General features: G+C 39.5%; 3 protein-coding genes across 6 annotated transcripts; 2 read left to right on the forward strand and 1 right to left on the reverse strand.

The window, feature by feature from the left end:
- Positions 1-48982: 48982 nt before the first annotated feature.
- LOC105032834 (protein SOSEKI 5) lies at positions 48983-53377 on the forward strand. Of its 2 annotated transcripts, none has more exons than XR_002163410.3 (5): positions 48983-49408; positions 49500-49569; positions 49813-50652; positions 52887-53080; positions 53169-53377. XR_002163410.3 is itself a non-coding variant. In XM_010907410.4 (5 exons), the coding sequence occupies exons 1-4, from the start codon at positions 49189-49191 to the stop codon at positions 53048-53050; spliced, it is 1269 nt and encodes a 422-aa protein (XP_010905712.1). In that variant the 5' UTR covers positions 48998-49188; the 3' UTR covers positions 53051-53080; positions 53169-53377. The 2 variants fall into 2 exon arrangements, 1 of the variants encoding a protein (XP_010905712.1); XM_010907410.4 differs by having other exon boundaries at positions 48998-49408; positions 52912-53080.
- A 9763-nt stretch (positions 53378-63140) lies between these two features.
- LOC140852147 (uncharacterized) lies at positions 63141-63890 on the reverse strand. The gene has a single exon (XM_073245108.1). It carries the CDS (start codon positions 63805-63807, stop codon positions 63340-63342), a length of 468 nt encoding a protein of 155 aa, XP_073101209.1. The 5' UTR covers positions 63808-63890; the 3' UTR covers positions 63141-63339.
- A 4359-nt stretch (positions 63891-68249) lies between these two features.
- On the forward strand, positions 68250-95034 carry LOC105032836 (protein ALP1-like). Of its 3 annotated transcripts, none has more exons than XM_010907413.4 (2): positions 68250-69000; positions 93615-95034. In XM_010907413.4, the coding sequence occupies exons 1-2, from the start codon at positions 68868-68870 to the stop codon at positions 94655-94657; spliced, it is 1176 nt and encodes a 391-aa protein (XP_010905715.1). In that variant the 5' UTR covers positions 68250-68867; the 3' UTR covers positions 94658-95034. The 3 variants fall into 3 exon arrangements, with proteins under 3 accessions (XP_010905715.1, XP_073100938.1, XP_073100939.1); XM_073244837.1 differs by having other exon boundaries at positions 68860-69000; positions 93466-95034; XM_073244838.1 differs by having other exon boundaries at positions 68862-69000; positions 93542-95034.
- Positions 95035-144179: the final 49145 nt, after the last annotated feature.

The following is a 144179-nucleotide window of genomic DNA, read 5'->3' on the forward strand; positions in this document are numbered from 1 at the left end:
ATACAACCCTCTTTATCAAAAGAAATCAAAATGATATGTTAGTTATACAAATTTATGTTGATGACATAATTTTTGGGTCTACTAATGAATCCCTTTGTCAAGACTTTGCTAAGCTTATGCAGGGGGAGTTCGAGATGAGCATGATGGGAGAACTCACCTTCTTCCTCGGACTCCAGATCAAACAATCAAAAGAGGGAATCTCCATCACCCAAAGCAAGTACACCAAGGAACTACTCAAAAGATTTGGAATGGAGAACTCCAAACCCATTGGCACACCAATGAGTCCCTCATGTAAGCTTGACAAGGATGATGAAGGTAAATGTGTAGACTTAAAATACTATAGAGGTATGATTGGATCATTATTATATTTAACTGCAAGTAGGCCTGATATCATGTTTAGTGCTTGTTTATGTGCTAGATATCAATCTAATCCTAAAGAATCTCATTTGAATGCTGTTAAAAAAATCCTTAGATACTTAAATGGTACTCAAACTTTAGGGTTATGGTACTCTAAGGACTCACAAATAGATTTATTAGGATATTCTGATGCTGACTTTGCTGGATGTAAACTAGATAGAAAAAGCACAAGTGGAACTTGTCAATTTCTTGGAGTTAACCTAATCTCATGGTTTAGCAAGAAACAAAATTCGGTAGCACTGTCTACGGCTGAGGCCGAATACATTGCAGCCGGAAGTTGTTGTGCTCAAATCTTGTGGATTAAGCAACAACTCGAAGACTTTGGAATTAAACTTAATGAAACACCAATAAGATGTGACAACACAAGTGCCATAAATCTATCTAAAAATCCTATTCAACACTCAAGATCCAAACATATTGAAATAAGACATCACTTCATAAGAGAACATGTTCAAAACAAAAATATAATTCTTGAATATGTTTGCACCGAAAATCAATTAGCTGATATCTTTACAAAGGCCCTTAGTGAGGATAGATTCTGTGAAATTAGGAGAAATCTAGGAATTCTTGATCCATTTGCCTGAATTAATTTTCAAATTCCAATGATTTATGGTCAAAATTTCCTAAGAGCTCAATTTCCAACACCTTTCTTGGTCCCAAAAGCTCAAGTTTTTTATTCTAAAAACTCATCTTAGAGCTAAACTCCTTCTCCCCAAAATTCAAATTTTTCTGGAATTTATTCACATTTTTCCTGATTTTCTGAACTTCATGAGTCGACCCCCATGAGTCGACTCAATGGCAAACTTGTAATTCCCAGCAACTTCCAACGGGCTGAAGGGTTTATATGTTGAATTACTGTTCGTGAGCCGACCCTCACGCTCGTCTTCCTCCTTCCGAAATCCATTCTCCCTTCTCCCATTTGCTCCATTTTCAAGGCTTGAGCTAGTGGAACTCCTCCCGCCTCCTCTCCACCGCAAATAGCCACTCCGGGAAAGGTTCTTTTGTGACCTCTTCCCCTGTTCTTCACGGTTGGAGCGTGCCCTAGCACTCCACCGTCCCTCTCAAATCCACTCATTCTCTCCTCCAAAACCTCAAATCACTCTCTTGTGATCCTTCCTCCACTCTCTCACTTGCTCCTCAAGTCTCCTCGCCTGGTATTGAAGAGGTTATGGCACCAAAAATGAAGCTTCCCCAAAGGAGAAAGTCTGTCCGGGAACTTGAAGAAAGTGTCAGAAGAAAAAGGCAAGCGGCACAGTCCTCCTCTGCTCCCGTTCCAGCTTCAGTTCAAGGTCCTTCACTGTCTTCTCAAACTCCCAGTAAGAACCCTCTCTCAGATAGAAAAGTAGAAACCGGGAAAAACATTGACTTCCAGTTCTTTGAAAGTGAGGGATTTTCTTTAGCAAGTAAGATCAAAAATCAGGGATGGAGCTTTTACTGTTCACTAAAAGAAGTCACCTTTGTTGACCTTGTTAGGGAGTTTTATCAGAATCTTATTTATGGAAATGGGTCAGTAACTTCAACTGTGAAAGGGATTGATATCTGTCTGGATCCTGTCATTTTAGGGGAGATTTTACACTTACCTAGTGAAGGTTATGCATACATGGAACTCCCCGTGAAAGAAGAAGGTATAAGTGTTATACTTGGAGGAACCTACCAAGGGAATTTGAATAAACTAGAGGCCAAGATTTTACCTATAGAAATGAGAATCTTACATCAAATGGTCACAAAACTTTTCTTCCCTAGGAGTGGTAGGCACGATCTTCTGTCAGGCAGGGACATATGCATTATGTTTCACATTATCACAGAAACCCCCCTAAACCTCCCAGCACTTATGATAGAGGCCATGAGAGAAACTCTGAACAGATCTAAGGCACATTTGCCTTATGGTATGGCCCTGACTAGAATTTTTAGGAGGTTTGGAGTTAGTTGTGAGGGGGAGGCTCCCACCAAACTGTCTCATGTTGATACCTTCAACCTACACACCTTGCATCGAATGGGGTTCACAAAAAGTGGTGGTGGTTGGATCAGGGGAGCTGAGGAAAGAACAGAAGAAAGAGCAGAAGAGAGAGCAGAAGAAAGAGCTGAGGATACAGCAGAAGTCAGAGCTGAAGAAGAAGAAGGTCCATCATCTCCTGTTCATGACATCAGGGCAGCTTCACCAGATATACAGTTCTTTCCGGATCCTGAGGCTGGCCCTTCTAAGTTTACCAGGATACCCACACCTGTGCATCAGCCAGAGAGCAGAGCACCTCCGCCAGAGTTCACACTATCCGATTATCAGATTGAGCGGATTGCACAGCGTATGGTCTCTTTGATGTCGAGTCAGATGAGCAGTACTTCATTTGTACCAGGGGCTACTTCTACTGATCAGACTTTGACTCCCCACATCTCCACAGTATATCAGATGATGGCAGATCAGTCCATGAGGATTCAGCAGCTTGAGGACACTGTACTGAGACTGACTGGCAGAGTTCTCGAGTTACAGGGGCAGGTCTTCGATTTGGCACATCCTCAGCCTCAGGAGTCTTCGATTGAGGTCACTGATCTCACTGCAGAGGCTGGCAGACTTAGAGGAGCTCTTGAGGGCGGTTATGAGTTACTGAGGAAGGAGATCAGAGGATCAAGTGAGCAAGCTACTACTCAGTTCACTGCACTTCTCCAGGCTGTCTCCAGGGCACTGACTGTACTTGACTCCATCAGACTTACCCTTTCAGTTCAGTCCCTAGCTTCTCAGCATTCTCAGCCACCCAGTTTCTCCCGTTCGCCTGCTCGTGCCAGTTCTTCCTCTCGTGCCAGAGGCAGACGGGGTCGAGGACGCATCTCAGATCCAGATTCATCTGCTCCTTATCACATTTCTGATGATTCTGATCATTGATCATTTCTAGATCCTAGGTCTTAGTGTTTAGTCCTCTCTAGGATCTGTATTTTTTTTGGGGCCATGTATTGACATGAGCTAGTTGACTTTGTATGTTATTTTTTATGTTACAATCTATGTACTGCAACAATTATGGCTTTACCTTTGGAATGATGATTATCTTACTTTGGTTATATATTCTCTTTTGTGAAATATTGTCTTCTCTTTATGGTATTATCATTTTATGATTGCTGTTAATAGTTGCTTCATTAAGGGGGAGCAAACCCTACAAGAAGAGAAATTAAAGAATGCTTCAGAAAAAGGACTTAACCTTGGTTGATGATGTCAAAAAGGGGGAGAAATTAAACACAAAGAAATCCATCAAAAGCAAACACTACAAATTATGAGAAATTAATACATTGACAATTTTAAGTACAAATGCTAAATATACTGCAAATAAGTACCTTTTAAAATTACTCACACTCTGATTTGCTGTAAACCATTGAATATGCTTTGATAGGCTTTCAAATTCCAAACCCACTCTGATATATTGAATACATTGCTCTAATACTTTGACAATTTTTTTTACTACTCCGATACATTACTCAATTTTACTCTGATACATTGAAAAACTATTTTTATTACTCTGATACTTTGCAAAATTTTTCTCTGATACTTTGTAAAATTATTTTCCCTACACTGATACATTGCAAAATTTTCATTTCTCTTGCTCTGATACATCTTAAACTTAAATGCTCTAATACTCTTTCCAAATCAACTATTCAATATGCTTTGGCACAAATGACTAGTTTTGAGAATTGAGAAAATTTTTCAAAATACAGTTTGCTCTGATAATAAAATCAAATTTTCTGCTCTAACACCAAAACAATTATCCAATGAGCATATCTTCCAATCTTTAAGCAAATGGACAAACTATTTATGCATATAACCATTTGTATCACATGCCAAAAGAATCATATTCTTTTCAAGCATATGCACCTAAAATACAATCTGTTGAAATTTCTGATTCAGAAAAATGCTTTTGTTCAAATGTTTTATCATCATCAAAAAGGAGGAGATTGTTGCTCCTAGATTGATTTTGATGACTACAAAACAGTTTGAAGGGATACAAATAATTTTTATGTGAAAAAGACCTTATGCTCTACAGGGGCAAAATCGTAATTTCATCAAAACTCTGATTTGATAGCATCATCGTGTAGAACAAATGATATGTAATCTATTGGTGAAAGTTTCATAGTTTTTGGACTTATATTTTTGGAGTTATGAAGGTTTGAAGTTCATGAGTCGACTCATGAGTCAACTCATGAAACTATGAGCTGATTGGCACGCAAAGATTAGCCATGGCACGCTGGTTTTCTGGCTTGGTACGACCTGTGAGTCGACTCATGAGTCGACCCACAAGGCATGAGTCGACTCATGAGTCGACCTCTGCTGTTTTGGGCCAAGAAAATCCAGAAACCCAATCTCTGGACTTTGCAACAGAGGTCGACTCATGAGTCGACCCCTGAGGCATGAGTCGACTCATGAGTCGACTCATATGTCGGGATTTGCCTGTAACGGCTAGTTTTTGGCCAGATTTGGTTGCTTTTTAATGCTGCTTTTTGTGCTCTAACGGCTCTTTTTCTGCCTAGTTTGTTTTCCCTTGTCTCTTAAGGCTATAAAGGTTTCAAAAGGTGGAAAACAAAAAGAAGAGAGATCCAAATATCCAAGAGGCATTCAAGTGATTTGAAAAGAGAAAATCAAGAGCATTCAAGAGGGCATTCAAGTACATTCAAGAGAAGGTTTCTCAAGCCAACTACTCAACATCATTCAAGAGCTCATTTAAAAGCCTTCAAGAAGCCATCAATCAAGCTCACCAACTCCTCAAGCATTTACTTCATCTCTCATCCACTTTGAGGAAATCCAAGAGGGGCTTTTTCATTTGAGTAAAGCGTATTTATTGTTATATTCGCTCACTTAAGGAGCTATTCTTGTACTTATTTGTGCTCTAAACTGATTTTATCTTGTGAGTAATTGTTTTTGTTTTGGAGGGTTTCCAAAACAAGGAAAGGTTGATCCGAACCTGAAATCGGAGTGTATTGGGTCGGCTTGTACCCGGGAAACAAGTGGACTAGCTTGGGATAGCTAGTGTCGGAGTTTCCGACGGTTGTATTCGGGTTGAATACAAAGTATAGTGGATTGGAATTCCCAAGTAGGAGCTTGGGGAGTGGATGTAGGTACAAGGTTGGCACCGAACCACTATAAATCATTGTGTTTGTGGCATGCTTTATTGTTTCTCTTTAATTCCCCATTATATCCTTGCATTCTTGTTTTAAGTAATTAATCTCAAATTAAAGTCTCTCTCCTCATTCATCAAGCTTTTGATATATAATTTTTACAAGTAATTAGTTAAGCCTAAAATTTTTAAAACCCAATTCACCCCCCCCTCTTGGGTTGCATAGCTGGGCAACAATATATGAGCACTCGAACCAGAATCTAATATCTAACTAGAAGTAGAAGAAATCGTAAGGTTAGATTCAATTATGAGCATATCTCTTGGAGGTTTATCATCCTTTTTAATCTTTAGGCTCTCCAGATAAAGTGGATAGTTTCTCCTCCGGTGGCTGTCTGCATCACAGTGAAAATACTTTCCCTTTGCTTCAACATTCTTTGGAATATCCTTCTTTGGCTTGCTTTCTTTCTTCTACTTCTTAGCAGATTTGTTCTTCTTTTTCCAACCAGACTTTTTCTAGATCGAAGAAGTCTGCTCTACAGTGAGAATATTGCCCCTTGAACTCTTTAAGGTTCCATTCATAGTGAATAACATGTTGACCAGTTCGGGTATAGTGCAATCAAGTTTGTTCATATAAAAATTTATAGTAAATTGACTATATAAACTAGTAAGGGATTGAAGGATCAAATTCATCAGTAGTTTCTTTTGCACATCTAGCCCGAGCTTCCCAAACTCTACAATATCCTTGATCACTGTCATACAATATTCATGGAGTGATTGTCCTTCACACATCTTCAGATTGAAGAGCCTTTTGGACATTTCGAAGTGTGCTGTATGGCTCTGCTCACCATACAACTCTTGTAGGTAAGCCCTGGAAGTAAGCATATGCTCATGCTAGCTGTGCAACTCATTTGTCATGGATGCCAGCACATAGCACTTGATCCGACTGTCTTTATCCGTTTACTTTTCATAAGCAGTTCTTTGCTTTGCAGTAAGACGGTTTGGTAACACTAGGGGTTCCTAATCGAGTACGTGACCTAATTTTTCAGAAGTTGGGACAATTTTAAGATTTCTTAGCTAGTCTTTATAGTTCATTTCAATCAAACAATTGGATTCAAAGATGCGGGCTAGAGAGTTTGAGGTTGACATTGTTTAACTGTGAGAGTAGAGATTCAAGTTAGATTTTTGTACTTTAAATTTATATTTGCTCTAGGGACTTTAAGATGCAAACAATGATTCTCACTAATTTTTTAGATCCCTCCACTCCCTGGATAGAAAATAAAAATTCTGACGTGATAACTGAATTACTAGTGGGTGCTGCAGTCCCACCGATGCCATGTACCTCACCTAACAGTTATTGATAACACGCACAGCGATGCGTAGATAACTCTTTATCTAGATGCTTCTCTAAGTATGTTGCAGCGACTTGGTCTCTAAGTCATGTGGGCTCACCTAACAGTTATTGACCGAATTTCTTAGTTAAGCCCAATCCACCATTTACAAGTAGGTACAAAACTATCATTCGGTCCCTCACCTAATAGTTATTGGATCCAACCCTATCCTTACCCTAGAGCAACTCTTCACTAATAGAGTGATTGCGTGTTTTCGATGCAACTGAACCACTGTGACCAGCTGAGAACAATCGACACCAGTAGTACACCCGCACATCTACAACGATGGAAGACCTATAGACTTAATATTTATGAGAAGATTTAAGTTTAGATCTCATCTAATTAATCATCATATGACTAATCTAATTGGCATGGGCTAAACCAAACCGCCAAACAATCTTATTCAAGACTCAATCTTTCAAATTGACCAGATAAGTGAAGATTGGTGAGGGTCCCTCCGTTACTTTTTTTAGACACCAATAAATTGATCAGGTCAGCGAATGGAGCCAATTAAATAACCACCTCTTAATTACTTACTTTAGACACCAATAGGTCAATTGATCCAAATAAATTAGCTTAGACGAACCAAGCTTAAGCCATTGAGCCGAATTAGATTATTAAGTTAATCGATTCTACACATGGGGTCTAATTGATTTGATCAACAATAATTGTATGATCTTATAACTTAATTGACCTAATTGTAATCAATACTTGATTCAGTTTGATCAATTACTTAATCGAATTAGATCCATTGTGTTCAAATCAAAAATCTTAGATGTAATCTAATTACATGATCTAATTTTTGATTATTTCATGATCAAAATTTTTATGCACAAATACAAATTTTAAATTTTAAAACTAAATTTTAAATCTAAATTTTTTGCATGAAAGATAAATTTTAAATCATGAAACTAATTTTTAGATTTAATATATAAGCATATATCTTATATATGTATGTAAAATTTAGATCTAAACAAAAATTTAGATCATAACATGATGGCATATACAAATTATGAATTATATTGATAATAATTTTTAGACCTAAATATGCAATCACATATCTCATATATAAATCATAAATGAGATCAAATTAATTTTCAAATTTATACATGCATCTACATATCACATAAACATAAACTAGAAATCGTTCTAGAATAAAATTCAGATCTATGCATGCTTTCATATATCAACTATATGATCTAAAAATTAAATCTAAAATAAATTTTAGATTTAAAGCAATCACCTATATATCTCATGTATTAAGAAAAATTAGATTTTGAAACTCTTTTCAAAATATATATGTCAATTTCATGCATATGAAATCTGTGGCTCTGATACCACTATTGAAATTTATTGTCGGGGTATGCATGTATATTTTAAAAAAAAATTTCTAAATAATATAGTAAAATAAAAGATTAAAATATCTTTTTAATCTACATCATGTATACATAAAATATAGAATACTAGGATCTACTTCATATGCTGAAATTGAACACGTGCTGAATTTTATGCTGAAATTAAATATGTCATCTGATCACATACCTGTTTCGTAAATTTTTTCTTTAAATCTGGATTTAGAAGAGAGTAGATTCTCTCTTAACTATGTAAGTGCCTGATCTCTATGGGTATCTACTCAGGATCAGCTTGAAACAATACTCTTTGATATTGATTTTCTTCTCTAAAAAAAATCAGTCTGCGAATCTGAACGAAGCCTGGATCACAATCAACTCTTTGATTCTTTCTTTGATCTTCTTTTTTTCTTCTTCTCTTGCTTTTCTTTCTTTGATTATGAGGCAATCAAGGTCTGAAAATCAACAAGCAAAGGGGTGCCCAAACACCTTTTGGGCATGGAGAAGTGGGACGCCCAAACTCCTTGGGCATTAGATCTTCAAGGGAGAAGAGAGGGAGAAGAGAGAGGGGGCATGGGGACCTTCTAAGGAAGGTTGGGGTACTAAAATTTAGTGCTTAAGAGTCTTAGGGAAGGCTCCTTTAAATAGGCATAAAGTTTGAATCCTATTCAAAATCAAATAGTCACATAATATAAGTCCTACTTGCATTAAGAATTCTTATTCCTTTAGTTATTTGACCCCTTTTAGTAGATCCTTTTGACGCCAACTATTGGAGCCCTTGTTGCCCAGCTATGCAACCCAAGAGGGGGGGTGAATTGGGTTTTAAAAAATTTAAGCTTAACTAATTACTTATGAAAAGTATTTGTTAAAAGCTTGATGAATGAAGAGAAAGACTTTAGTTCAAGATTAATTATCTAAAGCAAGAATGCAAGGATATAATAAAGAAATAAAGAGAAACAATAAAGCACACCACAAACACAAGGATTTATAGTGGTTCGGTGCCAACCTTGCACCTACATCCACTCCCCAAGCTCCTACTTGGGAATTCCAATCCACTATACTTGTATTCAACCCGAATACAAACGTCGGAAACTCCGACACTAGCTATCCCAAGCTAGTCCACTTATTTTCCAGATACAAGCCAACCCAAAACACTCCGATTTCAGGTTCGGATCAACCTTCTCTTGTTTTGAAAACCCTCCAAAAATAAGAACAATTACTCACAAAGAGTAAGACAGTTTAGAGCACAAATAAGTACAAGAATAGCTCCTTAAATGAGCGAATATAATATTAAATACACTTTACTCAAATGAAGAAGCCTCTTTTGGATTTCCTCAAGGTGGATGAAGAGTTGAATGAATGCTTGAGGAATAGGTGAGCTTTGATTGAAGGCTTTGAAAGAGCTCTTGATCAAGGTTGAAAAGTTGGCTTGAAAAACCCTCTCTTTGAATGCTCTTGAATACCCTTTTGAACGCTCTTGCTTTTCTCTTTCAAAATCTCTCGTATGTCTCTTGTGTATATTGTAGATCTCTTGTATCTCTCGTGTATATTGTAGATCCCCTTTTTTGTTTTTCACCTTTTGAAACCTTTTATAGCTTTAAGAAACAAGGAAAAATATTTTAGGCAGAAAAAGAGCCGTTAGAGCATTTAACGTGAGCATTAAAGGCAACTAAAACGGGCAAAAAACTAGCCGTTGCGGATAATTCCCGTCGCAGGGGTCGACTCATGAGTCGACTCATGCTTCAGGGGTCGACTCATGAGTCGACCTCTGTTGCAAAAACCAGAGATTTGGGTTTCTGGATATTTTGGCCCAAAACAGCAGAAGTCGACTCATGAGTCGACTCATGCCTTGTGGGTCGACTCATGAGTCGACTCACAGGTCGTGCCAAGCCAAAAAACCAGCGTGCCAGGGGAAATTTTAGCATGCCAAGCAGCTCATTTTGCCATGAGTTGACTCATGAGTCGACTCATGCACTTCAAACATTCATAACTTCAAAAATATAAATCCAAAAATAATAAAATTTTTACCAATAGATTACAAATCATTTGTTCTACCAAATGATACTATAAAATCAGGATTTTAGTAAAATTATGATTTTGCCCCTGAAGAGCATAAAGATTTTTTCAAATAAAAATATTTGTATCCCTTCAATCTGCTTTGTAATCATCAAAATCAATCTAGGAGCAATAATCTCTCCCTTTTTGATGATGACAAAACACTTGAACAAAAGCATTTATGTGAATGCATTATAGATTTATATGCTTGAAAAGAGTATGATTCTTTTGGCATGTGATATAAATGGTCATATGCAAGAATAGTTTGCCCATTTGCTTAAAGATTTGAAGATATGCTCATTGGATTATGTGATTTTGGTGATAGAGCAGAAAACTTGTTTTTATTATCAGATCAAGCTGTATTTTAAAAATTTGCTCATTCTCATTTGATTTTAGTTTTAGCATCAGAGCAAAAATAATTATGTGCTTTAATTGCTTTTGATACAAAAAATAATTATGTGTGCCAAAGCATGTTTAAGAGTTGATTTGGAAAGTGTATTAGATCATTTTGAGTTTAAGATGTTTCAGAGCAAGAGAAAAATAAATTTTGTAATATATCAGAGCAAGAAAAATAATTTTACAATGTTATCAGAAAAAAATTTTATAATGTATCAGAGCAAGTTAAAAATTTTAAGATGTATCAGAGTAAGTTAAATTTCTTAAGATGTATCAAGGCAAGTTGAATTTCTTAAGATGTATCAAGGTAAATAAAATTTCAAAAGATGTATCAGAGCAAGTTAAAATTTTGAAGTATATCAGAGCATATTTAAATTTTTAAAGCAAATCAGAGCATATGTAAAGAAGTAATTTAAAAGTTACTTATTTGCATTGTACTAAGCATTGTACTTTTGATATTGTTCTTTAAATTCTCTAATTCATTCATTAATTTCTCATAATTTATAGTTTTGCTTTTGATGGGTTGCTTTTTCTTTAATTGCTCATAATTTATGGTTTTGCTTTTGATGGATTGCTTTTTCTTTAATTGCTCATAATTTATGGTTTTGCTTTTGATGGATTTTTTTTTTGTTTAATTTCTCCCCCTTTTTGACATCATCAAACATGGTTAACTCCTCTTTTTTCTGAAACATTCTTTAATTTCTCCCCCTTTAGAGTTTATCACGGATGTTTGCTCCCCCTTAATACAGCAATTATTAACAGCAAACAACAATAAAGAGAAGACAATATTTCAACAAGGAGAATATATATAACCAAAATATGATCGACATCATTACAAAAGGTAGAAATATAAGTAAAAGATGATACCATAAAACCATAATTGTTTCAATACATAGTTCATAATATAAAAGTCAACCAGCTAATTGTCAATACATGGCCCCAAAATACAGATCCTAGAACAAGACACTAACACCTAGGATCTAGTAATGATCAAGACAAGTCATGGATCGGAGTCATCAGATATGGGATGAGAAGCTGATGGATCTCGATCAGAAGTGCGTCCTCTACCCCGTCTACCTCTGGCATGAGCAGGAGAGCGAGATGAACTAGGTGGCTGAGAACGCTGAGAGGCTAAGGACTGAACAGAAAGGGTGAGTCTGATGAAATCAAGTATGTTTAGTGCTTTGAAAACAGACTGAAGTAGAGCAGTGAACTGAGTGGATGCATGCTCACTCGATCCTCGGATCTCTCTCCTTAGTAACTCATATCCATCCTCCAGTGCTCCTCTGAGCCTGCCAGCCTCTGTAGTGAGGTCTGTGACCTCAATAGTGGACTCCTGTGGCTGAGGATGGGCCAAAGCAAGGACTTGCCCCTGCAAGTCAAGAACTCTGCCAGTCAGTCTCCAGACAGTGTCCTCAAGCTGCTGAATCTGGATGGACTGATCTGATATCATCTGAAACACAGTGGATATGTGGGGAGTCATGGTTTGATCAGAAGAAGTGGCTCCTGGTGCAAAAGTAGTACTGCTCCACTGACTAGATAGCAAAGAGGCCACACGCTGTGATATCTGCTCGATCTGATCGTCAGCCAGTCTGAACTCTGATTAAGGTGCTCTGCTCTCTGGCTGATACACTGGTGTGGGCATCCTGGTGAACTCTGAAGGGCCAGCCTCTGTATCAGGAATGAACTGGATATTTGGTGATGCTGCCCTGAAGTCATGAATAGGAGATGATGGACCTTCTTCTTCAGCTCTGTCTTCAACTCTGTCTTCAGCTCTATCTTCAGTTCTCTCCCCAGCTCTCTCCTCAGCTCTCTCCTCAGATCCCTTGATCCAACCACCATCAGTCTTTGTAAATCCCATTCGGTGCAGGGTGTGTTGGTTGAAGGTGTCCACATGAGAGAGCTTAGTAGATGCCTCCCCCTCACAGCTAACTCCAAACCTCCTAAATACTCGAGTAAGGGCCATACCAAAAGGTAAGTGTGCCTTGGATCTGTTCAAAGTCTCTCTGATGGCCTCTATCATAAGTGCAGGGAGGTTCAGGGGGGTCTGAGTGATGACATGAAACATGATACAAACATCTCTGCTGGAAAATAAATCATGCCTACCACTCCTAGGAAAGAAGAGCTTCGTTACCATCTGATGTAGGATCCTCATCTCAATAGACAAAATCTTTGCTTCCAATTTATTTAAACTCCCTGAGTAAGTTCCCCCTAGTATAACACTGATCCCCTCTTCTTTTACTGGGAGTTCCATATAAGAGTAACTCTCACTAGGCAAATGAAGTATTTCTCCCAATATACTAGAATCCAAGCAAATATCAATACCCTTGACTGTTGAAGTTACTGACCCATTTTCATAATGTAGATTCTGGTAGAATTCTCTAACTAGGTCAACATAGGTGACTTCCTTAAGGGAGCAGTAGAAACCCCATCCTTGGTTTTTAATCTTGGTTGCAAATGTAAAACCTTCTTTTTCAAAGAACCGAAAATCTATATTCTTCCCGGTTTCAACTTTTCTATCAGATAGAGGATTCTTACTGGGGCTTAGGGAGGATTGAGGGGGACCTTGAGCAGATACTGAAGCTGGAGTGGGAGCAGTGGAAGACTGAGCAGCTTGCCTTTTCTTTCGGATATTTTCTTCAAGCTCACGGACTGACTTTCTTCTTTGGGGAAGCTTCATCTTCGGAGCCATATTCACTACAGTAGCAGGCAAGGAGACTTGGAGGAACAAGTGAATGAGTGGAGGAGGGATCACAAGAGAGTGAAGAGGAATTTTGGTGGAGAAAAGAGGTGGATTTGGGAAGAATGGTGGAGTGCTAGGGCACGCTCCAACCGTGCCAAACAATGGGAGAAAGCATAAAAATCCCTTTCCAAGGTGGCGATTTTTGGTGGAGAGGAGGAGGGAGAAGTGCCTCGAGCTAGATCCTTGGATTTGAAGCAAAAGGAAATGGAGAAGTCGGCTTTTGGAAGGAGGAAGATGAAAGGATGAGTCGGCTCACGAACAGGATCCCGTATAAAAACAATGAGCCCGTGGGAAGTTTGAGGAAATAACAAGTTTGCCATTGAGTCGACTCATGGGGGTCGACTCATGAAGTTCAAAAATTCAGAAAAAATGTGAATAAATTCCAAAAAAATTTGAAATTTTGGGAGAAGGAGTTTTGCTCAAAGATAAGTTTTTAGAATGATAAACTTGAGCTTTTGGGACCAGGATAGATGTTGGAAATTGAGCTCTAAGAATTTTTGACATCAATTCTTGGAAATTGAGAAAAATTTAGGCATATGGATCTAGAATTCCTAGATTTCTCCTAATTTCACAGAATCTATCCTCACTAAGGGCCTTTGTAAAGATATCAGCTAATTGATTTTCAGTGCAAACATATTCAAGAATTATATTTTTGTTTTGAATATGTTCTCTTATAAAATGATGTCTTATTTCAATATATTTGGATCTTGAGTGTTGAATTGAATTTTTAGATAGATTTATGGTACTTGTGTTATCACATCTTATTGGTGTTTCATTAAGTTTGATTCCAAAGTCTTCGAGTTGTTGCTTAATCCACAAGATTTGAGCACAACAACTTTCGGCTGCAATGTATTCAGCCTCAGCCGTAGACAGTGCCACCGAATTTTGTTTCTTGCTAAACCATGAGATTAGGTTAACTCCAAGAAATTGGCAAGTTCCACTTGTGCTTTTTCTATCTAATTTACATCCAGCAAAATTAGCATCTGAATATCCTAATAAATCAATTTGTGAGTCCTTAGAGTACCATAACCCTAAAGTTTGAGTACCATTTAAGTATCTAAGGATTCTTTTAACAGTATTCAAATGAGATTCTTTAGGATTAGATTGATGTCTAGCACATAAACAAACACTAAACATGATATCAGGCCTACTTGCAGTTAAATATAATAATGAGCCAATCATACCTCTATAGTATTTTAAGTCTACACATTTACCTTCATCATCCTTGTCAAGCTTACATGAGGGACTCATTGGTGTGCCAATTGGTTTGCAGTTCTCCATTCCAAATCTTTTGAGTAGTTCCTTGGTGTACTTGCTTTGGGTGATGGAGATTCCCTCTTTTGATTGTTTGATTTGGAGTCCGAGGAAGAAGGTGAGTTCTCCCATCATGCTCATCTCGAACTCCCCCTGCATAAGCTTAGCAAAGTCTTGACAAAGGGATTCATTAGTAGACCCAAAAATTATGTCATCAACATAAATTTGTATAACTAGCATATCATTTTGATTTCTTTTAATAAAGAGGGTTGTATCTACATTACCTCTTGAAAAATTATTATTTAGTAGAAATTTGCTTAGCCTATCATACCATGCTCTAGGTGCTTGTTTTAATCCATATAAAGCTTTATTTAATCTAAAGACATGATTAGGAAAAGCATGATTTTTAAATCCAGGGGGTTGTTCTACATATACTTCTTCAGCAATATATCCATTTAAAAATGCACTTTTAACATCCATTTGAAATAATTTGAATTTTATAAAGCAAGCATATACAAGTAGAAGTCTAATAGCTTCTAATCTAGCAACAGGTGCAAAGGTTTCATCAAAATCAATTCCTTCTTCTTGATTATATCCCTTAGCAACCAGTCTTGCTTTATTTCTAATTACATTTCCATGCTCATCTAATTTGTTTCTAAAGACCCATTTTGTGACAATTATTGAATAATTTTTAGGTCTTGATACTAAGGTCCAAACATTATTTCTTTCAAATTGATTAAGTTCCTCTTGCATTGCATTAATCCAATTATGATCATTTTCAGCTTCTTCAAAAGTTTTAGGTTCAAGATGAGATACAAAAGCACAATGATTAACTACATCTCTAAGTGAAGAACGGGTTTTTACCCCATGCATAGGATCACCAATAATTAACTCCTTAGGGTGGTTGTGAATATACCTCCATTCCTTGGGTAGGTCATTTGTACCTTGAGGTTGTTCTTGAATTTCTTCACCTCTCTCATCTTGTTTGTCTTCTTGATCCTTGTCTTCTGGAGTTGCTGAATCTTTCAGAGTGATCTCCTTCATACCTTCTATTAGTGGATCTGCATCATCAACACCCTCATTCTTCCTTGAAGGAAGATCGTTAGATTCATCAAAAACAACATGTATGGACTCCTCAACTACTAAAGTTCTTTTGTTGAAAACTCTAAATGCTTTACTAATGGAGGAGAAACCTAGAAAGATTGCTTCATCTGATTTTGCATCAAATTTACCAAGTCTTTCTTTGCCATTATTTAATACAAAACATCGGCAACCAAAAATATGAAAATATGCAATATTTTATTTTCTTTCTTTCCAAAGTTCATAGGAGGTTTTCTTTAAAAATTGTCTAATCAAAGCATGATTTAAAATGTAACATGCTGTGTTAATTGCTTCCGCCCAAAAATATCTTGGAAGGTTGCTTTCACAAAGCATGGTACGGGCCATTTCTTCTAAGGTTCTATTTTTTCTTTCAACTACCCCATTTTGTTGGGGTGTCCTAGGAGCAGAGAAGTTATGGCCAATTCTATTTTCATCACAAAAATTTTCAAAGTCTTGATTTTCAAATTCAGTTCCATGATCACTTCTAATATTTTGAATTGAAAACCCTTTTTCATTAGTGACTTTTCGGTGAAATTTAGTGAAAATATGAAAAGTTTCATCTTTGTGTGCCAAAAAGAAAACCCAAGTAAAACGAGAGTAATCATCTATAATTACAAAACCATATCGTTTTCCTCCTAGACTAGTGGTTCTAGTTGGTCCAAATAAGTCCATGTGCAAAAGCTCTAAAGGTCTAGAAGTTGAAACAATGTTTTTGGATTTAAATGAAACTCTAGTTTGTTTACCTAATTGACATGCATCACAAATTCTATCCTTTTCAAAATTTAATTTTGGTAAACCAAGAACTAATTCTTTCTTAATTAATTTTGAAAGAGAATGCATGCTAATATGTGCAAGTCTACGATGCCACAGCCAACTAGTCTCATTAACTTTAGCATTCAAGGATACTAGGCATTGCATGTCTAATTTGGCTAAATCATTCAAATCTACCATATAAACATTGCCATGCCTATGTCCTATAAATTTAATGCCATCGTTAATAGGACTAGTCACAATGCAAACAGATGATTCAAAAATAACTTTATACCCTTTATCACAAAATTGACTAATGCTAAGTAAGTTATGCTTTAAACCTTTAACTAACAAAATATTTTCAATGTATTTGGAGGGAGTGATACCAATGTTACCTATCTCGATGATCTTTCCTTTGCCATTATCTCCAAAGGTGACCATCCCTCCATCCTTAGCATCAAGCGTGATGAATTGTAATTCATCACCAGTCATGTGTCTCGAGCATCCACTGTCAAGATACCATTTCCTGTTTCCTCCTTGGGATGCTAGACACATCTGCAAGCAAAAGTCAAGTTTCTGTCTTAGGTACCCAAGCTTTCTTGGGTCCTTTTAGGTTAGTCAAAATGGTTTCTTTTGGAACCCATATTTTCTTTATAGTTGTGTTTGCAGATTTGTTAATAAGGCATGTGTATGATTTATGTCCTATTCTACCACATTTGAAATAAGTAATATTTGTAGACTTGTTACTTGAATAATTTACATAAATATTCTTCAAAAATTTTTGTTTCTTCAAGGGGTTATAGCCAAGTCCAGCCTTATCATATATAGCTTTTTGATTATCAAGAATCATATTTAGTTTGTTTGAACTTAAGGTGAACTTATCTACTATAGGTTTCAGCTTGTTAATTTCATTCTTTAAGCTTTGATTTTCTTGAATCAAGATGGATTTTTTAATTGAAAGGTTTTCAGCTTGTTTCACTAAGGATTGATTTTTCAATTTCAGTTCTTTGTTTTTCATCCCTAATTTCTTTAATTCATCAATTAAATCATAGAATACTTCATGCAATTCTTCAAAAGTAAATTCACTAGGAGATTCAGAAGTTACCTCATTTTCGTGTGCCATAAGGCACAGGTTGGCTTGTTCTGTTGAGGTTTTCTCATCGGAGCTTGAGTCATCACTCGCACTCTAAGTCGCCATCATTGCTTTCTTTTTGAACTTTTTGAGACTTTTCTTCAGTTGTGGACATTCGAATTTGAAATGTCCAGGCTTCTTGCACTCGTAGCATATAAGGGGTTGATCTTTCTCTTTCTCTTTGCTTTGTTCCCCTTTTGTGAATGACTTCTTTCTCATCCCCTGTTTCTTTTTTCTTAGAAACTTCTTAATTCTCTGGGTGATGAGTGCCATCTCTTCATCCTGTTCTTCATCTTCAGTGTCATCCGTTTCATCATCAGGTGAAGCTGTGGATTTGAGGGCAATGGTTCTTTTCTTTTTGACTTCATCCTCTTGATGTTGCTTCATGCTAAGTTCATGAGTCATCAAGGATCCAAGAAGCTCTTCTAGAGGTAGAGTGTTCAAGTCCTTTGCTTCTTGGATGGCAGTCACCTTGGCTTCCCAAGTTCTTGGCAATGACCTAAGAATCTTCCTTACAAGCTCACTGTTAGTATAAGATTTGCCAAGACTCTTCAAACCATTAATTATATCAGTAAAACGAGTAAACATAGCAGTTATGGACTCATCATGCTCCATTTTAAACAATTCATATTTATGCACAAGCATGTTTATTTTAGACTCTTTTACTTGTTTTGTTCCCTCATTGGTTACTTCTAACCTATCCCATATTTCTTTAGCAGATGCACAAGTAGAAATACGATTAAATTCATTTGCATCAAGTGCACAATAAAGAACATTCATAGCTTTAGCATTTAATTGTGCCAATTTCTTATCAACCTCATCCCATTCTTTCTTGGGTTTGGTTGACTCCTCACCATCTATAATCTTGGTGGGTGTGTGAGGACCGTTCACTATGATGCTCCACATATCATAGTCGAGTGCTTGTATGAATATCTTCATCCGAGCTTTCCAATAGGTGTAATTAGACCCATTGAAAAGTGGAGGTCGGTTGGTAGATTGCCCCTCGGCTAGAGAAGTACCGACATGGATTGCCATAGATCTTTGGCTCTTTGATTGTTAGATCAAAGAAGGGCTAGAGCACCGGGCTCTGATACCACTTGTTGCCCAGCTATGCAACCCAAGAGGGGCGGGTGAATTGGGTTTTAAAGAATTTAAGCTTAACTAATTACTTATGAAAAGTATTTGTTAAAAGCTTGATGAATGAGGAGAAAGACTTTAGTTCAAGATTAATTACCTAAAGCAAGAATGCAAGGATATAATAAAGAAATAAAGAGAAACAATAAAGCACACCACAAACACAAAGATTTATAGTGGTTCGGTGCCAACTTTGCACCTACATCCACTCTCCAAGCTCCTACTTGGGAATTCCAATCCACTATACTTGTATTCAACCCGAATACAAACGTCGAAAACTCCGACACTAGCTATCCCAAGCTAGTCCACTTGTTTCTCGGGTACAAGCCAACCCAAAACACTCCAATTTCAGGTTCGGATCAATCTTCCCTTGTTTTGGAAACCCTCCAAAAACAAGAACAATTACTCACAAAGAGTAAGACAGTTTAGAGCACAAATAAGTACAAGAATAGCTCCTTAAATGAGCGAATATAATATTAAATATACTTTACTCAAATGAAGAAGCCCCTTTTGGATTTCCTCAAGGTGGATGAAGAGTTGAATGAACGCTTGAGAAATAGGTGAGCTTTGATTGAAGGCTTCTTGAAGGCTTTGAAAGAGCTCTTGATCAAGGTTGAAAAGTTGGCTTGAAAAACCCTCTCTTTGAATACTCTTGAACACCCTTTTGAACGCTCTTGCTTTTCTCTTTCAAAATCTCTCGTATGTCTCTTGTGTATATTGTAGATCTCTTGTATCTCTCGTGTATATTGTAGATCTCCTTTTTTGTTTTTCACCTTTTGAAACCTTTTATAGCTTTAAGAAACAAGGGAAAACATTTTAGGCAGAAAAAGAGCCGTTAGAGCATTTAACGTGAGCATTAAAGGCAACTAAAACGGGCAAAAAACTAGCCGTTGCGGACAATTTCCGTCGCAGGGGTCGACTCATGAGTCGACTCATGCTTCAGGGGTCGACTCATGAGTCGACCTCTGTTGCAAAAACCAGAGATTTGGGTTTCTGGATATTTTGGCCCAAAACAGCAGAAGTCGACTCATGAGTCGACTCATGCCTTGTGGGTCGACTCATGAGTCGACTCACAGGTCATGCCAAGCAAAAAAACCAGCGTGCCAGGGGAAATTTTAGCGTGCCAAGCAGCTCATTTTGCCATGAGTTGACTCATGAGTCGACTCATGCACTTCAAACATTCATAACTTCAAAAATATAAGTCCAAAAATAATAAAATTTTCACCAATAGATTACAAATCATTTGTTCTACCAAATGATACTATCAAATCAGAATTTTAGTAAAATTATGATTTTGCCCCTGAAGAGCATAAAGACTTTTTCAAATAAAAATATTTGTATCCCTTCAATCTGCTTTGTAATCATCAAAATCAATCTAGGAGCAATAGCCCTTACACCCACAAATACACACGCCATATGAGGTCTAGAGGATGCCCCATGCTGGTCCAACACACTCTCTGATGGGTGGGCACGTCTAACTTGATCAAATCAAGTGGCGTCCAATCAAAATTATCAAGAAAATTGATTAAGGGTTTGAACCCTTAAATCATTTGATCCAAAACTCTAGGCTCCCAATAATTAGACGCAATGAATCTAATTTATTTAGGTTATTAGCAAGTAATTAAATTTGAATTAATCTTATCAAATAAAAAATTTAAATACAAAGAGAAAATTAGGTTCAACCATGTGTTAGCAAAGTTATCCTAAACCAAATAGGATTTCTCTAAACCCAATTGAGACTTCATAAGCTCAATTGCTTATTTTAGATCTAATCTCTTTGTTATGTGACATACAGATTCAATTTTATCTGATAGTATGATATACAATGATCTTTATCATAGTATCATTTAAACTCCTTTCAATAGGTCGGAACAGTTTTACTCTAACACATCAAGGATTGTCGATCTTCAACAATTCTAATGAGCTCTCACCATCCACTAGTGACACCTAACAGTATGTAGTGGCAACTCAGTAGAACCAAAAAAGAACCTTAAGGTGTAGTTTACATGTGATTCAGTTTCTCTATCGTGAGTCCCGACTAGATGGCAGGTCATAGAAAAATCATCAAATCTCACCATCAGTCATATGATAGATTTGATCAGCTCAAATCCAATTGCGATCATCATGAAAATTTTTTTCCATCAATCACATTGCTGTGGCCATAAACTCTCAGACTTAGCCTCTCAAAACTCAAAAGACTACTCCTCTCTATCAAGATCGATAGATTCCATCTAAATATGTACCTAACTCCTATAGTAGATCAACTATTGCCAACATCCACTACAAAGATTCATCGAAATCATGTTTATGTGTTAGTCAAACTTTAGTAGTCTCACTGTGAGCAGTCGTACCATCATAAATCAAAAGACCATCCATACAACTACAGCATTAAGACAATCACTGACGATCGATTAGAAATCCAAGTGATCTCTCATATGGTCATGCTCAGTACTAGTTGTTCTCTAACAACTATCTATATTCATCACTCAGTGTCTCTATACTATACACCAGAGACACATCCACTCTGAAGGAAGCAATCTATGCGTCAGTCTATCCGAATCGATCATCGTTCTCATGATGATACTACGATCGAAAGTATTTAAAAATTATATACATGTTTCTAATTTTCAACACCTTGAGAGTATGTATCAAAATATTAATTTCATAGATGATTCAAGGATACATCACACTTGAATAAAAACAAACTTGTCCTTTTATTGATCAAGTCAATGAATTAAGTATAAAATTATATCTTAAATTTATTACAATGTGTCAACCATATTGACTTCTAGGACATACATGTAACACTATGTGCCCATTCTAGACGAAGTCAAAGTGGCCAACGTGTGGCCAAACTTCCCACACAGAGATTCCAGAGCACCAAGGTAGAATTCAAAAGGCTTCAAAATCTCCATGTATGTCGAGTTTTTGATGACGTCAAGTTCGTCGAATCTGGATCCTCCCTTACCAGCACTACTCTCCTGCCGTGTATCTGTTGGAAATAGTGTCTCAAAGCCAATCATCAGCCTGTTGACGGTTGTACTCATTTTTGTATATGTACATAAATTATGAATTAATAAAAATTATTTTGATATTTTTCATCACAAAATATTTCATCTTGTAATGAACTCCTACGTTGTGGTGAAGTCCTTAGGACTATTTAGACTCGACAAAGGAGGATTTATCGTTTAGTCCTTAAATCTGTTCGTGACCAAATGATATGTTGTTACCAAGGACGACAACGTTTATCAAGCATAGGTCATTGTGTGCCATATAGGTTTGTTGTCCTCTTAACCAATGAGTGTGGAGACACTGGTATGGCATACAGGTGAGATGTAAGGGTACATCTGTACTGAACGTGACCGACTCTGAAGCTTTTTCGGCTATCAAGATTTGCTCCAATGAAATATGGGTATAAATATCCCTCCGATCTGAGACCGCCATGGTGACTTGCAAGCAACTCACTGCACTTAGGCACTGGACTACCTGAATTTCTAATTTAGTGACGGAAGGTTGCTGGGTGTAGTCAAGTACTTGACTTGTCGGTGCGTGTGTCAAGATGGGATTGACCACTCCAGTTTAGGAGCTGTGTACAGTTGTGTTTCAATTTAGCAAAATCTTAGCCAGGGTAGTCTTTGTGAGGAGTCACAGGACTGTTTGAGTTGAGCATGATTCGGATGATCTAATCAGGGTTGACAGTTTAACCCTGAGTCATCCTAAACACAGAGGTCAAAAGGATGAATTATACAGTAACCATATTCACGTAGATTCTGAGTGTTGTGATTGCGACTATTTGACCTATCCGATTGTCGGGTACCATTGCTAGATGGTCATTTTGATTAGTACAGGAATTGATTCCTGTGCTACCGGCTTAGGTTCGAACCTGCGGGGTCACACACATTAGAGGTTCCTATCTGATCTAATGGCTGATGAAGAGTCCTAATGCTCGTGGACTATGAGTCCTATGTGTCTGAGACTCTGTGATCGAGAATCAGGATTCTCTGATCATGAGTCCCACATATTTTGGGTACCGAGGTCAAGAGTCCCACTGGTTTGGGACTCTTCGATCAGGATTACATATCGATGAATTCTGATGCCCGATTACCCATCGGATTTGGACTCAATATTTATGAGAGATTTAATTAGTAATTTGATCATTAATTAACTCAATTTGATTGAGTAATTATTTTTGGATCAAGTCTAATTGAATTGGGTTGGTTGCCATGGCCGTCCAGTCATAGGAGAAAAGTAGGGTTTAAAGGTCCTCTCTTTCCATTCGATGGGGTCTCCTATGGTGGTAGGGGTGCCGATGCGATTATATCCCATGCAGATGAAGCAGCGAAAGAAATATTCATGATTTATTTTGATTGAGTTATTTTCTGTTATGTAATTAGCAATAAGATTGCTATTTATGAAATGTGCTGATATATTTGGGTAATAAGTCAACATATTTGGTGAACAAAAAATAAAACCTTTCAAATTTGAAAATTATTTTCGAAATGCCAAACCCTGACCCATCAGCCTAAATACTTAATTAAAAGAATTAAGTATTGTCTAATAGGTCTAGAATTATGAATTAAGATCTAAGACAATTGCATAAACTTGTGGGTCAATGGGTTAGATGGATTAGGTCCATAATTGGGTTAGATCTAAGGTTAGCTTAAAGAAATGGACTAAATTAGAGTAATTGATCAAATCTAATCAAAAGTTGAATTAGATTAGGTCAAGGATACTCTAGACTCAACTCTAATAGTTGTAGTTGAATGGGTCCATATCTTTAACTAGACCAAGATGGACTTAATTCATGGCTACGCGGTGGAACTCTATTTACTAAGTTGATCAAATTAAAACTATTGAACCGGTTGGTGTCTAAGGTAAGTTTGATAGTTTGACCAGTGATTTTTAAGCGGGAGCTACTCGCAGTGATTCGATCTCTAACGAGTTAATGGCTTATCCCCACCACTGATCTCACTTACCTGGCCAACCTGGTGAATTAGGTTTTGATTAGATCACTTGGTGATTAGGGCTCACCCATGTCATTAGGTAAGTCAGTTTGACTGATTTAGGTGCTCCTAATGCCAGCTTTAAGTAAATCCTTTTTAATCTGACTTGGTGAAGTCAGTGGGAGGATTGAAATTGACTGGATATTTTTTTCTCTTCGATTCTTTAAAAAAATTCTCAAAAATTATTAGGTCCTAAAAATGATTAAGTTATATTGATAACTAAATCATAGCCTCCCATTAAGTGAGTGATAATGAGTCCATTAGTTTAATAATCATTGGAGGCCCAAAGGCCTGGTGCTTATTGACTAATGGAATTACATTCATAATATGATAATTTGGTTTGAGTCTTTCTGATGGTAGTCAGGTTGGCCGACCAAAGTCGGACCTGATCATTTATTGGTCCAATTCACCAAATCAAGTCATGTTAATGGTTGGACCTAACCAGATTTTTTCAGTGGAGGCCAAAGCCTACTGATTAGGTTCTGGGGCAAAATTAATTACTAGAAGTTGTTTAGAGAAACAACTGGTTATGAACCTACCCATAAATGCACATGGGTTGACCAACCAAAGTTGGGCTCGTGTGTAGTCTGTGTGGATTCTAGTACCCACTAAGAAATTAAAGTAATTTCTCGAATTGGAGGTTGAGGCTACCAATTCATAAAAATACTAAGAGAAACTTTAGACTAAAGTCCAAGTCTTTAGTATTAATAATTTATGTACTAATATAGGTCTGATTTTTCTTTATGCAGCTATGGCCACTACCCTGTCGCTTCAATCATTATTAGATAATGACAAGCTCATGGGACCTAATTTTGATAGCTGGTATCGAAAATTAAAAATCATCCTTGAGCATGAGCGGATCCTTTATATAGTAACAGATCCGGCACCTGAGAAGCCAGCCCTGAACGCTAGAGGGACGGTCCGAGACACTTGCCAGAAGTGGCTCAACGACCGCACCAACATCCGGTGCATAATGCTGGTGGCAATGAATGATGAGTTCAGTCGTAGGTTCGAGAACGCCCAGCCACAAGAGATGCTTCAAATGTTGAACGACTCTTTTGGCATGCCTGACGATGTTGAAAGGCACAAAACTAGTTGTGCCATTTTCAATGCTCGGATGAGGGATGGAGCCTCAGTTACTGATCATGTACTGTACATGATCGAAATGATTGAGCGCCTAAGTAAACTGAATTTTCCCCTGCACGAGCAGCTCGGTAAGGATGCGATCCTTAATTCTCTGCCCAAGTCCTTCCTTCCCTTTCTTATTTATTTTCAAATGACAAAGCCTGCAGTGAACTACCATGGCTTGTTGGGGTTGCTGCAGAACTTTGAGAAGGATCACCAGCTCCATAAGGAGTCGGTGAATATTGTGGGAGGGTCTTCTTCTGGTCGTCGATCCTTTAAGAAAGAGAAGAAGAATAAGAAGGTGCAGCTGCATGCTGGAACGTCTGCACAGGGTCAGACCAAGAAGCGCAAGCCCGACCAGAGTCAGGCGGAGTACTTCTTTTGCAAGAAGCAGGGGCATTGGAAGAGGAACTATCCTCTATACATTGCCTCACTGGACCCGAACAGGCCAAAGAAGAAGCAAGGTACTTATATGATAACACCTTGCAATTTTTTTATTTGTGATACTACTACTTGGGTATTGGATACCGAAAGTCTTTATCATATTTGCAATTCGATGCAGGGTCTACAGGTCAGTAGGAGATTTGATGAAGGCGAGAGGTTCCTGAACGTTGGAGATGGAAGCAAAGTTCTAGTTCTAGCATTAAGAATCATGAACCTTGTAATCAATTCTTGAAATATAATTCTGAGTGAATGTCACTATTGTCTAAGCTTTTTATTAAATATTATTTCTGTAGGCCTTTTGACCATGAACGGTTATCAATTTTTAATAAAAAAAATGTTTGTAATATCATTTTGAATGATGTTACAATGTTTATTGGGCAACTTTATAATGGAATTTACTTTCTATCACAACCTGTTAATGTGGTTCAAACCTTCGGTAAATGCCCTAGAATAGATAATGTGTCAGAAGTCTACCTTTGGCACTGTAAGATAGGTCATATCAATAAGAACAGGATAAACAGGTTGGCTCAAGAAGGAATTCTTGAAGTAAGTGATTGTGAATCACTTTCAACCTGTGAGTCCTGTCTTCTTGGTAAAATGACCAAATCACCTTTTACTGAAAAAAGTGAGCGAGCCAGTGAACTCTTGGGTCTGGTACATTCTGATGTATGTGGACCCATGAGCACAAGTGCAAGAGGTGGATATTTCTACTTCATAACCTTCACAGATGACCTATCGAGGTATGGGTATGTCTTTTTAATGAAGCATAAGTCGGAGTCGTTTGAAATGTTCAAATTATTTCGAAATGAGGTAGAAAAACAAACTGAAAAGTGTATTAAAACTCTTCGATCTGATCGAGGAGGTGAATACCTTTCCAATGAGTTTCTGACATATCTTGGGGAGAATGGAATTCTCTCTCAATGGACTCTTCCTGGAACACCACAGCATAATGGTGTATCTGAAAGGAGAAATCAGACCTTATTGGACATGGTTCGATCCATGATGGGATTTGCTGGTCTGCCGATCTTCCTCTGGGGATATACACTCGAATCGGCTTGTTACCTTTTAAATAGAGTTTCGAGTAAGTCTGTAACCAAAATGTCATATGAGATATGGATAGGACGTAAGCCAGTACTCTCGCACCTTAGGGTTTGGGGGTGTCCGACTTATGTTAAACGTTTAATTACGGACAAGCTAGGATCTAGGTCTGACAAGTATAATTTTATAGGATACCCAAAAGAGACCAAAGAGTATTATTTCTACCTGGCTGATGAGCAAAAGGTGTTTGTCAGCCTTAAGGCAATCTTTTTGGAAAAGGAGTTCCTTAGTGAAGGGACTGTTGCCTCTAAGGTCGAACTTGATGAAGTTCGACAGGTGAAAAAATCGACACAAGTTGTTGAACCTGAATCGAATTTGATTAGATCAGATCCGGAGCCCATTGTTCAAGCACCCTTAAGACGATCTGGTAGAGTACCACATCAACCGGACAGATACTATGGTTTCTTGATCTGGGATGACGATCCTATCAAACTTGATGAAAATGATGAGGATCCGATCACCTATATGGATGCAATGCAGAGACCCGACTCTGAAAAATGGCTAGAGACCATGAAATCTGAAATGGAGTCCATGAAGGTCAACGATGTGTGGACATTGGTTGACCCACCCGAAGGAGTAAAATTCATAGGGTGTAAGTGGGTCTTCAAGAGGAAGAGGGGCGCAGACGGAAAGGTGGAAACCTTTAAAGCCCATCTGGTTGCCAAAGAATATCGTCAACATTATGGTATAGACTATGACGAGACATTTTCTCCTATGGCAATGCTCAAATCCATTCGGATTATGCTTGCGATAGCTGCCCATCTGGACTATGAAATCTGGCAGATGGATGTGAAGATAACTTTCCTAAACGGAGAGCTGGATGAAGAGGTGTATATGATACAACCTGAAGGATTCACATCCACTGATGAGTCTAAGGTGTGCAGACTACAGAGGTCTATTTATGGACTTAAGCAGGCATCCCGGAGTTGGAACATACAAGACGTATGGCTTCGTTAAGAACGGAGAAGAGCCCTGCATTTATAAGTGGGCTAATGGTCCAGTAGTGGTATTTCTTGTATTGTATGTAGATGATATTCTCTTAATCGAGAATGATATCCCTGTATTACAGAGAATAAAGATTTGGCTGTCGTCACAATTCTCTATGAAGGATTTGGGAGAAGCTTCCTACATCCTAGGGATGAGGATCTATAGGGATAGATCTAAAAAGTTGCTTGGTTTATCCCAGTCTACGTACATAGATACTATGCTGAAGAGGTTCAGCATGGAGAATTTTAAGAAAGACTATCTACCAATAGGCCATGAAATTTCTCTCTCGAAGAGGGATTGTCCGACAATATCTCAAGAGAGAGAGCGTATGGGTAGGATTTCATATGCTTCAACAGTGGGATCTATCATGTACGTCATGACATGTACACAATCAGATGTGGCATACTCACTAGGGGTAGTGAGTAGATACCAATCTGATCCAGGGGAGAATCACTGGAAGGTTGTTAAAACCATCCTGAAGTATTTAAGAAATACTAAGGACTAGTGGCTTGTTTATGGTAAATCAGACTTGAGATTTATAGGGTTTACAGACTCTACTTTCCAGTCTGATCACGATGACAGCAAAAGTGTATCGAAATTTATTTTTACCCTTAATGGTGGGGCTATCTGCAGGAAGAGTTTCAAGTAACACACAGTGGCTGATTCAGTTTGCGAGATGGAGTATGTCGCTGCATCAGATGCTGCCAAAGAAGCAGTGTGGCTGAGAAAATTCATCACCAAGCTCGGAGTAGCACCCTCCCTTGTTGGTCCAGTTCTGCTCTACTGTGACAGCTCTGGAGCCATTGCTCAAGCGAAGGAACCCAAGGCACACCAGCGGATGAAGCATATTCTGTGCCGCTACCATCTCATCTGAAAAATTATGGATCGAGGTGACGTCGACCTTCTGAAGATCGATGGAAAGGAGAACCTGGCCGACCCATTCACTAAAGCCATTGTGGTGAAGGAGTTCGACGATTACAAGTCGAAGATGGGTATTAGATACTGCACCGATTGGCTTTAGGCCAAGTGGGAGATTGTTGGGAATAGTGTCCCAAAGTCAATCATCAGTCTATTGACGGTTGTGCTCATTTTTGTATATGTATATGAATTATGAATTAATAAAAATTATTTTGATATTTTTTATCATAAAATATTTCATCTTCTAATGAACTCCTATGTTGTGGTGAAGTCCTTAGGACTATTTAGACTCGACAAAGGAGAATTTGTCGTTTAGTCCTTAAATATGTTCGCGATCAAATGATACGTTGTTACCAAGGACGACAACGTTTATCAAGCATAGGTCGTTGTGTGCCATATAGGTTGGTTGTCCTCTTAACCAATGAGTGTGGAGACACTGGTATGGCATACAAGTGAGATATAAGGGTACATCTGCACTGAACGTGACCGACTCCAGAGCTATTTCTGCTGTCAAGATTTACTCCGATGAAATATGGGTATAAATATTCCTCTGATCTGAGACCGCCACGGTGACTTGCAACCAACTCACTGCACTTAGGCACTGGACTACCTGAATTTCTAATTCAGTGACAGAAGGCTGCTGGGTGTAGTCAAGTACTTGACTTGTCGGTGCATGTGTTAAGATGGGATTGATCACTCCAGTTTAGGAGCTGTGTACAGTCATGTTTCAATTTAGCAAAACTTTGGTCAGGGTAGTCTTTGTGAGGAGTCACAGGACTGTTTGAGTTGAGCACGATTCGGATGATCTAATCGGGATTGACAGTTTAACCCTGAGTCGTCCTAAACACAGAGGTCAAAAGGATGAATTATACAGTAACCATATTCACGTAGGTTCTGAGTATTACAATTGTGACTATTCGACCTATCCGGTCATCGGGTACCATTGCTAGATGGTCACTTCGATTAGTACAGGAATTGGTTCTTGTGCTACCGGCTTAGGTTCGAACCTGCGGGATCACACACATTAGAGGTTCCTATCTGATCTGATGGCTGATGAAGAGTCCTAATGCTCGTGAACTATGAATCCTATGTGTCTGAGATTCTATGATCAAGAATCAGGATTCTCTGATCATGAGTCCCACACATTTTGGGTACCGGGATCAAGAGTCCCACTGGTTTGGGACACTTCGATCAGGGTTATATATCGATGAATTCTGATGCCCGATTACCCATCAGATTTGAACTCAATATTTATGAGAGGTTTAATTAGTGATTTGATCACTAATTAACTCAATTTGATTGAGTAATTATTTTTGGATCAAGTCCAATTGAATTGAATTCAGTTAGGTTTGACCCGATTAGGTTAAGAGTTGACCTAATCGTCGAGATGGTTTGATCCCTGATTTGATCAGGGGTTGGGCTTAATCAATTCTTGATTTGATTAGGATTTTATTGATCCTAATTAAGCCTAATTAAGTTGGGTTTAAATTAGTCTAATTGGGCCTAACTTATTTGGTTCAATTAGGTTGGTTAAAATAATAAAACCACCTTGACCCATTCTCCCTGCGCCACCTCACTTCCACTGCGCCCATTTTAATTCACGAGAAGGAAGTTCTCATAAATTTTTTCTCATGCAAAGCCCTCCTCACACCCTACATTAATGTGCCAAATGAGTGGATAAGGATGATTGGTTGGCCATTCAAATTCAAAACAAAGTTTGAATTTGAATGAGCAACCAATCTTAGCGCCTTGACCTTATCCTCTTTTAGCGCCCCATTTATTACACGAGAAAATGTTTCTCATGAAATCACTCACGCACAAATTAAGCCACGCCCTCCTCTTCTCACGTCCTTAGTGGATAGGGATAAATTGGTTTCCATTTGAATTCAAAATTTGATTTGAATTCAAATATGCAATTACTCATCTTTATCCTCTCACGTGGATAAGACGTTTGACATTGTTTTAAAAGGAGGAAAAGAGTGGGGCGTATGCAAGAAATATTTTTTTGAAGAGAAAATCTGGGCATGAGGAATCCTTGTGTGCAAGGTGAAGGTCTATATCCTTCTGAGAGAAAAAGAAAGAAAAGAAAGAAAAAGTGTGCGCAGGGTTTCAGTGAGTTCTTCAGGGTTTTAGCCTGGAGTTCGGGAAGTGAGAAGATGAGCTACGAGTGTCGTGAGCTCACCAAATTTTAGTTAGATCTTCAACATCCTCTCAAGCAAATCTGCTGATGATCCAGAGTATCTAAAAAATCGACAGACATTGATTGAAGGAGTTCGATCAGCATCGGCCATCAAAAGGGCTCTACAACGAGCTAGCACTCGTGAGGAGTCGATCAGACTGAGAGTTTCGTGTGGATAATCCACAGAGGTCAGACATGCTATGTGGCTGCATTGCAATGATCAGACTCTTCCGACGGTGATCAGATTGTGGCGATCTACTACCCGCACAAAGGTATTGTATTCTGAACACATTACAGTAAAGTATTTACTGTTCAAATTTGAATTTCAAATTTAAATGCATGCATGCTATATATCATATTTAGATCCTAGTGTAGGGTAAATTTTTATTAATTAATTAGATTAATTAATAATTTTTACTATAAAATAGTAATTTTGAAAAAGTTTTAAAATTATCATTTTACCCCTGCACTGAATTTTTCCCACAGTATCGCTTGGGCTCTCCTCTATGGGCATCGTCGGATCTGAAGCACCTCGCACGATGTCCCAACATCGATGAGTGTCGAGCTCCCCATGGATAGTGCTGTGCCTCTCGCACATCTCCATTGGCACGAGGTTGTCTCCAATCTAGCTGATCTCCTCCTTCAGTGTGGTCGAAGTTCCCCATTGCTGATCTGATCTCGAATGTGCCGAACCACCCACCATCATAAACCTAGGACCCTGCTTCTATCGGAGACAGGATCGGAGGCTCTAAAGCCTCCTCTATGCTTATACTTTCAAAGGTGCTGAAGCACTTAGAGGGCTGCTAAGTTTCTTGACACATCCTTGCATCGCACTAGACTCACTAGCCTGGCACTCCCATATGCCATGCCTTCGGAATGCCTGAAACCGCCCGTAGTGACCCCAAGGCTTCCTCGAGCATTTGTGCGCATCCATCTTCCACACCGAGTTTCCTCCGTGCACCCTCGACAGTGCTGAGGCCAACTTCGACGGTTGTGAGACCTCAGCACACTACAATAAAAGAGAGTTTTTGCGACAAAATTATTTATGACGTAAATTTTTTCATCGGTAATAAGGTATTTACGATAAAAAAATAAATTTATAATCAATAATAAATTATTTATAATAAATTTTTTTTCATTGTAAATAGGATCATATTAGCGATGAAAAAAAATAATTCATAAATACTAATTATTTATGGTGATTATTTTTATCATAAAAAATAAAATATTTATTTTAATTTTAAATTTTTAAATATTAATGATCAAAATATTTTTTTCATAAATAGTAGAGTATTTACGATAGAAAGTAGATTTTTATCGCATCACTAATATATAAAAAAATTTAAAAACTTAAAAATTATAGATTATTAGTGATAAAAAAATTTTATCATAAATAATAGAATATTTACGATGAAAAATTACTTTTCATCGTAAATACTTCACTATTTATGATGAAAAATTTTTAGCATTAATATTAAAAAATTAAAAAATTTAAAAAATTTAAAAATTATAGATTATTAGCGATAAAAAAATTTTATCATAAATATGAGAGTATTTACGATAAAAATTATCTTTTCATTGCTAATATATGAAAAAAATAAAAAAAAATTATAAATTCAAAAATTATAAATTTATTTATGATAAAAATATTATATCATTAATAATTGAGTATTTATGATGATAAATTAATTTTTATCATAAATACCAATTAGTTATGATAAAAAATTTTCATCGTTAATATTTAAAAAAAATAAAAAACTTTAAAAATTTTAGATTATTAGTAACAAAAATATTATATCATAAATAATTAAGTATTTATGATAGAAATCAGATTTTTATCACAAATACTCTACTATTTACGACAAAAAATTTTCATCACTAATACATGAAAAAAAATAAAAACTTTTAAGAATTCAAAAATTACATATTATTAGCGATAAAAATTTTTTATCATAAATAGAGAAGTATTTATGATGAAAAATAGATTTTCATCATAAATACTCCTCTATTTATGATGAAAAATTTTCATCATTAATATTTTAAAAAAATAAAAAATTTAAAAATTTTATATTATTAGTGATGAAAATATTACGTCATCAATAATTAAGTATTTATGATAAAAATTGATATTTCTTTGTAAATACTCTACTATTTACGATAAAAAATTTTCTTCACTAATACATAAAAAAAAATAAAAAATTTTAAAAATTTAAAATTTATATATTATTAGCGATAAAAATTTTTCATCATAAATAGTAGAATATTTACGATAAAAAACTAATTTTTGCCATAAAAACTCTACTATTTACGATGAAAATTTTTCATTGCTAATATAAAAAAAATAAAAAATTTAAAAAATTTAAAAACTACAGATTATTAGTGATGAAAAATTTTCATCGTAAATAGAGGTGTATTTGTGATGAAAAGCTCTTTTTCGTTGCCAATACTCTACTATTTATGATAAAAAAAAATTTATCATTAATATTTAAAAAAATAAAAAAATTTAAAAAATTATAAATTATAAATTATAAATTATTTATGATAAAAATTTTATGTCATAAATAATTTAGTATTCACGATGGAAAGTAGCTTTTCATCGCAAATACTCATCTATTTACGATGAAAATTTTCATCACTAATATATGAAAAAATAAAAAAATTAAAAATTATAGATTATTAATGACAAAAAAAATTTCCATCATAAATAATCAATTATTTATTATGAAAATATTTTTGTTGTCAATATTTCTAAAAAAATAAGAAATTTAAAAATATAAAAATTACAGATTGATTACAATAAAAATATTGCATCATAAATAATTTAGTGTTTATGATAAAAATATATTTTTCATCATAAATAGTCTATTATTTACAATAAAAAAAATCAAAAGTTAATCATTATTTGCGATAATACTTTTTGTCTCTAAATTTTTCTGAATCTGTCTCATTGCTCAATTTTGCATAGGTTATTGGTTCTATGGACTGACCAGAGGTCACAGGATACAAAGGCCTTGTATCCGTCAAAGAACATAGAAAGGAGATGATACTGGATCTTTATATATTAAAATATGATCCATAAAAAAGTTATTCATATAGTACTTAATCTTTATACATTAAAATATAATACTGGATCTCAATTATTTATGATGAAAATTTTTTATCACTAATACTTTATTATTTATGATGAAATAATTTCATTGCTAATAATTAAAAAATTATAAATTTAAAAAAATGACTTTCAATACTGAAAAAGAATCATTCTCTCAGTATCCAGATTTTGTCGGATTATGCAATAAAATACTTCACCCACAACCGAATCAACTATCTATAAGATCCAGGAGCAAACCACCTCAGAAAATTAAATGCAAAAAATTTGATTCAGAGAAAATATCAACTTTTAAATGTATAAAAAACAAAACTTTATCAACTATTCGATAGACTAAAATGTGTCATTTACTTCTAAACTGTATGTGGAAGGCTTTTGCTGGGTGCTTCAGTATTATTTTTCAAGAGTGCATTTATAGTCTTAATTGATATACGATGATTATTTATTGTAAATACTCCCTAATTAGATGAACTTTTATTATTACTATCCAGTTCAAGATTTATCCTAAGATTGACATACTCTTGAGCAGGAATTATTCTTTCTGCTATACTCCTTTTGCGTCAGATCTCAAGAGTCTTAGCTGTTCGCAAATTAAATTTGAGTTCGATGTTCATTAAAATCTTTTGATCAACTCATGGCAGTGTTGCCATCAAAAAAGTAAATCTAATTAGTTATATTTTTTTAATTATAAATCATGTTTGATTATTAGTTAACATCTGCAATATATCAGCAGAAAAATGATTCCCATCCGATGATACATGACTACGTAATTATTTTACGTACATAATTTTTTTATGTACATAAATAATTTAGTTTTCATCATAAATAATTTTTTTATGAAATTTTTTAAGAGAAAAAATTTTTTTAGTAAAAAAATTTTTATTTTTTTGATAGAATTATTGACGATGAAATTTTAGTTTTCGTTGCTAATAACATTATTGATGATGAATCTTTTTCATCATCAATTTTTTTTATTTTTTGATGAAAATTTTTAGTGATAAAAATTATTTTTTATTGCTAATAAGATAATTAATAATGAAATATTTTATTTTCATCATAAATAATTTTTTAAAAAATGAGGATAATTTTTTTTTGTGGGAATTATTAGCGACAAAAATTATTTTTCCATCGCTAATAACATAGTTAATGATGAAAATTTTTTTCATCGCAAATAATTTTTTTGATGCAAAAACTTTTTAATGAAAAATTTTTTAGTAAAAAAATAGAAAAAATTTTTTAAAAAAAATTATTAGCGATGAAAATTATTTTTTCATTGCTAATAACGTTATTAACGATAAAAATTTTTTTCATTGCAAATAATTTTTTTGTGACAAAATTTTTTTATCAATTTTTTTTTTTTGAATTATTAATGATAAAAATAAGTTTTTATCACTAATAATGTTATTAGGGATGAAAAATTACATCGCTAATACTCCTACTATCAATCAACGTCAAATCGATGTCTCTTCGCGTGAAACCATGCGAAACCCTTATCCTCCATCTCTTCTTTCCCTCATCTCTCTCCCTCTCCTTGAGCTCTCCTCTATTCGTCCTCTCCCCTCTGTCTCTTCTCATCGGCGAGCCCCTCTTTACCACTGCCATCCGCCGTCCACTATCTACTGACCATGCCGCCTGCCATCCGTCGGAGGAAAGATTTTCAACCCTTTACTTTTGTGTTGATCAGGCCACCGAGGGGCGGAGCCATCACGGGGGGGTGTCGTGGACCGCCAGCAGTGCCATGGGGCTGGGGAGGGGTCGGCCGGCAGGGGGGAGGATCCAAATGGGGGCAGGGTGGATTGGGGCCGGAGAGGGGGCGACCGATGGCGACGGAGATGGGGTCGAGGAGGGGGTCGGCTGGTGGAGAGGTTGCCGACCGATGGGGAGAGGGTCTGGGGTGTAGGCATGCGAGATGTGGTTGGGGGGCGGGATGGGGCCGAGGAGGGGGCGGCCAGCGGCAACGGAGATGGGGTTGGGGAGGCTATCACCGGCGAAGATGGGGCCGGAGAGGGGGCGGCTAGCCGGGGAGGGGGTGGCGGCGAGGAGGGATTTGCATGGTGGGGAGGGAGGAAAGGAAGAGAGAAATAAATAAAAAAAAAAAAAATTAATCAAATATTTTATTATTTACTTAATAAAAATAAAATTTGAATCATGATTTAAATTGGATCGAGGTCGGGATCCGGGTCGAGATCTCAATTCAGATTGGGATCCAAATCGGGATCTGATCCGGGCGGCACAGGGTTTGTGACAATGCGAGCACCATGGGAGTGGGGCCGTGGGAGGTCGAGTCTGAGCAATGCGGGGTGTGTGACGGCACCGACGTCGGCACCATAGGAGCGGGGGCCATGGGGGTCGAGTCCGGATGGTACGGGGTGTGTGACGGTGCCGGCATCATGGGAGTAGGGGCCATGGGAGGCCGAGTCCGAAGCTCATTCAGAAAAAAAATTATTTTAAAAAAATATTTTTAGATAAAAATATTTTAAAAAATAAAAATTATAGAATAAAATTTAGATAAAAAATATTTTAGAAAAAAATAAAAAATCATCGAGTCCTCAGGATTAGATTTCGTGTTATTATTTTTCGTTAATATTATTTTGCATGCTCAACTACTTATAGTTTATTTTATATTTATTACATAAATTTATTTTATATTTATTGCATGCTCAACTACTTATAGTTTTCATTATTATTATTTAATATTATATTCATTTGTACATCAAAAATTATAGGTATGGCACCAGAAGACATACGATGACGTTCGTGTTCGCTGTCTACCTCGGAGGCTGAGGCGCCTTCACTGATTTCTACTGCCACACCAATTTCATCATCAAAAGGTCCTGCACTAGCAGGTCCCAGTGAGATGGATTCGAGTGAGACGGATCTGAGTGGTATTATTATTTTTTTTATATAATAAAATTTAATTTTTTTATTTGGATAGCTATCATATTAATGATTTATTTATTATTGTTTCAGGTCAGTCTCCACCGATAGTGAGGCGAGGGCAAGGTCCATCGAAGAACCTCACTCTAGAGTATTGGAGATGCGAGCACCTGGGACATGCAGCATCTCTGTATCGAGATACCATCCGGCTATACCAGACCCATTAGGGGATGTGCGAGCTGTGGCAGACCGAGCTGGGCATCATATGCCACAGCTATGCCCTCGTGATGCTTTTCGATTGGCACATATTGTACCAGCTCAGAGAGAGATTTTCTACACCCACTTATAGATAAAATAAATTATATTATAAATATTTAATTAGTATGATATTCTTCTAATATTTGTTATTGACAGCATATTTTTGATATTATTGATTTTGAGGAGGATCATGTGCAGTGAGCCATGGATGCTCATTTATCTTTGCGTTTCAAAGATTATCGCCACCGTATCCATCAGCATTGGTACCATATGATGCAGGATCATGGAAAAGAGGCAGCACCGCAGCGGCCCTATAACAGCATCACTATAGATGATTGGACTGTCATATACCAGAATTATGAAAATCCGGCATATCAGGTTACACACATCCAAATTTCTTTTAGAGTTTAATTATTGAATCATTTATTCTTAAATTAAATTTATTATCTACTAATTTGACTGGTAACTGTACAGAGAAGATGTGTCCAGAATGTCTCGAATCGGACAAGACAGATCGTACCATATTATGGGAGTTCAAAATTATTTACTCGTCACATGAAGCAGATGGTAAGTAATTTTTAATTAGTATATAATTATCTAGCTATTTAAAAATTTTTTAATTAATTATTCTCAAATTACAGAGAGATACTGAGAGTGACAAGCTTTCTGATAGGATCGATATCTACCAGCGGATCCACCAACGACGGTCAGGAGAGTGGACGATGGAGAGTCAGGATCTCTTTATAAGTTTTTTTATTATAAAATTAAAATAGCTATAACTTTAATTTTTAAGACTGTATGACAGACATGAGATCTCAACTTATCTCTGAGGGCTCGACCGCACCCACAGATGATGAGATTTGTGATCAGATACTTAGTACGAGATCTTATTATGTTAGGGGTCTAGGGTATGGGATCACTGCTCCCTTATCTTCACGCTCCTCTAGGGCTGACATCCATGTTACCTGCGATGCTCGACTGACGGAGGTGCAGAGACAGGCTACTGAAAATTGATAGTGAGCTCATGAGTTGACTGCACGCGTCGACGAGCATCAATGGCTCCAAATCTAGATGATGGAGTGGATCGCGCAGATGGAGCAGATGATAAAGCTGATGAGATAGTAGCAGGCCGATCCGAGCTCTTTCAAGTACTTTTCTTCCCCAGCTCATTCTCTTTTTGCAGATGTCGACACTTGATGGCCTCTTTATGTAGTTTTTTATTTTTATTTTAAATTTTTTATAATTTTAATTTAATATAATAAAATAATAAAATTTATTTATAAATTTTTTATTTTAATTTTTTATTTTTAATTTATAAAAATATTATAAATATAAATTAAAAATATATATTCATAAATTATTTTAAAAAATATATATTTATAAATTATGAGTGATGAAATTTTTTCCAACAAAATATTGGTCACCAAAAAGATTTTACTATGATGAATAATTGGTCGTAAATAAAATTTTTAATAAATTTAAAAATATTAAAATTTTATATTAAATTAATAATGATAAGAATATATTCATCGCTAATAAGTATATTTGTGATGAAAAATTTTCATCACTAATATATTTATAAATTTGATTTTTATAAATATTTTTAATTAAATTAATAGTGATAAAAAAAATTTATCATAAAAAATCTTATTTGCGATGAAAATTTTTTATGGCTAAAAGTTTTTAAAAATTTAATTTTCATAAAAATTTTTAATTAAATTAATAGTGATGAAAATATTTTTATCACTATTAATCTATTATTTATTAGTAACATTAAATTTTATCATAAATATTTTTTTTATGACTAAAATTTTTTATCATAAATAGTTTTTAAAAAATTAATTTTTTTCAATGATGAAAATTTTTCATCATAAATAAATGATTATCATTTATTTATGATGAAAATTTTTTTTATCGTAAAATATTATCAACGATGCGATTATTGACGATGAAATATTAGCAACAAAAATTTTATCGCTAATAACTATTAGCGATAAAAATAGGTTATTAATAATAAAAAAATTTTATCACTAATAACCTATTTTATTGTAGTGGCAGCATTGTGTTTTGCCAATCGAAGGCCTCGAACAATCTTCCTATGCATCCGAATGACCTCTCCATGCCTCTCGTGCCATCGATCCCCCTTATATGCATCCCAGTGTGGCCGAAGCTTCCTCATGTGGCCTCATGCATGGCTGAAGTTAGCAACGGGAGCTCCGAAGCTCTCCCTAAGCTTCCCCGCATGCTACTAACCATGGCAGGGCCGGCAACGACTGCCCTTGGCCTCTCCTAGGCTTATGCGTGCGTCAACCGTTGCTGGAGCCAGGATCAGCAGCCCCAACTCTTTCTCTAATGTCAATCTGTTGTGCATAAATCTGACTTAAAATCAGAGTGTCTCTATTAGAGCCACCTCCGATGGAGACTTGCAGATCCAGCCACCGTCGACTCATCGAATTTCATCATGCTCTAGCACCTCCAGCCCGAGATGGATTTCATATGCAACAAGTTGTAACATTCGACATATCCCTAGAATAAAAAATGCCAGGGCAAATGCACTATCGAAGTTAGCAGTTTTACTGCCGACCGATCTGAAAAAAGGGACCTACTTCGAAGTATTGAAAATCTCGAGCGTTAAGGAGCCTCTTATCGCCTAGCAAGTTAATGAAGAATTCTGTTGGATTGATCCCCTACTGAAGTATCTACGGTCAGGAGAACTACCGTCTAATCATAGGAAGGCTCGAAAGATAAGAAAACAAGCCACTTGCTACATCCTGTATGATGACAAGCACTATAAGCGATCATTTTTTCTGCCTCTACTAAAGTGCTTGCATCCATCTAAGGCTGATTATGCATTATGAGAGGTCCATAAAGAAATCTACAGAAGTCACTTGGGGATAGGTCTCTATCCTACAAGATCCTTCGACAAGGATACACTAGCCCACAATACAGTAAGATGCAGGTGCTTTTGTTAGGAAGTGCAATGGTGCCAGAGAAACTCCAACATCCAGCACCAGTTGGTAGCACTTCTGACTCCAATCAGTGCCCCATGACCATTTGCTCAATGGGCATGGATATTCTTGGCCCCTTCCCTCTCACACTAGGTCAGCGTAAGTTTCTCTTGATGGTCATTGACTATTTCACAAAATAAGTCGAGGCCAAGCCTCTTGGTCGCATCACTGAGGCAAGAATAAAAGATTTTATTTGAAAATCCATCATCTGCCACTATGGTCATCCCAGTGTACTAATTACGGACAATGACAGACAGTTCAGTGGTGCTCAACTTCATGAATTTTGTAGAGAGCATAGAATAGAGCTACCCACAGGCAAATGAAGAGGTAAAGATAACCAATAGAACTCTTTTGTAAGGCTTGAAGGTCAGAATAGATCGGACTGGGGGGTCATGTAGATGAGCTTCACCATATACTGTGGGCTTACTGAACCATTGAGAGACTCCCAATCGGTGAGACTCCCTTTAATCTTGCATTTGGGACTAAGATAGTCATTCCTGTGGAGTTTGGACTCCCATCTCTTAGAGTGGAAGAATATAATAAAGATATCAACTCAGTGTGGCTCCAGACTAACCTTAACTTGATCGAAGAAAGCAGGAAGTGTGCTGCTATGAGGATGGCCGCCTATCGCCAAAGAATGGCCAAGTATTATAATGCCTGAGTCAAGATCAAGGAGTTCCAAGCTAGCAACTTGATATTATGGTGAGCTGAGATATCACAACCCACTGAGCAGGAAATATTATCACTTAATTGGGAAAGTCCTTATCAGGTAGATGAAGTAGTGCGCCCTAGGACCTATCGACTGAAGTAGCTTGACGGCACTCCATTTCCTAGGTCATGAAATTTGGCCAATCTCCATGTATATTATTAATGAGGATGTTGTAACATCTTATTTTCACATACATGAAGTTTTGGATTTATCAATTTTTATTTGCACATAAGAACGGTCTGAAAAACTGACCAATACCTTAGCGACTTTGAGGCAGGACTACCTAATAAGACCCCTACATGGCCCAAATCACAAGACAAGTGGAGGGCTAACCAAAAGAATCCTCAGCCTACAATCATGAGTTGAGCAAAATGTCGCTCATGTGAAGAATAGAGCAAAAATACTGCTCAACCACTCATGTGAAGAGCAGAGCAAAAATATCGCTCGTCTGCTTATGTGAAGAGCAAAGCAAAAATATCGCTTGTGTAAAGAACAGAGCAAGAATGCCGCTCGCATGAAAAATAGAGCAAAAATATCACTCGTATGAAAAGCAAAGCAAGAGTGCTGCTCGAATAATTGCCTTCAATCTGTTGACTTGAAAAGACCCTTTTGATTGAGACTGTTGCCATCAAGGCTCCTCTGTTCGGGATAGTTTGGCTTTGGTTCCATGATAAAGTTCGGTCCTTTAAATCAAGATGGATTCATCTAAAATCTTTAAGGTTGAAATGGCATTGTATACCTTACTGGTTGGGAGAACTCTAAGTTCTGTAAGTCAGGGCTCGCCTCTATGTATTGAGTAAAAAATATGCGTGTATAAATAAAGAGAATGTAAATGGCAAGAAGGATAATTTCTTTTCATTCAAATATTTACAGAAAAAAATATGACGCTCGAAGTGCCACCTTACAAAAAAATATTTATAGAAAAAAGATGGTGCCTAAAGTGCCACCTTACAGGAAAAAAGAAAAAAAAGAAAGGAAAGGGAAGAGAAAAGATGAGGAGGCTCAGTCCTCATCTGATGAGAAGGCCCCCATCTCTTCATCGCTATTCTCAGGCTGGAGGAATTGAAGCTCCAGATATGGTATTATCTACAGCAAACGGACTTTATAATCCTCGAAACTGAGGATAAAGGTGGCAGCGGCAATGTTGACAATCTCAAACTCTATAGAGGTCCGAGACTCCTCGGTATAGTATGTTCAAACACTGGGCGGAATCTGCCCGGACTAGTGGATACGTCCACTCTCAGAAGGTGGCAAGGCCCGAGGGTTGGAGGGTGCCCTGTGAGAGGAAGACGGTCCGATGCGTCTAGTCCTTCCTTCCAGGCTGCTCTCTGAAGGTCCTCCGCTCCTTTACCCTGGCCTTGATTGTTGATAAGGGTGGATATAGAGGTGGTACCATTGCGACGAAGGAAAGAAGAGTTTCTACAAGGAGAGAGAGACGAAAGGTAGAGTTTAACTAGCCTTCGACCCTTATTTATAGACGTTAATGCCCACTTCAACCACCGATTGATAAGCTCAAAGGAACATGATTGTCCATCGAACAATAAATGGTGTGTTTTTTCACTACCAGAAATAAATCCAAGTGATGCTTTATGGATCGCCTGCATTTTTTCTCAGGCGTTATTCTATCGAAAGAGTCAGTAGGAATCATTCCCCATAACTATTCACACTGAAAAATGCGAAGTAAAGATGCTGCCTAAACTATTGTCTCAAATCAATGAGCGCAGACAATTGCCTCAGATCGACGAGTGCGAACAATTGCCTCTGATCGGCATGAGTGAATAATTGCCCTTGATTGACCCTAATTTAAAATCGACTTGGCTACCATTGATATTCCTTGGCTCGGAACACTCCTTTCTACAATTGGAACTAAGTTCACTATGGAGCCTAGTGTTCTAAATCGGCTTATGTGCTGAACAAGAGTGCGCAATCGCAACTGAAAACCAGAAAGTAAGAAAATGAATACACTTTATTCATTCATTCTCTATAAAATATTTACAATGAAAGCTTTTACAATGACCTTGGAAGGTCTGGGTACAAAGCAAAAGAGAAAATCCTAGGCCTAAGAGACGGCATCCAGAGCAGAGGCGTCCGTTGCAGGCGCATCAATTGCAGTGGGATCTCAGACTTCATCCAAAAAATTTAGATTGAGCTCTAGATATTTGGCAGTGACTCTGTCCCAGACCGACTGCCTACCAGTATTGTAGATGTCAATGAAAAGTTCAACCTTTATCCTCATACTCAGTCGATGCCTGGAAGTCTACAACAGCCTTTGAGGCAGCCTCAGCTGCCCTCTTCTCTGCAACCTTGATCTCGGCCTTGCTCTCCTTCAAGAGAGTTTGAAGCTCTTTTATTTTTGCCTCCTGAGCTTCATGGATGCTTATTAGTTGGTGATTCTTCTCGACAACTCCTCTTAGGGTATTCTCGGCATCTCAGCCCTCTTGGTAGCATTGTCAGCCCTCATGGCGGCCTCTCCAGCTTCCCTCAAGACCTAGTCTTTTGTCATTTTGAGCATTTCAATAGTGACTCGATGTTTTCTTGCTTCAGTCAAATGCTCATGGGCACTCTCCATGTACCCATTCAGGTAATAAATGAGTTGCCAAAAGATATCTCTTGTCAATAAGGCTTGGTGAGTACATGTTTCAATTGAATAAGACTATAGAAGTCTTGGCTTACCCAGATAATGATCTCCATGACTGCTTTCCTCATCTCCCTATGCGGCACGACTAACAGCTTAGTCGCATCAGTTGGGAGGAGCATTCCAGTGAAGAGCTTGTGCACCAGCTTGTAATCTTCTAAAGCTGAAGCCGTCCCAATTCGACTGGTGCAGTTTCAGAAACTCCAATTGATGCTGCCCTAGAAGTCCAACTATCTTGATCGGCACTTCCTCAGGGGAAGAGTCAAAGTCTCGGGTGCTTGGCAGAGCTGACAGGCTTAGAGCTACCTCCTCGAAAGCTGAGGCAACCGACGAGCTGACCCTCATAATTCTGAAGTCGTCCACCTGAAGAGGTTCAGGATCTTCAGGATCTCCTGACCCAGAAGCTGGCGGCATGGGAGAACTTGTAACCTTGCTGCGGATGCTCCAGCCACCCACGGGCTCGGGCACCCTTTTCTGACGTGCTGTCTTCTCCAACTTCTTGGTCTTGTCCATCTTTTTGGGAGGGCTCAGCTCTATCTCTGCAACCAAAGCAACCAGGTGGTTAGTGTAAAAGGAGTCAGGACACGAGACTCTAGGGTAGGCAACCTGTGCGCACCTTGAGGGCCGATTCGACTAATGCTGACGTTGAACAATGTCTGAGCAGAAAGCAACTCTTTCAGCTTCAAAATTTTGAAGCTGCACAGGATCTCCATATCTTGCCTTAGGTGCTGGTCCAAGGCGGGCTCTTTTAGTACGGCTTCTTGAGGTTTACCCTAGGCAACAAACCCCCAGTCTTCCCTGGATGTTTGGAAGACAAAAAAAAATATTCCTTCTAGCCATGGATAGTGGTCGGGGCATCTTGGATCAGCGGTCGGATATTTTTTCTTTCTCTATGGCAATACGTACCACCATTCGTGGGATTCTGGATGCCTCTTGAGGCTGAAGAAGAGGTGAAAAAGCATGGTGCTGGGCTCGATCCCAGCCAGCATGCACATTACAGTGAAACCACAGAGTATCGCCATGAATTAGGTACGATCGAACATGGTGATATCTCGAAGAATCAGAGGAAAGCGACGAAGAAGGGATAAGGAGGGAGCCTCAGTCTGGCTTGGAAGCACTCTTCATAGAGGCTAATCCGTCCTAATAGAGATTGACAAACTCGATCGTCTGGCCCTAGAATTTTCAACTAGAACCCCAGAGGAATCTGGTACTGCTCATGGAGCAGAACCACGTCTCTCTCCATCAGCTCAGACCAGAACCCTAGTGGCGTAAAGTCAGGGTTCCTAGAAGGCATTCCCCTCACAAGAAAAATAAGAAGATTCTAAAGTAAAGGATGATGAAAGAAAATAGACAATCAAGAAAAGAAAAGAATAGTCTGTAACCCTAATAGGCTATCTTGTCAAGTGTTTATATAGACCCAGAGATCGAATTATCTTCGGTGATTCATGTATTCAGAACTAATTATTGAAGGCATGAATCGACGAAGCACAAGCGGATGCTCGAGGCATGGCAGCCCTTGATGGGATGTGACTCTTGTCACTGATGTAGCAATTAATGCTGGTAGCAGGTAAGACATACTCTACACCACTTTCAAAAAGATGTACGCGGACGTGCGGTGGTATCTGTCATGTGGATACAGTTTGAATTCTAATTTTCTTCAGAATCTGCATAACAAGTATGAGTGGTATGGCTCAAATCGCATCTTATTATTACAGTTAAACTTAGTTTAGCTTGAAATATGACTTATGTCATTCGAAATATAGTTTACACATCCATTCACATACTGAGTGCCATTAATAAAGATGAACTTTATTTATTTTCATCCAACATAATTACAAAGTTCAGGTTAAAAAAAAGAAAGAAAAAATACATCACTTCTTCGAAGCATCATCAGCATGACTCGTTTTGGAGTGATGTGTTTTGCTATCGGCAACCTCTTCAGTCTGGATAGTAGCATCGATTTTGCTCGACACAACAAGATACCGGGATGCTCTTGCAAATCTTTTGATGCTATCTGCTATTACGGCCTTCAAACTTTCATTCAGGAGATTAGCCTTCAAAAGCTCTGCATGCGTGGCAAGAAGATGCGGCTCAGCCATTGCTTTTCATCTTTTGAAGCCAGTGGAGAATGCTGACTTGGAGGTTTGATTTATAATCTCAACCCCTATTTTTGCCAGTCGATCCACCCTCCATTGAGCCTTCTTGATCAGAAGCTCCTGGTCTGCGAGTCGACCATGAAGAAGAGCCATCATTTTTTTTTATCCTTACTTTCTTTTTCAGGTGCTCCATTTCTGAGAGAGCCACCTGAAGCTCAGCCTGAGGTGTGGATGGCTCCAGAGACACCTGAGTCTCTTTGGAGGAAGGGCCTCCACCTCTCTGTGATGTTTTCTTTCTGTGGCTGGCTCTATTCGAGATCTTGATCCTTTTAGCCAAGCCTTTGCTGGGGCTCCTTTAAGAACGAGCCTTGGAGGACGTGCAGTCGCAGTCTCTCTTCCCTCCGAATGTTCTCCTCAGGTGCTCTATGTTGTCATGAGCTTGACGTCAGTTCCTCTCGGCCCTAGACCTCTGCCTCTCGAGATATGCAATCTTCCTTTCGGCCCTTCTAATCTCATCATCATAATGGTTGATTGTTTCTCAGTCTTCTTGAAGGGCCTCCTCAGAAGAATTGAGCTCTCTGATCAACTCAAAGTTGATTCTTTCTACTTGCCCCAACTGGTACTTTAGTAAGTCAATCTCTTCTCTCGCTGCTGTAAGTTTCAGTGTAGATGCATCAGAAGTAAAGCCGACGAAGCTAGCCAGATGATGCCCAAGCTACACAAAATTAGCATCAAGGTTATTAGATGCTACAAGTCGTAGGAGATAAGAAGAAGAGACTCAAGAAATCCCTTACCTGGGCAAGGGACCTGAGAGTGCTTGCCATCTATTACTGAGCCCCTTGTTCTTTAAGAAACAATCTCTCGACGGGAGAAAGAAGGTTTTCCAAAAACTCCACCGCAGATTTGAGATTCTCCGCCGTGGACAGAGCAGCGGGCACAGGCTGTGAGGGACCTACTTGAGAAGCGACCAGAAGAAGAAGATATACATCGGACATTGCTTGCTCCGAAGGATTCTCGGCTTCTATTATGGCCACTAGAGCCTCTTCCGGATGGCCGACAGTCTCCTTCACCCGTGTGCCCTCCGTTGGAGCCTTCTTCGTCGAAATCTCCACTGCTGGAGCTCCTCCATCAAGATCTTCCTCATCGAAATCTCTTCTGGTAAGGCTTTCGTCGCAACCTCTGGAGGAGGGACCACAAATTCAACGACTGAAGGGGGATTCACCTCCCTCATGGCTGCAAAAGTTGATTCAATGATCGGAGCCCCAACATCGCCACCCGTCGGAGCCGGAGGACCAGCTAGTGGAGCCTTGGTTTGCCTCTTTCGGGCCAATCTCAGTTCAAGCTTTTTCACAAACTCCAGATCCGTCATTTTATCGCTGGAAATTTGTGGAGAGTTTCGACAAAAATCTAGAACAGAAAAGAGTTTGTGATTGTCTTTTGGCGCATATGTTGGCCATATTTAAAAGGAGGGTAGAAGGGAAGACAAAGAGCCATCGTTTAATGAATTAAACCCTTGAAAAAATCACCAGCTGAGTGGTCCCATCAACCGTGGTTATTCACAACAGTTCTTCGTCAGGTTGATATCATCAAACTTAAATGTAGGGGGCATATGGAAGCATGAGCGCGCACATTCCTAGATCCGAGAAATTACTTGAGATACTCCTTTCATCTGATTCTCAGACTCAGGAATAGGAGGGTAATGTTATAGTAATATCTTGAATGTCTCGGATCTGGTATGTTGTCATTGATACCTCTGATTAGCGTGCTATCTATGCAATCATCGATCCAAGTACAAAACTAAGGTATGTAGAGAATAACTATTTATCTCTAGTCTGTTGCATAAGCTGTTTGCCTCGGTCAACCTTCCATAGCCTCAGCCGATCAACTTTCGGGCACGTGCTATGGTTATCCACCATGAGTGGATGGACTTAAGCATAACCAACTTCCCTGATTTCGCAGGAGCGATTGGGAGCTGAAATATCTCATTCGCTATCGCATGTTGAACGGCCCTACAATTTTGAGATTATACGATCTCACAGTTGTCCAACCAGATGTCCGACGACATTCTTTATAAATCATCAAAGTCCCGAGGATCAAGGTAAGTGAAGTAATCCCTCTCAGAGAACTCGTTGCTGCTCTCTTTGTTCTCTGAATATGACTTCAGTATCGAAGGATCCTCGCAAGAACGAAAATCTCCTATTCGAACTTCTTTTTGCAGATCACTTCAACACTTCTTGTGCAAGAATTTGATATCCACCTTCCGACCTAACCGAAATGAGCAGCAGCAGAAACTCTAGTTAAAATGCAGCCACCTCATGGTCCTCGTGACCAATGCTTGTGCTCTGAGCTAGTTATATATATATATATATATTTAATTACAGATATTTGAGGAACAGAAGTTATGTAATCATGATTTCGTTACAAAACCTTCTATGCATAGCAAATAATAAAAGCCTTCCGATGGATAAACTGGTATCTGAATACAGCTGTATTTTAAAAACTCTAATCTCATTACGTTTTCCGGCTTTGTTACTAATCATTATAAGAAAAAGAATTACCCACCAAGTACACAAACCCTCATTATCTGGATTGAAGGCAGCTGGCTACTTGAAAAATTGCAACCCCCTGAGCTTCTTCTTATTCTTTTCCATTTTTTTCCTTGATGGAAGGGGAGCTCTCGAGGACTAGTTACACAAGGACAAAGTGTCGTCTCAGGGACAGACCTTTGGTCTTGCAAGGATTTCCTAGCCTTCTCAGATTTGGAGAAAGCGGACAGCGTGTTTGGTTTTCAACGGCTGTCTAACTCACGGTTCGGCATCATGCTCATATTTTGGGCTGCCGACCATTTCGTTTGGTCGGCTGATCACTCCTAAAGCTCACCCAATCCCAGATATCTTCCCGTCAAGGCCCCCAAGGATCCAAGAGTAACGCCAAGAGTCCCAAAAAAATACAAATATATATTGTTTTAAATTTGTAACAGAGACTTGAATAAGGTATCGGAGAATCCCACCTAATTTGAAATCTCTCTCTTTGGCCAAGATCTAGGCTGAGACGAGATCCACCTTGTGGATGGAAAGAATGACAGCCATGATAATATTAAAAGCTTTTTCTTTCTTCTGATGTTAAATGTACGAATAATATGTTTTAAAATGACAACGTCATTTTAAAATGTCATATTTTCTTCCGTAGATAAGCAAAGCCATTTATTTTAAATCCTAATCTTCATATCAACTCCAGATTTTCCACCCCCTTCCGTTGTGACTCTGTGTGTAGTGACGTTGCCAAATAACAAGCTTATAATTTTTTTATTATTTCTTATTAGAAGGGTCATTACAATGACTGTTATCTTATTATTTGTGGATATCGGAGTTACAAAAACATTGGATTGCGTGCTGTCATTTATGGTTGCCTGATGTGGTGATGCCTACTTAGTACTACTTGACCCTAGCTATCATGGTGCTTGTGGGGATTTTTTAGCTAAAAAAAATTGATTGCTATTTATTGTTCCATCACTCATCAATGATCGTGCCTTGATGCATTAACCAAACTAGATGATTGGATGGACAGCTGAAAAAAATAAAATCAATCAACGCACTATACCTGCTGCTTGTTCAAATATCAACGTTAGTTCATTCATGAATGGTGGAAGATTGACCCGACAACATGAACTGGACAGGATCTGAGCTTAGATTCTAACATATATTTTAGATTAACTAACTTGTTACTGTGATCACATGAGCTCTTTTTGTTGGCTTCCTGTTGTCCGCAGAATCCCTGTTTGGATCCCAGCAGTTCCACGCTATTCTCACACCATCCCTTTCCCTCTTCGCTATTCTGCACCATCTACACTCTAATCCTCTGTTTAACTTTAAACCTTTACTCTCCCCTGTTTACTCTCCTATGATCCTCTGTTTTAGCCGTTAAAATTCGAAGGCAATGGCGGCCTCTTCGAGAGGAAGAGGCGAGCTTTCGAAGCAGTGGAAGAAGCGAGAGACGAATCCGGGGATAACGAAGGTCTGGTCGGAGCCCGAGCCGAAGCCCAGGACATCGAGGAGGAAAGTGTCGGTGGTCTACTACCTCGCCAGAGACGGCCATTTTGAGCACCCTCACTTCATGGAAGTCCCACTCTCGTCCATCGAAGGGCTCTATCTCAGAGGTATCAGATCAGAAAATGGGAAAAAACGGCCCCTTTAATTTTTTTTTCATTCCAATGGCCATCTCATTTCTATTTGTTGTTCCAATTCTAGATGTCATCCATCGTCTCGATGTTCTGAGAGGAAAAGGGATGGCTGCCATGTACTCGTGGTCTTCCAAAAGGTAAACTCCATATTACGTCTCGATTATTTCTTTCATTCTAGAATTCAAGAAACTTTAGAGACACCTTTTTGCCCTTTGATGTAGATTCGAGTCCGAGAAGCCCTAAAGAACTCATCTTTTTACCGTTCTAGATTGTACTTGAATCCAACCAACTCTGAAGTACTAAACTTTTTGCCTGTTTTTATGCCGATTCGAATCGAAGAAACCTTGAAGTTCTCACCTTTTTGCCGAATTTCGATTCAGGAGCTATAAGAACGGATTTGTGTGGCACGATCTGTCCGAAGACGATTTCATCTACCCGGTTCATGGCCAAGAGTACATTCTCAAAGGATCGGAGCTCCCCCACCTGGGCAACAACCCTTCTAACTCTCAAGAATCCCTCGCTACCTCTTCTTCCACCTACGAGAAGCTTCCCAAAATCCCTAATTCCGTCCGGGACGATTCCAATTTCCCCGTTTCAAGAAGAAAGAAGACGTCTTGGAGCTCTATCGATCTCAACGAGACCCCGGAATACAAAAGCGCACCGAAACCGGCTCCTGCCGTCACATTCTCCGACGCCTCGATCCAGACCGACGACCTGCGACACCGGTGGCGAGTTCCCATCAGAGAAGAAAGGCGAGAGAAGATTCCGAATCTCGAAGCGCTGGATCTCGACATTGACGAGATCTCGCCTCCGCCGTCTCCCTCCAGCCCTGAGACGCTGGAAGCGCTGATCAAAGCCGACGGCCGCATCGTGGCGATACGCCCGGATTATCGGCATCGGACGGTGGGCGACTGCTCGAACGGGAGGGTGAGGGCGTCATCCGTGCTGATGCATCTGATCTCGTGCGGCTCGATCTCGGTGAAGGAGACGGGGATCTCGCTGGTGTCGCAGTACAGGGGAAGACTACCGCGAGTGAAGACCGAACAGGGGACGAAGGAGATTGAGGCGGGTTCTGGGGGGATGCCTACTAGTATTTGGGCAACTGGATTGGAGGATATGGAGTATTTTAGTGGGAGTTTGATCGAAACCAGGAAGCTGGGGAGTGACGATGTTGGAGAATTCCCAAGCTTGAAGCGGTCGTCTTCGTATAATGCTGCTAGGTAAGAATTTGCCGGTTCACTCAGCCTCAAATTTTTAGATAATAATTTCTCTCATCTTGGACGATAAATATTTGAAAAATAATAGTGCCATGCATGTATATACATAATTTTTTTTCATATAAAAGGATAAATATTTGAAAGAAAATAGTGCCATGTATGTATATATATAATTTTTTCTCATATAGAATGATAAATATTTGAAAAATAATAGTGCCATGTCACACCAATGTATTCTTGGTAAGCCATTGATCCTGCCTCATGTCACTAAATTGTGTGTGTCAGTTCACTTAAATATCCACCCTATGAGTGGTTCCGCCGGGAGACCGAACGGCAATGTATGTACCTCAGACTTTCGTTTAAGAGTGCAATATATATATATATATATATATATATATATATATATATATATATTTTAATTCTCTATTTGATACGAAGGATGAATAGAGAGATAAATGAAGGAGGAAGGATAGATGAAGAGAAGGAAAGAAGGATAGATAAGGAAGAGGAAGGATGGATCTTTTATCCATCTTTTCATATATTCGATGAAATATAGAAGAATAGATAGAAATATTTTTTTCCTCTATTTAATATAATAGAAATAAAAAATAAAATAGATAATATATATATAATTTTACTAGACTACTTTTTGATAAAAAATATTATTATTATCAATTATAATACTTATTTTACTTAAAAAATAAATAATATATAAACTTATAATCATTATAATCCATAATTATATAAGAAATTATATAAATATTTAATTTTAATTTAATTTAATAAATAATTTTTAAATTAAATATTATTTAACTAATTACATATTAATTATATAAATAACTAATTAATTAATAATTAAATTAATTAATTAATTTATATTATATAAATAGTTAATTAAAATAGTAAATAAAAATAGAGAAATAGAAGATAATTCTAATTATAATTATCAAAATTATATACTAAAATTAAAATAATTAGTAATAAGATCTAGTAATATATGACTAATAATATATATAAAATATATATAAATAATATAAATGAAAAGGTGAAGAAATATTATAGTTTATCAAAAAAATTAATGAAGAGTAATTTTGTCAATATAAAACTTCACCCATCAATATCCATCCATCTTTCTTTGCGTCCTCTCAATTTGGGAGGATGTAAATTAATGATTCAGGGTGGATAGATAATCTTTCTTTTTTTATCCATTATCTTTATAATTTTTTGAACCAAACAGTGAATAGAGGTCATTTATCCTTTCAATCTCATCTATCTATCCTCTCATGATCCCAAACGAATGCAGGATAAATAATAGAAAAAATTAGATTGACAAGTTGATTGTATTATGAAATTATAAACAAAATGAGCTGAAAGGTATGAGATTTGCCCCTAAACTTATTTCAAATATCCACGTGCTTCAAGATGATAAAACTTAGCACATTCTGGTTGATACTTCATATACAAAAATTCGTACATATCATATTTTTGTAACGGATATATTTGTGTTTCGATGATATGATTATTGATAATTCAAAAGATGAAAAATTTTAATACCACTAGTGTTTTAAAATGCAATGTATAATACTGCATATATGCCTATATATCACTGCACTCCATAGTCTATTGTCTACGTATAATTTATTATATGCAGTCATCCATATGTAGGCAAAAAATGACAATTTTCTTAATATTAGATAGCTACACATACCAACTTCGTAACATTACAGGCTGTATATGTTAGTGGACTTAGGCATTCTTGAACCACATATACAGCCCTACACTTACATGGGCCGGCTATGAAGGTGACGCGTAAGCTGATATTTAAGTTTGATGCAGACATCAAGATGGGGCAATTATGGGTATTGACAATGTTAAAATACCGGTCATATTATCATTATTGTTATTAGGTATTATGTACAAAGCAATAAATACTAATTGTTAGTCGTCCTTGTCATTAACCTTGTGATTATCCATCTAAAAAATATTATATTCAATATATATCTAATATCTAATAATAATAATAATAATAATTACATTTAATATCTTTAAATAGTTAAAAAAATATTAGCTGTATATGCTTCCAGATATGGTCAGCATAGTATGTTTAGTGTATACCATCCCCATGGTGCAGCCACTTTTTAAAACACTGAATACCACAGATACACAAATTACATATAATTTTTTATTAGTTGTTGATGTTTTGCTCTGCTGAAGTACATTTATTGATGAAATTGCAGTTTCTTTCCTAAAAATTGTGAACAGGAGCTTAAGAATGGAACTGAGCAAGGAAATTGAGGACGACCACCATGCTAGAGGCATGCGCAGAAAATCCAACACAAGGAAAGGAGGGAAATTTCCCATCACACGCAGTACATGCAGGAGCATAAGGATCAATGATTAACCACCCTAGAACTAGAATTGGAGATCTCAGGTTGAATTTTATTTCCTTTCGTTCCGTATCTTTAAAAGAATTATTTGGGGATTTGAGAGATTCCAAATGACTAATAACTTTTTTACAGAACGGAAGCAAAACAAGAGGTCAGATTGTATACACATAGCAAAGCTGAGGATGATGCCTGTGACACTCGAACCCCTGCTTTAGCTCAGGAAAGCACCTCGGAGAGCATGACTTGTAGTTGTTTTAACCAGAGATTGTGTGAAAGAAAAAGAAACAGCATGTGTATAAATGAGGTTTATGTTTCCCGAATGGTATTCTATAGTTTCTGCCTCTCTTCCCTGTGACGTGGATATATGTGCCTTCAAAGGATTTCGGGCATCGGTGCGTTCAAATTTGTTAGTCTACCCGCGAGCCATTCCTTTGGTTTCGCAGAATGCATCCGAAAACCTTTTTGTTGACAATAATGGATCGGTGGACCATAGTCCGGTGTACCTTTTAGAGGAATCACGTGCGTGACGCAAAAGTTAATGCAAAAGGGTGGTGATGACAGTCTGTATTCCTCGGATCCCTCCTCATCCACGCAAGCGAACTTTCCTCGATTGGGTTGCTTAGGCGAGGAGAGTACAAATTCCATTTGGTTGGCTTCCACCCGCCAAATTAAGACAACTAAGTTGGTTGACTCGCACCAGTTGTATGGTTCTATCTGAGGTCGGGAAGTTGGTGCATATGGTATAAGAGAACCATGTTTTTGTTGTTTGCAAATGTCACTCAATCAACCTCAAGATACATACTAGTTGTTGCTGCCAAAATCTGGACTCCAAGCTTATAGCGGTTGGACAAGCTCCAAGTTGGAGAGGTTGGCTCATGAGAGTGGTCGCTTGTGGCTTTACTCACACGAAGAAGCTCCTTGTTTGGCACTGATTGTCTGACAAGTTTATTTACTGGAGTTTGTCTAACGAGATACCTTCCTATACTTAAGTTAGATGGGAATTTTCAATAAATAATAAAGATATATTCAGAAAGGGTGATCGCAACCAAGAAAAGTTTAGAGAAAAAAAATATCTAAGAATCACTCGAATACTATTTATATAAGATGAAGATAGATGTCGGTCGAGTAAAATGGATACATGGTTTAACTGCCCAATAACCACCCATGTATTATGCGCGTTGGCTCAATTATGTGCAATCATAGGCTGAGCTGTAGCCATTATCTATTGGAAAAGATTTAAAAGTGAAGTTACAATGCTTTTAATCAAGGTCATGTGGCGTTTATACCAAAAAAAAAAAAAATCTATTGGGGAATACCGACCGACCTCACCCATGCCGACTCATCGTCGGGCCGACCGACCGACAGATACCGTTACCGACCGACCGACGGCGATCGACCGACCGACTCCGACAGACGACCTCGACGGACGACCCCGACGGATGACCTCGACGGACGACTCCATCCGACGACCCCGACAGACGGCTGCTGACAATATCCGACCGAAGGTGTGTCGGCCGAACTGACCCATGCTGTTCTCGACCGACCGAGCGGCCGAACCCATATTACCGACTCACTATCGGGGGTGGCAGCCGACGTCCGACTTAAGCAAGACACCAGACCAGCCGACGGTGCCTCCGGGTCATCACCCGACGTCTCGGCAGCGAATACCGACATATGATCGGCCAGCCCTCCCAAACGCCGTACGACTGCCAGAAACTGTCAGTCCTGACAACGGCATGCGGCACTGCCGCCTAGGGGCATTATCCCACCTAAGGCATGGGTCCACCCTAGCGATTTGACAGTCCCACGGTGATTTGACACCCTTACGGCGACTCTGATCTTCAGTGAGTTGACAATTCTTCAATTGTCCGCGCCATTAATGACGGCGCCATACCACGCTCCACTATATATATCGGGGAAGGCAACAGTGCTAGAGGTCCCTTCGAAACTCTTGGGCTTGCCCCCTCTCTCTCTTTCCCTCTCTCGTTGAGCTCCTTGTTTTCTTTTCACTGTTGCCTAGTCTCCTCTCTGACTTGACCGTCGGAGGGTCCCCACCGGAGCCACCTCCGGTCAATGAGGACTTTCTTTTGCAGGCGCTCGTTCCCGGCGACCAGGCAACGAGGGGATTGGCCGCAACAGATTGGCGCGCCAGGAAGGGGGACGGGTTCAACGCTTATAGTGACGAGTTAGTGCTTCATCGACAACACCAGGGATCGTAACCCCCACAGAATTCAAGATGACAAAGACAAGAGCTCAGCGATCGAGGGTCACCGGATCGGCGAGGCGCTCTTCCTGTCGGGAAGAGGCCTCTCCTCCACCCTCCGCGGTGGAACCCAGCTCTCCGCATCCCGCGGTGACCACGGAGGCGCAAATCGCAGCGATCGTACGGCAGATGACCGTGCTGACGGACGCGGTCAAAAGCCTTCAGCAACGATCGGTCCAGCTACCGCCATCACCGACCGGGCAACCGACGGCACGTCCGATGCCCTCCAGGAGCAGCCACCGACGCCCGTGTCGATCCCTGTCGCCTCTGCAGGAGCACCCGCCACAGCGCTCCTACAGAGAGGAGGAGGGGCGGCCGTGGCGCGATACCCACCGGTCCCGACGGCCTTCTCCCTCCCAACTAGAACGAGCGAGGAAGGAGAAGCGACCGCGAACGCCGTCCGCCTCCCTCTCGAAATCTTTCGGAGACTCCACTCCTGGGGTCTCCCAGCACCGACGGACAGACGACTACGAATACAAGTTCAAGAAAATCGACCGTCGGCTCGCACAGCTGCAAGTGGACAGGCAGAAGTCTTCAAACAACGTCGACTTTCAGACCGCCCAACCTCTCTCCCGACTCATCCTCGACGAACCGATCCCCAGTCGGTTCAAGATGCCGCATGTGGAGCCTTACGACGGCTCCACCGACCCAATCGACCACCTGGAGAGCTACAAAGCTCTCATGACGATCCAAGGGGCAACCAACGCTCTCCTTTGCATCGGCTTCCCCGCCACGCTCCGCAAAGCTGTCAGGGCCTGGTACTCCGGCCTCCGTTCGGGAAGTGTCCACTCCTTCGGGCAGCTCGAACATTCCTTCGTGGTTCATTTCAGCACCAGTCGGAAGCCGCTACGAACCTCGGACAGTCTTTTCTCCCTCAAGCAGAGAGAAAATGAGACTCTACGATACTTCGTGACGTGATTCAACGCAGCCACGCTTGAGGTCCGGGACCTCAACGAAGACATGGCCATCTCGACCATGAAACGGGGGCTAAGGAGGTCCCGTTTCACATACTCTCTGGACAAGACCCTCCCCCGGACATACGTCGAACTGCTGGAGCGCGCGTACAAGTACATACGCATGGACGAAGGAGCTTCTGACCGGCGCCTGACTTAAGGCACGGGCTGAAAGAAAAAATGGAAGAAAGGTCGGGCCCATGCTGAACCCAGCAGGCCCTCCATCGATAGATAGGTCTTGCCCCGATGACGGAGTCCAAGACCGACGCATCGCAGATATGACTCCTACACCCCTCACCCCGCTCCTCATGCACAGATCTTGATAGAGATCGAAGGGGCGGAGAATCTACGACGACCTCGGCCTCTGAAGGCAAAAGGCCCCGACCAACATGATCGATCGTCGATCGCCGAATCAATGGCTCGATCGTCAATCACCGAGCCAACACGGTCGATCATCGATCGCCGAATCAATGGCTCGATCGCCGATCATTGAGCCAACACGGCCGATCACCGATGGCCTCGACCTCTGAAGGCAAAAGGCCCCGACCAACATGGCTCGATCATCGATCGCCGAATCAACGGCTTGATCATCGATCGCCGAATCGATGGCCTCGACCTCTAAATGCAAAAGGCCCCGACCAATATGGCTCGATCACCGATCGTCGAATCAACGGCTCAATCACCGATCGCCGAACCGACGGCCTCGACCTCTGAAGGCAAAAGGTCCCGACCAACATGGCTCGATTGCCGATCGCCGAATCAACGGCTCGATCACCGATCGCCGAACCGACGGCTTCGGCCTCTGAAGTCAAAAGGCCCCGACCAACATGGCTCGATTGCCGATCGTCGAATCTACGACCCCGTCGCTGAACTGATCGCCGATCGTCGAACCAACGGCTCGATCGTTGATCGTCGGATCTACGACTCTGTCGTCGAACTGATCGACGATCGCCAAACCAACGGCTTGATCTTCGATCGACGAATCTACGACTCCATCGTCGAACTGATCGCCGATCGCCGAATCTATGACTCTGTCGTCGAACTGATCGCCGAACCGACGGCTCAATCTACTTTTCGATCGTCGATGACACATCGAATTCTATGACGAAGATCGAAGGGACGGAATATCTACGACGGCCCCCGCCTCTGAAGGCAAAAGGGCTTCGACCAATGCGGCTGGCTAACTTGCCAAAGGGCAAAACGCCAAGACAACCGCGACATACCCGCCCGACCAAGGTCTGGGCAACGGGTATTCGACTTGCGACATACCGACCCAGTCACGATCGGTCGAAAGATATTCGGCTTGCCACCGTCTATCATACGACTCGACATGCTACATCGATGGATATTCGACTTGCGACATACCGACTTGGTCACGACCGATCGAAGGATATTCGGCTTGCCATCGTTTATCATACGTCCCGACGTGCACGCCCGACCAAGAGCCGGACAATGGATATTCGACTTATTATCGTTATCCTATCCGAATATGTCAGACACTACTCGACTATCAGATTCTACGATGGAGATCGAAAGAGCGAAATATCTACGACGGCCTCCGCCTCTAAAGGCAAAGGGCTTCGACCAACGCGGTTGTCTAACTTGCCGACTTAGCTTCGACTAAGAGCGGCAAAACGTCAAGATGACCGCAGTTCGACTTGCGACATACTGACTTGGTCACGACCGATCGAAGGATATTCGGCTTGCCACCGTTTATCATACGTCCCGACGTGCACGCCCGACCAAGGGCCGGACAATGGATATTCGACTTGCCATCGTTATCCTATCCGAATATGTCGGACGTTACTCGACTATCGGATACGTCGGATGCTACTCGACTATCAGACTCTACGGGATGATCGTGTCATGCTACGTTCGGAGGTTGGCCGACCTCCGACCCGATGGTTCGACGCACCCATCCTCAGATCGAGCCACGTCACCTCCATCCGCTCCAACGGACCCGTCCCAATGGCCACATGCCACGTGGCACAGAGGCCGTGACGTTTCGTATCCCCGAAGGGGTGGCGGGAACGACGGTTTTCCCTCCCGATGGGACGAGATGTCTGGCGCCGACGGGACAGGACACCTGACTCCGACAGGACACCTGACACCGACAGGACATCTGATGCCGACGAGATGTCTGACACCGACAGGACGTCAGACGCCAGCGAATCATCCGGCATTCATGAGGCACCTGTCATCATGTCAACCCATGGTACGGTCATCATATCGGCCCACGGGACGGTCGGAACTTGACACGCTGGTAATCCACTCCTTTTCGCCCGACGCTGCTGCCCAAACAAAGACATTGGCCAGCGCGCCATCCGACTCAGGAGTGGAGGGGGGCAACTGTGGGGGAATACCGACCGACCCCACCCATGCCGACTCATCATCGGGCCGACCGACTGACGGGTGCCGTTGCCGACCGACCGACGGCGATCAACCGACCGACTCCGATGGACGACCCCGACGGACGACTCCGTCCGACGACCCCGACAGACGGCTGTCGATAATATCCGACCGAAGGTGTGTCGGCCGAACCGACCCATGCTGTTTCCGACCGACCGAGCGGCCGAACCCATATTACCGACTCACTGTCGGGTGTGGCAGCTGACGTCTGACTTAAGCAAGACACCAGACCAGCCGATGGTGCCTCCGGGTCATCACCCAATGTCTCGACAGCCGAATACCGACATATGATCGGCCAGCCCTCCCAAACGCCGTACGACTGCCAGAAACTGTCAGTCCTGACAACGGCATGCGGCACTGCCGCCTAGGGGCATTATCCCACCTAAGGCATGGGTCCACCCCAGCGATTTGACAGTCCCACAGTGATTTGACACCCTTACGGTGACTCTGACAGTCTTCAGTGAGTTGATAATTCTTCAATTGTCCGCGCCATTAATGACGGCGCCATACCACGCTCCACTATATATATCGGGGAAGGCAACAGTGCTAGAGGTCCCTTCGAAACTCTTGAGCTTGCCCCCTCTCTCTCTTTTCCTCTCTCATTGAGCTCCTTGTTTTCTTTTCACTGTTGCCTAGTCTCCTCTCTGACTTGACCGTCGGAGAGTCCCCGTCGGAGCCACCTCCGATCAGTGAAGACTTTCTTTTGCAGGTATTCATTCCCGGTGATCAGATGATGAGGGGATTGACCGTAACAAGGTCATACGGCGAATTTCTATTGGTTGGCCTAATCATGTCGAATCTGAGGCATATCACCGGCTTCCTTGCTGCGAGAAAGTGTAAACGTGCATCATTAGGGCCCATAGGTTTGTGAGTTTGCTTCTATATTCCTCGACTTCTAGCCAAGCACAACCCATCCTTTGATGCATCGTACGTTTATGTCCTCTCGATCAATTAATCCACGAGTTCTATTATGAAATGGCAGGGATATAATTTGGCCCAAGCAAATTAGAAATTATCAGATACCTCGTTTGTTTCCAAAATGAAGAGTCCGTATCTCTGATATGAATAAATATCTTTGCATCAGCTGATGCCAAGGTGCTTGCTTGCAATTGCTTCGAGGTAAAGAAAGTTTCGATCCTACTGATCTAGATTGCAGCTGAAAGATTAGTGCCTTACAAATCAATTATATAATTAATATGATAAAAAAAAATTTATATTATCTTCCAACTCATATAATGATATGATTCATTTATGAATAAAATGAGATATTTTATTTCATCATTTACTATATCTAATTTATCTTTAAAATTATGATGAACCCCATAGATTAGGACAATTAATAGTTTTAGGATTATGAAGTGTTCATGCCAATGAGATCTAAAATCCTAATCTAAACTATTCCCAGTCATTAGATCATTGAGTTGGAGATCAATATTTTGAATAGACTGGCACATCCTATATATGCTCGATGGAGGGGATGGCTGATCTTACAGTCACTTATATAGAAAACTAACACAAGGATGTGGGTACTCATTAGAGAATAAGTTTACTGAATTGATCCGTATAAAGAACATCTTATGGAGTCTTACTACATATCAAAAGATGATTCTTTAGCGGAAGTTGTGCAAGTGATCCTTAGATCTGAGACCACTATGGTACCTTGTGCATATGAATTCATGTTTTGGTTCATACTCATTTATGACTAAGTCATGTACGTGATGTTTTGGATATGGTGGAATGTGTATGGAGGTTATAAGTCGGTCAATAAGAAATCGATCACTCCTAGTAAGAGGAGATGTCATTCTATGTATTATCATCTCTAGATGACTCTATAAGTCTTTGATCAAAACAAGATGAGAATTAAAAAGAGTTTCTAATGTTTTATCATTAGAGTCATCATTGATTGATGGATAATCGATATGAATATATAATTAAGTTTGATATGAATCCATACTCATAATCATATTCGGTATATGGGATGATCGAAGAATTGAATTACATAGTAACTTATCACTGAAGGATATATTTGATATTTTTATCAAATTTTATATCTTTCGGATAGGTATGATACGTTGTTGACATCAATCTTGTCTTATAGGTTCTCATGAATTAAAAAGTTTAATTTATGAATCAATTAGAAAGAGTTCTAATTGGTTAACTTGGGTTGATATGTATTTGATATAAATCGATTAGAAAGGTTCTAATCAAATTAGGTCAACATGCATCTAGACCTACTGCTGGCTAGATATGGAATCTAATAGGTCATACACATTAAAAATTGATCAAAAAATTAATTTGAATTTATATTAGGGTTTATGAATCCTAATTGGGTTGCTAATTAGCATGCTAGCACATCTTGACTAATCCTACTCCTAACCAAATTAGATTTGGTTCGAAATATTATCTATTTGGCTAACCTATTTGAGTGGGATTCAAATTAGGTCAAGTCATGAAGGGGTAGCTAAGAGTTGGCACCTCCTAGCCTTATCCCACGCCAAGAGAGGAGAGTCCAAGGTGCATTGGACTCCATCCTTTTGGTTGGCGCAGCAAAAAAAATATGGTGCTATATTTTTTGGCATGGAGGAGTTAGACTCCTGCTTTGGGCCTCCAATCCTCTCTCTCTCCTTCCACACCCCTTGAGGTTTTAACCAAGTCCACATCTCACTTGGAATGGTATGGAGCAGATTTTCTACGATGAAATGTTGAAGAGAAGCGGAGATGTTTTCCTTAAGGGGTGCCAAGAGTCCTGCTTGAAGGAGGTTGGTTGGCGCCCCCTCATCCCTTCTCTTGCCCATCAGATGGGCTCTTGATCCAATGCCAATAAATTGAGGTGGAAGGCTTATCTGATTATGGAAAAGCTTATCAGATGAGGAAAGTTTTATATACGTCTTTCTAATGCCAAAACCACATATTTTTTTTCTGAAGAGATGTGTGGCGCGCCCCTTGGAGTCCTTCTACTTGAAGGAACTCTTTTTTCTATAGAGAAAAATTGTGAAGGGGTGTGTGGACTTAGGTCGCAGTGCTTGTAATGGCATCTCCTCTCTTGCTGTTAAAAAAAGATCCTATCCGAGAGTTCAAGGCATCGAAGTTTGAGTAGTTTTCTTTCTTTTCTTGTTAAGACAAAGTCTTTTTTTTAAAGATAGGTCTGCCATTTTAAGACAAGGGCTTAGGAAGAGAGTTAGGAAGTACTAATAGAGAGGAAGAAAGGAAAAAGAAAGGAAGAGGCTAATGAAAAGGTCTAGGAAAGTTTTAATCTTAGAGAGACTAGTGAATTTTTGAAGAAAAATTCAGCAAGTAAGATTTCAAGAGGAGTGCTTCCTTGATCAAGTCCTATGTGGATTACCATTAGAGGGCATACACTTATGTGTCTTATAGAAGTGTTTTATCACTAAATTAAAACTAAATAGGTTTGCTTCTTATTTTTACCTTTTATATTAAGCCTTGATTGCTATCAACAAGGGGATCTTGGGATTTAGGGTTTCGGTAGCTATGAGTTTCATTAAGAATTTTTTTAAAATCCAATCTTCCGTTGCACCACCATTACCCTACCGCAGCCGACCAAAAGCACCACTGACCAAGAGCACTCCGAAGCCACTTCATTCCAGTATAATGGGAAAGATTGATCCCCAGCTCTGTGCAATCTCTCAGATCCCGCGATCATCGAGAACAGTTAATGGCAAATAGATAAGGCAATAGAAAACCTTCGGATCTCGAAAAATTAGGCCGAAGATATCGGAGCAGTGCACCCAACATGGTAGAGACGATATCCTACGTTTCCGTCTCTTTACGATGTTGACATCTGCCTATAAATACCGGTTCCCAAGAAATTCTAAGATATGCAATCTCTCTCTCATGCTTCTTTTTATCTGTTCCAAATTTTTGACTTGAGCATCAGAGGATCTCCATCAAAGCCAACTTCAACTAGAGATTTTTTTTGTAGATCCGACCGTCATCATTGCTCAACTTTAGTCGTGCCGACCTCCAAGTCAGGAATTCCCAGTGACAACCTCCACTTATAATGTTTCTCCTTTGTAGAATCTATATTACTTGCACTGACGGTTTGATGTGGGTAAAGTCGTTAACCGACATATAGAAAAATATTTAAGTTACTTCACTTACAAAATTCTGCCAGAACCGGAATTTTGCCATTGAAAGTTGCCAAATATTACTCCATTAGAAACATCCAGAGTGGTCTCTACCCTAATGTTTATGCTTCAAAAATTGCAGGCTTTTTCTGCGTCGCTGGTATTAAATTCTGGACCACAGAATTTTTGAAAGAAAGGAGTTTGTGATAAATCTTTTTTTTTTGGATAAATGTTTGTGATATATCTTTAACTTACAAACCAACAAGGCCAAAATTAATACAAACAGAAGCGCATATAAAACTACACGTACGTAGAGAGTGCGGCCAGCTATGCACAGAAACCGTGCAAACGGTTCATGGAACACGATCAACCACACAGTTGCAAAATTCCCACATCACTAAAATTTCTGTAGGATTAGAAAATGCCAAGAGAAGATCTGACAAGATGAATACTACAAGGAGGGAAAAACAAATAAAAGAATAAAAAAATTTAACTAATTACAGAGACCAAATCAAGTAACTAATAATAAAGTTCCAAAAGAGAGAACTGAACACGATATATATGCATGTACTGCACGAATAACTCAAGCAAGACTACACGAATAACTCAAGCAAGACTCCACGAAAGGTCTCTGTTGAACGATCGTTCTCTAAAGGAATCAAGTTGAAGTCCAACATGGATTTCGCGACACCAGCTTTCTTCTCCGGAAAAGCCTCACCCGAGGGCCTATGTCGCCGCATGTGACCGCCCAGAGCCTGGCCCATGGAGAACCTCTGGCCACAGATGGAGCACTCGTGGGCTGTTGGCTTCAACCTCGAGCCATGCAACGGATCGAGCCCCAGGCCCTGGAGTCTTGGCCGCTTGTGACTCGTCCGATGGCCTCCGAGCGCTTGGAACGACGGAAACCGGCGACTGCATGTCTTGCACTCGAACATACCATCCTCTGGCTTTGTCCTCCTATGCATCTTCTCAGGCGTACCTTCGCGAGAGAGCGATAACAAGAGATTAGCCGTCTTTATCGTCTCCATCTCTCCCTGCTCTTCTGCTCTCAAACGCTTCATATTAACTCAAAGCCTTGGACTGCAAGCTAGATTTGGAATAACAATGCTGTAAAGCTCATGCGTTGAGAGGTCGAGAGCATAAGAAATATATAGGCTGGCCGCTGGCTACAACCGACGTAAGGAGTCACATTCCAACTCTATCTTGTAAAGTTTGGAGAACAAGCAAGGGTTGTTCAGTCTTTCAGAGTTGGCCACGGATCTGTTTATTTTGGTGGGACCCACACGTTTCGCGTGTGGATAGGTTTGATGAATGAATTGGGGGCGCGAATTGGGCGAAATTTCCATTATATATGGACCGAGATCGGTCGTGTTAAGGAATCGAAAGGGGAATTGCTTAGCACCGGAGACAACGCGTCAGCAACTACGCACTATTGTAGCACATGGCGGCACTAGGATTCTAGTGTCGTGTGCGTTTTTTAGTTCTTCGTTATTGAACGCGGTTGGACTGGAACCATCGTCGTCACCTCCTGGACGCGGCTAACCCAGCAGAAGGTACCAGAATCTATCTATGGGGGTTGCCAGGATGCTGAGGAGAAAATATTAGAGCAAGAGAGAGAAAAATATGAGATCTTATTGATCGGACCACGTCCACTACGTCAGTGGACCACAAAGAAACACGCACAAACACGAGGAGCCATACAAACGTATTTGTGCGTCTTTTTTTGATTGGACTAGTCCATTGCCGAGCCGATGGACTTGGTCCAACCAATTATCTCGCAGAAATTAGGGAGGGTCAGTAACCATTTCTCATTCCCTTCTGCGAAGCCCGTTCTTGCAGCTGATCAATTCAATCGATGGAAATGTTAATAGTTTGGCGGTTGTCCTAACAAGAAAAAAAAAATGTTAAGTAGGTATAACTACTGACAAGTCTTGACATAGAAACTCCGAAGCCAAACAGAAAGGAGGAACAGCTCGAATGACGTGGAAAAGCACTGGTTGAGTGGGAGCCGTGTGTCCAACCGCTATTTTTTTTTTTTTTAACTTCTGGTAAAGACCAACCCCTATGTTTTGAGAGACTTTTCCAGGCTACAGCGGAGCTAGCAGCGCGTCTAACTCCGTTCAGACCAAACCCAACCCAACACGAATAGCCTACGATAAAAGTCAGGTAGAGCCTATGCTTGGCAAACATCAATTGAATTCAAGACGGACTGGGTATAAGTTGAAGGCAAAGGCATAACGGCTTAACGCGAAGCTGGCCAATTTTGACCCGCTACCGGAATTAATCCTGTTAGCAGGTAAATCCTGGATGTTACTTGTTTTCCTTCCAAACCAACAGCAACAACAATTTACATTGTACTTCTTGTATGGTGCCTCCTCTATGAAATCAGTAATTTTGCAAAGTAATGATATATATAAAGAAATTCAAATATCACTAGTTTATAATTTATGTATCTTTTTTAAGAATAAATTGGTCATCTCCATTGATAATTCAATAAAAGATAGGTTACAGGCATTAAGTACATTTAAGAGTATAGTTTTATAAAATATATGTGTAGTGTTTCTAATTTATATCTGTTTTTTAGTTTTTTTTTTTTTTTTTTGGAGAATTAGGATAGGAAGAAGCTAGCCCAGCTGAAATCAGTCGAGGATAGGATGCGAACCCAAATCATTACCATTTATTGACTTGCACAAGCCCTACTGGAACATGACTGTTATGAGCCCTTCCAAATATGGATTTTTTTTTTTTTTTTGATAAAGTAGAGAAGATCATACCCATCGGATATGAATATATCAAAAAAAAAATTAAAAAATAAAATATCTTGCAAACCACATGAAATAACTTCCAACTCCATCCACAAAACCTCTCCTGACTAATGCGCAACATAAGGAGCCACCCAATTCGCAGCCCTATGAGTTTCCCGATAAATTATCCGACTTCTAGTGAGGTGCATTCCTTGGCCGCCCACAAAGAGTCATGCAAAAAAGGATGAGAGTTACTTTGTCCAGCTCCAGATCCACCTAATAAGTAGAGGCCTCCTTCAAAATCAAACGATCAGCTGCAAGAACGTGCCTCGCATAGACGGGCCCACCTTTTTTTTTTTTTTCATAGATTAAAGTTGCACTACTCAACTTTGGTCTCAATTCAGTCCTCTGATCCTTTCTCGGAACCTGGACGGAATGAGCCAAATCAAACTTCCATTTAACTTTTCCAGTCTACGTACGTTTGGGTCCAACACTAGCCTAAAAGCTGAATTCTCGGTTTCGAAAACGAATTTTTTTCGGCAGGTGTTGAAGGCCAATTGGCCTGGCGGCAGGGCCGGGTCCACATCAACCTTAATCATGGACCGTGGGTGAAACAAGGTTGACACAGTAAATAAGAGGTGTTTGATCGCAACATCAACCTACTAGTTTCTGAGAGTTTTATGTAAAGAGGCATCTCGTAAAACCAAAATGATGCATCATTTGGGACCTTTTCATGGCTAAAAAATTATAGTGATATTTACAAATAGAATTGGCTAAGTCCATCAAATATAAAACAATATCCTTTTACTTGCAGCTATGCATTTTAGGCACATTGAAGGCTTGGGCATGCAAAGACCGGAGGTTCTCCTTGGGTTAAATTCTTTAGGTGGAATATCCTGCGGAGAAAATTGCCATGTAGGCAAACTCTTATTCACAGAAATCTCATGGATTACGTGATAAACCACGGTGATACTTGTCTAGACCAGGAGGAGGACGAGGTGCATTCTCTGCCAAACTGTAGCATAGCATGTGATGTTTGGAGCAAGTTAATACATTTGAGTGGCTTCAATTTGCCTATATATTCTCCTCATAGTCTGCTTGATTGGAATATGTCAAATTACAGAATAATCTGATAATTTTTAAAAATTATTTTTTTAAAAAAATATTACAAAGAAAAATAATTTTTACTATATTTGATCAGTGAAAAAATTATTTTGAAAAATGACATTAAAAAAAATAGCTATGTTTGATTGGAGGTAAATGTATATAGAAATATGATCAAATTTATAAATATATCTTTCAACATAAAATAATTTTTTAATATTAGGATAGTATTGTTATTTTCAATTAAATTTTATGTAATGACTATAGCCACATCGTCTTTTGCATAATGTCATCTTCATCTTAATTTTTTTTATAAAAATTTTTTATTGAATGAATTTAGAAAGACATCAGAATAAATTCAATAATTACATATGCAGCTTATTGGGGATATTTTTGTCAAGTATGGATTATTATTATTCGAAAATTTACCAAATACCAATCCTTCATGGATTTTGTTTTATCTCCTCTCTCTGAAAAATAAACATAGGGTCCATCAATTTCTTTATCATCTCTCTCTCCCATTTCTCATATCAAATATAGTAATCTAATATGAAATTTATTTTTTCATATTAGATTATCTCCAGCCAAATGGACTTGCTTTGGAGGAGATGAAGAGATTGTCATGGCCTTCATTTGACATGGAGATGATCTCAGCTTTCAGAGCAAAACCATTTACCTTGCTCCTCAGATATGCTGCATGGTATCAAAAATATGTAACATTTAAACACGACCATCATCTCATTATCATTGAAGCGTGCAGTGCTTTCATCCATCAAAACACGTCCGTCAAAACGGTGTTCCACCAGAATTACCGAAGGCCGAACCAACATAAAGTGCCCAAAAAGCCCATTAATGATGAGCCCAAAAGAAGCCCATTAAATTCCAGCGAACTCACACCTGCCACTTACATGATGGTCGTGATCTCCATGTGAAAAGTATACGTATTTAGCACCCGTTCGCTGATTCAGTGTTTGGTGTTCTGGACTAATCACTCGTTTCCATCCCACATGAAATCCCTCCCTCGCACCAGCCGGCAATGCCAAAGATGCTAAGGCGGCCTGATGTTGCGCATGTGACATGGATGTCCCAATGGGAACTTTCCTTTTCTACCAAAATACCCTCCACTGAAGAGAGGCGACCCTCAAGCCTTGAAAAAACATTTGGAAGTGACTTTTGATTGACCTAATAAACTCACCATCCAATGCTACCAACGTTATTATGTTCCTCTTTGACACACAAGGCCACCTTTACTGACTAATTATAAAACCGTGGATTAACATGGTAGTCCATAACAACTTGAATTTGAGATGAGGGCATTTTTTGTCATTCAATTACTTTCTTTGCACTGAATATATCTCGTGTTTTATATTCTAATACATAAGAATCTAATAATTGACCGATTCTGACCCGATGATCAGCAAGGGCCTACAGCCTATCCCCTTTCTAAATCCATTCCCAAAGAGCATCAAGGGACTAAAAGCCCATTCAATGGATGACATGAGTTACCAGATCTTAAAGATTCTTGTTACGCCATTGTATCAGCACTCATCTCTGTGCCTGTGCTGGAGTGCAATTAATCTCATCACTATCTCATGGTATACGCTGTGGTATGTTGAGGTGGATGGTTTGCTTTCTTTTAGGCTTTAGCAGAGAACACCTTTCATCTTTCTAACAGCGCATGGAATGGTTGGCTACATGCTTTATGTACACCAAGTAATTTTAGGCGCCCAAGAACTCCAAATCCAAGCCCCCCAAACCCAAAGGCCACGAAGTAGAGACTCCCTCTTAGCTTTCTTTGCCTATTCTTTTTCTGACTCACTCTCTCCATTAGGCGCACTGCCCCCATGACGAGTTCCCACCCACATATCCTCACTGGATACTCATTTGCTGCTCTCGAACCATTTCAAATCCAGACCCATCATCCATGAAGCCATTCTGCATGCCAATAAAACACCAACGACACCACCGCACTCCACAACTACAACATTCCCTCTCCTACTGACCATCCCTCCTTTCTCTCTTTCTCTATAACCAGCTCTTATTTTACCACGGACCTATATCCTCTCCCAACGGATCTCCTTTTGCCTCCCTCTTTCTCTATGCTATTCTCCTTGTGTTATAAGGAATTTGGGCAGGGAGTTTTGGGCCTTGTTTTTCTCTCCTCTTGTCTTCCATTCCTTGTCTATTCTTTGTTCTTTTCTGGGCTGAGGGTCAGTGGTTTCTCTGAGCTTTTTTAGATCGCGTGGGTGGGTGGTTGCGGTGGAGGTGTGATCATGGGGCCTATTAGAGGATTCAAGAAGAGGAAGAGGGCCGAGAAGAAGGCGGAGAGGTGCGCCGCCGCCGCGTTGACGGCGTCGGGACAGGGAACTGGTGATTGGTGGGATGACTTCTCGTCAAGAATTACGGGTATATTTCTCTCTTCTTACTTGTTCTTGTTCCGCTCTTCTTTGTTATGGTTATCTTATTTTGCTGTGCCACTGTTTTTGTCTTCCTTTGGTTCTTGCAATTGGTGGCCCGGAAATTGCAGGTTGTCGATTTGATATATTCTGGTTTGTTAGATTGGGTAATGTAAAGTGCTTTCGGTAATGCAAATGGGTCTGAATTAGAGATTTATTCTTTGTTGATTGTGTCTTGTGCAAATGTTATAAGTACCGTATTATAAATCTTTGCTTTTATTAACATTTAGGGTGGTGGCTTTCCATAACGAAGTTGGATAGCAAGAAGTGATCTTCTTGGATTGAAATATGTTTGCATCCACGATGTTTATTAGGTTTTCATAGATGGGTAACCACGTTTAGGTATAGTTCTTTGATCAAATGTGATTTGAAGTCATATATGATGAGGTCACAGAGGGGGAGGCATTTCAGGTACGGATATCCTGCTGTAATGTTGCATTTGTCAGATAATGTGGATGCTTGTTGCTCGGATTTGTTCGAGCTGATTATATGCTGTGCTTACACATTTCTAAGTTTCATCTTGTCAGATCTTAGAGGTGCACGTTTAATTGTTTGAATGACAAATATTACAAAACTTCCCTTGTAAAGTTTTTCTGTTGTTAGCGAGGGGGTAGTTTAGTATGCTAGTGTTTGGATCTTGATTCCCATCATTCTTTGTGTGGAATCCATGACCTCTGTGGAAATTGTTTGAGGTTACTTTTGCTCATGATGCTTGAACTCTTCTACATGACAAAATCTTGAAGACAATGGGCCCAACCACAGCAGATGACAAGACAAGGAGTTCAAGTGGTGAATGATATTATCACATTCGATTTGTTTGTGCCTATTGGTATAAGCCACTATTTCAGGTTAGATCGAATGATGGTTGAAATGAACAAATTGACTTGGTTCAAATGTGGTCTGCTCCACCAGATACCCGCAGGAGCATAACAAACTAAATTGTTTTTCTTTCTTCTTGTTCCTCTCTAATTTTGATTTGATGTCTTTTAATACTAAAAGCTTCTTTAGGTTATGCTAAATCTTGATCATGAATAAAGCCTTTTTTTTTTTTTTTGGTTTTTTGTTGAAGAGTAGAGACAGAGTCTTCTTTCTATTGACGTATCTCTTTACACCACAGCTGATTTATTCATGTGTCAAATATAAGGCTTCAGAATTACTTTAACACCCTAGAAATGAATGTTAATTTCAAAATATGGTGGGAATCTCGAAATCTTAAAGGTGTAAAATATTTGAAAGAAAGCTAAAGATACAAGAATGATCTTGCTTAAGCATGATGACCTTTCAAGTATAGTAGAAAAGATGTTGATAATAAGAAGAAGTTTGAAGGGCAAGAAGACTTGTGATGGGATGATTTGCAAAATATTGATTGAGAAAATTGCAATATTTAAGATAAGTTACTCTAAGATTTATTACTATATAATTATGCATCCTGAAAGATACCACCATGAACCTAACAACTACAATTAATGTTTCAAGGAATTACCTAAATTAAATCAGAAAAATGAAATGCAGGTTTCTTTTAGGTGATTTTCACGTAAATTAAGCTTCCTAGCATAGAAAGTAAAGGAACCAAATAAATAGTTAAAGCTTCCATCTTTTTTAGATAAACCAGGCTCATGGCCTAATTTGTGTTGGATATGCATTAGAAAACAAAATTCTTGTTTGAGTCGCACAATTAACCATGAAATTTTTTGCTATTTGAAGCTTGTTGTTGAATGTATATTTAGTCCTTTACCATACTATTCATCAGTTCAGAAAGATCCTTAGTTCCTAGTTTGTGCCCTCTCTTATACCATTTCATGTTGATTCAACTATGGTTATCAAAAATATGTTTCTTTTACTAGAAATTTTTGTGTGGTCTAGCAGTTCTCTTGCTTTGTGTTGATATATGATTGTTGAAGAGATTTACATGCAAATCTGTGCCTTAGCACCTTCTTCAGTATCATTGCCTTTGCCATGCTATCTGTGGGTAGAGAGGTCCTTTAGGCTTAGTTGGTCCCTTTTCCCATACCATTTTGATGCTATCTTTGCCTATGCCTATCAAGATTATGTTCTCTTCACTAGAAATTTGTATGGTCCTACAATTCTCCTGCTGTGAGTTAATATGATGTTACTATGATACTTCCGCCTGTGTCCACCTGATTTAGCATGTCTATCATGTTCTTGGATGAAATTCCTCAGTCATTTTGCTTCTTCTTATATCTTGTTTTTCTTTGGGGAAGCAATTGAAGAGTTTTTATAATTATTGAAAAAGAATATTTTTTGATCTCACCTCTGATTGATAAATCAAGCTGGTCCCTAACATGGATCCCCAATACTTTGATAGGGCTTTAGCGAAAACTTTACATGGTTCATGATTACCACCTCTAGGGATCCTGCAACCTGACAAGGCTCCTTTGCACACTCAATAATAACTTTTAAGGGACCATCATTCATGATATTCACTTCTCTTCCACCTCAATGTTGGAGAATAAAGCTTGTTATCATTGTTGATTTAGATGATGATGTTATTTATTGGTTAACATTATTTGCTTCCACTAATCTTCCTGAGATTCCTTCAGAAGAACATGAAGTAAGGTATTTTCCTTCACTATATTTAGCAGCGAAAAGGAAGGAAAGCCCCAATTCCTTTTGTTTATTGTCTTTTAAATTGTGTAGGCCTGCTTACTGGTCAATGTATCTCATAGTGCTGTGTTGGTGGTTTTGCTTTATTCCTTTATTTCCGACACTGTTGCAGTTTCCACTTCATTGTATTTTGTAATCTAAGTTACATTATTAGCCATCTTATGAATTTTATCTAGCATAAGAGGAAAGGCTGGTTGGCTAACACTTTCTTTTGCCACTTTATCACCTGCATTTGTTGCTTCAACCAATCAAATTTTTTAAGCAATTCCTTGACATCTTCAAAATAATTCTTGATTTGTGATCCATTATGCATCAGAAGGGTAGTTGGCCAGATGAAATGTATAGCTTGAATTCTATGGACTACATAAAGTTAGTTTGTGTACTCATATTGGTGATTTATCTAATATCTCAATGTTCTACATCTTTTCTTTGAGTTTAAGCTCAAGTACATCTTTTTTGATAGAAAGGTTAGGCCAAAAGCCCAAACTGGTTTTTATTAAGATAATGAAAACAAAAGATACAAAATCAACCCTATGCTGGGGCCTAGAACAGAAAATACAGGACAAATTATCTCAACACAGTCTTTAACTTTTGAAACAAAGATGCAGTCTGTTTCTATCCCTTGAAATTAGATGCTCTGATCCAGTACTTGCCACTAGTTCACTCTTAACAATGTCCAGACAATCCATTGAAGACCCTAGCTTTTTTTTCAGCAAAATGCTCCAGTTGCAATCATAGCCAAGCTTGATGCTGCTGCTTTTTGACCCTTGTTTTCTCCACACCACCCAAACTCCAAATAGGAGGATGACCTCTCACACCTATCAAGCACCAAAAATTCCATGTAATGGATCTTGCAAAGCCACAACTCAAGAGCAGGTGATTTACAGTCTCTCTTGTCTTCCATGCAAAGGGCATCCTTGCAAAGAAGGCCAGTTCTTCCTCCAACCGAGTTTAAGCTCAAGTATTATTCTTTCAGGAGATCGAGTAAACAATATGTTTACAAGCATTAGTTCCTTAATTAAAGTTCCATTACCATTTCCCTGACCATCCATCCCTTGCAAATTCAGCCACTTTTTGATCTTGCTTCTCTAGAGGAATCTATCACTTATATGCTGGAATAATAGGTTGAAGGTGTTCCATCCCTATTGAAAAAATAGGAAATTTACATCCTTAGCTAAGAATGTTCTTATAGTTATTGTTCTATTATTATTGGATGTGGTTGTTTGGTACGAAATGCTAGATATGTATATTGCTTAGAATCTTGGGCGGTAGAAGAATTGTTAGGAAATGTCCAGACGTGCTTTAATATATGATGCCGGGCTGGCCATGTCAATAATACATAAACATTAAAAACATATAAATCTCCTGATTCTCAGAGTCTCATATTACATGTCATTTATAGAATCACAGGCCTTCAGCTTTGTGAAAGGAATATGTGCATGTACAGAAAAAAAAAAACATCGGGGATAGGGCTGAAACTGGATCACATATGGATCGGATACCAACATATCCATATCCTTATGTCTTTGTATTAAAGGGTCAGATTCTTTTTTTCTGGATGTGGGAAGGCTGACTAAAGTAGAGCTGAAAGTTTGTTGAAAGGTCAAAAAAGAAGGGGAAGACCTAAAACAATCATGTTGGAAGTTATCAGGAAGGTTTTGGTAAATCTTTAGTAGCGATTATGTTGGGAGAATTCTATCTATGGTTCACCTTACTGCCCGATATATAGGGCATACTGTATCGTACCGGCACACTATACCACCCCATACCGAAACAACCGTACCATACTTACTGCGTACCGACACTATAATGGAATTTTACCGGTACCAAATTTGGTGCCGAGATGGCAAACCTTGATTCTATAATTCCTAGTTAATTTGGTCATCTTGTAAACAAGATATGCTCCCATAGATAATGGTAAATCATATAGCAGTGTACTCAATGTCACTTACAAAATAACTATAATTGACATTTACAGATATGTGAAAGGTGTAAATTAATGTAGTAACTACAACATGCATAATGGAATATATCGAAGTTGCTGATATTGTTCCTCAAACAAAGGAGCTTTTTTTGTCTTTCTAACATATGATTGCTGACCCTATATTTTGTATATCCCTTTGGTCTCTTTGGCTAAGAAAACATCAAACTTAAAAAAGCAAATCAGAGTATCAAAAATTCAGTTTCAATAGCATCTGTTATAGAACTTATTCCGATGTTTTCTGATATTTCCATTGCTTAAAGCCACATATTGTCCATGGATTTATAGCTATATCCACAATATCATTATATTTTTTATGATCTCACCTTCCAGATTGAATTAGTTCTCCATATTTATACAGTTTCTCCCCCAACTAGGGGCAGCAAAATTGATAATTGGATCAGTATCTGATCCATTTTCTGTCTAGAATCTTTGTTAAATTACATTATTCCATTCCTTAAGTCTTGCCATTATTTAATTTCAAAATAATGATCAGCAAGTGTTTGAAAGTGCAAGATCTTACTAGGTTGAAATATGACTACAAAGGTTCCACATCCTATGTGTAACACACTAACCTACGTCTGAACCCCTATATAGATACTTCAATTCAGAAAACATTACATATTTGAGTGTGTTGCCTAACATTTCCATGGCCAAAAACATTGAGCTAATTCATGGAGTTGACATCAATTCAGTCATTTTAGGCTCTCATTTTGTTGATTCAAACCTTAAATCCATTGAAATTATATAAAATCTCATAGATTAATCCCTGAGTTTCTTAAATTTTATTACTTTATCATCTTGATCCATACATATCAGAAAAAGTTCTCATATCTTGATCCTTAAGGTTCTTCAAAGTTCAAACATCATTACTTTATGCATTAAGCCAAGAACCGAATCAAGTCCTTGAAATGCAATATCAAAATAAACGACTTAACCATGATCCAAGAAATGCAGATGTTATTGAGATGTTTGACAAGTAGAATGGAACAAGATTAGTCTGCCAACCTAAAGAAGCATAGAGCAAACCAAAAGAGGCAAAGCCCTTTGACTCGGAAAGATATAGACCTATGAAACATTGTGAATTCTATAGAAATTCTGAGTGACAAAGATGGGTGTTGAAGCAATGCTCCAGGTCGAGGAGTAGCTTGGTCGGCAATGAATTGAGGAAGAAGGTGGTCGGCAATGATTCGGGGAGGATTTGGGTGTTTCTTGGAACCTGCAAAAAGTTCAGTCACTGGAGATTCTCCAGTGGAGGATCCTTCGATGCTTAAATCAGTCGGAGCTTTGAAAATAGAAAGAGAGAGAAACAGCAAGTAGATGCTTTTAGCTTAAGCAAAAGTTACCAAAGGTTCCTCTAGGATCCCCTTTTATAGAGGGGACGAGAGATACGTTACATCAATTGTTGGTAATCGTCTTGGAGAATCATGGTCCATGATGTGTCATGGATAATGGTGATTACTGGCGTTAAGTCATGCATCATATTTGGTGGTAATCGTCGAGAGTTCCGCCATAACTATCCGACATTTAAGGGATGTGGGGCCGGCCCACGTTCTCGTTATAATGGCTCAGCATTCCTAGGTCTTCGGAAGTCATCGGCTGAAGTCGTCGTCCTGAGTTTGACTAGGTGGTCAAATGTGGCGTGATGTAATACTCAGCTTGTGGCCGAGGACAACGTGAATAGAGTCCAATGTGATCGCCTACCTCCTTCTAGCTCTCAGAGGCCTGAGTTGAGGCCATAACAAGGAGAATCCTCTTGTAGGAGCAGGACATCCAGATGATACTTATCGTCGAACTTCTTTTCGATGCGAAGAATGTAGGACATCCAGATGATGTTCTTGACTGAGGTCAATTAAGGGGCCTCAGCCATTATTTGACGAGGATGTCCGAGGTCCAGTTCAATCATCATTTTCCAAGGATTTTTCGTAAAGTCCGACAAGTGTAATTATTCCTGTGGTCCAAGGATGAGTCCTGAGGACAATATCTAAGGTGGTATAACCCTATAACATTTGCCCATCACTTTCGAGCTCGAGGTATTTATCTCGGATGAAGGAAGTAGTGGTTCTCAGCATTAGTTTTCGATATTTGTCCGAGCTGGCGAATCCAAATTGTTCGAGTTTCAGGTAAACTGTCATACCGCTTCATACTTCATGGAGTCAAATCGATTCGTCGTTTCACAAATCCTAGCGCCAGTTTGATAAGTTGCTTCATGAATCGCACCTTAACTATTGGAGAGATTCGGCACTTCGTGGATCCCACTGGGATATTTATGAGGGATGGACTGCTCGAGGTGTTGGGTTTCGTTAGATGTCATGCATGCAGATTTTTCAAAATGATTTTGAAACACGTAATGGAAGTTAGATTAAAACTACTTTTGATCTACGCATGCATAGATCTAATCTCACACCTACGGATCTGGTTTATATGATGAAAAACAAAAGCATGCATCTGATTTCATAAATAAAAATAAAAATTGGATGATCTGATCACCTACCTGTAGTGCTAAATCCTTCTTCTAGATCGGATCTAAAGATGTTTGCAGGTTCTATTGAAGCACACAGGCATCTGGCTTCTACAGATATCCACACGGGGCTAAAGTAGATCGAAAGTACCAGAGACCATCGAGATGTTAGCTCTCTTTTAGATCTTCGTTTCGCTGGTTTGGATCTGATCCTTTCTTTGACTGTCATAAAAGAAGATCTGAGGAACTACGCACGGACTACCGTCACGCAGCACTAGAGGAATGCAGAGAGGCAATAGGAGAACTCTTTTTTCTGATCTCTCTCTGATTTCTCTCCCTTTATATGGCCGATCAGGGTTTGGGCGTGTGGAATATGGATGAAGGAAGAGGAGGGGGCGACAAGATGGATTCAATGATCTAAAGTTTTCTTCTTCTTGTTACACGCCCAAAAGAATCCCTCCTTAAATAGATGGCGGCCAAGGGATGGGATAGAGTTCAATTAAATTTAAACTCTTAATTGATAAGAGCTCGAGTTCAAATTGAACCAATCCAATCCTTATCAGATGAGAGATAGAGAATGCTAGGGAGGGGGCGACAATTTTGAATCTGCGCACCCTCTCTTAATTTTTCTTTATGGTGCAATGCCAAAGAAGGGGGTGCGCATCCCCATGCGCACCCCTTCTTTTGCCATGAGAGAGGAGAGAGAGTCCTAGTAAATCTGAGACTCTTGCATCTTTATGCAGTTTGGGTTCAATCCGGACTCAATTCGAATCCAATTCAAACTTGATTCGAGTCCAATTCGATTCAGACTCAATCCTAATCCAATTAGGATCCAGTTCTGAAATCAAAAGCTCAATTAGGTCAAGTCTAAACTAATTAAATCTGATTTAATTATTTAGAACTTGATCTCCAATTTGATCTCATCAAATTGGATTGCAACAATTGCAATTAGGTCCTCCTTGCTAACTGTTAACTGATCATATACTTGTAACTTTTACCAATTGATCCAAATTATCAATCACATTGATAATTTGATCATAATTCAACTGTTTGATCTGATCAAACCTCTTTTGTGTGTGACCTCATAGGTTCTGTTTTGTCTGATAGTGAGACATATCATGATCTTAATCATAGTATCATCGAAATATCTTTCAATGGGTTGGAATATTTTCAACTCTTATCCGACACGGATCATCAATCCAAAACGTTCCCAATGAGCTCTCATAATTTACTAGTGACGTCTAGCAGCATGTGGTGGTAATCTAGCAGAATAGAATAATTAGAACCCCTAGGTGTAGTTATCGTATGATTCAATTCTTCTATCATGAGTTCCGACAAGATGGAGGTTATAAAAACTTATCAAACCCCAACATCCCTCATATGAAAAATTTGATTAGCTCAAGTCCAAATCGTAATACTAATGAAAACTTCTTTCCATCAATCATCTTGCTGTGATCATAGACTTAAGGATTTAGCTTCTCAAATCTTATAGTACTCCTTATCTACTAAGATTGATAGATCCCATCTAAGTGCTAACCGTACTCCTACATGGAACCTATTGTAGTCAACATACACTGCAAAGATCCAAATGGCTAGGAGACCATGTTTATGTGCAGTCAAACTACAGCAACCTCACTGTGAGCAGTTAAGGCACCATGGGTCAAAGAACTACTCACACTACTACAGCATCTAGAAGATCACTGATGAGTGAGTAGACATTCATGTGATCTCTCATTTGATCACGTTTAGTACCGATGTTCTCTAACAACCATCCATACTTTCACTTAGCGTCTCTATACCGTAGACTAGATACTCATCTATTTCAAAGGAAGTGATCCGTATGCCGATCTAATTGGATTAGTCACCGTTCCCGTGATGACCCATCGATCGGGAGCATTTTAGGAATTAATTATACATGTCTCTAAGTCTCAACTCTTGAAAATATGTATCTTTAAATTATTAATTTTTAGGATGATTCTTAGACACATAAAACAAGAATGGATAGAAAAAGTTCATTTTATTGATGAATCAATAGTTTAAATATAAATATATGTCCTAGAATTATTACAATGTATCTGCTATATTGGCTTTTAGGGCATACATCTAACAAGATCATTATTTTGGCTTTGAAAGCAGGAAATTGGTGGTTGCGGGCCAAGCTAATCAGAAATCACCACATGGCCGATGCTGATTGGTCCGTTGCGGTTTCACATGGATCAGTCTACGTGGCTGGATGAGAGTGGTGGTGCATTGAGTAGTAGCATGTTCAAGTGGTTCTAATCCAAGCCACATGGATGAAATCTGATAGCTTGGGCTCCAATCTGGACCATCATTGTACCACATAAATAGGCTTGTTCTCCCTCTATTTTTATTTTTTTGGCCATCAATTGTTTCCAATGTTCCAGCCATGGTTTGCCGTACCGGGCCGAACCGCCCGGTACGGGACGTACCGAGCCGGACCGATCCCTTACCAGTCCGGTTCGGGCCTATTTTTCGAAAAACGATCCCGAATGGCACCGAACTGCTCGGTTCGGTGCGGTTCGGGCCCATACCGCCTGGAATCGGGCGGTACGGCTCGGTTCGCCGTCGGTTCGGGGTGAACCGAATCGTACCGCCCAGAGGACCATTTCACATGGGAGAGGGGGGAGGGGGGAAGGTAGGGGTCTTTTCACGTGGTTGGGGGGAGGGAGGGGGGAGAGAAATGGGCGTGGCCCACTTCACATGGGGGGAGGGCCTAGTGCTTTAATAAGCACCAGGCTTTCGATGTTCTTTGAGAGTTCTCAGAGAATACCCATGGCCGTGGGCAACTTAATCGTTGAGACCTCCAAAAAATTAGAAAAGAAGGCAAAATTTCGTGAAATTGGAGTGATTTGAGAAGAGGCTGATCTTTGGCTGGAGGTAAGATAATCTGTTATTTTGTTAGTAAATAATTTTTTTTATTTTTGTTGTTAGAAATAGGATAAAAATGAGGTAAAATAAAAATAGGAGAAAATCATGCAAAAATCTTATGATTTTGGTATGATTTAATTATATGTGATAGATCTTTGGAAGATCTACACGATGACATCAAAATTGTTAATTTTCGTTAATTATATATTTTTTAAATATTTCTAAATATTTATTTATTTAAAAATTTAAAAAAAAATTAAATTTTAGGAAAAAAATTAGAGTTTGGGAATCATGTTTAGAATGTTCAAGGTACTTAAATCTAATTTCAAATTTTTTTTCAAATATTTGAAATTAAAAAATTATTTTTTTAATTATTTAAATTAAAAAATTTAATTATAAAATAAAAAATATATAAAAATAATGTTATATCTTAGTTAATTTAAAAATATTATTTGAAGCATATAACATATTTATTTTGAATTTATAAGTTTTAAAATAATTATTAAAATTATTTTAAAATTATATATAATTATTTTAATTATCATTAAACTATCGTATTTTATTATACTTGCATATATTTTAATTATATATATATACTGCGGACGATCTTGCACGTGAAGTAGGGTCCATGGATGTATCTCGATCATCCTCGCATTATGGATCCTATTATCCACAGCCACCTTATGATCCATATGCATATGGTGCATCCGAGGCATCATCTTCTAGTGGTTACTACCCTATGCAGCTTGGAGCATCTTACGGATTAGATTTTGTTACTGGCATATTTGGATGGGCTCCTCCACAATCGTACCATCATCTTGAGGATATTTCTCAGAGTCAGAATTTTAGCGAGAGGTCTGAGATGTCTTACAATTCAGAGAGGATGCCTTATGGGATGATGAATATTCGAGAGTACGGTGCAGCTTGACTAGAGGGTTGGACTGATATCCCTTCAGACTGTGATGATCCAGACATCTATAAGCATCACAGACACTCGACAAAAAATTAAATGCAAAGTACATCTTAAGGTTCGTATATCAGTTATTGTACTTTGTATTTAAATATTTAGATACATTCTAATGCGTATTTTATATATTTTTTCTTTAGTTTTAAGATGACATAGTTGAAATATAATGTAAATAAATATATGTTTGAAATTTTGGATCAAGAGTCTTTGTACCGCAACCTAACTCCAAATTGAACCCAAATATGTCAATAATATGCAATATAATGCCATATTGAGGTTGTATTTATCAATTATTAACTTCAAAAATCCAAAAAAAAATTAAAAATCGAAAAAAATATTGTGTACCGATACCGGACTGGTATGCCTCAGCGTACCGTATGTCGGTACGGTATGGTACCAGTACCGTACCATATCGGTCCGGCACCGGCATGCCGTCCGGTACCGGTACAGCGAACCTTGGTTCCAGCTTACGGTCCGTCGGAGATTTTTCTGTTATTGTGCACTTCATCTCCTTCGGCTTCGGTAGGCAGTTTTCGGCCAACCCCACCCTTTTTTCGGTTGGTCCTCTCTTGCTTCCTTCCAGTTTTCTTGTCATTTTCCTCCTTTCTACTCGATTTGTCCTTTCAATCTTTTTTTTTCTTTGAAATACCTTCCAGTAGAGAGGGTCAGGGCAAAAGTTGTCAAGGTGGCCAGGGTTCTTGGTTGCCTCTGTCTCGATTCGGATCCGAGGACAGTCCTCGGACCACTATCGATGTCGCCACCATGTCCGGGCGCTGAAATTCTGAACCACGCGGGTCAGAGAGTCTTGTGCAGGGATTCAGGACTTCGGGGCCTTGATAACGAAGAGTCGACCATTACCAAGACTGACCTTAGAGGGTTTCAATCTCAGTATTCTATCCCTTTTGCTTTCGCTCGAAGTCCTGAGCTGGGAAGATTGAGTCTTCAATGCTCTGGAGGGTCAAGTTGCTTTGTATGGGGAGACTCTTCCAATTGGTCTTCAGTAACCTTTTCATCCCTTTACCTCCAATATTCTTAATTTTTCAAAGTTCTTTCGATCTTGATCACTTTGAACTCCATTAGGGTGATCATTATTTTCATCATTTTGTGTGATTGGCTCAGCATTTAGCACTCTTAAGGGCACTGTTCACCTTGAAGAAGCACCCCCATCAGAATGGATGGTGATATTTTAGTCCTCGGTATGGATATAAGTTTATCACCAACCTTCCTTCTTCTGTCTATGACTAGAAAGCCCATTTCTTTTTTATTTCATCGGACTTACCCCAGGGCTCCAGCTAGGTCTGGGGAAGTCGGTCCTTGTGGTCAAGGAGGACTATAACAAACTGCTCGGTGTCGGGGTGCCGAAGCTAAATGAATTGGTGACTAAGCAGACACTCTACGATGTTGACCTTAGTCCGGCTCTTCCTTGGAGTATGTCTGAATCCTTTACTTTCTTAGTTACTTGATCTTCTTTGGTTTTTGTGTTAACTTTTTGTCTTCGGTCTTGCAGTGATGAGGCCCATGTTAGAGTTAATCAAGTCGGCCTTCTAGAAGAAAAGGCCGAGATTCGCCTTGGGAGATGGTTCTTCGAGGAAGAAGGCGAAGCCGACGACCTCTTTGGCTCTGGCTCTGCTTGCCCCTAGCAGATTGGTTGGGACCTCCAGCATGGATCACGTCGAGATCGACGACATGCAGGAAGTCATCGTCGCACTGCCCCTGAGGGTATACTCTTCGGACCACTCTGGAGTCCATCCGGGCAGTGACTCCTCTCCCCCAGGTCTCATTTTCGGCTCGATCTGAATCATTTTCGATCTCCCCAGTACCTCTAGCTCCTGCAGCTTGGCAATGAGTGGGTCCTTCTTTAGTAGCGTCCGAGGAGTTCGTCACCTTGGTGAGGAGATTTCGGAGAGACGATTCTACTCTCCACAATCACTAGCTGGCCTACCAGATGATCAAGCTGCTATTGTTGTCATCTGACTAGGCTGAGACAGAGGCCCGACTTTTGGACAAGGTATTGTCTTCTTTGTTCGGAGATCTCCAGAAGGTAAGTCTCTGACTTAGCCAATTTTTCTTCTTGCTTTTGAAGTTTCTGACTTCAGTTTCTTCTTGCAGTTAATTCATGATGTCGCTTACCTCGATGAGGCATTCATCAGCCTCAACCGAGTTAAGAGGAAGCTTGAAGGAGATCTTCAGGATACAGCTCAGAAGAAGGCCTCGAAAGAAGATTCGTCTCGAGCAAGGTCCGAGCTTCTGGCCACAAAGGAATAGATATTGCACTTGAGGGCTTTCTCGCCATGGAGCACGGTCTTGCGGAGATGTGTCAGAAGATGATCATCGAGCTCGAGGCAAGTTTATAGCTTGAGAAGGCTGTGGTGAAGACTACTGAAGACAAGATCAAGTTGGTGGAGGCTCGGGCGGAGACTAATAAGACAAAGGCAGTCGTCAAGGTCAAGTCAAAGGTCATTGAGGAGTACAAAGCTTCGTTGGAGTTTAAGGCCAAAGTCACTGAGGGTTCTTCGGTCACCTATGGGTACGGCTTTGATGCTTGCAAGGCTTTAGTGGCGCACTTCTTTCCCGAGGTCGACGTCGGTCGACTTGACCCTGATGTGGAGATTGGGGAAGAAGGATAGCCACGAAGCGAGGGGCTGATTAAGCTTGCTGCCGAGCCTACAGTATCCAAACCTCCTGCCAATGAGCTGGCAACAGTTGAAGGTCCTGCCATCGAGTCGATTGTAGCTGAAGTTCCAATTGTCAAGCTGATCGTCGATGCTGAAGCCGAAGTGTTATCCGAGTAGTTCTGAGACTTTTACTTTGTTTCCTTTGGCTTCGCTTTTTGTACTTTTATGTGTCTTCATTAGTTTTGTAATGAAAACTTTTGAATGAAATAGACTTCTTTTGTCAAATTACTGATATGAATGCTTGTTGATTCATCTAAAGCGCGATGAGAGTTTCCCGAACAGTATTGATGTTGAGGTCGTCCTTCATCCAAAGTTGGTCTGTATCTAGGCTTTAATTTTGCCAAGTTGTTAATATCGGCTGAAGTCCGATCTAGTTTCACATCGTCGATTAATTTTTGAAGTTTCATCTTTTGCCGATCAATTCACCCGAAGTTATGCTTTTCGGATGGGACATGATCTTGAAGTTATGTTTAACTTGATGTAGATATCCGAGGTCTATCCTGAATTTTTGGCAACAATTTCACCAAATCATTTGCATTGGTTAACATTTGACCTTGTAATGTGTCATCGGATTACTTTCGAGACATTTAGCTTGTGGAGGTCCCAACTTGGGTTAGGATAACTCTTTGTCATTGGTGTCATGTTGAACAAAATTTTGGAGATCTTAATTTGAATCGAGATATCTCTGAGGGATCAATCCTTCGATCCGATCGTCGGGGTTTAGATTGTTGCATGAATATCCCATGGTCATCATTCTCGGCTTATGGCTAAGGATGTATAATCATTGTCGGTTATCATCCGACCTTTTTAATTTATATAAAATCTACATGAATTTGGGAGAATAATTTTATAAATGATGCTAAAGTGATTACACCTTTTACTGATTGTATATCCAGAGGTTCTCGGAGTTGCATGTCTGAGGAGTTTGAGTACTGTAGAGTCTCCAACTTATACGCTCTAGGTCGGATGGCTTCCATGATCCGATATGGTTTTTTCCATTTCAGGGTCAATTTATCTTGTTCCGTGGGTTTGAACACTTCGGCTCGTCTTGAGACAAGGTCTTCAGTTCGAAAAGTTTTTGTTTTGATCCAAGTATTGTAGTAGCGAGCTACTCGTTGTTGGTACAAGGCTATCCTAATTCGAGCTTGCTTGTTTCTTCAAGCAAGTCTAGGCTTATTCAAAGGTGACTTGAATTTTCTTGCTTGTCGTAGAGCTTAAGTCCGGTCGACGGTTTTTCAATTTCGATTGGGATTACTGCTTCAGCTCCGAAGGTGAGGTTGAGGAAATTTTTCTCGATTGCCATCCGACGAGTTGTCCGATACGCCCATAGGATGTTGTAGAGTTCTGCTCACATTCTTTTGCTTGGTCGAGTTCGGTCTTCAACCTCTGTAGGATTATCTGATTGGTCACCTCAGTTTCTCTATTAGATTGGAATATCCTACCAAGGTGAGCCTATGGTCGATATGAAGCTTCGAGTAGAAATCCTTGAACTTCTGATTATCAAATTGGCATCCGTTGTTGGTAATGATCGCTTGGGAGAGTCTGAACTGATAGATGATGGATTTCCACACAAAATCCCAAGCTTTTATCTTTGTAATTTGTGTCAAGAGCTTGGCTTCAACTATTTGGTGAAGTAATAAATCGCTACGATCAGGAACTTCCTTTGACCAATGGCTTGAGGGAATGGTTCGAGGATATTAATTCCCATATAGCGGAAGGATAAGAGATGACAAGTGATGTGAGCTCAGCCGTCGGTCTTCTTTGAATGTGGGCATACTTTTGACATGGCTTGCACCTTTTAACAAGCTCGATCGCATTTTTTTGCAAGATTGGCCTGTAGTATCCTTACCGAATGATCTTATAGGCTAGAGATCTGCCCCCTAAGTGGTTGCGCACATCTCTTCATGGACCTCCCAAAGAGCGTAATTCACCTTGGATGGGCGTAAACAACGCATTAGAGGCATTGAGAAAGTCTTTTTGTGGAGTCTTCCATCCATATAGATATACCATGGCACTTGATGCTTGATACTTCAGGCTTGGACAGGATCGGTAAGCAACTTACTTTTGATCAAGTAGTTAATGATGGGGTCCATCTAGCTCGGTTCGTGCTCGACTGTAGTACTGCGGGTTCTTCAATGCTCCGAGTCTATAGATGCTCGATGAAGACCAATTTATTATGGTCAATTAGGCCTGAGGTGGCAAGGTGAGATAGGGCATCTGCTCAAGCATTCTCTGACCTGGGTATCTACTGAATCTCCAAGTTTTGGAAAGCCATCAATATTTAAGCTTCTACAGATATTTCATCATTGTAGGATCTCGAGCTTCAAGCTTGTCTCAGACTTGTCTGACAACGAGTTGAGAGTCGGAAAAGATTGCAAGATTCTTCACTCCAAGCTCTTTTGCAAGTCAAAGTCTGGTGATGAGGGTTTCATACTCAACCTCATTGTTGGAGCCCTGAAGTCAAATTGGAGGGTGTATTCCGTCATGATTCCCTCCGAAGTCGGCCCCACAGCCTTGCAAATTTGAGGCTTCGTCGACATGTAGGACACAGCCTTGAGAATTTGAGGCTTCGTCGACATTTAGGACCCACCATAGAGCTTTTCTTTTCTCTTCGGGTTGTGCCGAGGATGGCTCCTCATTTGGCGTAGTGCATTCCACTAAGAAGTCAACTAAAGCTTGAGCTTTTATCGCAGGTTGAGATCGAAAATTGATATGGAATTCTCTGAGCTTAATTGCCTATTTCATTATGCATTCGGAGGTGTCTGTTCTTTGAAGAATCATCTGTAAAGGTTGATTAGTCAAGACGACCACCGAGTGGGCTTGGAAGTAAAGTCGGAGACTACATGTGAAGGTAATCAATGCGTTGATCATCTTTTCATCTTTGGAATACTTGATCTCTACATCTCGAAGAATCTTGCTCATATAGTAGATTGGTTTCTGAGTCCCTACATCCTCTCAGACCAATATCGAGCTAATAACATCGGGTGATATAACTAAATATAATAATAATTGCTTACTTTCCTCTGGCTTGGAGAAAAGTGGAGAGGATTTAAGTTATCGCTTGAGATCCTCAAAAGAAGTTTGGCATACATCCATCGATTTAAATGCCTTCATTTGCCGTAGTATCTTGAAGAAAGGAAAGCACTTCTCAATCGATCTGGAGATGAATCGGCTGAGGGCTGCTATCCGACCAGATAAACTTTGTATATCTTTTTGGTACTTGGCTACTTCATGTCGAGGAGGGCTTGAATTTTCTCCAAGTTGGCTTCGATCCCTCGCTAGGTCACTAGGAAATCAAAGAAGTGATGTTGCAGATGCACTTATTTGGATTCAGCTTCATTCGGTGTTGCCTTAGCTCGTCGAACGTCTTTTTCAGTTCGGCAATATGCCGATCTATTTTTTGCTCTTAACAAGCATGTGATCGATGTAGACTTCCATGTTATAGTCGATTTTGTTGCTTGAACACTTTACTGACGAAGTGTTGATATGTGGCACTTACATTTTTTAAATCGAAAGGCATCATTTTGTAATAGTACAAACTTTTATCAATTATGAAAACGATCTTCTCTTCGTCCTCGGGATCCATTCGAATCTGATTGTATCCTGAGTAAGCATCCATGAAGCTCAGCAATTGATGTTTCGAAGTGGCGTCTATAAGTTGATCAATCCTCAAGAGGGGAAAGCTGTTCTTTGGGCAAGTCTTATTAAGGTCGGTGTAGTCTATGCAGATCCACTACTTACTGTTGGCTTTCTTAACCATGACGACGTTGGAGATCCACTTCGGATAATGTGCTTTTCGGATGAATCCTGCTGTCATCAGCTTGTCCACTTCCTCATCGATGGCTCGTTGCCGCTCTAGGGCAAAGCTCCTCTCCTTTTGCCGTATTGGTGGGTGTTCTGGATCACATTCAATTTATGAACAATAATATCAGGAGGAATACCTGGCATGTCTGATGTCGACCAGACGAAGATGTCCTCGTTGACCCATAGAAAGGCTATCCATCAATCGATCTTTGTGGTCGGTTGTCAGTTAAGAACTGATCCGAATTGTCTGGATCGGATCATCTTCGAAGGGGATGGTGACGAGCTCCTCGGGAGTTTTATGTTTCCTCGTGATCTTCGATTGGTAGGGCTTTCATTGGCTTCTTCCCTTTGATCGTGGTGAAGAAGCATTATCGAGCAAGCATCTGGTCTCCTTGGATTTCTCCTACTCCACTTCGAGTTAGAAATTGGATCAACAAATAGTATGTAGAGATAATTGCTCGCAATGCATTGAGTCCCGATCATTCGAGGATTGCGTTGTAGGCAGAAGGCACACAGATGATAAGGAAAGTTAGTTTCATGATTCACTATCGAGGTGTCTTCCCAACAGTTGCTAGTAAGGTGATTTTCCCTTCTACTGCCACAGAATCTCCCAAAAATCTGACTAAAAAAGTATTCACTCATTTTAGTTGGTCAATTGGCAATTTTATTCATTGAAAAGTATCATAAAATAAGACATCCGTAGAGCTTCCATTATCAACGAAGATTTTTTTATATCATAATTAGCTATTGTCATAGAAATGACGATAGCATCATCATGAGGAGTTTGAACTCCTTGGACATCATCATCAGAAAAAAAAATAACATTGTTAGTCCTCTTCCTTTTGGATGTTCAACGTGGTCTTCTGTCCCCTTGCAGCTATCGAGACCCGAGATCATATTGATAACACCAGTTGTTGGTTGGTTGTTGTTATTGTCTTCGTCGAGCTGGTGTCGAGGTGGCTCCTCAGGTGCTCAGTTTTGCTCCCTCCGGACGTATTTATCGAGGCAGCCTTGTCGGATGAGCGCCTCAATCTCATCCTTTAGTTGGAGGCATTCCTCAGTATTGTGACTATGGTTACGATGGGAGCGACAATACTTGTTCTACCAAGTTGATGGAGACTTCATCAGCAGAGGTCGGTGGAGGTATCCCTGACCCTCGATCTTTATGAGAATTTGAGCTCGAAGGATGGTCAGCAGGGCATAGTTGTTGTAGCGCCGAGGTGGACTCCTCGGTTGAAGGGCTTTTGCTAGTCTAGAGGGATCTGCTTCAAATTGGTTCTGACGTGTGTCCTCCCTTGCATGCTTTTTCTTATTGGGAGCCCAACCTTCCTCTTGCCGATGTGCGACTCAGCCCTCTTTAGCCTGTATGTACTTGCAGGCTTGGGCAAGAAGGTCAACGTAGTCCCTTGGATATATTTTGTCGAGGGAGTAAATGAGGCGTTCATTGCGGAGGCCTCTCTTCAATGTCGACATGGTGATGGCTTTGTCCAAGTTGTGCACTTCTAAAGTGACCATGTTAAAATGCGCCACGTATCACATAATGATCTGTTCTCCTTTTGGTAGATGGAGAAGAGATTGTCTGAGTTTCTAGGCTGAACTCGATTGTTGTCAGAGCAACGAACTAGTGTCCGACTTGCTTAAAGGAGGAAATTGAACCCGACTGAAGATTGGAGTACCAAATACGTGCCGCCTTCTTCAAAGTCGCAGGGAAGACGAGACAGAAAAGGACATCCGAAGCATCCTGGAGCGTCATGAGGGTCTTATAGCCCTCAAGATGATCTAAAGGGTCTGTAGAGTCATCATACGGCTCTACCTACGGCATTTTGATCCGCCCTAGAATTGCTCTAACTGAAGTTGAGGGCTTCATCATTCCCATGGCTACCCATCTGAACTTCACCCAAACGACGCTCGATCTCTTGGACCTTCTGCTTGAGGTCCTCCCGACGGCACGGAGAATAGCTCGGAGTAGAATCTTCGCCAGAAGAGGTTGGGGAGTGGTGGCGCCACTCTTCGCGCTTGGACCCTCATTTGGATGGTGATCGATAATTGGGTGGGGTAGACCGACGTGCACCTCAACGGGGGTTCTCAAGAACTAGGGAATGATTCTGATGGTTGTACCAGGAGGGCATAGCTTGGGAAGCTGATTGCAGTGGTTGTCGCTGCTCTGTTGTATGTTGCAGATGGTGGATGGCGGCAATCAATGCCTGAACCTATCGGACCAGATTGTTGAATCGTTGTAGATCCGCTGTCACAAGTGGCTGTGCAGGTTGCATGGCCCTATGAGAACAAGTGAGTGGGTCTGCCCTAGCTTTGTCAGGCAAACTGTCGATGAGAAGCGATGGAGTTGTTACGTCTTGCCATTTTTTTTTTGATGGGTTGCAAACGCCCTTCCTCTAGTGCCAATCTATTACTGCAACACTCCGGATCGAGGAGTAGCTTGGTTGGCCACGACCCGAGGAGAAAGGTGGTCGGTGATGATCTGAGGAGGACTTGGGCATTCCTTGGAACTTGCAAAAAGTCTGATCATTGGAGATTCTCTAGTGGAGGACCTTTCAATGCTTAGGTCAGTCGGAGCTTTGAAAATAGAAAGTGAGAAAAGCAGCAAGTAGAGGTTTTTAGCTTAAGCAAAACTTATTGAAGGATCCTGGGGGATCATTTTTTATAGAGAGGAGAGATATTAACTCAATCGTCGGTAACTATCTCGGAGAATCGTGGTCCACGATGTTTTGTGGATAATGGTGATTAATAGCATTAAGTCATGTGCCATGTTTGGTTGTAACCATCGAAAGTTCTATTATAATCGTCCGATATTTAAGGGGTGTGGGGCTGGCCTACATCTTATAATGGCTCAGCATCCCTAGGTCTTCGGAAGTCATCGGCTGAAGTCGTTGGCCTAAGTCCGACTAGGTGTTCGGATGTGGCGTGATGCAGTCCTCGACTGTTGGCCAAGGATAATGTGAGGAGAGTCTAATGTGGTTGCCTGCCTTCTTCTGGCTTCTGGAGGCCCGAGTTGGGGCCATAACAAGGAGGATCCTCTAATAGGAGCAAGACATCCAAATGATACTTGTCGTCGAACTCTCTTCGGTGCGGAGAATGTAGGACATCCAGATGATGCTCTTGACTAAGGTCAATTAAGGGGCCTCGGCCATTATCCGACGAGGATGTCCAAGGTCCTTCGGGATCCCCTTTTATAGAGGGAAAGAGAGATATATTATCTCAATTGTCAGTAACCGTCTTGGAGAATCGTGGTCCATGATGTGTCGTGGATAATGGTGATTCATGGCGTTAAGTCATGTGCCATGTTTGGTTGTAACTATCGGGAGTTCCATCGTAACTGTCTGATAGTTAAGGGATATGGGGCCGGCCTACATTCTTCTCATAATAGCTCAGCATCTCTAGGTCTTCGGAAGTCGTCGGCTTGAGTCTGACTAGGTGGTCGGATGTGGTGCGACGTAGTCCTCGGTTGGTGGCCAAGGACAATGTGAGTAGAGTCCGATGTGGTTGCTTGCCTCCTTCTAGCTCTTGGAGACCCGAGTTGGGGCCGTAACGAGGAGGATCCTCTCATAGAAAGAGCAAGACATCTAGATAATACTTGTCGTTGAATTTCTCTTTGATGCGAAGAATGTAGGACATCCAGATGATGCTCTTGACTGGGGTCAATTAAGGGGCCTCGGCCATTATTCGACGAGGATGTCCAAGGTCTAGTTCAATCACCCTTCCTAAGGATTTTCCATAAAGTCCGACAAGTGTAATTATTCTTGCGGTCCGAGGATGAGCCTCGAGGACAATGTCTGAAGTGGTATAACCCCATAACAATGGGAAATGACAAGCAACAATTAGTAAATTGGATGAATCCAATTGCAATGAGTCAAAGAATCCTACTATAAACTAGAGCACTAGGTACAAAGTGGATCCACAAACTAGCATGTAGCAAGGTAATAAATTCCAATATTTCTACAAACAATAAAACCATTGAAGAGCCAAAGAGATTGGACATCAATCATGAGGTATAATCAAGATTCATAGTATCAATGCATAATGCCATATACCAGGGTATTAAACCAATGCTCAGTATTGGGGCATTCCAAGTGTCGATACACCGAACTGACCCCCATACCAAGCATACTAAGTTACTAACACCGCACCAACATGGTACTAGTACAAGATATTGAGATTGCCAACCTTGGATGAAGTGAACTAAACTCTCTAATTAAGCATAACATATGGATAAAAGATTTCATATTCTTAATAGGCCTTAAGGAATACAGGAAGCTTTCTGAATCATGCAAGACATTCTTTGGTAAATTGATATCACGAAGTTCATTCTAAAGCATTGTTCATAGTTGCCTATCGTGGGATTTAGTTTCTAGTAGGAAAATATGCATTTACCTCATCCATGACTAAAGAAGCTTTCCCTTCCCATTTCCTGCTATTAAAACTTAAGAACAGAGAGTATCTGGATAAAGTAAGAGAGAAAGAAAAAGGTTGTCAAGGCGATGATAGCACCAAATAAAAGGATGTTCTTCAATTTTTTCCTGGAGCTATGCATCCAGATTGATCGTTTTTATCTTTGGCACATGCAAAATCCTAGAGAGGAGCTTACCATGTTATATGCACCCCCTATATGTTATAGTTTCGGAATGAAGGCTGCTTATATTTGATTTATTTGGTGTGGCATTGTTAAGTAGCTTCACTTTGGTGGTGCTTGTAGAAGTTTAATTTGACTGATTATGTGACTCCTGGTTATGAGTTGTCCGCTATATTAGTAAATTTCAGGGGAAATTTAAATCTAATAAATAAACATATAGAAATAATCTCAGCAACATCTCATTGGGTGATTGAGTGGATTAAATTCCAGTATCTTAGTTGAACTTTTGGTAGAAATTTGGTGGTCTTGGAGTAACTTGAATGGAATATTTGATGAACTAATGTATGGAAACAAAATATTTAAAATCTGGTGCATGTTTTGAGTTGTATAATTCATAAATATTTCATTAACCATCGATCAATACAGTGATGTACCATTCATTAGAGTTTATTAACTAACTTTTGAGGTTCACATGTGAGGTTAGCCCCACATGGAATAATTAGTAGGAGGGAGAAAGGTTGAGAAAGGTTCTAATATGTTATCAAGTCTTTTTGCCACCAAGACTCCCCCACCGCAACACTAACCTTGTGCATGAGAATATTAATGCCAGTTTCTTGGATCTTGTGAACTTGGCAAAACTAACCCATTTGTTTTGACTTGCATAATTAAGGGATAAATTTCTAACAAAACAAAAGGATAGGAAATTTATGATGTACAAATTGCCTGCATGCCATAGAGTGGTTGAGCCATCTTGGCATTAGGTCCCTCCCACCCCCCACCTCCCCCACCGTGCGCCCCCCCCCCCTCCACCCCAGGGCACTCTGCTTTCCCCCTTTCTACACATGCAACTGAGAATTCTTTAGGTGTTAATTGTAAAGTGTACAAGGCTTGCTTATGTTAATGGGAGCAAGTTGTATATTGCAAACTGCTCCTTTGATTACACTTCTTGAATCCTGAGAGACGATTCTGTGTGTAATATAGCTTGAGGAGAAGTTACAGCATCAAGGCTTCAGCATGTAGGTGCCCATTAGTATCTTGATTGAGGAGTTTCTAGAGGTATAAGTATTGAGTCAAGGTGGTGAAGCACTGATTCCACAGGTTTCAGCAAGCTTGAAAACCTGCTCGCCATGTTTAGTTGCATGCTATTCTATTATACGGGGGTGACAATGGGTTGGGCTTAGGTCATGCCAGATTCACTTTAGGTCAAAGAAATCTCAATGTAGGCCTAACTATCTTATGATCAAGTTGAAAAAATATTAAACCCCAGAAATATGTTTTATATGGACTCATACAGCTATAACCCAACACGTCAACTCAGATCCTTACCAAGCCCCAATATCTTATGTAACTTTCTCTTAGTGCCTTTTGCTCTTTTTCCAAACCATGAATGACATGGCTTCCCTGATCACTAGAATGAAGCCTTTACGTGCCACAGCTGAAATGTTAATTCTGTCTAAGGGACCTAGGGTATAATTTAAAGACATGTCCAACCTAGGGTGACTTGTTGGTTCTGAGAGCCACACCGGAACCCAACCAATATATCATTCAGTTGTCTTAAGTAAGACCCAAACCCAACCAAATTATAACAACTCTTATCAAAACCCACTTATTTCAGGGAGGTTGGCAGGTCCAATTGTGAAACTGCTGGCCCTAGTATTATGTAAAATCAAGATGTTTCTAAATTGTCAAGTTTCATGGTAAGGTTCTTGGCATCAAGGATTCAGGTCCCAGCGGAACGTCCCGTGGGACATGGGATTTCTCCATTTTATTTCTTGGCTTCAATTGGCATGCTATCAGAGACAGACAGATTGCTGTGGCCTCTGATGGTCATCATCATTGCTTGAGGGCTTTCTCTGAGTGATAGAACAAAGCAGTCTCCAGCGGACACCACTAACCAATGCAACTTTCCAATAGCAAATCTTGATACTAGTATTGTCTGCTTCAAATATTCTAGTTTAAGGTCAGTGTGAGAACTGTAATCCTTATGGCCTCTCTTTTTGGTTAAAATTTAAATAGCCTTGACTTTGTATTTTTAGCATAATGTGGTGACAAATTTACATTGATGAAACATACACAAGATAGTGCTATTATGAGGTATGACTTACACAATTTTACATCAAGCAAATGGTTATCTTTTTGTCTGGAGTCAGAACCAACGGCACAAAATTAAGATTTAACTTGCAGCACGTAGTATTAAAAGTCCAGTCATAATATTATTATAGTTAATAAATGACACAAATATACATTTGCTTTAACTCATTTCCTGCAAATGCTACGAATCAAATGCGTTCTTTTTGCAATCACATATAAGTCTGCTGTAATCTTAAGTTCAGTTGCATGCCCAAATTTGGAAACTAAAATGCTTTGTTCACGTCCCAATGGGAATCTAAAATTCACAAAAATCTGGTCATTTGCTTCTTAGCAGAGGCGCCATGTTTTCTGTCACTGCTCAATTTATCTTCTTCTTCATGATTGTGTTCTTTCCCACAACACTTGGTCAGCTTTACATTTGGGTGACAGAAAACATTGTGCTGTGAGTGGTGATGATTGTTCCCTTCATTGGTACCTTCTCAGGATCTTTATCTTTATTAAAAGAACCAAAAAGTTTTGAGTCTGTTTTCAAGATCTCAAGGAAGACCTTCAATTACATATGCTCATTGGTGAGGGAGGACTTGATGGCAAAGACATCTAACTTCACATTCTCAGATGGAAAGGTCCTGTCTGTGGATGATCAAGTAGCTGTTGCTCTAAGAAGGTTGGGTTCTGGTGAGTCACTACTGAACATAGGAACATCCTTTGGTATGAACCATTCAACTGTCTCCCAAGTGACTTGGCAATTTGTGGAGGCTATGGAAAAGAGAGGAATTCATCACCTCCGATGGCCAAGCTCTGAAGAGACAGAAATTATAAAGTCCAAGTTTGAGAAAATCCGGGGTCTGCCCAACTGTTGCGGCGCCATTGACACCACACACATCTTGATGTGCTTGCCTTCGGTAGACTCTTCCAACAAAGTGTGGACTGATTATGAGAAGAATCATAGCATGGTCCTGCAGGCTATTGTGGACCCTGAGATGAGGTTCCGGGACATTGTCACTGGCTGGCCAGGTAGCATGAACGAGTTACTAGTGCTGCACAACTCAGGATTCTTCAAACTGTGTGAGAAAGGAGCAAGGCTGAATGGGAAAAAAATGGAGCTTTCAGAAGGATCGGAGGTGAGGGAGTATATAATCGGAGATGCTAGCTTCCCCCTCCTTCCCTGGCTTCTCACTCCCTACCAAGGGAAGGACCTTTCAGATTCCAGAGTTGAGTTCAACAAGCGACACTGTGCAACCAGAATGGTGGCACAGAGGGCATTGGCAAGACTAAAAGATATGTGGAAGATTGTTCAGGGGAAAATGTGGAGACCTGATAAGCACAGGCTGCCAAGAATTATTCTTGTTTGCTGCTTGCTGCACAACATAGTCATAGACTTAGAAGATGAAGTGAGGGATGAGATGCCACTGTCTCACCATCATGACACCAACTACAAGCAGCAATACTGTGATGTGGGGGACAAGTTTGGAGTTGAACTGAGAGACGAGTTAACTCAGTACTTGTCTGGTAGATTGCCAAGCTGAAATGAATATTCAACATCTTTTATTTCTCTTTTATATAGCCAAAGATGAGTATTGATAGATGATGAACTTGAATTCAGCTTTCGGTGCCGAATTCAGTGGCTAAGAGGCACTCAGGTTCTCTGTTTCCAATGCTGACCTCTTCCATTCAATTGTCTTAGGGCTGGAATTACAGTAGTCAAGTATGAAAGAGCATCCTGCAAAATGTTGTTAATGACTGTTGTTTGTTGGAAACATCACAATTGAAAACGATCGTCACTTTTAGCAGGGAACTGGTCTTAATTTGACTTTGTTGTTGTACCTTCTTTTTCATAAACCTTCGGTGAGCAATGCTGTGGTACAGAAGAAGGAGCATTTTGGAACTCTTAGTTCATATGTAATTGCCATCTAACTGCCTTGCATAATTCTTTTTTTTTTTTTTTAATGCAGATTACCTGGGTCTTGTTTGTAAGTGTAGGAGAGTTTTTAGTTTGATTGTGTTTGTCCTTTACAACTGCAACGCAATTGTCAAAGTATTTTAATTAGCCCTAGAGCATCAGTATTGAACATCTCAAATTCTGACATGTTCTAATTTTTGAAAACAAGGAATTGGAGGATTTGAAGTCCAATTATTAATGGCTTTGGGCAGTAACTAACAAATTTGAGAATGGATGATGGATAATAAAGCAAGAGCTGGAAATTTCTTTGAATGGGCAATGTCCAAGTGTTTCACAAGTTAGGATTTTAAATTGAAGGAGTCAGATCATCTTTTACATTGTTGCTGTGAGACTTCGGAGGAAAGAAGGTGAGATTGGTCAAAAATCAAGTTGGAGATTTTTGAGGGATCAAGTTGGTGAAGTTTGCTAGCGATCCTGAAAAAGAAGTCTTAAAACTAGTGAGGGACCCTTCGGTTTAAAATCCTTCGATGCTTGAATCAGTCGGAGTTTGAGAATGGATAATAGAAAAAGAAAAAGTAGAGAGCAATGAGAGTAGATTGGATTAGAGAGAAAGATTTCCTTCAGTGGGGGAATTGAAAAGAGTTCAGCGGAGTTTTGACTCTGAAATTCTCACTTATCCTCTGGAAAGTTTTTTGCCCCTCTTTATATACAGGAGCTCGTTAGGCCCTTAGGCCGTTAGTAACGGTTTGATTTGGAGGATTTTGTTTGTTAGATGGTTACGGATAATCATATAGTTTGTTAGGAGTTTGTTATAATAAAATAGCCAGCTATGGAGAGATTGTCCCACATGGAGAATAGCTATAAAATAGCTAGAGAGTAGCTGGTTTGCAGTGCATCTGATCCTAAGAGAGAGATCGGTGCAAAATCGATGTTTCCTTAAAATGAATTGACTGGTAGATTAGCAAACATAGCATCAGTTTGATAATCTTCCGACCTGATTTAGAATAGCACTGGTAGTCCTCGAATGCTTAACTGATGTGGTATAGTGTTTCACCTGCAGATCAGTAGAATATTGATCTCTTCTGATGCTGCTACGTGACTAGAGGTCGGTTAGATGCACCAACACATTACCCTCCACTTTTCAGATCCGAAGTGGCATTTGTCACATCAGATGTGGGAAGTAGATCAAGCGACGATATCTGACCTTTATCACTCAACATAAATGCGCTATATAGCAGTTACGACAATATTAATTATTTAATGATATGAAGCGACACATCATTTTTTGAAAATGATTGATTGGAACCTCCAGTAATTATGAGGGCTCAAAAAATTGAGAGGTCATTATTATCCGAGAGGTACCATCCAGAATAATTAAATGCTTGCTCATCACTTATCAATATGCTATTGGCTACCGTAGCTATCACACAGGTCAGGCCTGTATGGCTTAATCTAGGAGAGGTGAGCTAATAGTTTTTCCTCATAGTCACTGGATTATTGCCAAATGTCATTGATTTATCGGTGGCTAAAGTTAATCTGAGCCTTGGCTACTTTTGTAAATAGACCAACTCATTGCCTTGCTGGTTACTTTACCACTTGCAATCGCTAGTGTTGCAGGAACCAGATAAAAGAACTTTATTAGGGTCGTTGGAACTGGAGAAGACAACTTTCAGTACCTGCTAAACTAGAGAAGAAAGTCCTCATCCCACATCTTAACTAGGCTTCAGTCTCTCTCCCCTTTTTCCTTCACGTCTTCGGGTTTTTTCTCCTGCTTTTGCTCATTTTTCCTTTTCTTTCTTTATTCCTCCATTTTACCCTTTTTTCTATAAAAATTATCTTTTGGCGGTGGCAAGATAAGGGAGAAGAAGAGTTGGGATGATTGAGTACCTCGATCAACCTAGCCCCAAATCGAGCTTGAGTTGACAACTTCATCTCAGGCAACCACCGAGGTTGGCACCTTAGGTCGGGATGATCCGGAATCTCCAATTTGGAGATTTTTGGATTACTTTGGTCCTAGTACCGAGTAATCTATTATAATAAAATATGACCTCCATGAATCTAGAGAAAAATATCAAATCTCTAAAGATTTTCAGCTAACAGTACTAGATCGAGATGGTCAAGTTATTGAATCTCCATAACAGAATGTTACATTTTATAGTGAGGCACTTTGATCTGGAGTTCGGTTTCCTCTTCATCCCTTCATTAGCAATGTTTTAGATTTTTATAGGCTTCATCTAGCTCAAATAACTCTAAATGCCATTAGGATAATAATAATGTTCATCATTCTTTGTAACCTTGTCGGTATAGAACTTAGGATTTTCCTCTTCAGAGTACTGTTCGTTCTGAAGAAACATCTATATGAAAAAAATTGATGGTACTTTTCACCTCGGTCAAAATGTAAATTCGATCCAAGCCTTCATCTATCTATGATTGAAGAAATCGTTTCTTTTTTGTTTCTTCTAGTATACCTTGGAGATTCAATTGTAGCTGGCATAAGCCTAAGCTCAAATGGAATTTCAATAGTGAAGTCCTTTCTGAGGATGAGGAGGCTTTTACGTAGCTGCTGGGTATGAAGGTATCCAATCTTAGTCCACTAGTGAACGATCAGTCTCTGTATGATGCTGGCATTAGCCAAATCTCTCTTCGGAGTAAGTCCAATGTCATGTTCCTCTTTTTCTTCTTTCTTTCTCTTTCTTTTTTTTTTAAACAAAAATTTTTTCTTGTTTATAACAATGAGGTTTGATCCAAAGAGATTGGTGGATATGAAGAAAAGAAAGGAGTCTAATAACAAATCTACTGTGAAGAAAAGCAAGGATGCAGTGAGTTCGAGATCGGCTCCCTTGGCTCCTCAAACTTCTCCAGCACCCACTTCAACAACAACTCCATCACCTCCTATCCCTACTATTGAGCCGACACTGAGAGCTTCACATCTGCAAGGAACTAAAGTGGTCTGTGCACCGATAAAGGAGGCCACACGTCCAAGGCCAAGTTCTTCACCCGCACCTCCAACAGCAGCAAGACTAGCTCGGTCATCTAAACAACAATCACAACTTTCGGAGACTGTTCCTCCCTCATTCATTGAGAGAGTCGATGTCTTTGGAATGTCTCTATTTGAAACACCACAACTCGGTCGGGATTTGCTGTGCACGATCAAGACTCAAAGAGATTTAGAGGCACGAAGGCATGACTACTCAATTGTGCAATTACTAAACCATGGCTATGCTAGCCTAATGGACATAAGTTTTTCTCTTTCTATTCTTTTATTTACATCGATTTTATATCGATCTCATTTTGTATTACTTTTCAGGTAGCCTTAGATATTAAGTTGTTCTATGAGTACTTGATTTGATTTTATAAAAATAAAAAGTCCTTGGAGGAAGAACTTAAGACCGAGCAGGAATATAAAAAGGCGACCAAAGAGAAGGCAACCAAAGAGGCCAAGACTACCGAAGGATTGAAGAAGCAACTTCAAGAAAAAATGGCCTCAATAAAAGAGAAAAAAACAAAAGTTGCTAGACATCAGCACATGATCAATGATGATTACAAGAAGAAACTTAGAGATCTGCATGCTGAAGTGGAGTGGATTCTCGGGCTGGAAGCTATATTGCAGGAAGCTGAAAAAGTAGCTTAGGCCCATGAAAAGGCAATAGAAATGTAGGGTTTCAGAGTGGGCATATACAGTAAAAGCAAAATGAATTTCAAAAATTTAAAATAAAAACTTTTAAATATTAAATCCATAAACCAGCATCTCCTTAATGATTAACAATCATATATAACATATATTCAAAATTAAATTCAAGCTATAGAAGAATACCTGCAGCGCTTAATCCAAATTCTGGTAGAACCTCCACCAGGAGTCCAAGTGTTCGCCCTCCAACGATGATCCACACAGGGCTATGACCAGGACACCAACTCTTTGAGATGATTCTCCTTCAAAATTCTCACTCTGAGAATTTTCTTAGGCATCAGGACCTCAAGACCTTCTTCCTCTCCTCCTAGCCTTCTTATCCCTATATTTCTTCTCTCCTTGTCTTTCTTAATTCTCTTTCAAGATTCTTGTCCTAAAATTGGACTTGTCTTTACTATTTTTGGACTCATCCTAATAAGAGAAGGAAGAGACTAATTGGACAATAGGGAGAGTGTGTAAGAAAGAAGAGATAAGAGTGAGAGATTTGAATGAAACAAATCCCTCGGTGCACCCCCTTAAATAGTTAGCGATAGGATGCAAGGGATTTGTTCTCGCACCCTCTCCACACGCCATCTCACACCTCTTAAAATTATCTCACACCCCCAGCCAATTTTTCACATCCATCAGCAATCTCATGACACATGGTAATCATCGAGAAAAAATTCGAGAGATGCTTCATGTAGAAGGACTCTTCGTAATATTTTTTTCGATGATTCTCTGATACGTCGTGCAGCTTTCCATAGCATATTTTTTTTCTCCACCATCCATCAGCGATTTTGGCCATCCAATGGACCAAAATGAAGGTGCTAACTTGCTGATGGTGTGAAAAAAAATCTGAAATTAAAGTGTGACATGACACTTGGATTAGAGTCCTTCACAAGTTGGACTCTTGGTTAGGTGCATGGATCAAATTGGCAGGATTTCAAACTTTAACCAATTTTCATGATTAAATCAGAAGGTGTTTTAGCTTTAGAAGGATTTCTTGTGCTCAAAATTAACTCAGGAATCACCAAAATTTTTTTTCTCATCATAGAACATTGGATAAGCTTGAGGAAGGGGTGTCCCATCTCATGAGACGCCAATTCAGGTCTTGCGCTCAAAACCTGCACCCATGTGCAAGAAAAATTCTTGATGCATGGGCACCTAGTTAAATGGCATCAAAATCTTGGTACATGCAGCCAAAGACTAACCCAACTCAAACCCAAAATTGGTTTGAATTAATTTGGATTTAATTAGCCTAATCTGGAATCAATTTCGAACCCGATTCGAAACAAGGAGCTAGGATTTGCAACATGTGCTAGCATGTCTATTTTGCAAATATGATCTAATCTAATTAGACCCTTGATCAATTTTCTTTGTGTGTGACCTATTGGGTTCCATATCTAGCCAGCAATAGATTCAAGTATAAGTCAATCTGATTTGATTAGAATTTAATCTAACCGATCTAGATCCAATCGAGCTAACCCGATTTCAGCAATTAGAACTCTTTCTAATTGGCGATCGAATTAAACTCTTTGATTCGATCAAACCTACAAAATAAGATTGACATCTAACAACGTATCATGTCTACATAAAGATATAGAATTTTGATTGAAATATCAAAAATATCCTTCAGTGAAAAGTTACCGTGCAATTCGATCCTGCGATCTCTCTACATCCCGAATATGACTCTGAATATAGAATGATGTCAAATCCAATATCATATTAATATTTTTTTCAATCTTAAATGATGATTTGATTAATAAAATATTAAAAACTTTTTTTAATTTTTATTTTGCTTTGATCAAAGGCTTCCTGAATCATCAATCGATCGAGCAAGTAGGATGCGATCTCCTCTTACCAAGAGTGATCGATTCCATGCTGACCTACTCACAATCTCCATACATATTCTACCATATCCAGAACATCCCGTACATGACTAAGTCATGAATGAGTATGAACCAAAATATGGATTCATGTATACAAAGTTCTATGGTAGTCTCAGGTCAAAGGATTGTATGCACAACTCCCACTATAAGAAAATATCTTTTGATAGGTCAGTAAATTTCATAAGATATTTTTTAAGTCAGATCAATTCAGTGAACTCATTCTCTAATGAGTACCCACTTCTTTGTATTAGTGTCTCACATAAGTGGCTTATGAGATCAGCCATCCTCTCTATCGAGTATATATAGGAAGTGCTAGTCTATCCGAAACATTGATCCCCTACTCAATGCTCCTATGACTAGAAATATTCTAAATCAGAGTTTTTAAGATTTTAGGTCTCATAGGTATAATCTCATCATAATCCAAAACCCATTGCTCTGATTTATGGAGTTCATCATAATCATTACAAAAGTAAGATGCAGCATATGATGAAAAATATCTTTTATTTATAAAATATCAATTACATGAGTCTAGAAGATTATAAAGAAAATCCATCAAAATACAAATTTCGATTGACTTGTAGGGCATATTCCTTTCAAGAAATACTTCAACGATGGGCCGACCAGGACAAAAAGAGAGTTGCTGCTAAAGCGGTTGAGGATTATAAGGCTTCGGAGGCCTTCCAAGATGAAATCATCGAGGCTTCTAAGAGGGTTTTTGACTTTGGATTTCAAAGTTGCAGAGACTTGGTGAAAATGCTCTTCTCTAACTTTGACATCAGCCTCTAACTCCCAAAGCAGCTATCAATGTAGTAGCCAAGGTGTCTTCTGAACCTGCAGCTGAGGTCGTCACTTAGCTTGTAATGGAAGTTGCTGAATCTGTTGCTGAAGCTACTTAGCCAGTCACTGAATTGGCTCCTTATTCTAAAGTAGTTCTCCAACTAGCTTCTGAGGTCCCAGCCATTGAAGTTGTTTTAGTTGAATCTCCAACAGCTGAGGCCTCTAAGGATCCAGCCCCAACATCTAATACACCTTAGGCTTAAAGCCTGAATTCATATACCTTTTTTTTTGTTGAAACCTTTTTTGTACTTGCTCAATGTGGGTTTTTTGTAAATAGACCTTTTATCAATGAAAGAACAAAACTTTTCAATCAATGAAAGAACAAAATTTTTCAAGTGTGTATGTTTTCTTTTTCTCTTTCCTTTTTAATTAGTCTATCTGACCTCACCTAACCCAATATGGGTTTCATTGTCCCATATGGGACTTGAAGAATTTTCAAGTTATATTCATAATGAACATCATCTGACCTCGATTGGATCGATCATAAAGTTGATGTAGCTTAGGATATTTTTAAAGCATAACAAGTAAACATCAAAATGTTAAAATAATTTGACCTTGAGAATTAGATTGATTAGTCAAAAGCAAACCAATATTAATGAATCAAACACTTATAATAGAAGTCTAAGAGGTACCTCTGCTTGATGTCAAAATAGATAGATCAAGTCTCCCATATATCAAATGGGGTCCCAACTTATGATGTTCCATCTTCTTTCCTTTCAAGGGTATATCATCCAAAAATTCAAACCAGAGATCAAATCTTCTTGAGTCAATATTCGTGAAATCCAATCCGGAGGTTAGGTGTCTTATGATAAATTATCCTGGTTTGGTTGGAATCTCTATAGCTGGAGCTTGATTTTCTTAAGCTTCTTTAGATGAACTTATAATGTCCTTATTTGATCAAATGATTCGACATCGTTTGGATGAGAGTTTGATTTGTTTAATGTCCTTGTTTGGTCCAATGATCTGACCTCGTTTGGACGAGAGTTGGTTTGTTCAACATCCTCATTTGGTTGAATGATCTGACCTCATTTGGATGAGAGTTGCCTCGTTTGGATGAGAGTTGATTTATTTAAAATCCTCATTTGGTCGAATGACCCGACCTCATTTAGACGAAGTTTTCATATCATCCTGATTTGATTAGGATAAAAATTTTTATATCATCCTCGTTTAATCAAGATTTATCGATCTCATTTGGATGAGAGATTATTCTTTATGATGGCTTAGTTTAGTCATAGAAATATGACCTCATTCAGACAAAAATGGAGATATTGAGGGAAGCTTTATTGAAGGCTCATTGATAATATATTTTAAGATTTTTAGCATTCCAAGTGTGTGAAATAGTTGAACTATCCAAATTTTTGATCTATATGCTCCTGGTTGGATTACTTTAGTGATCCGATATGATCCTTCCCAATTGGGAGCAAGCTTCTCTTATTCTGAAGGCTTTAAGACTTCAGTTCGATGAAGGACGAGGTCTCTTTTGTGAAAGAGCTTTCATTTTATCCGAACATTATAGTATCAGCTACTTTTTACTTATTAGTTGCTATGCAGATTCGAGCTCTTTCTCTAATTTTCTCAAGTAAATCTAGAATGATTCTAAGTTGATCTAAGTTGCTTTCTTCATGAAAATTTTTCACTTTGATTGTTGATAAGCCGATCTCTACTGAAATTACAGTTTCGACTCCAAAAGTCAGTTTGAAAGGTATTTCCTTGGTTGGCCCTTGAGGTGTAGTTCTATAAGTCCAAAGAACACTATAGAGTTTATCCGTCTAGAGTACTTTTGCTTCAGTGAGTCTTATTTTTAGACCTTGAAGAGTAGTTTAATTGGTGACTTCAGCTTTCTCATTTGATTGTGGATGTCCTACTAAGGTAAGTCTATCAGTAATAATGATCTGAGGTACACCAAAGCAGCAGATAATTAACTTTCAAATGAAGTCTTGCATCTTTCTCTCAGTGATTTATGCCGAAGATTTTACTTCTATCCATTTGATGAAGTAATCAATGACTACCACTAAGAATTTTCTTTATCCTATCACCATTGAAAAAGATTCAATGATATGCATTCTCCATTAGCAAAGGGCCATGGTGCTATGATCAGAATGAGTTTGGTTGCAGGCTGATATTGAGTATTAGCATATCTTTGATATTGATCACATTTATTAATCATATTGGTTGCATCTTTTTGAATAGTTGGTCAGGAATAATCTTGTCGAATGACTTTTATATGCTAGTGATCTATCCCTTAAGTGATTATCATAAATTCTTTCGTGAACTTCTCAAAGAGCATAGTCAGCTTCAGATAGTCGTAAGTACCAAAGTAGAGGAAATAAATATGATCTCTTATATAATTATCTTCTTGAAGAACATATCATGGAGCTTGCCTTTTAATTCAATTTGCCTCAATCAGATCATTTGACAAAACTCCTTTGGTAATATAGTCGATTAATGGATCAATTCAATTGGGCTCATGGCCAATCTGCATAATTGGTAGAGCTTCAATGTTGGGCTTTTCAAGATAATCAATAACAACCTTTTGGTTGAGTTCGAGAACACCCAATGTGGCAAGATGAGATAGTGCATCAACTTGGACATTCTCGATCTCGAAATTTATATGACTTCCAAGTCTTCGAAGCTTCTTGATGAATCTTCTATATTCCACAAATATTACGATATTATAAAATCTCTAGCTTTGAATTAGCCTCTTACCTGTTCGATGATAAGTTGAGAATCTAAGAAGACTTTAAGCCTTTTGATTCTAAATTTTTTTATCATCTAAATTTCGACGTCAATACTTCATACTCAGCACCATTTTTTGAGATATTGAAGTTGAATCTTAAGGCATGTTCGGTTATAAGACTTTTTGGACTAACTAGAATTAAATCAGCTCTACTTCGTTTTGAATTTGTGGCTCTATCAACATGTAACACCCAATAAAAATCTTTAACAATCTCCTTTGGATTTTATGAGATTGGCTCTTCATCAGAAATGGTACACTCTATGATAAAATTAGTTAATACTTAAGCCTTTAACGAAGATTGGTGTCAGTAATGGATGTCGAATTCACTGAGTTCAATAGTCCATTTCACTATCCGACCTGAAGTATCAAGTCATTACAAGACTGATTTCAGAGGCTGATCGGTTAAGATGGTAATTAAATAGGCTTGAAAATAAGGTCGAAGTCGTCGGACCAATATAATAAGAGCATAGATCATTTTTTCTATTTTAGTGTATTGGGTTTTAGCATTTACAGTAATTACTAGTATAATAAATAGATCTTTGCATTTCTACATCATCTCGGACTAACATCAAGCTAATAGTGTTTGGTAAGATAGTTAAATACATATATAACTCCTCAAGTTCAACTGGTTTGGACGATAGTAGAGGTGAGCCAAGGTATTTCTTAAGGTTATTGAAGGCAGTTCTGCATTCATCTGACCAATTAAAGTCCTTGATCTATCTCAAGATTTTGAAAAAGGGAAGACACTTCTCGGCCAATCTGAAAATGAATCGAGTAAGTGATGCCATCTGTTCGGTGAGTCATTGTACCTCTTTTATTGTATTTAGATATTTTTTTCAAATAATGCTTGATTTTCTCGAGATTAACTTCGATTCCTTCTTGAGTCATAAAAAAATTTAAGAATTTTTTCGACATCACTCTGAAAGCATATTTGTTCACATTTGTTGGGGTTGAGTTTTATTTGGTACTTTCAAAGTTCTCTAAATATTTCTTCTAGATTGGCTATATGTCGATCTACTTTGGTATTTTTTAGCAGCATGTCATTAACATAAACTTTCTTGTTACAATTGATTTATTGTTTGAATATTTTGTTAACCAAATGTTGGTATTTCGCACTTGTATTTTTAAGACTAAAAGGCATCATTATATAATAATACAAATCTCTTTAAGTGACAAAGGCAATATTTTCTTCATCCTCCAATACCATTCTAATATGATTGTAGGCAGAGAAGACATCTATGAAATTTAGCAATTTGTATCTCAAAGTAGCATCAATAAGTTGATCGATTCTCAAAAAAGAAAAGTTATCTTTTGGATAAGCTTTGTTGAGATTGGTATAATCAATGCAGATCCTCCACTTGTCATTCTTCTTTTTGACTATAATGATATTTGCTATCCACTTCGGATATTGGACTTCCCTAATGAACCCTACTTTCAGGAGCTTGTCAACCTCTTCATCTATAGTTTTTGCCTTTTTGGGGTGACACTCCTTTTCTTTTGCTGGATTGGTTAGTTTTTTGAATTGACATTCAATTTATGTACAATAACATCAGCAAAAATTTCAAACATGTTCGAAGCTGACCCGGTTAAGACATCGGCATTTACTCAAAGAAAGATATCAATTGTTCTCTTAAATTGTGCCTTAACTGAGATCCGATCTAAATAGTCTTCTTTGGATTTTCATCCAATGGAATAGCAATAAGTTGTTTAGCTAGTTCACCTTAGTTTTTGCCAATCTCTGGGTCATCTTTTATGTCAGATACTTCAATCGACAGGGCTTCCATCGATTTCTTCATTTTGATAGCTATTAAGACACATTGCCTAGCAAGTATCTGATCTCCACACATTTCTCTGACTTCATTTTTTGTTGGAAATTGAACTAACATATGGTAGGTGGAGACTACAGCTCTGAGGGCATTAAATCCAGGTTGGCCAAGAATAGCATTATAGGCAGATGATACTTTGACAACTAGAAAGGTAAGTTGCATAGTTGACTGTTGGGGTTCTCATTCTATGGTGACAGGCTGGATGATTTCTCCTTCAATAGTTATAGGATCTCTAGAGAATCCGATTAGTGGAGTGCTGACTCACTTTAACCAATCTAACATATTTATTTTTTGGAATGCATCATAGGACAACCCGTCGGTGGAGCTTCCATTATCTACTAATTTTTTTACATCATATTTTGTCATTGTTATAGAGATGATAACAGCATCATTGTGAGAAGTCTGAATTTTTGGAACATCATTATCAGAAAAGAAAATAATATGGTCAGTGTGCTATCTTTTCGAAGAGGTATCTTAGCTTCCCCCTGACCTCCATCAAATCCTAAGATCATATTGATGACCCTAACTGTAGGCCAATTTTGCTCAGTATCTTCATCAATCTTCTACTCTTGTTCCATACCTTGGGTTGCCCAATCTCAGACATACTTATTGAGATAACCTTGATAGATTAAGGCTTCGATTTCATCCCTGAGCTGTAGGCAATCTTCAGTTTCATGGTCATAGTCACGATGGAAGCGATAATGTTTTTTTTTATCTCTCTTTGCTGGTGGAGCCTTTATTGGATTTAGCCAATGAAGATATCCCTATCCCTCAATCTCCATTAATATCTGGGTACAAGAGGTAGACAAAGGGATGTAAGTGTCAAAACATCGAGGTGGGCTTTTTGATCTCAGATTCTTCTGAGGTCGGCTGGAGTTATTCTCTTGCTGATCTCCATGATCTTTTTCTTGGGGCTATTTTTTTCTATTCTTTTCTTTTTTCACTTGTCGATTTATACTTTCTTCTATCTCAGCCTGAGCATTCTTCTGAATCTGAGCTAGCATTTGATCATAGATGTCTAAAAAATTTTTGTTGAGGGAGAAGATCAGGCGGTTACTTCAAAGTCCTTATTTTAAGGTAGCCATCGCAACGGACTCATTGAAATTTCTACTACATTGAAGCGCACCACATACTCGTAGAGGAATTTACCCTCTTGCTATTTAATAGAGAAAAGACTGTTCATATTTTTTAAATGAAGTCGGTTATTACTGAAGTAAGTATTGCCTAGTTAGACAACCCAAGAGGAGAGGGGGGAGGGGTGAATTAGACTATTAAAATTTTTAACCATGGAGTGCAGTAAATAAATGCTGAACTAAAAATAGATGAAGTAAATAAGGATGCACATATACAAAAACAGTAAATTTATAGTGGTTCGGTGTATTTCAAGCACCTACATCTACTCCCTAAGCGATTCTTTGAAAATTTCACTATAATCGACTTGATTATAGTGTGTTTGTTTTGTCCGGGCTCACAAATAAACTTAATTAATTTTAGCTCAAGTCAACTAATCAAAATTTTTACAAGTCTTATCCTAAGGCTTCTAATCTAATTCAGGATTTGGATTAACCCAATCCTTCAAGTTTCAATCTCATTGAAACTTGTTATAGAAATTTCAGAACAAAAAATAGTATAACAAATAAAAACCCTTTGAATGGTAAATTTGTTATCGTTGAAGCTCGCTTCAAGAAGCCTTGAATGTTGGCAGTGAATGTACTTAAGCTTCTCTTTGATTGTACTTTGAAAAAGTCAAAAGGAATTTGATTGGAGGTAGGTGAACTTTTTTGAAAGCTAATGAATGCTCAAAGTACTCTTTCTCACTACAATAGTTCTCTTCTTTTAGTTCCCCTTATTTTTCTTTTAAGTCTTGTTGATTCCCTCCAAGTTCAGATTGATTTGAACCCAAAAGTAGCTATTTTGGACTATTGGAGATGGAAAATAGCTATTGAAAATAAGTCTAGATGAAATTATGCTCGTTGCATAATGAGCCATTACGCCTGTCAGAAGCACTTGAGTCGGCTTGGTTTGGATTCGAGTCGGCTTCATTATTTTTCAAGTCGGCTTGACTTCGGTTCTCAAAAAATCTAACATTCTATTCATCTGAGAGAGTCAGCTTCAATTTGGATCGAGTTAGCTCGGTTATCAATAACTCAAATTTCAGTCTTCTATCCTTTTGAGAGAGCTGGCTTCGATTTGAATCGAGTCGACTTGATTCTCTGTAACTTGATTTTCAGCTTTTCATCCTTCTAAGAGAGCTGGCTCGAATTCAATCGAGTCAACTCGATTTCATGCCAAGCCAAAGTGTTAATCCATATTCATGCCGGAGTCGGTTCAATTTAAAGGGGAGTCGACTCCAAATCTTCAATAAGGCTTTTCTTGAACAGTTTGTCTCTAAAATTGATTTTTCTTGATTTAATTGATCTTCAAACATTTTTTAACCTTTTCAACAGTATTTTCCTATGTTTTCCTTATACAAAAATATTCTTTGAAATACTTGAGAGATGCTAATATAGTTTTATACTCTAATATTTTGTAATCATCAAAATTATTTCTGAGATTAATAATCTCTTTCTTTTTGATGATGATAAAATATTGAGCATATAGTTGTGTATATATAAAAAAATCTCAATATAAAATGATATAAAGTATCCAAAATAAATGATATCAAGAGTATACTAATATTATGGACATTTGCATTTTAATATACATTGTATGCATAAGTACTTGATAGCTGTACAGGAGAATTTCATCTTCAGATATCCTAATTGCATAAAATTTTCAAGAGGCATCAAGATATTTCAATCTTAAAATTTAACTCCCCTTAACAAGTGCTCTTCATGAATCAATAAAATGGTTTACATATGAATGTAAAAATTTTTAATTTCATATATGCTCAATTACCTTTCATTTTTCTTCTCCTTTTTGTCAACATCAAAACAGGAAGAACTAAAGCGAAGGATTGAAGATAAATTGAAACAAGCATCCATTGATATATAAAGTTTATTACAAGTTGGTATTGTTTACAAAAGGTAGCCTTACAAATAATACAGCATTTTTCATTACACTCCATAATAAAGTAGAAGCACTAAGAGCCATTAAAAGAAATTCTAAACCTAAGAAAACTATTCTTCGTCGGATAGAAACTCTATGATAAGCTCTGAGGACGAGGAGGTTGATAAGTATATAAATTTATCTATAAGAATATTAATTTATGAATCAAATTATCTTTATTTTTTTAAAATTAATATTTCTTCGTATAGTTTACAGGAAAAAGATGCATCAATATAAAAAAACCGATTTGCAGACTTAAAAGAACCAAATGGGATAAAAAAATAGAGTTAAAATAAAATTAAAATCAAAGCCGAAAATCTATCGTATCAATTCATAAATTGTTGGTCCACCATGGACCACTTTGTCTTCATGCGGCTCACAAGGATCCATAACCAATGGTTTAACCTGAGGTCTCTTGTGGGTTCACAGCAACATAAACTATGATGCGATACTTTGGGCGTTGGTTCAAATGTAGCAAGCGGGAAGCGGGCATGACACAGTTTTTTTTTCGCGCGGGCTTCGCTGGACCTTGGACGCCCACGAGCAAGAGCTGGGTGACGCGCGGACAAAGAAAGAAGGGAGCACATGGAGAAAAAGGAAATCATTTTAAAAAAATATATATCTTTTCATCCATCCAAGCCTCCTTACCACTTCATCTCATCCATCCATTTTTTTAGGATGCATCCTTTCAATAGTCCTACATCTAAAAAAATTAAAACTTCCTCTCTACCTACACCTATAAATAAAACCTAATATCTCTACTCTGATGGATCTCTCTCCACATCATAATTTTTGTAAGGGGCCCGTGTGACAGGCAGATATACCCACCTTTTAAATCTTTTTAGCCACTTTGTTTCTATTTTCTTCCACCCTTCCAACATACAAGAAGGAGAGTCGGCCAGGGAGAGGTTGGTCTCAAGCCAATAAAAGAATTTATTTTATTTTCTGTTCCAACTCCAAACTTGGGAGTTAAAAATTTTTATATTAAAATTTTTATTTAATAATAAATTAATTATTTTTTCTATTTAATTTTTATAATTTTAAATTCTATAATAGAGTAGCTTAAATTTCTACATCTTTTAATTCTATAATTTTTAATTTTTGCAAGTTAAATTCTAGCAAGTAAAATAAGATTTTATTTTATTTTTTTAAGGCTTCAAATCAACTATGTCTGGCTAAGCAATCTTTCTGAGATTTACAATGAAGCTAGACCATGAATAGAAGCTTTCTCTTTTGAATTTCTCTTTTTGAGCTTTTAATTTTTAGAGACCTTCTCCCTTCATCTCTCTTGCCAAAAGACTTGATGGGCTATTGTTGGGTCAGAATTTTTTTATAGTCCATGCTTGATTCGGTGCAAGAGGAGATGATTGGTAGAAGGCTCACAAATTTTTAAACTCTTTCTTCTCTTTCTGTGTGGAAACTTTGATTGGTTATAGTTGGATCAGAATCTCTTCATAGCTCATACTTGGGTAACACAAGAGAAAAAGGAGAACGAAAAAATCTCTTAATTAGGATGAAAGCGAAATGCTTGATGGATCATAGTTGAGTTAAATCTCTTCATGATCCATGCTTGTTCATGTTTTACACCTTAATCAAAGGACATTATAAGAGAAATATAGGAAGGCTCTCTAATTTATTGATCTAATGGATTTAAAAGTCCTAGATCTTTTAGATAATTTATCTTTTCATTTGATTAATTTACTACTTTGATAGTTCATAATTCAACAAACAATCTCTTGTCTTTTTTCTTTAAAGCTCGTCCGAGCAAGTATTTGAATATATTTTTAAACCCAATTCTTCGTAGGATCGATCCGTACTCATCAGACGTGCTACATTGTACACCATGTGCTTGTGATAAATTTAAGATATATCAAGTTTTTGATGCTGTTGTCGGAGAGTTTGCGTGTTTAAATTGTGTTTCAGATTCTTATCCTTCATGCTTTTAGTTTTAGTTTTACTAATTCCTTTACGTTTTCTTTTAGTTATTTTAGTTAAATCAAAATCTGCCCTGACATAAGGTTGCTCTGGTGTAACGAGAAGTTACATTGTATGGTTGTCCTAGGATAGATTTTGATTTGCATTAAAAAAAAAATTCATTACCTTTAATTCTTAGATTTTTTTCTTTAATTGTTGCTTTATTTGCTTAGTTGATTTTTTGCCTTTAATATAGATTAGATTTCTCACATTATATTTAGATTGTATAAGTTTTCTTTTCTTATTAATTGATTTAATTTCTTTTAAGTTGGGTCTCCTCATTTCTTTTATAACTCACTAATGTATTCAAAACTTAACATTTACTTTGGTTTCTGTAATTAGATTAACATAAAAAAAAAAAAATACTAATCACATAAGATTTAATTAATATAAAGAAATATCTAAACTTTAAAAACCTTTCACTTTATTTGGTCATCTTTCTTTCTTTGCATTGCAATTTCATAATATATCTTAAGAGCATCGCTCATTAATCAGATAAGGTGGGGATTTGATCACCCTTCCTTAGCCCGCAAACCACAACCTTCATTTGCATTAATCCAAGCCTTAGAATAAAATCCATTAGACGTCAATCCTAAGGACATTCGAGCTCATTAGGACAGAAAAATCTAAGAGTTGGACTGGATTCAAGTTGGTTAGCCTGTCGGTGTCTAAGAAAGTAGTTCAAGAATTACGTTCCAAAGAAAGATGGTTCTCTAATTAGATCCGTTATGAAAGCACGGAGAGCCTCCCACTAGTCTTACACTTAGCTGACCGATTCGATTAGCTGATTTCAAATTTGGAGGGCTCGAAGGTAACTTTGGCAGTTAGAAGTTGTCTAGAATTAAGATTATCTTATGTAGAGTTTTAATTTGTTTGATAATTTGCTTGTTTTTAAAAGTTAAATCTAACTAAAACTCTCTTATCTATCGATCTAGGACTCTTTAGGACTCTTATTTCTAGAACTCTTCTTCTTTTTCTCCTTTTCTCTCATATATTAAAATAAAAAAATAAAAAAATTTAAAAAAATTTTTACTGGGACAAAACGACGATTGCCAGACACCATCTAAAACCTACAAGCCTATAAAGTCACTGAAGAAGAAATAGATTCCAATAGATAACCTAGAATCCCACTGGATCTGTGTTATCCGATAAGCTCTGTCCAACTGTCTAGAATTAGATCCTCAGCTAACAATTTTACAATTGGCCCTCAAATGATTAACATGCATCCTACATTCATTGAAATTGAAGATGCATACGTTTATTCAAGGGAGTTTGAAGATACTAGAATTACAACTTTGACTAATAGAATTGAAGCCTTAGAATTTGAAAGACTTATCTAATTTAACCAAGTGCTAGCATCCATGTGCATTGGATGCGATGCACTAGATCATGTTGTGGAAGAGTGTCTTTATTTGATGAACGCAACTCAAACTGAGTTCATACAGGAGAGTGCATTCAATGAAAGCTACATAAATGAACCTTATGCACCAACCTATAATCCAGGGTTGGAAAGTCATTCCAATTTTACATGGTCACAAGATGCAATAATAGGAGCCCATAATTTTTATCAATCCTATCTAAGACCCAATCAAATACTGAATGATCAACTAGATTTAGATCCTGAGAAAAGAGTCAACACATTAGAAAAGAGTTTAAATATCTTAGCACAATCAACCTCAGATATTAAAAATACTCTCAATAATTTCATGCAAACCACTGACCAATTATTTAAATAATTGGGCCAATTAGCTATAACAGTTAATAAACTAGAAGAGGGTAGATTACCAAGCCAACTAGAAGTTGACCCTAGAGCTCAGGATGGTCTAGAACTTAAAGACCAATTCAATCAGTTGAGAACATTTAGGTCTGAGAAATTGGAGGAGATTTCTGAAGCTGATAATAATAATGAGGTATCCAGACCTAGTGACCATTACACTCAGGTAAAATCAAAATTAGTTGTTGAACCCCTCATGACATTGGTTGAACCTTTGCTTAAAAAGGAAGAGACAACAATAGGGGATCTAGAAACACTCCCTCAGCACATCGAGTATATAGATCTAGATCTCTTAAAACCCCGATTAGTACTTAACTTATACTTAGATCTAATTATAAAGGAAGAATTATTAGTTATCAGGAGAATGAGTCACATAATGGTCCCAATAAAAATCATCGTCTTAATAAAAGTCTAGCTGAAGACGTTAAACTTAGCGCTTCTGGAAGGCAACCCAATTTCATTAAACTAATATCTTTTCTGTTGAACAAACAAAGATATCCATCTTCAGGTTTGGAACTTTCAAGCCAACATCGCATCAGATTACATTCAACAAAGAACACATATTCATTAGGTGACATCTTTCTTTTTCTTGCATTGCATGTTCTTTCCTCCTTCATTAGAGATAATGATATTTAAGTTGGAGGATAGAAAAAATCTTCTAAAAATATTGAAAAATATATCTCTTGAAAATTCTTAAAATTTTAAAAAAAATCTTTTGAAATAAAACTTTGAATAAAACATGTGCTAAGAAAGAGAATCTTAAGCAAAATAGACTAGAAAAAGAATAATAAGAGTTAGAGAGTATTTGCTAGTGACTGTAGTGAGTTAAGGAGTAGATTAGTTGGACAGACTTTAACAAGTGACTTAGATCACTTAAAGGCTATTGGCACTTCTAACTATACATGTACACTGATAAGGCAAAATAGGTGCCATTTGTAAGACTAATTGAGGATTCAATTATCACTAAAAATTGGTGATTGATATACACTTCAATCAAAAATTTGAATTTGAGAAAAGAGCTAACTACCTAAAATAAAAGTGCAAATAAAGAGTATACGTGGATTGCCCTAAGCTTAGTAATCGGATCTCTGCCCTAAGTCAAGTGTGGAGGCTCGCATCAAATGGTAAAAGGAAGACCAGGATGCTCAGCACTAAAAAAAATAAAAAAAAAGAGAGAAAAAGAAAGCAGTGTAAAAGCTACCTTAAGTTCATGAACTTTATTTGGGGATGTATAGAAAATTAACCAAAATATAATGATAGGAGAAGATACATTTGTCCTTTACAAACCAGCACTCAAATACTAAGTTAGTCATTACAAACATAAGTACTGTAGATCTTTAGATATATTCTAAGAAAGTTTCTGATTGTACTAACTATGAAATTTACTTCTAATACTTAATATTTAGTTAGTGATATTTGCTAAACTCTTTGACTTTCAATCCTAGATCTATTTTTATATAAGATGATATTAATAAAATATATATTACATTGCTAAGGGACTCGCAATAAATAAGTTGGAGAGTATGATAAGTATATAAATTTACCCATAGAAGCATTAATTTATGCATCAAATTATCTTTATTCTTTTAAAATTGATGCTTCTTTATATATTTTACAGAAAAGAGGTGCATCAATATGAAGAACCCGATCTGCAAGCATAAAATTAGCGAATGGGACTAAAAAACAGTCAACATGGAATTAAAATTAAAACCGAAAATCTACCGTATCAATTCATAAATTATTGGTCCACCATGGACCATTTTGTCTTCATGCGACTCACAAGGATCCATAACCAATGGTTTAACGTGAGGTCTCCTGTGGGTTCACAGCAACATAAGCTGTGATGTGATACTTTGGGCATTGGTTCAAATGTAGCAAGCGGGAAGCGGGCATGACAGTTTTTTTTCCCGCGGGCTTCGCTGGACCTTGACGCTGACGAGCAACAGCTGGGTGACACGCGCGGACAAAGAAAGAGGGGAGCACATGGAGAAAAAGGAAATCATTTTAGAAAAAAATATCCCTTTTCATCCGCTTCATCTCATCCATCCAAGTCTCTTTATCACTTCATCTCATCCATCTATTTTTTTAGGATGCATCCTTTCATTAGTCCCACATCTAAAACAATAAAAACTTCCTTCCTACCTACACCTATAAATAAAGCCTAATGACTCTACTTTGATGGATCTCTCTCTCCACACCATAATTCTTATAGGGGGTCGTGTGACAGACAGGCATATCTATCTTTTAAATTTTTTTAGCCACATTATTTTTACTTTCTTCAATGCTTCCAACATACGAGAAGGAGAGTTAGCCAGAGGGTCAAGAGAGGGAGAGAAATCAGATTCTGTAAGAGAGTTTATTTTATTTTCTGTTCCCACTTCAAGCTTCGTTATTGGCTTAGGAGTTAAAAATTTTTGTATCAGAATTTTTATTTAGCAATAAATTAGTTATTTTTTTTATTTAATTTATGTAATTTTAAATTTTGTAATAGAGTAGTTTAAATTTCTTCATCTTTTAATTTTGTAATTTTTAATTTTTGTAAGTTAAATTTCAGTAAGTAAAATAAGATTTTATTTTATTTTTTTTAAGACTTTAAATCAACTATGTCTGGTTAAGTAATCCTTTTGGGATTTGCGATGAAGCTAGATTATAAATAGAAGTCCTTTTCTTTGAATTTCTCTTTTTGAGCTTTTAATTTTTAGAGACCTTCTCCCTTCATCTCTCTTGCCAAGAGACTTGATGGGCTATCGTTGGATCAGAATCCCTTCATAGTCCATGCTTTATTCGGTGCAAGAGGGGATAATTGGTAGAAGGCTCACAAATTTTTAAACTCTTTTTTCTCTTTCCGTATGGAAACTTTGATGGGTTATAGTTGGATTAGAATTCCTACATAGCCCATACTTGGGCAACACAAGAGAAAAAAGAGAAAGAAAAAAATCTCTTAATTAGGGTGAAAGCGAAATGCTTGATGGATCATAGTTGAGTTAAATCTCTTCATGATTTATGCTTATTCATGTTTTACACCTTAATCAAGGGACATTATAAGAGAAACCATAGGAAGGCTCTCTAATTCATTGGTCTAGTGGATTCAAAAGTTTCAGATCTTTTAGATAATTTATCTTTTATTTAATTAATTTATTGCTTTGATAGTTCATAATTCAATAAACAATCTCTTCTTTTTTTTCTTTAAAGCTCGCCTAAGCAAGTATTTGAATACATTTTTAAATTCAATTTCTTATGCAATCGACCCATACTCATCAGACATGCTACATTGCACACCGTGCACTTGCGGTAAATTTAAGATAAATCAAGTTTTTGGTGCCATTGACAGAGAGTTGGCATGTTTAAATTGTGTTTCAAATTCTTGTTCTTCATGCTTTTAATTTTTGTTTTACTAATTCTTTTCTGTCTTCTTTTAGTTATTTTAGTTAAATCAAAATATGCTCTGACATAAGGTTATCTTGGCATAACAGAAAGTTATGTTATATGGATATCCTAGGATAGATTTTGATTTGCATTTTTAAAAAAATTTATTACCTTTAATTCTCAGATTTTTTTTTAATTGCTGCTTTATTTGCTTAGTTGATTTTTTGCCTTTAATATAGATTAGATTTCTCATATTATATTTAGATTGCATAAATTTTCTTTTCTTATTAGTTGATTTAATTTTTTTTAGTTCGATCTCCTCATTTTTTTCATAACTCACTGATGTATTCAAAACTTAACATTTACTTTGGTTTATGTAATTAGATTAACATAAAAAAAAAATACTAATCATATAAGATTTAACTAATATAAAGAAACACCTAAACTTTAAAAACCTTCCATTTTATTTGGTTACCTTTTTTTTTTTGTATTGCAATTTCATAATATATCTTAAGAGCATCACCCATTAATTAGATAAGGTGGGGATTTGATCACCCTTTCTTAGCCCGCAAACCAAAACCTTCACTTGCATTAATCCAAGCCCTAAAATAAAATCAATTAGACGTCAATCCCAGGGACATTCGAGCTCATTAGGATAGGAAAACCTAAGAGTTGGACCGAATTCAAGTTGGTTAGCCTGTCGGTATCTAGGAAAGTGGTTCAAGAACTACGTTTCGAAGAAAGGTAGTTCTCTAATTAAGTTCATTGCGAAAGCACGGGAAACCTCCCACCAGTCTTATACTTACCTGGCCGATTCGGTTAGTCGATTTCAAATTTGGAGGCTTGAAGGTAACTTTGACAGTTAGGAGTTATCTAGAATTAGGATAACCCTATGTAGAGTTTTAATTTATTTGATAACTTACTTGTTTTTAAAAGTTAAACTTAACTAAAACTCTCTTATCTATCGGTCTAGGACCCCTTAGGACTCTCATTTCTAGAACTCTTCTTTTTCTTCTCCTTTTCTCTCATATATTAAAATAAAAAAGTAAAAAAAATTAAAAAAATTTTTACTGGGATAAAATGACGATTGTCAGACACAATCTAAAGCCTACAAGCCTATAAGATCACTGAGAAAAAAATAGATTCCAATAGACAACCTAGAACCCTGCTGGATTTATGTTATCCGATTAGTTTTGTCCAATCGTCTAGAATTGGATCCTCAGCTAACAATTTTACAATTGACTCTCAAACGATTAACATGCATCCTATATTCACTGAAATTGAAGATGCATATGTTTATTCAAGAAAATTTGAAGATACTAGAATTGCAACTTTGACCAATAGAATTGAAGCCTTAGAATTCGAAAGATATATCCAATTTAACCAAGTGCTAGCACCCATGTGTATTGGATGCGATGCACCAGATCATGTTGTGGAGGAGTGTCCTTATTTGATGAATCCAACCCAAACTGAGTTCATACAGGAGAGTGCACTAAATGAAAGCTAGATAAATGAACCTTATACACCAATCTATAACCCAGGGTTGGAAAGTCATCCTAATTTTACATGGTCACAAGATGCAATATTAGGAGCCCACAATTTTTATCAATCTTATCTAAGGCCCAACCAAACACTGAATGATCAACCAGGTTTAGATCCTGAGGAAAGAGTCAATACATTAGAAAAGAGTTTAGATATCTTAGCACAATCAACTTTAGACATTAAAAATACTCTCAATAATTTCATGCAAACCACTAATCAGTTATTTAAACAATTGGGCCGATCAGCTATAGCAGTTAGTAAAGTAGAAGAGGGTAGATTACCAAGCCAACTAGAGGTTGACCCTAGAACTCAGAATGGTCTAGAACTTGAAGACCAGTTCGATCAGTTGAGAACGTTCAGGTCTGAGAAACTGGAGGAGATACCTAAAGCTGATAATAATAATGAGGTATTCATACCTAGTGACCATTACACTCAGCTAAAACCAAAATTAGTTGTTGAACCTCTCATGACACTAATTGAACCTCTGCTTAAAAAGGAAGAGGCAACAATAGGAGATCCAGAAACACTCCCTCAGCACATCGAGTACATAGATCTATGTTTCTTAAAACCCCGATTAGTACTTAAGTTATACTTAGATCTAATTATAGAGAAAGAATTGTTAGTTATCAGGAGAATGAGTCATATAATGGTCCCAAATAGAAAATATCTTAAGGAAGAGTCCGAATCATGTAGAAAATTATAGACCCATGTTAAGATTTGGGCAGGAATAAAATAAACACTCTTTTAGCGTCTGGCTGAAGACGTTAAACTTAGTGCTTGTTGGGAGGCAATCCAATCTTTTAGGTATAGCTTTAATAAAAAATCATCTTAATAAAAGTCTGGCTAAAGACGTTAAACTTAGCACTTCTGAGAGACAACCCAATTTTTTTAAACTAATATCTTTTCTATTGAATAAATAGAGATACCCATCTTCAGGTTTCAAACTTTCAAGCCAACATCACATCAGATCACTTTCGACAAAGGACACATTCATCAGGTGACATTTTTCTTTTTTTTGCATTGCATGTTCTTTCCTCTATTAGAGATAATGATATTTAAGTTGTGGAGTAGAAAAAATCTTCTAAAAATATTAAAAAAATATCTTTTGAAAATCTTTAAAATTAAAAAAAAAATCTTTTGAAAGAAAACTTTCAACAAAATATGTGCCAAGAAAGAGAATCTTGAGCAAAATAGACTAGGAAAAGAATAATAAGAGTTAAAAAGTATTTGCTAATGACTGTACCGAGTTAAGAAGTAGATTAGTTAGGCAGACTTTAACAACTTACTTAGATCACCTAAAGGCTTTTAGCACTTCTAACTACATATGCACACTGATAAGGCAAAATAGGTACTATTTGTAAGACTAACTGAGGATTCAATTATCACTTAAAATTAGTGATTGATATACACTCCAATCAAAAATTTAAATTTAAGGAAAGAACTACCTATCTAAAATAAAAGTACAAAATAAAGATATATGTGGATTGCCCTAAGCTTAGTAATTAAATCTTTGCACCTAAATTAAGTATGGAGGTTCATATCAAACAATGAAAGAAAAGTTAGGATGCTCAGCACTAAAATAAAAGAAACTAAAAAAGAGAGAGAGAGAAAAAGAAGACAGTGTGAAAGCTTTCTTAAGTTCATGAATTTTATTTGGGAGTACATAAAAAATTAATCAAAATAAGATGATAAGAGAAGATACATTTGTCTTTTATAAGTCAGCACTCAAATGCTAAGTTTGTCATTACAAACACAAGTGTTGCAGATTTTTAAATGTATTCTAAAGAAGTTTCTGATTGTACTAATTATAAAATTTATTTCTAATACTAAATATTTAGTTAGTGATACTTGCTAAACTCTTTGACTTTCAATCCTACATCTATTTTTGTATAGGATGATATTAATAAAATATTATATATATATATATATATATATATATATATATATATATATATATATATATATATATATATATATATATATATATTGCATTGCTAAGGAACTCGCAATAAATAAGTTGGGAGGTGAGATAAGTGTATAAATTTATCTATAGAAATATTAATTTATGGATCAAATTATCTTTATTCTTTTAAAATTGATACTTCTTTATATATTTTATAGAAAAGAGATGTACCAACATGAAGAGCCCGATCTGTAGGCTTAAAAAGAACGAATGGGATAAAAAAAATAGAGTCAAAATAAAATTAAAATCAAAGCCGAAAATCTATCGTATCAATTCATAAATTGTTGGTCCACCATGGACCACTTTGTCTTCGTGCGGCTCACAAGGATATAACCAATGGTTTAACGTGAGGTCTCCTGTGGGTTCACAGCAACATAAGCTGTGATGTGATACTTTGTGCATTGGTTCAAATGTGGCAAGCGGGAAGCGGGCATGACACAGCTTTTTTTTCGCGCGGGCTTCGCTGGACCTTGGACGCTGATGAGCAACAGCTGGGTGACACGCGCGGACAAAGAAAGAAGGGAGCACATGGAGAAAAAGAAAATTATTTTAAAAAAAATATATCTTTTCATCCTCTTCATTTCATCCATCCAAGCCTCCTTACCACTTCATTTCATCTTTCCATTTTTTTAGGATGCATCCTTTCATTAGTCCTATATCTAGAAAAATAAAAACTTCCTCCCTACCTATACCTATAAATAAAACTTAATACCTCTACTCTGATGGATCTCTCTTTCCATACCATAATTTTTGTAGGGGGCTCATGTGACGGGTAGGTATACCCATCTTTTAAAACTTTTTAGCCACTTTGTTCCCACTTTCTTCCATCCTTCCAACACACGAAAAGGAGAGTTAGCTAAGGAGAGGTTGGTCCTAAGTCAAGAGAGGAAGAGAAGCCAGGAGTTTATTTTATTTTCTGTTCTAACTCCAAGCCTCGTTAATGACCTAAGAGTTAAAAGTTTTTGTATCAGAATTTTTATTTAGTAATAAATTAGTTGTTCTTTTTCTATTTAATTCTATAATTTTAAATTCTGCATTAGAGTAGTTTAAATTTCTGTATCTTTTAATTCTATAATTTTTAATTTTCGCAAGTTAAATTTCAACAAATAGAATTAGATTTTATTTTATTTTTTTTAAGCTTCAAATCAACTATATCTGGCTAAGCAATCCTTCTAAGGTTTGCGATGAAGCTAGACCATGAATAGAAGCCTTTTCCTTTGAATTTTTTTTTTGAGCCTTTAATTTTTAGAGACCTTCTCCCTTCATCTCTCTTGTCAAGAGACTTGATGGGCTATCGTTGGGTTAGAATCCCTTCATAGTCCATGCTTGATTCGGTGCAAAAGAGGATGATTGGTAGAAGACCCATAAATTTCTAAACTCTTTTTTCTCTTTTCGTGTGGAAATCTTGATGGGTTATAGTTGGCTCAGAATCCCTTCATAGCCCATACGTTGGTAACACAAGAGAAAAAGAAAAAAGAAAAAGTCTTTTAATTAGGGTGAAAGTGAAATGCTTGATAGATCATAGTTGAGTTAAATCTCTTCATGATCCATGCTTGTTCTTATTTTACACCTTAATCAAGAGATATTATAAGAGAAATCATAGGAAGGCTCTCTAATTCATTGGTCTAGTGGATTCAAAAATCCTAGATCTTTTAGATAAGTTATCTTTATATTTGATTAATTTATTGCTTTGATAGTTCGTAATTCAGTAAATAATCTCTCCTCTTTTTTCTTTAAAGCTCACCTGAGTAAGTATTTGAATATACTTTTATATCCAATTTCTCATGAGATCGATCCATACTCGTCAGACATGCTATATTGCATACCGTGCGCTTGCAGTAAATTTAAGATACATCAAAGGACATAGCTCTCTTGCTTCGGATCCTTGCAGAGGGCCCGGAGTTAAGAGAAGGAAAGCCAATGTCAGATCTAACAATAGCACTAAAAGGTAGTTTGACTGAGGAGGAGGGGTGTGGCTGACTAGAAGTGGGTCTCAGCTAGTTAGGAGGTGGTTGAGGTCGGGGTGGGGAGATCTAAGCAATAAGCAAACCAATTTGAGATTCCATCTGCCACATTACTGCAATAAGAATCCTGATGCTGCCCTACTAAAAAATGATGGCATCTTCAATCTTCTTGGCAACTCAGGCTGCCTACACAGTCAGACGATTAATATTTGAAGACAAATCTGCACTTTGACTCTACAACCTCTCCAAAGTCTCAATCCTTTAAGTCAGGCTAGTAATCTCTTGACGAAGTTCCTCATAGTATTGCCGTGAAGACAGTCTGAGCTCATCATGACCCTGAAGCATATGCTGTTTGAAGTCACTGAACATAGCTCCTACTCTCTCCACAATCTGCTATACAACTCCTTCGGTACTGAAAGCTTATGGATGCGAGGGATACAAGAAGAGCTAGGTGCTCCAGAAAAGTGTTCTACTATTGCTGACATGGGTGTCGGTGCTAGTATTGGAGAAGATGATCCAGCTGTAGATGTGTTGAAAAAAATATCTCGAGATTCGGTCCACAATAAGTCCAGAATCAGGTCCATAATAACGAAGGAAGTCCAACGAGCACAAGAATAGTCCAAACAGAGTTTGGATGGAAAAGATACACATGAGAGAAGTCCAAAAGTAGTTGGTAGACCCACGGGCCATCGGAGGGGCCCACAGGCTAGCGTAGGCTGGCGGCAGAGTGGGTCAGGCCTGATGGCAGAGCAGGAGTGCACAAGCCGGCCGCAGGTGCACGGCCCAATGTCGGCACCGCAGGCATAGCCCAGTGCCCTTCATGTGGTCCACATGCGAGGTATGGACTGGCGTCCGTTTCCAAGGGCATTTTGCATGGTCCACATGGACTGAAGTGGTTTCCTGGGAGGTTTCTCATGGTGCATGGGAAATTTTGTGGACCGACAGCATGATCCGATGATTTTGGATGATTTTTGATCTTGATCTAATGGCTGACGAAGCTGGCGGGGATCTGGGAAGCTTTATCGGGCGTGATCAAGTGGTTGAGAAGGCTTGCAGTATGGATTGAATTGTTCAGATGCTTTTGGAGTTTGATCTGGAGTCTACTTTCAATACAGTCTGGGTTTTGGGGCTATAAATTGCCTTATGGATGAAATAGAGAGTGGAAATAAGGTAGCAAAAATCAACAGAGAACCCTGTTTGGCAGCAGCAGCCTGAGGAGCACCGACAGAGAGCAGAGGTATAGGGGTACCTCAGGCAGACTATCAGACAGTGATCGTTTCAGGAGTTCAGATGATCTCCTAGAGAGAGAGCTTTTGTAAGGGAGAGCTTCTTGTTGAGAGAGAGAGATTGGTGCATGAGGATTGAGGGTGTAATCTTCTCTTGTAAATTTTTTCTTTTTCATAGTGAAGCTTGCATGCCCCATAGAGGTGAGCTTTTTGGCTGATCCACATATTTGATTGTATTCTTATTTTATTTCTTCTTTTTTCTATTGCAATAAGAGGTACCAGATCCTGCACAACAAGTAGTATCAAAGCTAGATGGTACCAGGATGTAGATTGTGGTGGTGGTGATCAAGATTGAAAATGAAAAAAATAGGCTCAATCAAGGTGGAGATCAACAGATTTCATGAAAAGAGTAATTTCTCTTTGTAGCAAGCAAGGGTGAAGGATGTGCTCATCTAGCAAGGGTTAATCAATGCTAAATTGTGTGAGGAGATGCCATCTACCATGGAGGTGATGGATTGGAGGTGACTCCAGATGCAGGTGATGAGAATGATCCGTTTGTACTTAGTGGATGACATAGTGATCTATGTGCTTGGCGAAATTTTTTTGATAGCAATGTAGTTGAAGCTTGAGGAATTGTATATGACGAAGTCTTTCACCAACACTCTCTTCCTCTGGAGGCATTTCTACCAACTATGGATGATTGAGGAACAAAGCATGCAGGAGCATCTCAACCACTAGAAGATCTTTACCGACCTCCTTAGTGTTGGTGAAAATATTGAGGAGAAGATCAGGGCATTGGTTTTGTTAGCATCGCTTCTCCTTTCATATGAGTCATTGATACTGCTCTTCTAGTAGAGAAGAGCACCATCAAGAGGGAAGAGGTTACCGCAGTGATTCTCCAGAACAAGGTTCTCAGGATGGAGAACTCAGCTTCGAGCTCAAGCGGTGACAGCTCAGCTTTGGCGGTTTCTGAAAGAGCAGGTGGCAGTAAATGAAGCGGCAGAAAATCATGAGATGGGTGGTTCAAGTCCAGGATGAGGGACTTGAGCAAGATCAGATGTTACCGATACGACAAGTTGGGGCATTTAGTCAGAGATTACCCATAACGAAGAAATCGAATGAGGGCTACTGCAGCGATGGCTAGTAGCGAGTCGAAAGATAATGTCCTAGTAATATCTGATGAGATATCTACTTTTTTTCAGCAATAGATTTTAGGTTATGTATGTACCTATTATGTATGTTACAAAGAGGAGTTGTTTGACTCTCTAAAGAGCAGTGAGGGCACCATTCACTTGCCGAATGGATCAAGCTGTGCGATCAAAGACATTCGGAATAATTAGTTGGAGGACACATGATGGTGCAGTGAGAAGATTGAGAGAGGTCAAATACATATTCGATTTTAGATGAAATCTTATCTCACTAAATAGACTGAATTCAAACGGCTATAGGATGGTAGTTTGTGATGGAATCCTGAAGATTTTGCATGGTGATAGGATGATATTGGAGAAGAAGAAGAGGATGAAAGAACATTACTACCTGGTGGAGAGCCTAGTGCGAGATAGAGCTTCAGGAGCTAGGGAGAGTTTAGAGCGAGATGGAGCTCTAGGTGGAGGTAGATCGAGTATGAGATGCGAGACTCGAGAGGATGATAGACGATATCACAAGGTGAGGTTCCTATTACCGCAGGAGGCTATCCTAAGCAGATCTCAGATCAGAAGGAGCATAGTATATAATGGAGATGAGATGGAGCGGTCTGGCTCAACTTTAATGTTTGTCTATCCATGATCAGTAGATATTTGCCCTAGGGTATGGGGGCGAGAAGATTCAGCTCTCAAAGTTAGGTGGAGATCAAATATCGAGTCAAGATGGAGATTATTGAGAAAAATATCTTAAGATTCGATGCACAATAAGCTTAGAACGAGGTTCAAGATGACGAATGGAGTCCAATGAGTCCAAGAATAGTCCAAATGGAGTTCGGATGGAGAAGATATGTGCGAGAGAAGCCCAAAAGCAGTTGGTACGACCCAAGACCGCCAAAGGGGCCCACCGACCGATGCAGGCCAACGGTGGAGCGGGCCAAGCTCAATAGTGGAGTGGGAATGCACGGGCCAGTCCAACGGATGCATGGGCACAACCCATGCCTTTCACGTGGTCCATATGCAAGGCGTGGACTGATGTCCGTTTCCAAGGGCATTTCATGTGGTCTACATGGACTGAAGTGGTTTCCTAGGATGTTTCTCATGGTCCATAGAAAATTTTGTGGATCGACAGCATGATCTGACGGTTCTGGTGACTCTCGATTTTGATCTAATGGCTGAGGAAGCTGGCGGTGATCTGGAAAATTTGATCGGGAGCGATCAAGCGGCTTAGAAGGCTTGCAGCATGGATCGCACGGTTCAGATGCTTCTGGAGTCTGATTCCAATATAGTTTGGGTTTTGGGGCTATAAATAGTCCTGTGGATGAAACAGAGAGTGGAACCAAGGTAGCGGCAATCAACCGAGAATCCTGTTCAGTAGCAGCAGCCTGAGGAGCGTTGATAGAGAGCAGAGGTATAGCGGTACCTTGGGCAGACTGTCAAACAGTGGTTGTTTCAGGAGTTCTAGGGGTCTTGTAGAGAGAGTTTTTGTGAAAGAGAGCTTCTTGTTGAGACAAAGAGATTGGTGTACAAGGATTGAGGGTGTGATCTCCTCTTATAATTTTTTTTTTATAGTGAAGCTTGCATGCCCTATGGAGACTAGCTTTTTGGCTGATCCATGTATTTGATTGTATTCTTGTTTTATTTTTATTTTTTTTTTCTGCTGCAACAAGTGGTACTGGATCGTACACAACAACGTGCTGGAGAAGATGGTCTGGCAAAATTTGAGGGAGATGATCTAGATGTATGTGAGGGTGTTCCCTCACCTTCCCTCGCCCACTGATCATTCACCATCTTATATTCTATATGGTGAAGAGAATGCTTGGTGTAATAATTAGTGTGTGCAAAAGTTTTGAAATCTTCACCTTCCAAATTAATTTGATTATCTACAAAGATCAGGATGAAGACCATTCCATAGGGAAGACAAGCTTTGGCCTTTGATCTGCCCACCGCATTTTTAATTTGGTCCAACATCATAAATGGTAGATTCATAGTCATTCCTTCAACCAAATAATACGTTACTGCTAGTTCCTTCTTAGATATCTAGTCAAATCGATCAGTTTTGGAGAAGATAATCCTACTAACAATGCTGTGTAGTAGCCTCATTTCAATTGGAAATTAATTAGCCTTATGAAAATCAAAATTTTTCTACATCGTCTCTACCTAAAAGCCTCCTCAAACCATCAAAGTCATTCTCTAAAGTAGGATAGCAAATCCCGATCCTGGGCATTTCTAATAGGTGCCCTAATTTCCTTTGATTTAGAGCAATTTTAGTACCCTTCATAGTAGACCAAATACAATCCACATACACTTTCAAATTCTCGAAGAACTCTCTTACTAGATTAGGGAAGGTCGGCACCCCTAAGGAACAAATTTTCTTCCAACCTTGCTAACGAATCCAGCTATCGATTCGAAAATATTCTTCATCCAAAAAGATAAAATCCACTTTTCTATCTATGGTGACTGCATGAGAATCCATGAAAACTCGATTCAGAGGGGAGATCAATGTGGAAGGGGTAGGATGAAGTTCTTCTTGCTCTCATTGGCATTTGGACTGACTTTCAGATGCCTCAGCACTTCCTCACCTCTTCGCGACTGCAAATTGAACTCGAGGTGCCATAATGCTCGAATTTCCCAAGAGATTGATGAAGAATCATGGTGGAAGGGGTTTTGAAGGGTTTAGAAGAGGAGTTGAGGGGATTTAAGGTGAGCAAGCTTGGAAAAGGTAAAGCAAATAGTATTTTCAGAAAGATAAAAGTTTTATATAAAAATTAGGTCCCGATCGTCGAGCCTGCTCGACCCCCTACTAGATTCGACTTGAGAGTCGAGTCGATAACTCACAGGCACAGTCGAGTTGACTCGAGCCCCTATCTCAGATACTAAAAATGATTCAAATTAAATTCAGATTAGATCCTAAAACATCTGAGAAGACTCAAATCAAACCAACCTAAGGAAACTAACAAGATAGGCAAAGATTTTTGGATAAGATCTTTATTTAGCAAGGATCACAAATTCCTAATTCATCTCTTATCATTCTAAATCTATCTTCACTAAGTGGTTTGGTAAAGATATCAGCTAATTGATTTTCAGTACAAATAAATTTAAGTATGATGTCATTATTTTGAACATGATCTCTGATAAAGTGATGTCTTATTTCAATATGCTTTATCCTAAAGTGCTGAATAGGATTTTTAGTTAAATTAATAATACTTGTATTATCACATCTTATGGGAACTTTACTTTGTTTAATGCCAAAATCTTTAAGTTGTTGCTTAATCCATAGTATTTAAGCACAACAACTTTCAGTAGTAACATATTCAACTTTAGTAGTAGATAATATTACTGAGTTTTATTTCTTGCTATACCATGAGATTAAGTTTAATCCTAAAAATAGACATGTTCTACTAGCGCTTATTCTATCAATTTTATAATCTCCATAATCAGCATCTATATAACCAATTAGTTCAATGGATGGTTGTTTTGAATACTATAATCCTAGATTTTGTGTATCAACTAAATATCTAAGAATCCTCTTAATAGCTAGCAAGTGAGTTTCTTTAGAATTAGATTGAAACTTAGCACACATGCAAATACTAAATAGTATATCAGGTTTACTAGCAGTCAAATACAGTAATGAGCCGATCATACTTCTATAGAGCTTTTGATCTATGCTTTTACCATTTTTATCTTTGTCAAGTCTACATTTGGGGCTTATCGGTGTGCCCATTTTTTTTGCATTTTCCATCCAAACTTCTTTAGTATCTTTCGAATATATTTAGTTTGGTTGATAAATATTCCTTCCTTCATTTGTTTAATTTGAAATCCAAAAAAAAATATTAATTCCCCCCTCTTGCTCATTTCAAATTTATCCTACATAAGCTCAACAAATTCTTGACAAAGATTTTCATTAGTAGCTCCAAAAATAATATCATCTATGTAAATCTGAACTATAAGTGTTGGGTATAAAATACCCACAGCCGAAGTCCTCAACATCGACAGGTTCATCCGCCGCAGGCCTGAGGGTAGAGGAGACCGGCCAAGAGCGCTCCCGCAGCCTGAACCGCCAAGAAGGGAAGAGCAACTCGGGGACCGGCCTCCCATCGGGACCATCGACTCCATCACCGGGGGACCTCAAGGAGGAGCGGACCACCCGCGACCGTGGAGCTCAGAACACCTGTAAATGTATCACTTACGATTTCACTTTGAATCTAAATTCCTTTCTACTTAACGTACTCTTCCCACCTGGCGTGGATTTATTATGACTGGATATGACCCCTCCAAAAACAAAGCCATGTCAGGAACAGGAGGAGAACCTCATTCTGATATGAGCGAAGTCAAAGGCCCGATTCTTTTAGACCGGATGGGGGGAGAGGCCTTACAACGCCCTAATGTGCCCCCACAGCCATGTCAGGAACAGGAGGAGAACCTCGTCCTGACATGAGCAAAGTCAAAGGCCCGGTTCTTTTAGACCGGATGGAGGGAGAGGCCTTACAACGCCCTAATGTGTCGGGCTCCATCCTCAACTCCAGCAGCTGCAAGCCGACTCCGTCCAGACTCCTACGGGAGCCGGACTCCACCAACAACGTCAACCACAAGCGGACTTCGCCCGGACTCCTACGGGAGCCGGGCTTCGTCCTCAACTCCAGCAGCCGCAAGCAGACTCCGTCCGGACTCCTACGGGAGCCGGACTCCGCCAACAACTTCAACCGCAAGCGGACTCCGCCCGGACTCCTACGGGAGCCGAGCTCCGTCCTCAACTCCAGCAGCTGCAAGCCGACTCCGTCCGGACTCCTACGGGAGCCGGACTCCGCCAACAACGTCAACTGCAAGCGGACTCCGCCCGAACTCCTACGGGAGCCGAGCTCCGTCCTCAACTCCAGCAGCTGCAAGCCGACTCCGTCCGGACTCCTACGGGAGCCGGACTCCGCCAACAACGTCAACCGCAAGCGGACTTCGCCCGGACTCCTACGGGAGCCGGACTTCGTCCTCAACTCCAGCAGCCGCAAGCAGACTCCGTCCGGACTCCTACGGGAGCCGGACTCCACCAACAACTTCAACCGCAAGCGGACTCCGCCCGGACTCCTACGGGAGTCGGGCTCCGTCCTCAACATCAGCTGTCGGTAAGCCTTGTCCGGACTCCTACGAGAGCCGGACTTTGCATCTGATTTTGATTGCAGGGGATTCCACCCGGACTCCCACGGGAGCCGGGCTCCACCCACTACCCCAACCGCAAGGAGGACTCCGCCCGGACCCCAACGTGGGGCCAGACTCCGACCGCTGCCGAACTTCAGCCGACAGATCTGCACTCCCAGGCCACAATCACGGCCATGATTCTGCTACACTTCCTGCGGCGGATTCCGCGCAGCTCCACCACTCCCTGACAGGCCGCAGTAACGATCGCAGCACTGCTCCACTCCCTACGACAGATCCCGCGCGGCTCCATTACTACCTGACAGGCCACGATAAACGGCCGCGATCCTGCTCCACCTCCTGCAACGGATACCGCGCGATTCTCCCATCCGCTGGCAAGTTACGACAACAAACGCCACCCCACTTCACGCGGCAGACTCCACGTGGCACGCCCCAGTGATAGCCACGGGTCCACTCCACTACTCTTCGCAGCAAACTCCGCCTGACCCTGAGCAGCCCACTGCCAGACGGTTACAGATATCGCCATCAATCCGTTACCTCCCCCGCTTATAAAAAGGGGGACCCAGATACGTTATTCCATAAGCTCATTTTTTCATTTCAAAACTCTGCTAAATTCTCCGTTCGAGCACTCCATTCTTGTTGAGGCAGAGAACTGACTTGAGCGTCGGAGGGTCTTGCCGGAGCAACCCCACCTCCGATTTAGACTTTCCTTGCAGGTCCCGACGGTGACCGCGACTTCTTCGACTCCAGCTTCTCCGGCGCAAGCAGATTTTTGCACCAACAATAAGTATTTATTTTTTTTTTTGAAAATAGAGTTGTATCTACACTACCTCTAGTGAAATTATTTTCAAGCAGAAATTTACTTAATCTTTCATACCAAGCTCTAGGTACTTAGTTTAATCTATATAATGCTTTATTAAGTTTGTACACATGATTTGAAAAAAATATGATTTTGAAAACTAGGTGCTTATTCTACAAAAATTTCTTCAGCAATATAACCATTTAGAAAAGTACTTTTTACATCCATTGAAAATAATTTAAAGTTCATATAACAAACAAATGTAAGTAATAGCCTAATTGCTTCTAATCTTGCTACAAGAGCACAAGTTTTATCAAAATATATTTTCTCTTTTTGATTATACCTTTTAGCTATAAGTCTTACCTTATTTCTTACGACATTACCTTTCTCATCTAGTTTATTCCTAAATACCCAATTAGTGCCAATAATTAGATGGTTGATTGGTGTCCTTACCAAAGTCTAGATATTATTTTTTTCAAATTAATTTATTTTTTTTTGCATTCCAAGCATTCAATTTAGATCATTTTCAACTTCTTCTATGCATTTAGGTTCAATTTGTGAAACAAAAATAAGATAATCATAAATTTCTCTAAAAGTGAATCTAGTTCTTATCCCTTGTGAATGATCATCAATTATAAGGTCTGTGGGATGATTGTGGGTATACCTCTACTCTTTGAATAGATCACCATGCTGTTTGTTCATACCTTCATCTTTATTTTCTTCATGATCATCATCTTTTGAATCTCCTTTTTCACCATGATTGGGTTTATTTTTAAGGCTGAGTTTCTTTATCTTTTTTTCTAAGCTTCCTATATTATCATTGATCGCTGTCGTAGGTGGTCAAAAATAAAAACCAATTCAAACTATATAGATAGGATGAGTCGGAATCATTTCCATAGGGATTTAGAGTGATTTTTTTTTTTTTTGAAGAAGAAATAAAAGAGAATTGATTGTAGAAGAATTAAAGAAAGAATAAAATTGTAAAAATTCAATTGCAAATATAAATTAATTTGTGAAAGAAAATAAGTCAGAGAGATAATTCAGAAATTTCGAATCCACCATGCAAATTAGATTTATTTTTTTTTTATGTTGCAATATTAATTTTTGTGATTAGGGTATTAGTATAGCTTATCTCTAAAAAGTACAGATCAGTAGATCACGGTTCGTCCTATTAGAATATAAACTATCTTAATTCAATTACAAGATATAAGATTTAATCTAACATATTACGATCTATCTCTCCTAGATACGTATCGGGATCATGACACATCAGTGGATGGTTTTGGCTATTTAGGCTATATCAATACCTCAAAATTAAAAGATATAAAATAAAAATATAATTTTATTGCATAAAAATGAAATACAAAAAAATAAATAAATATTTATTTACAAACTTTATCATTTAGCCAACCGTCAAAATCTCTAGCTTCATATTCTTTTTTTTTTTAAAATTTAAAATAATAAAATAAAGAATTTTATTCTATTTTCACTGCTGCTTGCTATGTTTTCTCCGTGTCTCTCTTACTCTTGAATGTTTTTCTCTTGTATACCTCGGGTCCTTTTTGTAGACTTTAAAAAGAGAGGGATTTTTATTGTTTACCGATATGGGATTACAAAATGTTATGTTGAGCATCCTAATTCTCCACGGACTCTTTATTTTTTTAGGATTTAAAATCTTACGGCTTCTCTGTTCATCGCATCGCGTCTGTGCATCCATGTCCCAGCGCCTCACCCAATTCCGGGTACGTAAACTCTCTGGTCCAGCCTTGCTCGAATCCTCTGTAAGCCGCACTGCGTTATTTCTTCGTTCGCCCTGGTTGTGAACCGCGCTGCTCTTGCACCACCAGGATCGCACCCAAATGACCCGTTGCGCCTAGGTGCGTGTAAACCTCCTGGACCCACACCACACTCGCGCCAAATTCACGCTGCACCCTGTTTCCACTTGAATCCCATCGTGAGCTCCAGCAATCCACTTTATTTCATGAGCCACACCCAGCCAAAAGCATTTAATGCTTTGAATCTCCATGGGCCCCTCCAAATAACCTGGTCCACCTCTTCTCTCTCACAAAAAATTGTTTCTTTTTTTTTTTTTCCATTGAATTTCTACCTGATACTTATGAATTATTACGTGTCATGCATCAGGCCTGAATTTGAACATAAATTTTATCTACACATATTGAAGGATCATTTATTTGTTGATCTACGATTAAATTTTATAATCAATTATTTAAAAAAAAATAAAAATTATCTAATATAAAATAATATGACTTAAATATCAGAGATTTTAATATTTTTTATATTACATTTGATGCATTGATCACATCCTCCAACTTGAACTTTACTCATCCTCGAGTAAAGAAAGAATTTAGTACCAAGTACCGTTTAACTTTGAGTTTTGAATTTTACCAGATAATTTTCAAAAGGACCACTAATACGCAGTAGAGTGTGTGTGAGGTATGTCATTAGAGTATTAATACTAATCAATGTGGGAGTTAAGCTAAGAACACTAAATTTTTTCTAAATTTTTTCTAAATTATCCTTACCTCTATCTCCAAATCATTAATCTTCATATGGATAAATATATTGTTACTTCCGTCCTTTATTTATTGATTTTTTATTTTTTTATTTTTAATATTGTACCTCTATTGAATGTCTTTATCCCTTAAGCTTTCTGTTTGACCCATGTAGCGAGTTTTCAGCCAATGACTCTCGAACCAGATAGCTTTAAAGTACTAGGTATAGAATATCTCTCAAACCTACTTGCTCGAATTAAACAGATTACAAATTAAAACTAGCTTTACAACAAAGCTTCTTTACCCTTCATACCTTTTGATACGAAATTCAATACTTGTTTAGGCAATGAGGCCCGGTTACTCAGCATGAAGTACTTAAATTTTTTTTTAATATATAAAAAAATATATAGTTATCCTACATAAGTCCATAAAAAGTAAACTCTTCTTTGATGCTAGTAAAAAAAATTAAAAATACTTAAAGAAAACTGTTTAAGTTCTAAACTTAACTCTTTATTGAGTTTTCTTAATACTTGATCCCTTGATATCTCACAAACTCTCTGGTTTGTACATCAAACTTTTTTTTAAAAAATATTTAGTTTAATTTGATTCTTAAGTATACTCAGGTGCTTAAATGTTAAATACTAACTTACTTGAGGATTTAAAAATTTTTATTCTCCCCTCTAACTTAATCGATATTATTCTCAATGGAGTAAGGAAAAACAAAATGTGCATACAAAGAAAAAAAAAAGGAGAGATATCATCTGATTCAGAAGTCTTTTCAAAATTGATTCTCCCCTCCAACTTAATCAATATTGTCTTCAAATCTCTACAAAAGATACGAAGCAAAACTCGATTAACCTAAACAAAATACAAAAGAAAGCAAAAGCAAAAGCAAAAACTGGATTGCCTCACAAAAAGTGCTAAGTTTATCGTCTTCAGCCAGACCACATTTATTGATAGGTGCTTCCACACAGAGGGGTCCATTATTTCTAAAAAAATAAAGATCAGTTAAAATAAAGTAAAAAAAAAATTGGATTGCTTTCTAAAAAGCGCCAAGTATTTCTCTTTACACCTTTCTAAAATCAGTCTTGGGTGATGTAGGCACTTGGAGAAGGTGGAGCCAAAGATTGAAAAATCATCCATGAATATTTCTAAAAATCTCTCGATCATGTCAGTAAAGATGCTGATCATGCACCTTTGAAAAGTAGATGAAGTATTATATAAACCAAAGGGCATGCATCTATAGGCAAAAGTTTCAAATGGATAGATAAATGTGGTCTTCTCTTGATCCTCTGGTGCTATAGGAATCTGGTTATAGCCGGAATATCCATCAAAAAAATAATAGAACTCATGTCCGACTAACCTTTTTAACATCTGGTCAATGAATGGTAGAGAAAAATGATCCTTTCTTGTAGCTGCATTCAGTTTTTTGTAATCAATATAGACTCTCCATCTACTTTGGACTCTAGTCGGCACTAACTCATTTGCTTCATTTTGGACTACTGTTATCCCTGACTTTTTAGGCACTACTTGAATTGGGCTAACCCATAAACTATTTGAAATGAGGTAGATAATTATATTATCTAGTAACTTGAGAATCTCTTTCTTCACTACCTCCTTCATAGCTGGGTTAAGTCTCCTTTGGGGGTTTCTAATTGGCTTGGCTTCCTCTCTTAAATGAATTCGATGTTGGACAATTGAAGGGCTAATCCCTTTGATGTCAGTCATGGTCCAGCCTATGGCTTCTTTATTCTCTTTGAGGATAGCTAAAAGTTTCTCCTCTTGAGTTTGATCTAGGTCTGATGCGATGATTACAAGTAGAATTTCTGATGGACCTAGATATGCATATTTGAGGTGCTCAGGGAGTGTTTTGAGTTTTAGTTTTAGTGCTTCCTCAATCGATGGCTTGTGTATTGGTTCATCCATCCTTATAGGTGGTTCGATGGGTGCTTGCCATTGTGGATGAACTCTCTGATCACTAGATGGAGAAATTTCATAAGCTATTTTAAATTCTTGATCTGACCAGAGATTATAGTCAAAATCTTCTTCTCCTAGATCAATGATCTCATAGATCTCATCCTGGATCATGTTTACATCAATTAATTGGTTCCTTTTGTTTTCAAGATTGAAAATATTAAGATCAATGGTTATATTTCCAAACGAGAGCTTCATGAGTCCATTGTGATAATTGATTAGGGCATTTATGGTTGCTAAGAATGGTCTTCCTAAGATTACTGGGATGTGACCTTTTGGATTAGACACTAGTTTAGTCTCGAGGATCACAAAATTCACAAGGTAAATGAAATTGCCGACCTTGATTAACACATCATCCACAACTCCTTTGGGGACCCTCACTGATTGATCTACCAATTACAATGTGATTTATGTAGGCTTTAATTCTCCTATCCCTATTTTTTCATAGATCGAATAAGGTAAGATGTTCACACTAGCCCCTAAGTCTAATAAGGCCCTATCAATGATGGTTTCCCCAATGACACAAGAGATTATCGAAGATCCTAGATCTTTATACTTAACAGGCATATGGCTCGATAGATATGAGCTCACACTGACCGCCAAGAAGGCTTTTCTAAAAATATTGGTAGTTTTCTTCTTTGTGCATAGGTCTTTGAGGAATTTGGCATGAACTTGTTGGATCATGTCTAGTAGAGGGATATTTACTTTCACTTGTTTAAACATCTCTAGGATTTGATCCATATGGGCTGAATATCTGTTGGACCTAAGTCAATTTAAAAAAAAAGCTACAGGATTGGTGGGTGATGTCTTGACTTACTTAAACCCTGAGATAGATTCTGCAAGTGGCTTGGGTATTTTGTCAATCTCTGTTGACTCCTTAAACTTACCTGGCTCTTTAGACTCAGTCTGATTGGTCACTTGCTCATTAGGTGGTTTAGACAATGGGTCATCTTGATCTTCAGGTATACCGACATGGTTGTCTACTTATTTTTCAGACCTTAAGGTGTGAATTATATTTAATTGGTTGATCTGGGCTCCTTGTTGTGGTCTTTGATTGTTTTGAGTTCTAGGATTAGCCTCGGATTGACTCGGTAGTTGATCTTTTTCTCTTTCACTCACAGCCGTGGCTAATTGACCTAACTGTATCTCTAAACGGGCAATAGCCTGGGTGTTGGAAGTTAAAAGCAGGCTCGTGGTCTACGTGAAGTTGTTTAGTGTAATGTTGGTGTTAGCAGTCAATTTTGCTAAGATTTTTAGACTCTTTTCTAGCGAGTTAAGTCTTTGATCATTACTGAAATCTGATAGGTTATTTGATGATTGAGTGAATCTGGGGTTGGACTGAGTGAAGGCAGGTCTATTTGAGTTTGACACTTGTGACCAAAAAAAATTAGGGTGATTCCTTCATCCTGGATTGTACGTTGGTGCGTGGAGTCATTTGTGGGTCTTTGACAGACTGTGCTCACCTGTGCTACTTCGTTCTCAGTTGGACCTATTGAGAAAGGACATCCTTCCATTATGTGGTCTGTGGTATTACATCCATTGCAAGTGGATGTTGCAACTTGGTTCACTTGGGTGTGTCCTTTGAGTTTTAGGGCCTCTATCCTACGGATCAAAGATGTAAATTTAGTCTCTTCAGCTAGTAAAGGTTGAACTTGATATATACCCCCTCTTGAAGGTGTGAGTGTATCGGGTTCCCTAGTAATCTCCCATTATAGACACTTTTCTGTTAGGTCCTCTAGAAATTGTTAGGCTTCTATAGGCTCTTTGTTCATGAATTGATCCTGACATATTGATTCTAATATAGTTCTAGAGTTTGGGTCTAATCCTTCATAAATGATTTAGCACAGCCTTCGAGTTTCTATCCCATGGTGTGGGCATTGACTCAAAAAATTTTTAAAATGATCAAAGCATTTTCAAAAAGACTCACTGGGTAATTGATAAAATTGATTAATTTCACTCCTAAATTAGGCAGTCTTATGGTGTGAATTTTTTTTTTTTAAGAACACTTTAACAAAACCCTCCTGTTGGTGCAAAAATCCGCTTGCGCCGGAGAAGCTGGAGTCGGGGAAGTCGCGGTCGCCGCCGGGACCTGCAAGGGAAGTCTAAACCGGAGGTGGGGTTGCTCCGGCAAGACCCTCCGACGCTCAAGTCAGTTCTCTGCCTCAACAAGAATGGAGTGCTCGAACGGAGAATTTAGCAGAGTTTTGAGATAAAAAATGAGCTTAGAGAATAACGTATCTGGGGTTCCCCTTTTTATAGGCGGAGGGCGCCACAGACTGATAGCGACGTTTGTAACCGTCTGGTAGTGGGCCGCCCATAGTCAGGAGGAATTTATTGCGAAGGGTAGTGGAGCGGAATCGTGGCTATTGCCGTAGCTCACCACGTGGAATCAGTTGCGAGGAGTGGAGCAGCGTCCGTTGTCGTGACTTGCCAGCGGATGGAAGAATCGCACGATATCCATCGCAGGAGGTGGAGCAGGATCATGGCCGTTATTGTGGCCTGCCAGGGGGTAGTGGAGCTGTGCGGAATCCGTTGTAGGAAGTGGAGCAGAGCTGCGACTGTTACTGCGGCCTGTCAGGGAGTGATGGAGCTGCGCGGAATCCGCCACAGGAAGTGGAGCAGGATCGTGGCCGTTATTATGGCCTGCTAGGGGGCGCAGATCCATCGACTGAAGTTCGACAGCGGTCGGAGTCCGACCCCCGTAGGGGTCTGGACGAAGTCTGCTTGCAGCTGTCGGAGTCGAGGACGAAGCCCGGCTCCCGTAGGAGTCTGGGCGGAGTCTTCCTGCAATTAAAGTTAAAGGCGAAGTCCGGCTCCCGTAGGAGTCCGAACGGAGCTTACCAACGGTTGACGTTGAGGACGGAGCCCGGCTCCCGTAGGAGTCCGAGCGGAGTCTACTTGCGGTTGAAGTTGTTGGCGGAGTTCGGCTCCCGTAGGAGTCCGGACGAAGTTTGTCTGCAGCCGTTGGAGCTGAGGATGAAGCCCGGCTCCCGTAGGAGTCCGGGCGGAGTTTTCCTGCAATTAAAGTTAAAGGCGAAGTCCGGCTCCCGTAGGAGTCCGAACGGGGCTTACCAGCGGTTGACGTTGAGGATGGAGCCCGGCTCCCGTAGGAGTCCGGGCGGAGTCTACTTGCGGTTGAAGTTGTTGGCGGAGTTCGGCTCCCGTAGGAGTCCGGACGAAGTTTGTCTGCAGCCATTGGAGCTGAGGATGAAGCCCGGCTCCCGTAGGAGTCCGGGCGTGGTCTTCCTGCAATTAAAGTTAAAGGCGAAGTCCAGCTCCTGTAGGAGTCCGGACGGGGCTTACCAGCAGTTGACGTTGAGGACGGAGCCCGGCTCCCGTAGGAGTCCGGGCGGACCTCCCGGAGCCGATTCTACTGAGGACTTCGACTGTGGGTATTTTATACCCAACACCAGTCCCCCTACTTTCGAGTTTGAATTTCGAACGAAGGAAGTACAGAGAGATGGGTACAGCCAAAGCCGTCCCCTCAAATCCCGCGCACTGCCGCCCCCAGATATTTTGGGCATTAATTGCGCGCGTGCCAGAGTCTTTTCGAATTGAGGCGGTACGAAGAGACTCTTCAAAATTCTCGCAGGTACACTGGCCCAGGTACGGCGCAATAATGGCCCTGCCAACCGTCAGCCACTTTTAGCCGCCTGCCAGGGGGAGTAGGACACGTGTCGGATGCGGACTGGCTTGGGGGGATTCGCGATCATTATGGCGCCGGATCCCAGGGTCTATTTAAACCCGTCCTCCCACCTTTAGGTGTCCTATTCTGTTCCAGAGTTTCGACCAGTGTTTGCCTTCTCTTCGAGAGTCCTATTTCAGTGGGCATCTTCTCGAGCCGTAGGTGCCTCCCAAATCGTCTCTGTCTTCATCCCTCCGGTCCCTCAGAGCGATATAGGTTAGTTCCAGCACCTTCAACCTTCTTTCCACCGCCTAGGGACCCCTTCTCTGTCATTGTTTCTTTTTGCGTCCCTCCGAGTTAGTTTCCTGTGGCCTCTCGTCTCCCTTTCTGTCCGCCTTCTTAGAGACCTTTAGAGCCCCCCTTTGAAACTACTCGAAATGTCTTCCGGCTCTTCTGCTCCCTGCAGTTCTGGGAGCTCTTCCGCCTCAAACCCCCAGGTCCCCGGCTCTGTAGACGAACCTACGTCTGGGGCTGGGCTTCACCCAGTTTTCGCGTCGGGCGCCATTCCATGTTCCCTAACCTCGGAGGAACTCCTTCTGATAAGGGTTCAGTACGGAGTTCCTCTGGAGTACGACCTGGAGCTGCCTGGCCCTTCTGACCGGGCCAGCACTCCCCCTCTCGGTCGCTTTTGTTTGTACCAGGAGGCATTCCGTGCCGGACTCCGGCTTCCGCTTCCTTCCTTTGTCGTTGCCCTCTTCCGTTTCTTGGACATCTCCTTGGCTTCCGTGGCCCCGAATTCTTTTAGGTTTTTGATAGGATTTCTCTCCCTCTGCCATGTGGTCGAGGTCCAACCATCCCTCTCCTTGTTTAGGCACTTCTATACCTTTAAGCGCCATCCTTCGGCGAAGGACTGGTGGTACTTCTCTCCCCAGTTCGGCAAGAAGGGATTGCTGAAAGGCGCCCCTTCTTCGATCCACAATTGGAAGGAGAAATACCTCTTCATCCACTGCCCGACCCTGAGACTGGGCCTGCCCCCTTAGGGCTCTCTGAGAGATTCTGTCCGCCAGGCTCCCAGCCTGGGGGAGGACGACCTCCAGGCCGCCCAGAAGCTTCTAGCTTATTCCGCTCCTTCCCTTCCCAATCTTCTGAGGGAGCAGTTTCTTTTCAACATCGGCCTGAGTCCCCAGGATCCAGCGAGTATTCATCTTTTACCTTATCTTCTCTTTTCATGCTTTTCTCCTCTTCTTCTCTTTACCTCTTCTTCCTTCTCTCTCTCTTTCTTCTTTTCTTCTCTCTCTTCTTTTTTTTTTCGACCTCTGACTCTTGATTGATTGGTTTGCTTCTTTTTCTTCTTTCCCTCTTTTTTTTTTTTTTTTAGGAATGGACGCCGAAGCAGCACGGATGCTCGCCAGGGGCCTGAGGGCTCACAAGAGGAAGGGCGCAGCGACCTCCGGATCGGCGAAGAGGGCCAGGGCGGAGGAGTCGAGCTTAGCTGCACCCGTCCAGGCGGCCCCGACCATCGACATTCTCTCGGATACCGAGCCAACGGCTCCCCGGGCCTCCTCGAGGAGTCCACCGACTGGGGCCCCCTTTTCGGGGGTTCGCCCTACGGAGGCGCCCGCCGTGGGGAAAAGAAAGAAATCGGTGGCCCGCAGGGCGAGTAGCCGCCGAACTGCTGCGGACGAGTCCCTCTGCTCCGAAGAGGGGTCGGAGAATCCCTTCAACGATAGAGACTTGATCAGGCGGCTGATCGACGGCTGCATCCTGCCTGACGTCGTGGAGAGGATCGACCGCGCCGATCCTGAGCAGCGGGCTTGGGACTCTTTGGGGTCATTCCTTGAGGTAAGCGGATCTTCATTTACACGGCTACTCGGCCTTTGCTCTAATTTCCTAGCCGCTCTTGCAGATTAGGCACCAGCTCCTTGCCTATATCGAGGCGGTGAGCCGCACGAGGAGGGACATCCTCCAGGTGGAGGAACGCTGTCAGGCGGAGGTTGCTCGCCTCCAAGCAAAGACGGCCGAAGTAGCCGCCCTCCAGGAGGCCCTGGAAAGGGAGAAGCAAGCCCGGGAGGAGGAGAGGCAGATCTTGGAGGAATCGGCAAGGAAGTCGGAGGTCGAGGTCGCCAACTTGATCGAGCAAACTCCGGTCTTGGTCTCGAAGGCCCGAGCTCTTGCGGTGGAGGAATTCAAGGCCTCCGCGGAGATGAGGGACCTGAAGGTCCAATTCGACCAGGAAGCATTCATTAAGGGGTTTGAGCTCTGCCAAGAGAAGGTGGCCAGGAGATTCCCAGAGCTCGACCTCAGCTTCCTAGGCGAGGAGTCTGAAGATGAGGCCGGCCCCTCGTCAGCCGCCACTGCTGTCGCAGCCCCCGCGCTGAGTTCTCCACCCCCCGCCTCTGAGGTCTGAGACCTCCGATCTTGTACCTTTACTTCGTCGTAATTTTTCTTTTCCGTTTGTCTTTAAAAACCATTCAATCAAGAAAGTTGGATTTCTTGTTGCGGATGGCTTCTCCTTCCCCCTCCCTCCTTCTCTCTGCTTTTCTTCTTGCAATGAGTCGTGCTTTGACGCTTTTGCCTTCCGATGGCAGTGCCCTACAGAAGCGCTCCCCCTGCCCCTGGGAGTTCCGCTGAAATCGACGATCCAGCGGCTGAAGAAGGAAGTCCTTCACCTGACAAAGAAGTTGAAGAAGATGAAAGGCGAGCTCCGCAAATCGAGAGAAGGTCACTCTAAAGCCACCGCTGAGGCCACCCACTTTCAGAGTCTCCATGTGAAGGGGATCATGGAGTATAGCCGGAGGAAGGCGAACTTCGCAAAGGAACTTGAGGAATGCAAGAAGAGCGCCAGCGACCGAATTTGGGCCCAGGCCGCCAGGATCAGCGCCCTTAAGGTGGAACTGTCAGCTGCGAAGGGGAAGATCGGCCAGCTGGAAAGAAATTCATCCCGGCTCTTGGCCCGGGTCGATGATGAACAGAGGTGGTCGCAGAAGTTCTCCGACCTTCAGCAGCAGCTTCAGGACGTCGAGGTGAGCCACGACGTGCAGCGGGCTAGCTGGCGCAGGCAGGTGGAAGAATATAAAGGGAGATTCAGGACGGCGGCCGACGAAGTCGTCCGTCTCCAGAGGCAGCTGGCTAACAGGGCACAGCTTACTTCCGCCCAAGATTTTGAAAAGCTCCAAGCCCTAAGAGGTGCCGTTGAGGGGATTTCTGTCTCCCTCGGGGAAAAGACAGCCGAGCTGCAACAAGTGAAGATCCAACTGGCACTCGAGCGGCGGGCCGTCGCGGACGCGGAGGCGGAGTCCGAGGTCTTGAGGAAGAGGCATCGAGAGGCGGAAGCCGAGAGCCAGCAACTTCGTCGGGCGCTCCAGGATGCGCTGCAGAAAAGGGGAGAGCTAGAAGAAGAGATTGAGAATCTGAGGCAGTCCTGGTTAAGGGACGGAGTAGATAATTCTAGGTCGGAGGGAGCAGGGCCTCCTTAGAGCTCTTTTCGTCTTTCTGTCTTGTCATGTATTTACTTCCTTTTTATCATTTTGCCTTTCTTTCCTTGGCCTTCCTGGCTTTGTAGTGTGTATATCGGAAATAGAATGAAAAGGGCATTTTGTGTTACCTCGTCCGCGCGTTGCACTAAATTGCCGTCCGTCGAACTTTTCTTGTCGTTTGACTTGTCTGATGTAGACGTTGTTAGGGGGCGTCCGGTCGTCGATGCGTTAGCTCGCCCTTCTCATCGCGCATGGCCGCAAGTCCGAGCTTGGCCGTCCGGGCCCCATATTATTTCGGGGATGTCGCTGTCTTCCTAATCGGTGTCGAAAGTCTTTTTAGCGGCCGGAGGTGTTCAGTAGGAGCTCTCCGTTTCAGTTGGGATGAAGTCCTTTAGGTCTTTCAGCGTGGTTCATCCTTCATCTGTTCCCGTCGTAGTTCGCCATCCTTCCTTTTTAATTTTCCTCCTCTTCTCGGAGCGAGGGCCTTCCCCCCGTTTTTTGCGAGGTTGCATAGGAGCGAGGAGGTGTCGATGAGGGGCTTTTTTCTTTCACCCGATATTGTTGGACGGTCGGGCTTCGCCACCATCAGCTCTTGCTGCAGAAGTCGTGGGCGGAACCCGGCTCTCGTAGGAGTCCGGTTGGAATCTTCCTTGGTGTCGTGTACGGAGCCCGGCTCCCGTAGGAGTCCGGGCGAAGTCTTTCTTGGCGTCGTGGATGGAACCCGGCTCCCGTAGGAGTCCGGGTGAAGTCTTCCATAGTGTTGTGGACGGAACCCGGCTCCCGTAGGAGTCCGGGCGAAGTCTTCCTTGGCGTCGTGGACGGAACCCGGCTCCCGTAGGAGTCCGGGCCTTCCCCTTTGCTCGAGCCAGGGCGAGGTTCTCCTCCCATTCCCGGCTTGGCTGTGGGGGCGCGTTAGGGCGCTGTAAGGCCTCTCCCCCCATCCGGTCTAAAAGAACCGGGCCTTCGACTTTGCTCATGTCAGGAGGAGGTTCTCCTCCTGTTCCTGACATGGCTGTGGGGGCGCATTAGGGCGTTGTAAGGCCTCTCCCCCCATCCGGTCTAAAAGAACCGGGCCTTTGACTTTGCTCATGTCAGGACGAGGTTCTCCTCCTGTTCCTGACATGACTGTGGGGGCACATTAGGACGTTGTAAGGCCTCTCCCCCCATTCGGTCTAAAAGAACCGGGCCTTTGACTTTGCTCATGTCAGGACGAGGTTCTCCTCCTATTCCTGACATGGCTGTGGGGGCACATTAGGGCATTGTAAGGCCTCTCCCCCCATCCGGTCTAAAAGAACCGGGCCTTTGACTTTGCTCATGTCAGGACGAGGTTCTCCTCCTGTTCCTGATATGGCTGTGGGGGCACATTAGGGCATTGTAAGGCCTCTCCCCCCATCCGATTTTGAGATAGTCGGACTTTCATTTTAGGTATGCTTGGGTGGGGTTCTCCCCCGTTCCTAACATAACTTTATTTTTGGAGGGGTCATATCCAGTCATAATATATCCACGCCAGATGGGAAGAGTACGTTAAGCAGAAAGAAATTTAGATTCAAGGTGAAATCATAAGTGATACATTTACAGGTTTTTCGAGCTCCACGGTCGCGGGTGGCCCGCTCCTCCTTGAGGCCCTCCGGTGATGGAGTCGATGGTCCCGATGGGAGATCGGTCCCCAGGTTGCTCCTCCCTTCTTGGCGGTTCAGGCTGCGGAAGGGCTCTTGGCCGGTCTCCTCTACCCTCAGGCCTGCGGTGGTTGAACCTATCGAGTCGACTTCGTCGAATGAGCTCCTCGATCTCATCCTGGAGCTAGATGCATTCCTCTGTGTCGTGGCCGTGGTCGCGGTGGTAGAGGCAGAACTTGTTGGGGTTGCGCTTCCCGGGGTGTGTGCGCATCCTCTCCGGCCTAGGGAGCTGCTCCCTGACCTCCATCAATACCTGGGCCTTCGAGGCATTGAGGGGGGCGTAGTTGCGGAATCTCCCTGGTGGGGAACCCCGCCGAACCCCACGATCCGGGCTTCTCTGCCTGTGCGCCCGGGGTGGAGTATGGGCGCGCTTATGCCCGGGAGGGGATCGAGAGCGCAGCCGGGCTTCCTTTGGCCTTTTTTCAATTGCGGGCTTACTCGAGTCTCCTGCTTGCCGCTCCCTCACCGTCTCTTCATCCTTTATTTTGAAGGCTTCTTCCGCTCGGGCGTATCCTTCAGCCCGAGCCAGCAAATCAGCAAAATTCCTGGGATACTTCTTCTCTAGGGAGAACAAAAGGTCATTCTTCTGAAGGCCGCCTTTCAGGGCGGCCATGGCGACTGATAGGTCCAAGTTCCGGACCTCCAGCGCCGCGATGTTGAAGCAGTTGATGTAGGCCCGTATGGACTCCCCTTCCCTCTGCTTGATGTTGATGAGGGACTCCGAACCCTTCCGGGGGCGCCGGCTGCTGACAAAATGGGCCACAAATTGATGGCTCATTTGATCGAAAGAAATGATGGTACCCGGTTTCAAAGTCGAGTACCAGTTTCTTGCCGCTCCCTTCAAGGTAGACGGGAAAGCCCGGCACAAGATGGCATCAGGAGCACCGTGAAGCAGCATCATCGTCCGGAAGGCCTCCAGATGATCAACCGGGTCCGAAGTCCCGTCGTAGCTTTCGAACTGGGGAAGCTTGAAGTTTGGCGGGAT

The sequence above is a fragment of the Elaeis guineensis genome, chromosome 10 (genome assembly GCF_000442705.2).
Source record: "Elaeis guineensis isolate ETL-2024a chromosome 10, EG11, whole genome shotgun sequence".
Classification (NCBI taxonomy): Eukaryota; Viridiplantae; Streptophyta; class Magnoliopsida; order Arecales; family Arecaceae; genus Elaeis; species Elaeis guineensis.

Excerpts from the sequence above, each read along its gene's own strand:
- LOC105032834 (XM_010907410.4), top strand. The coding sequence starts at position 49,189 with ATGGCGGCCTCTTCGAGAGGAAGAGGCGAGCTTTCGAAGCAGTGGAAG. Across the intron at positions 49,409-49,499 it reads CGAAGGGCTCTATCTCAGAG|ATGTCATCCATCGTCTCGAT; the intron begins GTATCAGATCAG and ends TTCCAATTCTAG. Across the intron at positions 50,653-52,911 it reads TCTTCGTATAATGCTGCTAG|GAGCTTAAGAATGGAACTGA; the intron begins GTAAGAATTTGC and ends AATTGTGAACAG.
- LOC140852147 (XM_073245108.1), bottom strand. The coding sequence starts at position 63,807 with ATGAAGCGTTTGAGAGCAGAAGAGCAGGGAGAGATGGAGACGATAAAG.
- LOC105032836 (XM_010907413.4), top strand. The coding sequence starts at position 68,868 with ATGGGGCCTATTAGAGGATTCAAGAAGAGGAAGAGGGCCGAGAAGAAG. Across the intron at positions 69,001-93,614 it reads CTTCTCGTCAAGAATTACGG|GATCTTTATCTTTATTAAAA; the intron begins GTATATTTCTCT and ends GTACCTTCTCAG.